The sequence below is a fragment of the Xenopus laevis genome, chromosome 5S (genome assembly GCF_017654675.1).
Source record: "Xenopus laevis strain J_2021 chromosome 5S, Xenopus_laevis_v10.1, whole genome shotgun sequence".
Lineage (NCBI taxonomy): Eukaryota > Metazoa > Chordata > Amphibia > Anura > Pipidae > Xenopus > Xenopus laevis.
Genome location: NC_054380.1, coordinates 44,905,314 through 45,049,492, shown reverse-complemented (window position 1 = coordinate 45,049,492; position 144,179 = coordinate 44,905,314). Strand labels below are relative to the sequence as shown.

Here is a 144,179-nt window from a genome sequence, read left to right as displayed (position 1 = left end):
AGAAAAGTAAAAACGTAGGGAATACAGAAAGATTTGAGAAAACCAGAAAAGAAAACACCGAAGAGACGGTGAAAAAAACTGAAGCGAAAAGAAAAGGGGTGCAATTTGCAGAGAATCTGTGCACCTATTATTATTACCCCATACCAATACAGAATTCTGAGTATGAAGAAAACCAGAACCGGGCCAGACTGGCCAGGCACCCTAGGCTACGTGGCTGGCTACGGTACGTGCAATGTACGCGCAAGCGCAAAGTGCAAAAACCCTGCGAGAGAATGGACCGGACATGGGATGGGCTATGGAGCAGTTATGTGCCTGGCGCCCCTCGAGCTCTGCCTACCCCTAGTTCCGGCCCTGCAGAAGACACTAAGAAAAGTGAAAAGGAAAAGTTGAGAACTGAAAAAGAAAATACTGAATTGACTGTGGTAGAAACACACACTGAGGAGGAAAAAAAGCAGATGGAAAACATAGAAAGCAGTGAGGAAACTAAGGATAAAGTCAACTCAGAAAGCAGTGAGAATGATGAGTATGAGGATTGCTTAGAAAACATTGAGAAAAGTGAAGAGGAAAAGTGGAGAACGGAAAAAAAGCAGAAGGAAAACACAGAAAGCAGTGAGGAAACTAAGGATGAAATCAACTCAGAAAGCAGTGAGAATGATGAGTATGAGGATTGCTTAGAAAACATTGAGAAAAGTGAAGAGGAAAAGTGGAGAACTGAAAAAAAGCAGAAGGAAAACACAGAAAGCAGTGAGGAAACTAAGGATGAAATCAACTCAGAAAGCAGTGAGAATGATGAGTATGAGGATTGCTTAGAAAACATTGAGAAAAGTGAAGAGGAAAAGTGGAGAACTGAAAAGGAAAATGCTGACGAGACTATGATAGAAACACACACTGAAGAGAAACCAAACCAGACACTATTTGGATGGATTGTGTGTGCCTTTCATGAGATGTCCAAGCAAATAGGCATGATGCTGAATATCTGCCAAATAAAAAGTAAAAACAATGAAGAAATCAGAGAAACAACAAGTAAAAGTATACAACGTGTGGTAAATAAATATTGGCCTATATTACGGAGAGACCGAACATTACATGAAATTTGTAAGGACCAACCCATTTTTTCATATAAAAGAGGTACGAACATTGCAGACAAATTAGTGAAATCCGATATATTAAAATTAAAATCAGACACGAGGTTCCTTGGTCCACCAAAGTATGGGACATTCCCTTGCCTTAACTGCAGTAATTGCAACGCAATTATAAAGGGTCCTTTTGTAAGACATCCCTTAAAAGGAAATAAAATTGCTATTAAACATTACAGCACATGCAATACAGAGTCTGTAGTATATGGGCTTAAATGCCCCTGTGGCAAAATATACGTTGGCCAGACTAAGAGGAAAGTGCGGGTTAGAATTGGAGAACATAAACGCTCCATTACGAATTACAACCCCACTGATGTTAAAACTCACACCCCAGTGGGTAAGCACTTCCATGACTATAGACATAACAGTGCCAGTCTAAGGTGGCAAGTACTTGAGGAGGTGAAAATACCGAAACGGGGTGGTGATAGAAAAATGTTACTATTACAAACTGAAGCCAAGTGGATAGATACACTTAATGCAATGGAACCATGGGGATTGAACGATGCCTTTAGTATTAAATGATTTTTGTAATACGACTATGTTACTACTATAAGCTTGTCTCTTTTCTGCAGAGTTGAACTGCAACATTGTATTTACGTCAGTTAAAGATATTCTATATCTACAAAGGGTAGGAAACCACTACTTCCTCTTGAAACAATGTATACACTGTATTGTGACAATTATGTAATTACTATGTATACTTTTACACTAATGTGGTAAAAAGGTGTGTTTTTGGAGTAGGCCACAAGATGGCAGTACTCTTTAAGATGTATTGGATAATATTATGGTCTGGCCAGAGGGTGGAGCTGACATCACATGATGGGGTTTGGGGATGTATTTATTCTTTTGGTTTTTTGCACTGTGTAATAAGCACCTGCTGAAGAGTCCTTGGACTCGAAACATGTTGTGTATATTGAAATAAACAATACAATCAGAGAAATCAGTGAGGAAATGGAGAATGAAGTATACTCAGAAAAAACTAAGAAAAGCGGAGAAGAAATGCATATAACTGAAATAGAAAGTGATGAAGAGATTGTGATAGAATTACACTTCTGAAGAGAAAACAAACAAGACGCCATTTGCACAGATTACTCAGATTACAGAAACACGTAAAGCGAAGGACACAATAAATCTTCATTTTGTTTTGTCTATTTGGTGAAAGACTGCCTTCATCTGAGTGAGGAAATATTTTACTGTGTGGATCCTCTCTATGTTTTACTAGTTTTTTTTGTAACTGCTTCAGAAGAAACTAGAGAAAGATGAGCAAGAAAGTGAGGAAGAAAACCCACATCGTGGTGGGAAACTAAAGAAAGGAGAACACAAAGCAATAAGCACTCTAGAAAGAAAATGAAACGTGTTGCCTATAATCTGTGCATCTATTATGTGACTGGAATTGGAGGAGAAGGGACTGGAGGGCACCGGGCAATTACAAGCTTCTTCATGAATATTTGCTGATACTCAAATGAAAAAGGGATCTTTTTGAGCTGCTTTGGGAGAAATTCATGAAAGAATGAGTAAAAACTCACAAAGTGTGAGAAAATATAACAAGAGAAGTGTGTTGGTTACACACATAAGGGGTAACTAAAAAGGGCAGAAGCTGAGCAGATATTTGAGATACTTTGGGCGAATCTCAAGAAAGATGAGGAAAACTCTTTAAAGTACTGAGATAAATGGGTATGAGGGACTGGAGGGACTGGAGGGCCTGGGACAATTATGAGCTTCTTGCAATTTTATATTCTTATTTGTGTGAATTGTTTTCCTCTTTGCAACTTTTATCTGTCTGTCTGAGAATTAAATAAAGCAATTAAAGCTCAATGCATTGTGTCTCTCTCCATTACTTAGGGACAGATTTATCAAGGGTTGAATAGTCAATTTGAATTCGAATTTTAATCCCCCTATTCAAATGTAAATTCTAATGTGAGATTTATCAATCCTCAACCATGGAAACAGTCCTAATTCCAATATTCGCCGCCTAAAACCTGCCGAGTTCATGTACAAGTCAATGGCAGATGTCCATTGAGTCATTTGGAGATGTTAATAGCCTTCCTGACATTCAAGTTTTTTCAGAAGAAAAACTTGATTTGTACAAATTGAATACGAAACCATTAGATTGAATACTACCCATTCAATTTTTTTCCTAACCTCCCAGTCGAATTGTGAATATATTAGAATTAAAAAAAAAACTCCCATGAATTCAAAATCCAACCTTTGATATATGGGCCTCCCAATGTTTGATTTAATGAAAATAATTATGTTATGTCCTGCGCAGTAGGCAACACAGGTATTTACATGGGTTTTTTGGTAGTTGCTGGGGGTAATTGTTTTCAGTTGGCTTAATACATAACATTAAAATCATATGATATTTGGTACATGTACGGAGGGTGGAACTACAATGCCCACAAATATCAATGTATTCTGGATATTGGTCGGTTTGTTGATCAGGCAGATTTGAAAATGGAATTTGCCAATTTAGCATGTCGACCAGCATACGATCTACTGAAAGCTGAGGAACTGAAGAGGCATCGGAGTTGCTACTGTTCAATCACTTGGACTGACAGCCTAAATAGACTGATCAGTAGACAAGGCACCAATCAGCATGTGTTGGTTAGCTGTCTGAAATCTGATTGGTTGCTATGGATTGCTAGATGTGGGCATACATAAGACTTTAAATCTTCCAATAAAGCACAATACATTAGTTAGAGTCCTGCATCGGGTCAGGTACGCACTGAGGAATACCCAACCTCTGGCAGGATTGTGGGTGGAAAATCATGAGCTACAGATGAAGCCAGAACGGATTGTACATCTAACGCGCTGTAGCTCATCAAGATAAACGCGCTGGTCGCGTTAAGTGCAGGGAAACACGCTGTGCCGACGTTTAGAAATCATAAGAGTGAAAATGAAAAGAGGCGCAATTCCAGTAATGAACACCAGGTGGCGCCTGAACAACTTTTCCATTCTAAGCGCAAGGTATTTCTTTAGCTGCCGACCGGCTTCAGTGAGTCCCAGTGCAGAACGATCGTGACATGCTCTCAATGTGAGCTACAGAAAGGGGGCTCTTCAGGTGCTCACAAACAGAATAAAAATCATTTGAATAGAAGTGTGATTATGTGCACATTACTAGGAAAGAAGATCTGCAGAGTATAAGTGCTGAGGAAGTAAAAAAAAAAAAAGTAATAAATTAAAAAAGAATTAAAAATATAAATAATAATCAAAAGTAAGTCCCAATGCCTCTTCCATCCACCCTGAGCTTAATTTTCCCCATTACTATGCCCTGATTATTATTTTTTTTTTTAATGTGTGAATTACATCACAGATAAAGTAAAGTCTTAAACATGCACTTATCAGTAGTATTGTGGTGGTGCATTTGGTTAGGTGTTTGCTTTTGCTGCCAAAGGTACTGGGTTCAATACCCATCTATACCCGAAGTCCAACAATTTTCTGTAATTGATATTTAAAATTATACTGTACATTTTACAACATATTAGGCTCAATCATGTATATTAAAGAAAATAAGGAATGAAAATTCTAATTAGAGAAATGAATAAAATTAAAGGCAGAAAAGGGAATTGAACTCATATGACTTCATGACCTCTTACTTTAAATGCAAACACCTAAACCATTTGGCCACCAGTAATTTGGCTAATGTTCAGTAGTCAAAACTATCCCTTATCTGTGATGTACTGAAAAGCAGAAGCTGCAGCATCAACTAAATATCAATATACATATGAAGGGCAAAATTGCCACAATACCTGGAAAAACTTAATCCACACGTAAATGAAGAGAAGCTTAATGTGCTGCTAATACCTGGCCAACTACAGTGTGTATGTGGAAATGCTGCTGCTGACATTTTAAAAATTACTGCTGCTACTCTTGGTGTTTTATTCCTCTATAGGGACAGGTGACTCTGCCTTTTTTTACCGAAAATTCGCAAAACAGTGGGTAAAGCATTGCATTCTTGCAAGTGACTTTTTCCAAACTGCATGACTTTATTTACTGTATATTACAGTTTATGAACATTGTATCATGGCAAAATATTTCACCCATCGTTTTTCTCAACTACTGTTTCATAAAATGTTTAATACACTCCACTGCGTCTGTCAGTAAACAGCAGAGCGTAGGTAGACCAAGTAACATAACTAGAGGGGGGTGAGTCCTAGTGCAGCCGGGCCGGGGTTGCCACCTTGCCGGTATTTTACTGGCCTGGCCGGTAAAAATGATGGTTGATCCCAATGGTATTAATAGGGAAAAAAGATAAATATATAGGAAGGCCGGTATTTTTTTCTGGAAAAGATGGCAACCCTATCCCCACCCCCCCTCCGTACGATATTTTCTGCCAGGAAATTAGCGGTGCACGAGCCGCTGGGGGGCCCTGAGGGGGTGATGGTCCTGGCCAGGCCCGGACTGGCAAACTGTGGGTTCTGGCAAATGCCAGAGGGGCTGCTATAAGATCCCATAGAAAGTCAGTATTTAGTGGGCTGGTGGGGCTGTTTGGGCCTCTATGTGGGCTGATTGGGCCTCTGTGTACCTGAAATGCCAGGGCCTATTTTAATTCTCAGTCCGCACCTGGCCCTGGCCCGATTGCACCCCCTGCTCCCCCGGTAGTTGCACCACTAGGTTGACCAAAAAACATGAAAGCAGTTATTTTCAGGCTGACGTCCACTCTGCTGTATGTTTCTCTACACAAGCACAAGCTGTGCAGATGAAAAGAGCTGGGGCAGGGAGCTCCATTGCTTCTCTTAGCTTGCAAACTGCAAAAAATATGCAGCCAGGAAGCAGCAGAGCTAACGCTCCATGTGCGATCCATAACTGATGAGTGCCTCAATGTGCTAAACTCAGTGGCAGGTAATGAAAGTGTGAGACCATTCAAATGAAAATCTAGAAGGCCTCTCCACAAATCAGGGGTCTGTGTTCCCTTGCTCTTAGTGTGTTCCCATTGGCACAAAGCAGAGCAGCAGGAATGGGGCTGTTGATACTACCTGCCCAACCCCCTCTCCACTGTGTCTCAGTGTCCTGCTAGGAAGTGTAAAGTGTAATTAACATTTGTTAAGGGGGAAACATATAGTAGCTGCTGGCTTTCTGATTGTTGGGATTACCTGTGAGAGGAGTAGGGGATGGTTTAGAGCTAAGTGATCTCGTTACAGTTTCAGACAAGTATGTGAGGAGTCTCAGCAATGGTCCTGTCATTTAAAGTACACAGAGGCCCAAGCAGCCCAGTAAATAATAACTGTCTATGGGAAATTACAGCAGCCCCTCTGGCATTTGGCAGAACTCATAGATCGCCATTCGAGGCCGCTGGGTGACATCTGTCATTAGCCTACTACTTTTTTCAGTGTAGCGGGGGCAAATATGGGAATAATATGTTTACAGGTAAGATGGAAGGCTCCAGTGGTACTTTTGCGAGTTTCGTAAAGATTGAGTGAAAATTTGTTCTAAGTCTGTCTCAGTCTCCGGGACTCCTTGGAGGTGAATTTTGACTCTTCTGGACCTATTTTATAAGTCTTTGAAAAGGCATAAAAGATTTAAGGGTTTCATGATCAGTATGCACGGCTGTCACTAATCTCTCAGTGTGGTCCTCTAGGGCACTCATCAGTTATGGATCGCACATGGAGCGTTAGCTCTGCTGCTTCCTGGCTGCATATTTTTTGCAGTTTGCAAGCTAAGAGAAGCAATGGAGCTCCCTGCCCCAGCTCTTTTCATCTGCACAGCTTGTGCTTGTGTAGAGAAACATACAGCAGAGTGGACGTCAGCCTGAAAATAACTGCTTTCATGTTTTTTGGTCAACCTAGTGGTGCAACTACCGGGGGAGCAGGGGGTGCAATCGGGCCAGGGCCAGGTGCGGACTGAGAATTAAAATAGGCCCTGGCATTTCAGGTACACAGAGGCCCAATCAGCCCACATAGAGGCCCAAACAGCCCCACCAGCCCACTAAATACTGACTTTCTATGGGATCTTATAGCACCCCTCTGGCTTTTGCCAGAACCCACAGTTTGCCAGTCCGGGCCTGGCCAGGGCCATCACCCCCTCAGGGCCCCCCGGCGGCTCATGCACCGCTAATTTCCTGGAAGAAAATATCGTACGGGGGGGGGGATAGGGTTGCCATCTTTTCCAGAAAAAAATATCGGCCTTCCTATATATTTATCTTTTTTCCCTATTAATACCATTGGGATCAACCATTATTTTTACCGGCCAGGCCAGTAAAATACTGGCAAGGTGGCAACCCCGGCCCGGCTGCACTAGGACTCACCCCCCTCTAGTTATGTTACTTGTTCTACCTACGCTCTGCTGTTTACTGACAGACGCAGTGGAGTGTATTAAACATTTTATGAAACAGTAGTTGAGAAAAACAATGGGTGAAATATTTTGCCATGATACAATGTTCATAAACTGTAATATACAGTAAATAAAGTCATGCAGTTTGGAAAAAGTCACTTGCAAGAATGCAATGCTTTACCCACTGTTTTGCGAATTTTTGGTAAAAAAAGGCAGAGTCACCTGTCCCTATAGAGGAATAAAACACCAAGAGTAGCAGCAGTAATTTTTAAAATGTCAGCAGCAGCATTTCCACATACACACTGTAGTTGGCCAGGTATTAGCAGCACATTAAGCTTCTCTTCATTTACGTGTGGATTAAGTTTTTCCAGGTATTGTGGCAATTTTGCCCTTCATATGTATATTGATATTTAGTTGATGCTGCAGCTTCTGCTTTTCAGTACATCACAGATAAGGGATAGTTTTGACTACTAAACATTAGCCAAATTACTGGTGGCCAAATGGTTTAGGTGTTTGCATTTAAAGTAAGAGGCCATGAAGTCATATGAGTTCAATTCCCTTTTCTGCCTTTAATTTTATTCATTTCTCTAATTAGAATTTTCATTCCTTATTGTCTTTAATATACATGATTGAGCCTAATATGTTGTAAAATGTACAGTATAATTTTAAATATCAATTACAGAAAATTGTTGGACTTCGGGTATAGATGGGTATTGAACCCAGTACCTTTGGCAGCAAAAGCAAACACCTAACCAAATGCGCCACCACAATACTACTGATAAGTGCATGTTTAAGACTTTACTTTATCTGTGATGTAATTCACACATTAAAAAAAAAAATAATAATCAGGGCATAGTAATGGGGAAAATTAAGCTCAGAGGCATTGGGACTTACTTTTGATTATTTATTTATATATTTTTTAATTCTTTTTTAATTTATTAAAAAATTTTTTTTACTTCCTCAGCACTTATACTCTGCAGATCTTCTTTCCTAGTAATGTGCACATAATCACACTTCTATTCAAATGATTTTTATTCTGTTTGTGAGCACCTGAAGAGCCCCCTTTCTGTAGCTCACATTGAGAGCATGTCACGATCGTTCTGCACTGGGACTCACTGAAGCCGGTCGGCAGCTAAAGAAATACCTTGCGCTTGGCGCCCTCTAGTGGCCATAGCTGGAACTGCATGCAGGTAACTGCGAAAAATGCGACGGGACATTTTAAGATATCGCACTTGCTGGCAATTAACTAACGTTACAGCGCGCCAGATGTACAATCCGTTCTGGCTTCATCTGTACGTTGGCAGGTATTGGAGAAAGTGGCACGGAAACCAGGTTTTGATATTAAAAAATGTTTATTACAACGTGAATGTTACTGGATCTGGCTATTACAGACAAGGCACCCTAAAGGGTTAAATGAGGACTTCAGTATGTCCTGTTACCTGTGAGTTTATATGTATATTTTATTATTTTTCAGATAACCAAGACAAGCTGCCCCACGAATCCCCTGCAGGGTCAGATTTTCCTTTTGCATCCCCTTCCTGTAGGGTAAGAGAATAAATGAAAAAGCAACAAAGTATAGTCAGTTATAATTGCTGACAATGTAGCTGAGTATTCCACTCTTGTAACAATCCTGTATCTGTAAGATTGCTTGATGAGTTAATGGAATGGATACTTTTGTTATTGCCCTGGATTTTTTATGAGATTGTAGAAAAGTTTATATGTATTAAATGTTTTATAATATTTTTTACTTCACTTCTTCACGTTCACTGTAAATTGTTTTTGCATTTCACGTTGTATTAATGCGTGATATTTATTCGAATTTTGGCTACTTTTTAAATTGTGCTGCTTTCGTTTTAATGTGATGTCACACGTTTAATTAATCAATTTTGTAATCGACCAATCACTGTGAATGTGTGGTGTTAAAAGTTTTTCACTGAACGATTGTAATATGCTTGACAAAGGGGACCACCCCGAAACGTTGCATCGTGTGCAAATAAACATAATAGCCAGAACATTACTTCCTGCTTTTCAGCTCTCTTGGTTTCCACTGTAACCAGGCAGCAAACAATCAGTGACTTGAGGAGGGCCACATGAGTCATAACTGTTTGCTTTTGAATCTGAGCTGAATGCTGAGGATCAATTGCAAACTCACTGAACAGTTATGTCCCATGTGGCCCCCCTTCAAGTCACTGACTAATTCAGAGTTAGAGAGCTGAAAAGCAGGAAGTAGTGTTCTGTTCTGTTATGTTAGACATCCGGTTACTCCAGTCTTTATAGATTACATTTTTGGCTAACTAACTATATTAGAAACATTTTTTATTTTGCACAGCCTATCTATTTACCCAGTTTTTATTTTTACTCTGAACTGTTCCTTTATATAAAGCAGAATGGAGAAAGGAGAATTAGGATACATAAAATAGTTTTTTTAATAGTAAGAATCATAAGAAAGTGAGAAAATACAAGATCACTGATGTTTATATATATTATAATATCCATCCATGCCCTGCTTCAATTGCTACTTTGGAGTTAGAAAAAAAAAATCTTTCTGGGGGGTGGTTCTCCTATCTCTGGACCAGTTAGTTAGGATTTATATAAACTTCATTCTCAACTTGATGGACATCAACTTTCATACAGCTTTGGAAGTTGGGTCAGAAATTGCTGCAGAAAAGCTGGGCTTATTCATAAACCCTTGGCAAATCTGCACCTGGGCAGTAACCCATGGCAACCAATCAATTTTTTGTTTTCATTTTTATAACCTACAGCTGCCTGTAAATAAACAGTCACTAATTGGTTGCTATGGTTTACTGCTCAGATGTACAGAGCTTATAAAAAAAAACCCTTGTGTGAGTCTTACTTGAATAGAACTGGGTAGGGTTTGTTAGGGATTGTTTGTTGTGCTTGTTTATAATTACTAAGGCAAGTAATTCTCTATTTAAAACATTTTCCTAGTTAACTACTATTAAATCAATATACCAATTACAAAACATTGTTTATTGATGTTTCTTAACCATGCTTTCATAATATGTCATTCAGTTCAATGACAAACAATGTATTAATTTCTGATATTTATGTATTATTATTATTTAAATTTATTGATTTACCTGTTAGATTATTATGTTACTATACTTCTTTGAGATATGATTATACTGTAATTAATGTACATTTTTATAGCTACAATTTCAATTACCCATTTGGTAACAAAATGGCTATTTAATAGTTTTCCCCTTTGCTCAAGCATGACTTTTTGTAATTGAAGTTTTCTTTTTACCATGAAAAAGAATTATCAGCAGCAAATCATTCATGAGCAAATCATTCATGAGCATTTGTCTGTGGAACTGAAAGAATACCAAAAATGCATAAGTTAAATGTAAACCTAGTACCTAGTTTCTCATGACAAAACAATGATTATTTTAATGGATACAGTATACCTTATGCAGCAGCATTTTGTAATTACATGTTACAAGGGTAACTATCGGGGAAACTTTCTAAATGCTATTAATTACATTATTTCTAAAATAATCAAGTTTATATTCACTAATCCTCTCTCAACACCTGTTTCTCTGCATTCTGTCTTCATGCAGCATTTAGGTGTCAGATGAATGATCATATATATCATATTAGGAGGGGAGGGCTCCCTTTCCTAGCAGATGTATTAGAGCTAACTCAAATAACTGATTCCAGTACGAACAAAATCTAACAAAATAACTGCCTTTTGCACAAATTCTGCATGTAGAGAGACAGGATTTCTGGTGGTTTAAATAGTGTGAGCTTTAAAGGGGTGATTCACCTTTGAGTTCACTTTCAGTATGTTATAGAATGGCCAGTTCTAAGCTACTTTTCAGTTGGTCTTCATTATTTATTTGTTATAGTTTTTGAATTATTTGCCTTCTTCTTTTAAATCTTTTTAATTTGGACCCTAGCAAACAGACTGATGATGTTGCAGACTGGAGAGCTGCTAAATAAAAAGCTAAAAATCCAATTGCAAAATGTCACAGGATATCACACTCTACATCATACTAAAAGTTTATTTAAAGGTGAACAACCCCTAGGCAAAAGGAGCCCCCCTATAAGATATATTGGACCATTCATCTGACACCCAACTTCTGAATGAAAACAGAATGAGGAGAAACAGCTGCTGATAGAAAAATAGTGAAGATAAACTTGATTATTTTAGAAATGGCACAGAATATTTAATTGATTGTATTTAGAAAGCTTCTTCTTTCAGTATGCTGAAGCTAATGTAGAATTTTAATTTTCCCCTTTAATTAACTTTTCAGTAAATAAATGCATGGGCTGCAATGTTATAGTTTAAAGGGGTTGATCACCTTCCAAAACTTTTTTCAGATCAGTTGTTTTCAGAAATAAAGACTTTTTTTTTTTTGCAAGTGATTTTCTGTCTCTCCTGTCTCAGTCTCAGCAGCATCTGTGGAATATTAGCAACTATTGTGTCCAGGGCTGGAATTGGGGAGGGATGTGCATGGATGCCATTTAAATTCTGCAAAATAGCATCCCTTCAGGGTATGCAAGAGTTTTGAATTTGGGAACGTTTTATTGTAATACCTGTTCTTAAAAAGCCTGTGCTTAAAAAGGCCACAACTGACCCGTCCTGTCTGTTGAATTACTGTCCTGGTTCACATCTACTGCTTGCCTCTAAACTACTAGAGTTAGGGGGAAACTACCAGGAGGTACAGGGGGTGCGATTGCACCAGGGCCCGCACCCCCTCAGGGCCTGTTGCAGTGATCCCCAACCAGTAGCTCGTGAGCAACATGTTGCTCCCCAAACCCTCGGATGTTGCTCTCAGTGGCCACAAAGCAGGTGCTTATTTTTCAATTCCTAGCTTGGAAACAGGTTTTGGTTGCATAAAAACCGGTTGTACTGCCAAACAGAACCTCCTGTAGGCTGCCAGTCCACATAGGGGTTGCCAATAGCCAATCACATCCCTTATTTGGCACCCCCCAGGAACATTTTTCATACTTGTGTTGCTTCCAAACTCTTTTTACATCTGAATGTTGCTCACAGATGAAAAAGGTTGGGGACCCCTGGGCACCCGGGCCCAGGAACTCTTTGTTCTGAGTGTATTGTGTTCTCCCAACATAAACATAAAAAACATTTACAAATATGTACAAGGTCATTACCAGGTCTTTTTTTTTTCATTTCACCTCAAGGATTTAGATTTGCTAAAAAGTGGTTCCCAGAGTTATCAAAAAAATTAGTGCTGGGCTTGTAAAGTAGCTAGTGCACATTTAGCAACACTACCCATATTTGCAATTAGGCACTAGCCCATATCAACTAATAAGTGATTAGCTTTTTTAGTTAGCTACATATAAAACAATGAATGCAAAAATTGTATTGGTTGCTATGGTTTACTTACCAGGCACAAATTTGCCTACTGTTGTCACCCATAGACTTTAATGTGTTTAATGTGAAAAATCTTCACTGTTTCGCAAATTTTCTAGTAGTTTAGTGAATTTTACAGCAAAACAAAACAGGACAGATTTGCTCATCACTATTTATTAAAGGGATACTGTCATGGGAAAAAAAAAAAATTTCAGTTAATAGTGCTGCTCCAGTAGAATTCTGCACTGAAATCCATTTCTCAAAAGAGCAAACAGATTTTTGTATATTCAATTTTGAAATCTGACATGGGGCTAGACATTTTGTCAATTTCCCAGGTGCCCCTGGTCATTTGACTTGTGCCTACACTTTAGGAGAAAAATGCTTACTGGCAGGCTGCTGTTTTTCCCTTCTTAATTTAACTGAATGTGTCTCAGTGGGACATGGGTTTTTACTATTGAGTGCTGTTCTTAGATCTACCAGGCAGCTGTTATCTTGTGTTAGGGAGCTGTTATCTGGTTACCTTCCCATTGTTCTTTTGTTTGGCTGCTGGGGGGGAAAAGGGAGGGGGGTGATATCACTCCAACTTGCAGTACAGCAGTAAAGAGTCATTGAAGTTTATCAGAGCACAAGTCACATAACTTGGGGCAGCTGGGAAATTGACAATATGCTAGCCCCATGTCAGATTTCAAAATTGAATATATAAAAAAAATCTGTTCGCTCTTTTGAGAAATGGATTTCAGTGCAGAATTCTGCTGGAGCAGCACTATTAACTTATTATTAATTTTTTTCTCGCATGACAGCATCCCTTTAAGTGTAAAAACCACAAAAACCTCCAATGCAAATTTGCCAAGTAAAACTGTAGAAGTCAGTGGGCCCTGTGCTGCTCTTATTAGACTGCTTTTAATCAATTCTGAGTTTTAGAGGTTTTCAGATTTTTTTTCTATAGGAATTGTCGGAAAAACTCTAATTTTTAGAGGTTTTAGAGGTATTTGTATTTGCTATGCTTCCCATAGCGCTTTTTTTGGTTCTTACTTTTCATATTTGGATCTTTTAATTGTATCCACAATATTGTTGGATGTGGTTTTAGAGAATGTGAGTTTTCAAAATATGTGGTTTCAAAAACCTCTAAAACCACTAAAATGTGAATGTTGATAAATAAGCTTCCACGATTAAATTCTTGATTTACCAGCAGCTCCAGGGCAGTCATTGTTGTTGGTGAAAAACCAAATGTACTTTTGTTAGGTCTGATCTACATAAACTAAAGTCTGCTACACAAATACTTTCTACTAAAATAGGGATATACCGTGAATACATATTGTTGCAATATTAAACGTTTTATTTAATATTCATATTGCTTTGACCATAAACCATTTTAATATCTGACACAGGGGGCTTATTTATTCCCACACAGAATTCTGTGCTGTGAATATTTTCTGTATAATGACAGAATAATCTATTTGTGTTTGCAAATATCCATATTTAAAAAAAAAAAAGGAATAATATATTTGGGTCTTTCCTCTAAAGAATAGTCCCAGAAAACCATGTACAAATAAATATATCAGTCCTCTCCAGAGAAGGATTTTAGTGTTTCCATTAAAATATACTAACTGTTTTAGAAAATTACGTTTGCATGTAAAGTAGTTTGCATGGTAGATTAAATCAGTCTGTGTGTTTCAAGCATTTTGTAGGCTCGTGGGGAACATTTTATATAAATTTCATTAGATTGTTTGGCTCTTTCATCATTTTAAAATATTGATTAAAAGCAAGAGAATTTAAATTTTTGCTGCCTATAAAGTATGATTCTTTTTTTATTGCTGTACTAACTAATTATAGTCAGTGAGTTTCTGGCCCTATCAATGCCCTATGTTTCTAACCATATGGACATATAACCATTTTGAGTCTTCAGTTTAGTTTTGTCCTTGTAGTCAGAGTAATGGCATAACTAAAGTGCTGAGAAATCTTCAGAGGGGCCTGGCACTCTAGTTACACCACTGCCAGTCCCACCTTTGCCCTGCCCATGTCCTGCCCCCAACTCCGCCCACTCCCACCAGACTTGCTCCCCCCCTTCCTCACCAGTAAAAAGAGAGAGGCAGGTGAGGAGGGTTTTTTTATTAGCTATAAGTCAGAGGCTGTTGCACATTTCTATTTGACACTTTTTTTTTTTCTCTTAAAGCTTGTTAATAAAAAATCACTGAAGAATGTAAATTAGAATGACACATTTACAAGACATGTTATAAGAAACATAAATCAAATCTGCTGCACAGGTAAGGTTCCAATTAACAAAAAGTGATTACTTACTTCTGGGACTGCTTTGTGAATTCTGATATTTTCACAGTTAGATCTTAATCTCAAACTACTGTATGCTAGAAACTGTTGTTTCAGCAGTAGCTGCTGCAAAAAAAAATCCCAACCCTGCCAGATCATATTACATACCTCCCAACATTTAGAAAATAGAAAGAGAGACAAAAAGATATCATGGCAATTTTTTTGACCACGCCCATTTGTGTGGCCACACCTCATAATTATCATGTAATTTTATAAAATTTGGCAGGTTATGAAAGTTTGAACACATTTCTGTGGTTTTTATGTGTTATTACAGTTTTGCTAATGAAGGTGAATTGCTCTTTAAACTTTGACTTCTAAAAACTTAGCCAAAGACTTAGAGAGATTATAGGAGGTCCCCCATAGGCTAAACAGCAATTCGGCAGGTTTAAGGTGGCGAAGTGTCGAAGTCTAAGTTTTTTAAAGAGACAGTACTTCGGTTTTCGAATGGTCGAATTTGTGAAGTTTTTTCAATTCAAATCGAATTTTGGCCTATTCGATGGTCGAATTACTCACTTCGACCATTAGTAAATGGGCCCCTAAATATTATGATGAATAAAAAACGCATATGTCTCAGGGTGTATGTACATGTGTCAAACTGTATTAAGCAGTAAATGTAAAAGTAAAAGTAAAAAAAGGGGATTATTACTCAACATTCATAATTTGCTTTAAGCAATTCAAATATTTTTGCACTGAAAAGCATTAATTTGAATAAAACTTAAAAATCACATTTTTTAAATATTTATTAAGTGAAAAAAATTCTTAATACCTCAAATGTAAAACGCCAGCGAAGTCATGAAAAAGTCAATGGGAGCTGTCCTAGGCAAAATGTAAACTATCAAGTTTTTTGTCAACACAAAAATGGATGAATGAAATACAAATTTGAGGAATTCTTTTTTTTCCAAGGTTTGCATTTGTTATATTAGGATTTTTTAATAAATATTTTTTTTAAATTGTGACTTAATTCGCAAAACCTGTAAAATTACACAATTTAGAATTTTGGTAAATAGGCCTGTCATTGTCTGATTATTCATGTAACACTTTTTTGGGCTATTTTAAGCCAAAAGGTCAATGTCCAGCTATAGCAATAGAGCATGGGTTACATTGGACTCTAACACGACTGACTGGGCCTTCGCTAAGTGGAAGTATGAAGTCATGGTGTAGTTGAACTACAACTCACATAGGCTACTGTGCCATAAAATAAAGAAAGGAAACCAGGAGCTACTTTCTACTACAAATCCTTGTAGGAGCACAGGCTGCTCATGCTATTTAACCTCTCAATATCACTCTCCTAGAGAGTACTATGAAAGGGTTAACCAGTCTCTGGCTAAGCCTCATTCCTGGGGTCCCTGCTCCCCGACTTATCACTAGAGATACAGGTCCCTCTAGGGCAGAACAGCTTTACTGGGCCTTGATCCACACAGAAACAGATCCAATTGGGTCAGCAACCAGAAAGCAAAGAGAAAGATCTACCCCTTACCAAGCACTATGTTACAGTGTGGCAGGATGTGGACATAAGGTCTGTAGGCCAATGATAGGAATATGTAAATTAGATAACTAGCTACATGGGCATTTGCCCAGCAACTAGGGAGATAAGGAAGTGTAGGGATTTAAAGCCATACATTCTGTACCTTCAGAAAAACACCCTTTATACCCTTTATGGAGGCTCAAACAAAACAGGAGCCCTTCCATTTTAAGTTGTGCACAAATTAAAGTACACCTAATACAGAGATAGGGTACATGCATTCTGATATTGTAGAACACACCAAAAAGAGCAAGCTGGCTTCTTTAACTTTTATAGCAACTCATTGCTGTGCAAGGAAATTACTTGGATATATGAAATTTTAATTTTTATTACCCAGAGAAAAGGCAGGAGTTGGAAGTCATGGGAGTTCTTTCTAATTTATCATTCATCACTGTCACTGTTTAGCTCAAAGGGGATTTACCACTGTTTAATTACCAGACTGTGCCTTCAGTTGCTTAGCAGCAAGCAAATCTATAGGAAGGACAGGCTGTCATTTTAACCTGTGAATAAGTCTCAAAGCAAATGTAGTTACATATTGAGCATTGTATCACAGCTTATATGAGACTGCTACAAGTGGAGGCTTAGCAAAAGCTGCATTTTAGTGGTTTTAGAGGTTTTTGAAAGCGCAACTAAACTCACTTTCTCTAAAACCATGAATGATATTGAATTTATTAAAAATATCCTAATATAAAAAGTAAAAAACAAAAATAGCTCTGACCGATCCAAAAAAATATGAATACTAAAAAATTCTAGCGAAAATAAATCTGAAAACCTTTAAAAGTCCAAATTGATTAAAACTGGTCCAATAAGATCATTGCCGTTCCCATTGACTTCTATAGGACATCGACAACTCTTACCCGGCAAATGTTTGCATTTGTAGTTTTTACACTTACTCAAAGTCAAAGGTCAAAGTGAAAATTTGAATTCGAATTATGAAATTTGAATTTTTGAGTTTTTAGTGAAATTCGACTAGGAAACAGTTACAATTTGATTTGAGTTTTTAAAAAAATTCAAATTCGATTTTTGAAATTTATCATGTACTGGCCCTTTAAGAATTCTTAATTGACTATTCGCCACTTTAAACCTGACGAATTGCTGTTTTAGCCTATGGGGGATGTCCTGGGATCAATTTGGAGTTGTTTGCTCTCTGCCAACAACGTGCAAATGGCTCCAAAGCAACACACTTTCTGGGTCCTCCTCTTCCCCCCAGATATGCACTTGTGCTCCGAGCCAATTGTATTGTTCTTCAGTCCGTAACCAGGCTGGATGATGTCACAGACAGAAAAACATCGTAAAGAGTTGTCTGACCCCCTAACACATACTTCTCCCAGAAATGCACTCTGGCTCCCAGTCATTGTAACTGGGCTGCATGATGTCACAGACAGAAAATTGAGGGAAAAACTTGTCTGAAACCCTACACCTACTTCTTTGATAAGCATTTCCTTTAACCATAATTTTAATATGCAGTTTTAAAATAGAGTAGAGTAGGTCAGTGTTTTTACTATCACCCAACACTAGCCTATATACTACATGTGTAGGCCTAATGTGTAGAATTTCTAGCCTACATCTGTGTTAGGAATTGCATCAATTGCCTCCTTTGTAGATCATACAACTGAAAACCAAGCTGAAGCCTGCAGATGACAATATTTAGAAAGCAGTGTTTTACCAATAGTATGCTTTCTAGACATAATACAAAATACTCCACCAGCCTTATCCCTTGGTTGAGCTTTTTCAGCACATTACTGAAAAATGTAACATGGAGTCTTGACCAATTTCAGTTAAAGGAAAACTATACCCCCAAAGTGAATATTTTAGCAACAAATAGTTTATAAAATATTAAAGGGGACCTGTCACATTAAGAAATAATTCAAAACATTATTTTTATGGTTTCATTCAAGCAAAAAAAAAAACTTCACTTATTCTATAATCATTATTTAAATCGCATTTTTTTTTTTTTTTTAAAAGTGTTTATTTATACATTTTAACTTACAACAGAGAGTAAGAACAGCAGTAGTGAACCATCACACATTGCATCGCTCAGTAATACAGAAGTACATATATCATAAAATCAGTAGTGGCATTTAAAAGGGGTAGCTCAGTGGGTGGGACAGGAAATAGTCAGGGGCTTAACGGCCTATTCGGGTCCCTGCAGGAGGGGGGGAAGCACCAGGTCATGATCCGGGTTTGCCTCCAGCCAGGGCGACCATATCTGAGTAAACTTCCCCGGGCACCCTCTGGCTTCGTATGTTAACTTGATCAGGGGCAGTGCTTTGTTGGTCTGCTGGATCCATGCCTGCTTCGTAGGTGGCTGAGGGGCCATCCATTTGGTCATCAGCAGTTTCTTCGCATAAAATAACAGAGCACGAAACAAGAGTCTGAACCTATTGAGAGGAATAATTTCGTCTATCAGCCCAAGGAGGCATACTTCCGGCGTACATGGTCCTGGGAAGGCCAGTTCCTCAGACAGGTATAGTATAATGGAGTTCCAAAAGGATCTGATCCTAGGGCATGACCAGGTCATATGGGCAAAGTCCGCTCCTCTCCCACCACATTTAGGGCAAATGGCTCCCAGGTTCCTGCCCATTCTCTCCAATTTGCTTGGCGTGATATATATTTGATGCAGAAATTTAAGTTGGACAAGTTTATCTTTCAGAGCAATCAGGCCAGAGTAGATCGAGTCCTTGGCCTCCTCCCATGTTTCGTCTGTTAGTGCTGGAAGCATAGTTTGCCATTTGGGCAAGGCCCTGTCAAAGGGAGTAGTGCCTGTTTTGAGCAGGGCTTTATAGAGCCTGGAGATCAGCCCCTTGCGCTGCGGGTTTCGGAGGACAAGTTCGAAGGAGGGAGTGACATATTGTATGGTCAACCCCGAAAACTGGGATCGGAATGCGTGTCGAAGTTGCATGTAGCGGTATAATTGAACATCCCGATGCCCGGTTTGGTCTTTAATTTGAGAGAGGGTGGGGAACTGCATGTCCACCAACAGCTCCCCCAGCAGCTTAACGCCCCGTAGAGGCCAGTAGCTAAAGTCTTGTAAGTCTCTGAGGTGTGCAAGGTTGCTGTTTAACCAAAGTGGCAGATAGGGGGAGAGGATTGGGGGGTCACACTGCAGTATCTTGGATGCAGCCCTCCAAGCCTTAACGGGAGTCGTGATCGTAGTTGGCAGCTTGTTGTAGTCAGTCAGGCGTCTATAAGGAAGATTGCGGAGTCCAGCCCAAGAGCCCACCAGCTGCGCCAGTAGGACTGCACCCGGGTCCTCCTCCTGCAAATGGAACCATGTGTGGATATGGTAGAGCTGGCCAGCCAGAAAGTAGAGTTGCAGATGTGGGAGAGCCAGGCCACCGTGTTCCACAGTAGCCGTCAGACTTTTCCAAGACAAACGGGGCGCCTTATTTGCCCAGATGAAGGACGAGAGCATGGACACAATCTGAACAAAGATTTTTTGGGGAACCCATACTGGCGAATTATGCAAGCGGTACAGCAATTTCGGCAGGAAGATCATTTTGTAGAGATTCACTCTCCCCCAAAGAGTGATTGGTAGAGGGGTCCATCTGGCTAGGGACAACTTGAGTTGTTGTTGAAGGGGCTCTAAATTATCAGCCAAGTAGCGTGAAGTCTGGAGGGAGATCACTATGCCCAGGTATTTGAAACTCGTGACCCAAGGAATCACATTTCCTTCGGGAGATGGAGCCGGGATCGGATCAATCGGCAGGAGGACTGACTTCGACTTGTTGATTGTGAGGCCTGAGTAGGTACCGAAGCGATCTAGGATATCAAGTGCAGTTTGTAGGGAGTCGTACGGGTCCGCCAAGAATAGTAGGAGGTCATCAGCGTAGAGAGCCAGCTTGTCCTCCAACGGCCCCCGTCTCAGGCCCATCACCCGAGCCGACTGCCGAAGAAGAATTGCTACAGGCTCTATGATTTAAATCGTATTTAAATGATTTAAATCTTGTCTTGGAATTCACAATCACAGATCACCTGACCAGAACTAATGCAAAACCTAGAACTTTGTTCGTTAATTGGTACAGTACCATGTATGGTTTGTCTGTGTGCACCGTGAATTGTAGGATCCCAGAAGGAAGCCCTTATTTCTTATTTCTATTTAGGATTACCCAATGGCATATACTACTAAAAAAGTATATTATAAGAATGGCTTATTTACATAAATCAGGATTTTACATATAAGCTGTTTTATGCAATATATTTTTCTAGAGACCTACATTGTTTGGCTGTATTTTTATGTTTTTCTTGACAAGGGGACTCTTTTCGCTTTCAGCAATCCAACTGAACACCATTGTTACATGAATGCTGTAAATTGGCCTGAGCATTTATTCACATTTTAATAATAAATAGGACATTGCCAGCCTCACCCCAATGCAATATTCAAAGCCAGAATTCCATTGCTACTATGCTCCGCCATTCCTCAGTAAAAAATTGAGCAATATGTCATTATATCCACCACTGAGATGTTACTGGTCCTTTAATCTACAACATTGCAGAATATATTACAAGGAAAAGTTAAAGCTTCAAACAAATATTGAAAATCTTTAAAATTTAATGAACATTTCCCATCTGTTACTAGGACAGCAGTTATCCATGATTAATTCTCCTAGTGTTGATGATCTCCCTCTATCTGTCTATATCCAGAAAGCATCCTATTAATAAAATATGTGCTGCAGCAAATTGGTAGTGATTAACTTAACAAAGACTAAACAAATTACTTTCTATTCATCTACTTGAAAAATAATTCATTTGGTGTGTTCTTTATTTTCTAATCAAATTAAGCTAATCTATTGCTGGCCCATGTTCTGTGATGTGTTTCACTTTTTAATTGTGAGGTTTTAAAGACTTAATATGGACATTTCTGTTTACACTTTCTCTGTTTCTCGATGATCTGAGGTGATTTCCTGATTACTTCTTATAAATATACTGTATAGTGATGAGTGCAACTGTCCTGTTTAACTTTAGAGACAAATTCATGAAATAATGGAAAAATTATTAAAAGGGTAAAAGATGCATTGCATTGGAGTCAAAGGGCTTTTTTGAAGTGTTTTTACTTGTGTGAAAGCTATTGAAGTCAACGGACGTTTTATCCTTTGCCATGCATTGGAGTTAATGGCCATTTTTTTCCTCACTTTGGGCTTTTTCTCTTATGTTTTCTTCCTGAATAGTGATGGGAGAATAAACTAGCAGCGAATATCCGCATTCGCCACCCGAAACTGTGGCACAAATGCGGTAAATTTGAAAAAAATTTCGGAGAAGCAAAACGCCACAGATTTGTCCATCACTATGCTACTTTTTTTTAGCTAAACAAACAGGAAGGAGCAATTCTAAGGCAGATTTACAAAAGCTTTTGACCCTTGTGAAAACTGTAAACTTTGCTGTGAATCTGGTTTAGGTGAAAAAAAGTGCTCTACTGATGTTTTAAATAGAACAAAACTATGTTATCCTATTTAATTACATGAAATATATTGTACTTTTATGGTATAATTTGTGACTATTTATTTTTTTTGCAAAACAGAGCACATGCTAAAATTCAAACACTGATTCTTGCATATTGTATGGTTCTCTCATCTTTACATGCCTTCCGTTTGGTCAACTCTTTGATCCTGTGATGTCCTATTAGAGAATCATATACATATCTTAAACTGCTGGTTTAAACTATATACAAACACCGGTATTGGACCTGTTATCCAGAATGCTCAGGACCTGGGGCTTTCTGAATAATGGATCTTTCTGTAATTTGGATCTTCATGTAATTTGGATCTTCATGTAAACATTAAATAAAACCCATTAGGCTGGTTTTGCCTCCAATAAGGATTAATTAAATCTTAGTTTGGGTTGTGTACAAGGAAATAATTTTAAAAAGTAACGGATCCCATACCTGTATTACAAAAATAAACGTAAAATACGATTGTAGCATTCTTTGATTGCAAAATGTCCCTATTTATTCAGTGTTTCCAAGATTTTTAATTACATTTAATACTGAAAACACAATCAGGAATACAGCTGCACACATGAAATGTCTTACTTGAAAGTACAGTGATGTTTCAGATGTTACCATTTTATAGTGTAGTATAGATAAGATGTAATTTCCATGGATTTGGAAAATGATACAATATATATATATATATATATATATATATATATATATATATATATATATATATATATATATATATATATATATATATATATATTGTAAAGTTCAGGGGGAGAGGGATCGCCCATGCACTACGGCCACAACACAATAATAGTATAAATGTCCTTTTATTTCGTAGTCAAACTTAAACAAGCTGTATCTTCATCATGTACAAATGACAACTGTGGGGCTGTGTTTTAAGCCCTCTTCTATACTCACTGTATACTTACGACTGTGTATCGACATCAGACACTTCCTCCATTGTCAAGTTTGCTGATGACACTGTGGTGATGGGCCTGATCTCCGACAACTCAGAGAAGACCTACCTGGAGGAGATAAGGAACCTGGAGAACTGGTGTCAGAAGAACAACCTTCTCCTAAACGTCAGCAAGACTAAGGAGATGATTGTGGACTTTAGCACAAAACAGGTGAGGAATTACGAGCCCTTATACATCTGTGGAGTGCCAGTGGAGAGAGTTAGCAGTTTCCGGTATCTGGGTGTTCACATCACACAAGACCTGTCATGGTCCTGTCACATCGACACCCTGGCGAAGAAAGGCCGTCAACGACTCTTCTTCCTCAGAAGACTAAAAGATTTCCATCTGCCTCTGGGGGTGCTTAAGAATTTTTATACATGCACCATCGAGAGTATCCTTGCGGGTAATATCTGTACCTGGTATGGGAACAGCACTAAGCAAGACAGACGAGCTCTTCAAAGAGTGGTGCGCTCGGCTGAACGCATCATTCGCTCTGAGCTTCCTGACCTGCGGTCTATCTACACTAGGCAGTGCAAGACAAAAGCCAAGAAGATCGTGAAAGACCTCTCCCATCCTAATAATGGACTCTTCTCACTGATGAGGACAGGAAAGCACTTCCGCTCCCTTAAGGCTAAAACAGAGAGAATGAGGAGGAGCTTCTTCCCTCAAGCTATTCGGTCCCTGAACCAAGTGTAAAACTATAGGACTGGACTCTCTCTTATATATATATATCTCATATATCACATCAATGCACATGCACTTTAATAACTCATTAATATCTATCTACTATGTAACTCTTTCTTTTCTTTCTACTGTAATTCTTAATTCTTTATGGTCGGACGTTATTTGACTTTGCACAGCAACAAGCATTTCACTACATGTCGTACTTTGTATGTTGTGTATGTGACAAATAAATTTGAATTTTGAATTTGAATTTGACAACGTAAACAGGCTGTATCTTCAGCAGGTAAAAATGGCAGTTTGAACACAGTTTTCAGCATAAATTAACATTGGCTTTCATGCTCAGCAAAACTGACAAATTAAACAGTTCATCTTCCCATTCAGGGATCAGGCTCACCTAGCCTTGCAAAATGTTGAACTCCCAGTCAGGAGAGCAGTTCCCAAACACACTTCCCTCGTGCAGACCTCAGGTGTGTCTACCAACCCCCCTCCTGAACTCTCAGGGCTCTCTTAACTCCTGCACTGCTGCAGTAATTAGCCCTGCTGTGCACCCTCCAGGTACCTGAATAAAGGGGAAATATACCTGCTGTCCAGGACCCACCCCTGGAGTCCTGTACATATCCCCCCCTCTGCGTCAATCCGGAGGTGGAGGCAAACCAGGTCCCTAAACAATGTACCCAGGATAGTGCATCTGCATTTTGGTGTAGCTTTCCAGGTCTGTGTTCTACATTAAAACTGAAATCCTGGAGGGCTAAGAACCAACGTGTCACCCTTGCATTGGCCTCTCTATTCTTTCTCATCCAAGTCAAGGGTCTGAGACCAAACTAAATTTTCTTCCCAGAAGGTAATAGCGCAAGGAGTCCAGGGCCCACTTTATGGCTAGGCACTCCCTTTCGACTGCTGCATAATTTTTCTCTGCAGGAGTCAACTTCCTACTGAGGAAAGCTATCGGGTTTTCTTCCCCATTGATATCCTGTGAAAGTACAGCCCCGAGGCCAACATCGGAGGCATCTGTCTGTACTATAAACTCTCGACTAAAGTCAGGGGCTACCAAAATGGGGTGTTGGCACAATGCGGACTTAAGTTCTTTAAAAGCCTGTTCTGCATTGTCGTTCCACTTAATCATCACAGACTTCCTGCCCTGAGTCATGTCTGTCAAAGGGGCAGCCAAGGTAGCAAAATTGGGCACAAACCATCTGTTGTAGCCCACTATGCCCAAGAAGGCTCTTACTTGTCTCTTAGTCAGTGGCCGTGGCCAATTCAGAATTGCCTCTACATTATTGAATTGGGGTTTTACCATTCCCCTGCCTACAATGTACCCTTAGTATCGGGCTTCCTCCATCCCTAGGGTACATTTCTCTGGATTTACTGTGAATCCACCTTTTTTTAAAGAGTCTAGCACTGCCTGGACTTTTGGCAGATGGGATTCCCAATCAGTGCTGAAAATTTGAAAATTACAATGTCATCTAAGTAGACTGAGGTGTACTTAAAATGAGGGCGCAATAATTTGTCCATTGCCCTTTGAAAAGTAGCGGGGGCAGTCTGTAGCCCAAATGGCATCCTCTTGTACTGAAAATGCCCCTCTGGGGTAGAAAAGGCAGTTTTCTCCCTTGCCTCTTGGGTTAGAGGTATTTGCCAATACCCTTTAGTAAGATCAAGGGTGGTGATATACCTGGCTGGTCCTAACCTCTCAATGAGTTCGTCAACCCGAGGCATAGGGTAGGCATCGAATTTGGATACCTCATTCAACTTCCTGTAATCATTACAAAACCGTATAGTCCCATTGGGCTTGGGGACTAGGACAATTGGACTTGACCACTCACTCTGTGACTCCTCTATGACACCAAGTTGTAACATTTTCATTACTTCCTCTGAAACTGCCTGTCTGCGAGCTTCAGGAATGCGATAAGGTTTTACACACACCTTCACATTGGGTTCAGTGATTATGTCATGCTCTATGACATTGGTAAGCCCAGGTAACTCAGAAAAAACATCTTTGTTCCTCTGCAAAAACTCCTTAACTTGACAGGGAAGAAGCTACTTTTATAGTATTTACCTTATTTTGTCTTTCAAAGCTCGCTGTAGCCCCAGCAGACACTGCTTCCCTTTCTCTCCAGGGCTTTAGCAAATTAACATGGTAGATCTGGTAGGGTTTTCTTTTCCCTGGTTGGTGCACCCTGTAATCTACCTCCCCTACCTTTGCAACAACTTCAAAAGGTCCTTGCCACTTAGCTAGGAACTTACTCTCTGCTGTAGGGATGAGTACAGCCACTCTGTCCCCTACCTGGAAATGTCTTATTTTGGCTGACCGATTATACACCCTACTGTGGGTTTCTTGGGCCTTCTGGAGATGCTCTTTCACCATTGGCATTACATTAGCAATTCTCTCCCGCATTTGGGCAATGTGCTCTACAACACTTCTATATGGGGTGGTCTTACTCTCCCATGTTTCTTTTACCAAATCAAGTAACCCCCGGGGTCGACGCCCATACACCAATTCAAAGGGCGAGAATCCCGTAGAAGATTGGGGTACTTCTCGAATGGCAAAAAGCAAAGCTGGAAGCAGGCAATCCCAGTCCTTCCCATCCTTATGTACTACCCTCTTTAGCATTGTTTTCAGGGTTTTGTTAAACATCTCAACCAGGCCATCTGTTTGTGGGTGATAGACAGAGTACCTTAGCTGTTTAATTTGAAATAGCTTACAAAAGTCAACCATGACCTTCGACATAAAGGGTGTGCCTTGGTCAGTAAGGACCTCTTTGGGAAAACCTGTCCTTGTAAACATATGAAATAGTTTGCGAGCAATGGTTTTGGATGAGGAATTCCGTAAAGGAATAGCCTCAGGGTACCGGGTAGCATAATCAAGTATAACCAAAATGTATTGGTGTCCTCGAGCGGACTTCACCAAAGGACCTACCAGGTCCATAGCAATTCGCTCAAATGGCACTTCAATAATGGGGAGTGGTACTAAAGGACTTCGAAAGTGGGGGCCAGGGGCAGTCAACTGGCATGTGGGGCAGGAGGCGCAATATCTTTTTACCTCTGCCTTCAACCCAGGCCAGAAGGACCAATCAGCTATACGTGCCTCTGTTTTCTCAGCCCCCAAATGCCCCCCTAGTACATCATTATGGGCTAAGTCCAGTACCATCCTTCTGAATGGCTGGGGAACTAGTAACTGCTCAACCACCTCATTTCGGACCTGAGTGACACAGTACAGGAGGTCACCATTAACTGCAAAATGTGGAAATTGCTTATCAAGCTCAGGCTCTCGTGGGACCCCATTTATCACCACTACTTGTTCTCTGGCATGTACCAAAGTAGGATCTCGCATCTGGGCAGTACTAAATGCTCCCATAGAAACATCTAGGTAAGTACAGGATGGGAGGATGTTTCCTCATCATCCTCACCAAGCATGACCTGTAACGGGAAAAATTGCCCCCCCTCAGAGGATACCTTAGTCTCCAGACTTGAGTCCTCAGACCCAACCTTTCCCTCAGGAACACTTTTTTCAATTTCATGATTTACCACATTTTGTTCTGGCAGTTCCACACAATCCCCTTCTTTTAAGGGTTCTGTGGAAGTGTCGTTTTCACTCATAACCTGTATTGGTTCAGACACTTTAGTTTGTACATTACCCCACAGTTCCCAGAACAATGGAAAGTCTCGCCCAAGAATTACTTGGTGCAACAATTTTTTTACCACACCAACCTCATGAGTAATGGAGCCAGAAGCAGTGGCAATTGTCACTGGCAGTAGTGGATATGTCCGAGTGTCCCCTTGTATGCAAACAACACTGAGAGTTTTTGCTTCCTGACGCATCTTCTTGGACACGTTCCCTTGTACAAGTGTAACCATACTCCCTGAATCAAGCAGGGCTTTACCAGAAACACCATTCACATACACTTTACATTCAGAACATCCTTCTGGCAAATCAGGACCTGCAATGCAAACTGGCTGAGCATAAAAGGATACTCTCTGTATGACATCACACTGCATGGGTTCCACCTGTAGGGGACACTGAGCCTGCATGTGGCCCCATGCCTGGCACCGCCAACACTGCACACCCCCAGACTTCTGGGGTGTTGGGGGGCCTGGCTGTACTGCAGGAGGGACAGTGGATAATATCTTGTCGCTGTCCATTATGCTGGTTCCAGGGTTCCGTGAAGAACTCTTTCCCGTGGAGGTGAACTTTGCAGCCCGGGTTGGAGCTAGATGACTTGTCGGGGGTAGTAGCTCCTCCACTGTGGTGTATCTCTCCACCATCTCCACCAGCCGGTCCGCTGTTTTAGGGTCTCCATGACTGACCCAGCGCTGTAGTTCAACTGGCAGCGACCTCAGAAACCGGTCTAGCACGAAGCGTTCCACCATCTGTGGACCGGTGAGTATCTCAGGCTGCAGCCACTTTGTTGCCAGCTGTATTAAATCATACATTTGTGACCTCAGTGGAATATTTTTCCGATACTTCCAGCTGTACACCCTCTGTGCCCTGACTGCTGTGGTCACTCCCAGACCGGCAAGGATCTCTGCCTTGAGCCCGTCATAGTGGAGGGCATCTGCAGGGGTAAGGTCATAGTATGCTTTCTGCGGATCCCCAGTCAGGAATGGGGCAAGGAGACCAGCCAATTTGTCTCGGGGCCATCCTTCCCGCACTGCAGTCCTTTCAAAGGTCATCAGAAAGGCTTCCACATCATCTGTGGGCATCATCTTTTGCAGGAAATGGCTTGCCCTTATTATTGTCTGGCTGTTAGGGTTAACCACTGCTGATTCTCGCCCATGAGCTAGCTGTTGTACTGCCTCAGCCAGCATTTTGGACTGTGCCTCTGTAGAATCCCACAGGGCAGTGGCTTGAGCTGTAGTAGCTTCCCTGAGTGCAGCCAGTTGCACTTCTGTGGCTTTCTGCTGAGCTGCCATGTTTTGCTTCAACTGCACTGTTGCCATGGCCACTTGCCGTAGCAACTCCTCCATGATAAACAGGAGCCTGGCCCTTTAAATGTCACTTTTTAAACGGCAAATTTTCCTTTTTGACTTTTTCTGTAGTGCAAATGCCGCATCCTCCACCAGTTGTAAAGTTCAGGGGGAGAGGGATCGCCCATGCACTACGGCCACAACACAATAATAGTATAAATGTCCTTTTATTTCGTAGTCAAACTTAAACAAGCTGTATCTTCATCATGTACAAATGACAACGTAAACAGGCTGTATCTTCAGCAGGTAAAAATGGCAGTTTGAACACAGTTTTCAGCATAAATTAACATTGGCTTTCATGCTCAGCAAAACTGACAAATTAAACAGTTAATTTTCCCATTCAGGGATCAGGCTCACCTAGCCTTGCGAAATGTTGAACTCCCAGTCAGGAGAGCAGTTCCCAAACACACTTCCCTCGTGCAGACCTCAGGTGTGTCTACCAACCCCCCTCCTGAACTCTCAGGGCTCTCTTAACTTCTGCACTGCTGCAGTAATTAGCCCTGCTGTGCACCCTCCAGGTACCTGAATAAAGGGAAATATACCTGCTGTCCAGGACCCACCCCTGGAGTCCTGTACAATATATAGTGAATAAAGTACCCCCTTTTGTAAAATATAAGGATATTATAAGTTACAGAGGAGATTCATGACCATATAAAAACACGAGGCCGAAGGCCGAGTGTTTTTATACAGGTCATGGAACTCTGAGGTAACTTCTAATATCCTCATATTTTACAACTGGGGGTACTTTATTTATTATAATACACAAATTTCAGTGAGTCATGTGACAGAAATTACATCAGAACTCACCGTTTATAACTGATGACATCAGAACTCACCGTTTATAAGGATATAATTTACAAGATTTTCATAGCTTTTGTGTATTATATATATATGTGTGTGTGTATGTATATATAGTGCTATTATCAGATACAGCTGTTAATTTGCAAGATTGAGTGATTGCCAATGAAATATGTTCAATTATGATGAGACTGCAAATGTAGAATTTGGAAGCTTGATTAGACTGCAGATTGGAAAATTGCAGGTGCACAAAGGAGATAGTACACAAAGGAAAACATCTGAAATGATTCCTAAGGCTTAACACACTAGAATCTTAAATTAATTAAGTTATTGTTGCATCAAGTTTCAAATTGCACCAATGGATTTGAAGAAATAATTAACAGTTTTCAAGTGCACTTCCAACATTTACATATGTCATATCTTTAAGTATGTGGTTAGAAGGAAGACACATAAGGGGGTATTTATTAAAACAAATCTTTTCTCATTTTTATTTTAAAAATGTTTTGACCAAACTCCCAACCACGAATGCCCTTAATTGACTAAAAAATTAGAACCAAAAAAGTTGTGACGAAATCATGCAACAAACCACAACTTTTTTGGATTGTCACACAAAATCCAGCATCAAAATGTACGAAGATCATGAAGGCAAGAAACATGTTCCAGTTGTAAACGGAACAGCTGCCACTGACTTCTACATGACTTCAACAGGTTTTAGCTGTTGTTTCGCTGAGTGAAGAAGTCAATGGGAGCTGCGCTGATCCTATTGAAGCACTTTAATCAATTCGGACTTTTAGAGGTTTTCTGATTTTTTTTTCACTAGGAACTTTACCAAAAATCTTGAATTTTTTTCGGTATTCATCTTTTTTAACGCATCGTTCAGAGTACTTTTCTGTTCCAACTTTTTTTAGTCTGATCTTTTAATAAATCGCACGTTATTCATAGATCATAGTTTTTTGAGTTTAATCGTGGTTTCAAAAACCTCTAAAACCCCTAAAATCCAACCAATAAACTGGCCACTATGTTTGTGATTTAATTGCCAATTCTAAGCAACTTTGCCATTGGTCTGTATATTTTTTATAGTTTTTAAATAATTTGTCTTTTTCTTCTGACTCTTTTCAGTTTGCAAATGGGGGTCACTTACCACATCTAAAAACAAATGCTCTGTAAAGCTATACATTTATTGTTATTACTCATCTTTCTATTCAGGCCCTCTCCTATTTATATGCCAGTTTCTTATTCATAGCAATGCATGATTGCTAGGGTAAATCAGACCCCAGCAACCAGAGAACTGGAGAGATGCTGATTAAAAAGTGAAATAAATAAAAAACCACAAATAACAAAAAATGAAAACTAATGGCAAATTGTATTAGAATATTACTCTCTACATCATACTAAGGGGCAAATTCACTAAGATGCGAAGTTGCGCCAGGTGCAACTTCGCCGCACTTCGCCAGGCGTAGTTTCGCCAGGGCTCCACAAATTCACTAAAATCCGAAGTTGCGCACAGGGGTAGCGTAAGGTTGCGGAGTTCCGCTAGCATTGATTCGCTATATAAAGCGAAGTTACGCTAGCGAAGGCTAATTTGCATACGGCGCGAAATTCAAATTTCAATGGAGGAACACGTATCTGCACTACAAATGCCTAGAAAACCTTCAAATCAGCAAATAAAAATTTTATTTTGCCCTACACATGTGCCCACTGTCTAGGTAAGTTGCCATGAGTCAGGAAATGTAGGGGGGAGGAAGGGGAGCCCCAAAAAATTTTCGATCTTTTTCAGCCTATCAGCCATTATGTAGAAAACACGCCAGCGTTTTTTGGGACTTAGAAAAAAATTGACTTTTTTTTAAACAATCCCTATCTACTCTATTGCGCTTCGCCAGGTCTGAGGTGGCGAAGGAAGTCTAGCGTAAAAGGTAGCGTTCAGTACACTGCGCAAGTTAGTGAATTTGCGTAGTTTCGTCGCTAGCAAAATTTCGCCTGGCGTAAGGTTGCGAAGTAACACTAGCGAAACTACGCCAGCGTTCGTTAGTGAATTTGCGCAGTAGCGAAAATGCCAAACGCTACCGAATTAACGCTAGCGATCGGCGCTTCGCGGCTTAGTGAATTTGCCCCTAAAAGTGAATTTAAATGTAAACAATCCCTTGAACCCAAAATAACTATGCATTTCGGTGCCTCTGTAACAGATATTCTGCAATATGGGCAGGCTAAAGCATATATAGTGCCTGGTGGTATCTGAACAGTTTCAAGCCAAGACAGCTGTATGATTACTCTTCAACTAACTTAGCTTTTAGTATAAAAATACACACAGCCTGTTATAACAGTGTTACCCATCATAACCATTCTTAACTCTTTGTGGGTAGTAAACATTGCCACGAAGCTTAGAGAAACTGTAGAATATACAATATCAGTGCAATGGCTCATTGATGTCAATGTCTTATATTCTATGGCAGGTGCCAAGTAAAAGTCTTTTAAAGCAATTTTTAAACAGTTTAAAAACTATATTTTTCTTAAATTTTTTAAAATACATGAGGTTTTCATTCTAAATGAAAGTTTATGTGCTTAGAAATCAGTATTAATGCACAAATGTCTGAAGCTGTCGATTATAAGCTTGTCAGGTTTATATTCAGTAAGATGACTGATAAATGATTTTCGCTCAGGCTTATCCTTCTAGTGGCATAATCCTTTATATTAATTAACCTTGAAACCCACAAAGGGGTTTGCATTTTTGGATAATGCTTGCAGAACAAATATTATTTAGGTGCTTAACATGCTATGAAATGGACCATTAGCCATTTTTTTTAAATATAACACATATTTATTCTGTCCTACGTTTGTTAGTTTTTAAAATGCATATAATCTCAAAGAAATGTAAAAAGCCATTTGTACAAAGTAATAGGACACTAATATTATGTCTTTTACAGCTATGTGGCAAGCGGTAAATGTTTTGAGATAACAAACAATGTTACCAGCAGAAACATTTAAACAATGTAGTAAAAAGCAGCGCTGAGGAACCTGAAACTGTATATATGAGGCATCAAAACTGTGGAACATATCTAGCAATTTAATTAGGTGGATCACCTTGATGCCCATCATATTTTCTCATCTTGACTTTAGCATCCGAGAAATAAAAAGGACCTGGGGGCACATTTACTTAGCTCGAGTGAAGGAATAAAATAAAAAATACTTCGAATTTCGAAGTATTTTTTTGGCTACTTCGACCATCGAATTGGCTACTTCGACCTTCGACTATGACTTTGAATCGAACGATTCGAACTAAAATCATTCGACTATTCGACCATTCGATAGTCGAAGTACTGTCTCTTTAAAAAAAACTTTGACCACCTACTTCGTCACCTAAAACCTACCGAGCATCAATGTTAGCCTATGGGAAGGTCCCCATAGGCCTTCCTAGCTTTTTTTGATTGAAGGAAAATCGTTCAATCGATGGATTAAAATCCTTCGAATCGTTCGATCAAAAATTTTTCCTTCGATCATACAAACGAAGGAAATGCGATAAATCCTTCGACTTCGATATTCAAAGGATTTTACTTCGACGGTCGAATATCGAGGGATAATTAACCTTCGATATTCGACCCATAGTAAATGTGCCCCCAAATGTTCCAAAGAGAACATAACCACTATTTGTAAATAAGAAGTAATTTTTCTTAGCTTCAATGGAGATACGGCATTAGCAGAGCTTAACAATATTGGCAAAGAAAATGTTGTTTAGGCCCACCACCCCACCATTATTTAACTCCATTGCCATGACTGGTATCTGCCTGGCATTGCAATCATGTTGTAGATTTTGCCAGAAAATACTTGTACTTGTGTGAGCATTTTTTGGCTGAAATCTGATCTGCATGCACGGTGACAGACAGATTCCAGTCTTCTCAATGTGCATAAATAAAGGGAGGAGGGGGGCAAATAGCATAATTTTTACACAACATTTGACGTAATACCAAAGAATGATGACACAGCTTATTGTGTGCATTAGACACATCTTAACTGCATGTTTAGTGTGACATCTCTAAAAGCACCACAAGCTGTATATGAAATGTGCAAGATATATATAACCTTTGTCATGGGATAATATTTAAATAAGGGATATTTGCAGAGTACAAGGGGGTTATTTATCAAGGTCCGAATTCATCTCAATATCGGCTACTACAAACTCCGATTGAACCCGCTCAGGTTTTTAACGCTTATTTATTATTACATTTTCCAGAAAATTTGCTTTGCAGGAAAAGCTCAGATTTTCACGATTTTTTCGTGAATTTTTCGGAGTTTTCACCCGAAAGCTCCTCAAACATAGTGAAATTGCCCGAAACTCCCAACACATCCAAAAATCAATGGGACTGTTCCCATTGACTTTTACGCAACCTCGATAGGTTTGAGACACCGTATTTTTATATTCTTGCTTTTTAGCGCTTGGGGTTTAAAAAATTCCGAAAAATTCGTCATTTTTTCAAAAGTCTGATTTTATAAAAAAAATCACGAATTTATGAGGGTCGTAAAGGTTATTCTGTCTGTTCTTTCATTTGCCTCACATAAATAGCACTAAATTTATGTGTTATACAAATGCCCTATAATATATTCCTTTTCACCTTATTGTGCTGGGACCTATTATACAATAAATTAAAAGCCTCATGTGAGTGTTTAAATTGTATTCCTATTTTCTCTTAAGCATAGCAAAAGTTTTAAAGAGTTTTACTTCCAATAAGCAGTCATTTTGTAGTTTTATATTTTGTACATTTTCCGTACTGGTATATGATCTATAATTTGAAAACCCATTATCCAAAAATCTCTTAAATACAGCAAAGTCATCTCCTCACGGAAAAATAAACTATTCCTCATTTTTTACAGAATTTTTTTGTGAGTAATTAAAGGGATACTGTCATGGGAAAAAAATAAATTTCAAAATGAATCCGTTAATAGCGCTGCTCCAGCAGAATTCTGCACTGAAATCCATTTCTCAAAAGAGCAAACAGATGTTTTTATATTCAATTTTGAAATCTGACATGGGGCTAGACATTTTGTCAATTTCCCAGCTGCCCCTGGTCATGTGACTTGTGCCTGCACTTTAGGAGAGAAATGCTTTCTGGCAGGCTGCTGTTTTTCCTTTTCAATGTAACTGAATGTGTCTCAGTGGGACATGGGTTTTTACTATTGAGTGCTGTTATATCTAGTATAGGTCAATCTAAAAACAACTGGACTTGCTGAGTAATCAATGAAGACGTTTCACTACTCATCCGAGCAGCTTCTTCAGTTCAACTGACTGGTGTGGGAAGTTCTCGGCATATAAACTCTTCCACTAATCCATTTACAATGGCACATTGTAACTCTTCAAAGAGGTGACATCTGAAGAAATTCACAGAGGTGTTGATTCTGTGTAGTTGTGATAGGATTATCCAATGTGTCATGCAACTCCTAGATACAGGTGTTACTTGTGAGAGTTGCATGAATGGATGTGTGAAGTGTTCTGAATCCGCCGGGGTACAGATGTTAGAACAACATTGTATGTAGCAGACAGGTGGTGTCGAAGGCCCCCACCTCTGTTCAGAGATGGTCTCTCCACCTTGACATGAATCGCCTCTTTCACGCCTCGTTCAAACCAGCGGTCTTCTTTATCCAAGATTTGGACCTTGCTGTCTTCAAAGGAGTGTCCCTTGTCTTTTAAGTGTAGAAAGACAGCTGAGTTTTGCCCTGTAGAGTTCTCTCCCTCCTGTGCTGAGCCATTCGCTTGGAGAGCAGTTGTTTTGTCTCCCCAATGTATAGATCTGTGCATTCCTCGCTACACTGGACTCCGTATACCACATTGCTTTGTTTTTCTTTTGGTGTTGGATCCTTTGGGTGTACCAGTTTTTGTCTCAGTGTGTTGCTAGGTTTGAAAAACACAGGGACATGGTGTTTGTTGAAAATCCTCCTGAGTTTCTCTGACACTCCAGCTACATATGGGATGACTATGTTTCGCCTACTATGTGTCTCCGGGCGGTTATTTCTATTGGTGTTCCTGTTGGGCTTGGTTGCTGCTGTTTTGACAAAGGCCCAGTCTGGGTAGCCACACGCTTTCAAAGCTCCTCTGAGATGTTTTTGCTCTTTGTCTTTGGACTCTGTATCAGTTGCCACACATTCCGCCCGGTGGTGCAGGGTTCGAATGACACCCAGTTTGTGTTCCAGTGGATGGTGGGAATCAAACAACAGATATTGATCCGTATGAGTGTGTTTCCTGTATACTTCCGTCTTCAAGTTACCCCCCTCTTGGATACATATCAAACAGTCCAAAAAAGCAAGTTTGTTCTCGTGGACATCTTCCCTTGTGAACTTGATGTTATTGTCCACTGAGTTAATGTGTTCTGTAAAGGCCGCCACTTCATTGGATCTGATTTTAACCCAAGTATCATCCACATACCTGAACCAGTGAGTCGGTGTAGTTCCCTGGAATGTAAGTAAGGCCCTCCTTTCCACTTCCTCCATGTACAAGTTTTCTACAATGGGAGAGACTGGAGAACCCATTGCACAGCCATGTTTCTGTCTATAAAAAAGGTTCTTGTACTTGAAGTATGTGGTGTTAAGGCACAAATCTAGCAACACACAAACTTGGTTGGGACTGAGCTTCGTTCTGCTGCTGAGGGTGTTATCATGTTGCAGTCGATTTCTTACAGTCTCAATTGCCTCTGTAGTAGGTATACATGTGAACAAAGAAGTGACATCATATGACACCATTGTTTCTTCTGCCTCTAGTGCAGGGATCCCCGACCTTTTGAACCTATGAGCAACATTCAAACGTAAAAGGAGTTGGGGAGCAACACATGCATGAATAATGTTTTTGGGGTGCCAAATAAGTGCTGTGATTGGTCTTTTAGTAGCCCCTATGTGGACTGACAGCCTACAGGAGACTCTGTTTGGCAGTACACCTGGTTTTTATATAACCAAAATGTGCCTTCAAGCCTGGAATTCAAAAATAAGCACCTGCCTTGAGACCAGTGGGAGCAACATCCAAGGGGTTGAAGAGCAACATGTTGCTCAAGAGCTACTGGTTGGGGATCACTGCTCTAGTGTAACACCGTGAATCTTGGTTACAAACTCTTTGGCATTCTGGATATGATGCACTGTATTGCCTACCAACGGGGCTAAGATGTTAGCCAAGAATTTTGCAATGCTGTATGTCACTGAATTTATGCTGCTGACAATGGGTCTTAGTGGGGCTCCTTCTTTGTGTATCTTGGGGAGTCCGTATAAGCATGGTGTGGCTTCCCTGGGATACAGACGGTGGTATAAAATTCAATCAATGGCTTTCTCCTTTTCAAGTTGTTGTAGGCAACGTATCACCTTTTTCTTGTAACCACTGGTTGGGTCTTTCCCTAAGGGTTCATATGTATTGCTATCACTGAGCAGAGTGGTTATCTTGCAGTCATAGTCAGTTGTGTTGAGCACAACTGTGCATCGCCCTTTATCTGCTGGCAGGATAGTGATGTTCGGGTCCTTACTCAGAGAGCTGAGTGCTCTCCTCTCTTCTGTAGTAAGGTTAGAGGGAGGTGTTCTGGCACTTGACAAAGCAGCTGACACTTTTAACCGGAGTTGTTCTGCTTCTTCATTTTTCAAGTTATTATTTTTGATAGCAGACTCTGTGGCCGTGATGAGTTCAACTACTGGTATGTGTTGTGGTGTCACTGCATAGTTTAACCCCTTGGCTAACACATCCTTTTCAGGCTGGGTTAGTACCCTATCTGATAGGTTCCTAACCCAAGTTTCTACAAAGCAATGTGGTATACGGAGTCCAGTGTAGCGAGGAATGCACAGATCTATACATTGGGGAGACAAAACAACTGCTCTCCAAGCGAATGGCTCAGCACTAGGGATGTAGCGAACCGCCGAGTATGTGTTTGCGAACGCCGTTCGCGAACACCGGCAAAAAATGCGAACAGTTAGCGAACTGTTCGCGAACTTCGAACATCCGAAAATCGTTCGATTCGAACGATCGAAGGATTTTAATCGTTCGATCGAACGATTTTCGTTCGAATCGAACGATTTTCGTTCGATTTTAGCGATCGAATGGTCGAATGGTCGAACGATTTTGACGCGAACGCCTATTGGCGAACGTCGCGCGACGTTTGCGAACTTGCGGCAGACGCGAACAGTCGAAGTTCGCGCGATCTAGTTCGCCGGCGAACAGTTCGCTACATCCCTACTCAGCACAGGAGGGAGAACTCTACAGGGCAAAACTCAGCTGTCTTTCTACACTTAAAAGACAAGGGACACTCCTTTGAAGACAGCAAGGTCCAAATCTTGGATAAAGAAGACCGCTGGTCAAGGTGGAGAGACCATCTCTGAACAGAGGTGGGGGCCTTCGACACCACCTGTCTGCTACATACAATGCTGTTCTAACATCTGTACCCCGGCGGATTCAGAACACTTCACACATCTATTCATGCAACTCTCACAAGTAACACCTGTATCTAGGAGTTGCATGACACATTGGATAATCCTATCACAACTACACAGAATCAACACCTCTGTGAATTTCTTCAGATGTCACCTCTTTGAAGAGTTACAATGTGCCATTGTAAATGGATTAGTGGAAGAGTTTATATGCCGAGAACTTCCCACACCAGTCAGTTGAACTGAAGAAGCTGCTCGGATGAGTAGTGAAACGTCTTCATTGATTACTCAGCAAGTCCAGTTGTTTTTAGATTGACCTATACTAGATATACTATGACCTGGATGAATGAAAATCTTCATAGTCATTGAGTGCTGTTCTTAGATCTACCAGGCAGCTGTTATCTTGTGTTAGGGAGCTGTTATCTGGTTACCTTCCCATTGTTCTTTTGTTTGGCTGCTGGTGGGGAAAAGGGAGGGGAGTGATATCACTCCAACTTGCAGTACAGCAGTAAAGAGTGATTGAAGTTTATCAGAGCACAAGTCACATGACTTGGGGTAGCTGGGAAATTGACAATATGTCTAGCCCCATGTCAGATTTCAAAATTGAATATAAAAAAATCTGTTTGCTCTTTTGAGAAATGGATTTCAGTGCAGAATTCTGCTGGAGCAGCACTATTAACTGATACATTTTGATTAAAAAAAAATTTCCCATGACAGTATCCCTTTAAGATAACGTAAATCCCTGTTGATGGCAAAGTCATCCGCTTAGATTAGAATTTATGAAAGTTAACAAAACTGAAGGCATTGTTGTCTATATTATGTAAAGAAGTCTTTATCCAGAAAACCTAAGGTCTCAAGCATTACAGATACATCATTGGGTGTGGCCAGTTGCTTACCCACTCCGTGTCTTGATCCATACATGGCTTAGAACAGTAGAAAAGTAAGGAATATATATGCAAACAAGGTACACTGACAGCCCAAACTCCAAGAAACTAAAAATCATCAGTGGTGCAAGACAATACCAACACAGTTGTCAGGTTGACAGGTACGGTCTGGAATCAACCTCCAGACTATGTCTTGGACCATACCTGCATTAAGCCACTGAACCACTGGGGGCTTTCTGAGTTGATGTGGGTTAGTCTTCTTGATGGTTTTGTTACCTCTCCCAGCTGCACACTCAACTTCACCCACCTCATTGACCAGTGTTCCCAATTAATTAATTAAGGGGCTTTATAAGTCTGCTTCCTTTAACCACGGTTGTTTGATCATTGAAGCTCCCAAGCCTGATCCAGCCTGTTACCTTGTCTTTCCTGCTTGCCCCTGCCTGGTTTCCAGTTTGTTCCTACCCTGACTTCTGTTCCTGGTTCCTGAGCTCCAATTTCCTGCCTAGTTCATGCGCCCCATTCCTGATTACTGTTGACCTCCCAGTACTGACCTTGGCCTGTTTTCTGGACTACTCTCTGCCTTCAGCCTGTCCTTGACCTCGGACTGCCTTTTGGACTCTCTTTGTCGGCCACCTGCCTCTGACCACTGGACTGGTAAAGGACTTGTGTATTTCTTTGAGCTTACAGTACATCAAACCTTATGTATTGTTTCCTTAAATAAATCCCTAGTAATTAGACAGCTATACTCGTTTTATAGTTCGATGCTTACATGCATGCATGTGAGTACAGCCCGGTATAAAATAACTAACTGTCCTGTCCTCCCCTACAGTGGAGCACAGTAAAACTGAAGCAGGGGAGTGCAGGCAAAACTGCTGGTCTCTATGAGCCCTTAGTGCCTCAAATTATTCTGCAATGAATTTGCTTGTGTCAAAAAAGTTTCATTTTTTAAAACCCATTAAGCAGCAAGTCAAAGTGAATGCAATCAATTGCAGATAGTGAAATTATGAACCCACACAAAGTTTCTTCAATTGTTTTGTCCAAGACAATTAGAATCATTAATACAATAGTACACCTCTTTGTGCTCATTTTCTAAGCACATATGCAGTAATGACAGGCTGAGGAGCACCTACTGATGCTGCCCTTTGAAATGTTTTATTTTTACATAGTTACATTTACATAGTTGAATCAGGTTTAAAAAAGACCAAAGTCCATCAAGTTCATTTCCACCTAAGGAACATATCCAAAATACGATCATTTATCACCCAAGACGCTGCCAAAATTCTTATTCACTCTCTCATCATATCGCATCTAGACTACTGTAACTCTCTTTTAATTGGCCTCCCCCTCCAGAGACTGTCACCTCTCCAGTCCATAATGAACACTGCTGCAAGGCTCATACACCTCAGCAACCGCTCCTCCTCTGCCTCGCCATTCTGTCAATCCCTGCACTGGCTTCGGTTACCTTTCTGAATCAAATTCAAATTAATGACACTGATTTTCAAACCACTTCATAACTCTGCCCCACCCTACATCTCTGAACTCATCTCTTTATACTCACCCAATCGCTTACTACGCTCCTCTACTGACCTGCTACTCAACTCTTCTCTCATTACCTCCTCACATGCTCGCATTCAAGACTTTGCAAGGGCTGCACCCCTCCTCTGGAACGCTCTCCCACGGTCTGTCCGACTTTCTCCCAACCTTTCTGCTTTCAAGAAATCTCTGAAGAAGCACTTCTTTCGAGAAGCCTACCCTCACTCTGCTTAACTACAAAACGCAACACCGCATACAATACCACATTTCTCACCCACTTAATTCGATCTTGCCCACTCCCACACCTTGTGTATTACTCCCTTCCCTTTAGACTGTATGCCTATGCATAGGGCCTTCCTCACCTTTTTGTACCTGTATTGATTGTGATGTTTGTTACTCTATATGTTCTATGTATGTAATTCATGTGATGTAGTTGTATAATCTCATTTACTTTACAGTGCTACGCAATATGTTGGCGCTATATCAATACATGTTATTAATAATAATAATAATAATAATAATAATAATAATAATAATAATAAAGTTCAACCCCTCCAAATGAAACCCAGCATCCATACATATTCACACTGACACTGACCCTTCCATACACTAAGGGTATGATATATACCCATATCTATACTAACTATAGATTTTAGTATCACAGTAGCCTGGGATATTATGCCTATCCAAGAAATCATCCAACTCTTAAAAGTTTTAACAGAACCAGCCATCACAACAACATCCAGCAGGGCATTCCAGAACCTCACTGCCCTTTGTGAAGAACCACCTACGCTGCTTCAAATGGAAGTTCTTTTCCTCTAGTCAGAAGGGGTGGTCTCTTTTGCGGTGATCCTCTTTATGGGTAAAAAGGTCCCCTGCTATTTGTCTATAATGTCATCTAATATACTTGTGTAGGGATGTGAAAATCTTAGACACCCTTACACTTTACAGACAGGCACATCCCTAGTAATATGGACACCTCAGTGGGTCCTTATGGGGACCTTGTGCTTATGTAACCCCTGTAGTTCACACAGTGTACACCAGATGGCACTGTGCCAGAGTATAAAAGGTTTAGGAACCATGTGCTCTGGGTCCATTGCTTTAGCCCAACCAAGCAGGCTGGAAGGGAATGGGTAGTGCTGACCCTAGGCGCCTTGGCTCTAGTAATTAGGCAGCTATACTCATTTTATAGATCGCTCTAGGAGTGATAAAGAGGTTATTTAGTTGAGCAGCTCAAGGCTCCTCCGAAGAGATTAGAGGGATTAAGATCCCAGGGTATTACTGACCCAGAGTAAGGAACTAAGTGTTGAGATAGGGATGTCAGGAGTTCCCCTAGTCTGCCACTGGAAGATATCCTGAAAACTGGGCAGTACCCATCACATGCTGTCAACTTACTGCTGTATATTCCCTAGCCTGTGGGGATTCAGCCTATACGTGCTGTGAGTATATGCTTCCTTTATGCTGCTGTGTATGTTTTATACTCCATTGTGGATCAATGTGCTAAATGATCTATGTGCTCTTGTTCAATAAATACTGTTCTTTGTTCAACTGTTAAAGAACTACTGGCGCCCATCATTGTGCTATCACACCAGGTTACAGTTACGCTACACCCTTGCCTCCACACCGTTGCGAGGGCTTACCCCTGAGAAAGAGAGTTCATCGGTGGTCTCAGCCCACCAAGGAAAGTAGCTTAAACTGCCCTAGCACAAGTCAGTTTACTATAGCGCTACACTTGTAAAGTGTAATCATGTCCCCTTGCGAGTGTCTTTTTTCCAGAGAAAACAACCCCCAACCTTTACAGTCTACCATTACAATTTAAAGGGGACCCGTCACCCAAAAAAATTATTCATAATCATATTTTATCACATCAGTCAGGCAAAATTAACTTTAATTACACTAAATAAATTATTTGAATCTTGTTTCCTCCAGTCTGGAAATTCATAATTATAGCAAGCAGGCAGGAGCGATTTTGTGGACACTATTATTATGGCAAGCTTGCATAATCTTGTTTGTGCACTAGAATGGGGGACCTGATGTCCATCCCCGTGCCCTGGCTACACAATTAAACTGTGAAGAGAACTGGGGGAATGTGGGGAGAGCAGCGATTTCTGGGAAGTGCTGAATGGAAGGTGAAAGGAATTGTCTGCCCCGCCTCTATGCCCAGGGCCCACTTCCATTACTATATACTATTCTTCCTCTCCTCACTCAACCTCTATTTTTCTAATCTCTATATTTTACATAATATAAACTATCATTCATCTATTTGGCTTCATAGAACTAGGGAATGGCCATTAAATAGGCCAAATATTTAACAGCATGAGGGCCCACTGACACCTAGGCCCACCGGGAGTTTTCCTGGTATCCCGGTGGGCCAGTCCCGTTGGCTACAGAATGATGCTGCCCCAAATTAGACAACTTGTTATCTACAAAAAACCCCAGATCCTTCTCAGTTAAAGAAACTTCAAACACACTGCCATTTGGTGGATAACTTGCATTTATATTATTTTAGCCAAAGTGCATAACCTTGCATTTATCAACAATGAATCTCATTTTTCAGTTTGCTGCCCAGTTTTCCAATTTAGTCAAATCACTCTGCAAAGTGGCAGCATCCTGAATAGAACCTATAGTTCTGCACAATTTTGTATCATCAGCAAAAATAGAAACAATACTTTCAATGCCCACCTCCAGGTCATTAATAAACAATTTGTAAAACAAAAAACCAAGTACAGAGCCCTGCAGTATTCCACTAACAATAGTGGACCAATTAGAAAATGTTCCATTTACCACCACTCTTTGTAGTCTATCTTTTAACCAGTTCTCAATCCAGGTACAGGCCCTGATTTGTGGCGGCATGCCTTACATTTAGGCAATGTATCCAAAATGTGCTGAAAAAGTCTACCTCGGCTTATACTCGAGTCAACGGGCAGTAGCTGAGATTGCAGTCACTTTTAATCATTCCTATACCAACAGTTCGCTTGGGGAGAGACTGCAATATCACACAGCGCCCTCTGTTGGTAATATGAAAGAATAACAGTGCGCCCTCTGTTGGTTATATGAAAGAATAACAGTGACTGCAATATCACACAGCACCATCTGTTGGTTATATGAAAGAATAACAGTGACTGCAATATCACACTGCAATATCACACAGCACCCTCTGTTGGTTATATGAAAGAATAACAGTGCGCCCTCTGTTGGTTATATGAAAGAATAACAGTGACTGCAATATCACACAGCGCCATCTGTTGGTTATAGGAAAGAATAACAGTGCGCCCTCTGTTGGTTATGTGAAAGATTAACATTGACTGCAATATCACACAGCGCCCTCTGTTGGTTATATGAAAGATTAACAGTGATGGCAATATTACACAGCACCCTCTGCACATGGTAGTGGGACAGTGGGACAATGCACACAGTAATCCGTTTGGCAATTCTCTGTCACCGTCAACTTTGCAAAGAAGTCCGGTTGATCGCTGGGGGGGGTCGCTTTGGCAGAATGTGCAATGCTGGGAGACAGGGCTATAGTTGTGTCTAGGCTTATACTCGAGTCAATACGTTTTCCCAGTTTTCGTAGGTAAAATTAGGTACCTCGGCTTATACTCTCGTCGGCTTTTACTCGAGTATATACGGTATATTTGCTGTGCCACAAAGTATACAAATGTAGGCAGAGATGTATCCTATCAAAGTCCAAATCAGATATACAGTATGTTTAATGCAGTCTGCTCAGAAAGTCTGAAGAATTTACATGAACATTTCCATGAGGCTGATCTAGGAAAATAAGTCAGCCAAGGGCAGAGATACTGAAATGACAGCAAAATATTACAGCTCATAGCTGAATATTTATTAATGATTTATCCTTTTTTAATTGATTTTTAAAAGTGGAATAGGCAAACAATGTCAACACACTCAAGGGGGGACATACAGTAATTATAAATAAAATAATGCCACCTTAATAAGTAGAGAGTAATAGTACTCTTTCAAAGTGCTTAAAAGCACATGAAAACATTGCCACATGTGCCTCTTTCTCCCCATATTTAATCAAAAGCATTACAGGGTTATTTACTAAAACTGTTAGTCAATAAGTTAAAAGTTAAAAAAAAAAACAACATTTGTGCACATATCCTTAACCCTGCAGTATATAAATCAGTGCTCCCAATCTACTCACAAACAAATATTTTTAAAGTCTATTAAATTCCACCATGTGAACATGAAACATAATAGGGCAAATTTACTTAGGTCCGAATTTTCGCTTTGGAAATCTTTTACATCTTCACGCAACTAAGGGGGTTATTTATCAAAGTCCGAATTTATCTCAATATTTTCTGAAAAAAACGCCGACCAAATCCACACGGGTTTTTTGGGCTAATTTATTAGTACACTTTACCGAAAATGTTGTTTGCGGAAAAAAATCAGAAACAATTTTTTCGGATATTTCATCCGATTTTCACGATTTTTTCGGATTTTTCACCCGAAAACTCCGAATTTAGCCCAAAAACTTTGGGGTATTGGCAAAAACCCAGCGCACATCAAAAAATCATTGGGACTTCTCCCATTGACTTATATGCAACCTCGACAGGTCTGAGATGAGTATACGTTATTTCAGTACGACTACATGTATTCATAAAAATGCACAAATTAAACTCCACAAATGAACACTGGGTATTTTTGTCAGTGCGAAAGTTTCTTAGCGAATTTTCCTTGGGGGCACATATACTAATATCGAGGGTTAATTAATCAAAGGAAAAATCGTTCGATCGAGCGATAAAAATCTTTCGAATTGAATGATTCTAAGGATTTTAATCGAACGATTTTCCTTCGATCCAAAAAACCTTAGAAAACTGATGGGGAAGGTCCCCATAGGCTAACATTGTAGCTCGGTTTAAAGTGGCGAAGTATGTAGTCAAAGTTTTTTTTAAAGAGACAGTACTACGACTATCGAATTGCCGAATAGTCGAACGATTTTTAGTTCAAATAGTACGAGCCGAAGTCGTAGTCGAAGGTTGTAGTAGCCTATTCGATGGTCGAAGTACCCAAAAAAAACCTTCGGAATTCGAGGTTTTTTTACTTCAAATCCTTCACTCGAGCTTAGTAAATGTGCCCCCTAGTGTTACTTTCTTCCTAGCACACCTTTTTTGACATACAGTACTTACGGTTACATCAGTTTAATATGGTGGGTGCATACAGGTCATATGTTTGCCTTTATTAGTGATGGTGAAATAGCTGGAATTGGCAACTTATTATTAAAAATGTCCATTTCTCAAAAGAGCAAACAGATTTTTGTATATTCAATTTTGAAATCTGACATGGGGCTAGACATTTTGTCAATTTCCCAGCTGCCCCTGATCATGTGACTTGTGCCTGCACTTTAGGAGAGAAATGCTTTCTGGCAGGCTGCTGTTTTTCCTTCTCAATGTAACTGAATGTGTCTCAGTGGGACATGGGTTTTTACTATTGAGTGCTGTTCTTAGATCTACCAAGCAGCTGTTATCTTGTGTTAGGGAGCTGTTATCTGGTTACCTTCCCATTGTTCTTTTGTTTGGCTGCTGGGGGGGAAAAGGGAGGGGGGTGATATCACTCCAACTTGCAGTACAGCAGTAAAGAGTGATTGAAGTTTATCAGAGCACAAGTCACATGACTTGGGGCAGCTGGGAAATTCACAATATGTGTAGCCCCATATTAGATTTCAAAATTGAATATAAAAAAATCTGTTTGCTTTTTTGAGAAATGGATTTCAGCGCAAAATTCTGCTGGAGCAGCACTATTAACCGATTCATTTTGAAAAAAATGTTTTTTCCCATGACAGTATCCCTTTAATCTCTGTGTATTTATACTTTTTGTATTTATTATATTTGTTATAATACTTGTCCTCTCTATATGTACTTTGTAAATTGTAAAATTGTACAGCAATGCATATCCTTGTAGTGCTTTATAAATAAGGTTACATACATATACATACTATATAAGCTATACTCAAAAAGCCTCAGAAAGAAAAAATAAAAATTGCAAACTCCAAAACAGCCGCCTGGCCACTACCAGGATTTATATTGCTACCTTGTAATTTTCATTTTCTAAAAATGCATACATTCTTTCATGAAATTATGTTCTGCTGTTAAAAAAGGATGAAGAGATTTTTATACTTTCACAGCTGTTTTTTTTATTGATCAGTAAGCATCTTAAGACCAGAAGCACACTGGGTCTTTTGTCTACAGCTACAGTACCTTCTGCAGAAAACAGAGAAGGATAAAATGCCCCTGTGAAACTGTTAAATGATGCTTGCTATTTATCTACATACGTAACAGGCTCAGTGGAAAAAACACCCCATATGCCATAAGCCTTATCAGTTTAGTCATGTTTCGTAAATATTGTAAATTATCTATTCTACATTAGCATTCACTTGAATAAAAATGTAATGTTAGGCCAGCTTTACTAAAATTGAAAAAAAATAATTAAAATTTTTTTTTTCAATAACAGTGATAGCGAATTATGAAATTTAATAAATGTAGCTCAGAAACCACAATTTTTTCTTAAAACAATTAACTTTGGTAAGCGCACCTGAAACTGCATTATATATTGTTGTACTGCTATCAATTTGACCTTTAATAGCTTCATGGAAAATGAAACAGAGTACATCCACATTTCTGTTAATCTAACAAAGGACACTTAATCGTACCAATTCTGAATGACCTTTCAGTATTCGTAGACCCAATGTAAGCTCTGTATCTTTCAAATAGAATTGAAATTGTAAATTATTTTAACATGCCAGTCTTAGAATATTGCAGTCTTCTTTTTAATGACCTTTCACTCTAAAGGTTATCTCCATTTCATTGTTTCCTCAAGGCATTTGCCTTGGCTTATTCAAGTTGACTTTTGTTAACCGCTGCTGCTTTGGCCATCATATGCCTGAAAATGAATTGTATATACAGCTCACTAATCTGGAAAATCCTTTCCCCACCATGTTCTCCATAATCCAGATTTTTCTTTGCTTACAGAAACTGTATACACATATACAAATACATTGTCTTACATAACAGTGTATTAGAGTTGATGATCACAGTCACGGTAGTGCAAGAGACAAAAAAATGCATCAATCTTAGGTACAATATATAGTAACACAATAGTAGGTCCAATGAACTGACAGAACAGCATCCAAGTGCATCTGTCTTAACCACAAGAATTAAACTCATACCTTTGCTGAATTTGGTTTTGCAGTATAAAGTAATCAACTGTCTTGTCTGTAACTGCATCTTTGCTTGAAAAGCAATGTAATCCACTTAAAAGAATGTCAAAGGGTGTATATTAGTTTATGGAATGCAAACATTTTAATCAACCAAATCCAGCCAATCAGGTCCAAGAAGAATAGTGATGGGCGAATTTATTCGGCAGGCGAGAATTCGCAACGAATTTGCGCGATTCACCAGCGGCAAATAAATTGGCAAAACGCCCACGAAAATTCGCTGGCAAAAGTTCGCCGGCGTCAAAAAAAATTGTTGCCGGTGTCCAAAAAAACGTCAAAAAACAGCCGTCGGCATCAAAAATGAGACGCCGGTGCCATTTCGCGAATTTTTCACCGTTTTGCGAATTTCGAGGGGAAATTCGCGCATTTTTGGGCGAAGCGAAACGGCGCAAATTCTGGCATGCTGTAGTTCAACAGCTGATTATCAGTTTCTGGTGTTTTCACCAGTAAAAGTAAAACTGACTCAGACTGGGTCACTAGACAGGGAACCAAATGCCTTTGTAAGTTGCAGTAATTAGACCAAAGGGGACTGCTGTTCCCTCAAATAAACTAAGATAGCATCTGCAAAGAACAGAATTTATTTTTACCATTTGGTTATAAATAATCCTAAAATATAAGGAATTTGCTTGTTGAAATAGCAGCATGCAACAAAAGCACAGGGATCACCCTTGTCTAGTGCCCCCTAGCCAGATAAAATTGAGAGGTGACTCCGAGTTATTTTACAAGAGAGCTGCATAAGTGTTGGAGAAGGTAAATAAATACCAATCCAAATCTTTTGAATGAACGTATTACGCTATGCTGGTTTTTAATTTCTGTTGCCACAGGCGCTGATCTCCTTATATATATTTCTTCGGAAATATATATACTCGTTTGGATTTCTTTTGACTACAGTTGAGAGACTGTGAAGTGATCGGCAAGAAATAGCTTAAGGGACTGATATTTTTAACTAATTGCAAACTGTAAGCAATTTTTTTACTGCTCCACCATATAGATGACTTAGACTTAGATGTCAATATGCGAGTTAGCAACTACGCTATTCTTAGAATTATTGAGGTGGATTCTTTGCCAGATTGACAGATTTGCCCATCACCACTAAGGGTGAGTGTACATGTGTATTATATGTATATATAATAAAATACATTGAATATGTATGTGTAATATAGGCAATACTTATTTTTAAAGTTAAGCAATAATACTGTAACTAAAAAACACTTTTCTTAAATGAACTTTTCCTTGACAATTTAATCAGTAAAAAATGGTTTCAACATTTACCTTTTGTAATGGAAGTGATTTATATCATGTAACTTTTCCAAACTCCTTAAAGTAATGCACATTATAATTAAACAGATTGCTGATGATAGCAAGTTTGCATTAAGAAATATAATTTTGAATACAGTTTATAACAAAACTAAACTCTATAGAAAAAAACACAAATTTATAAAGCCCCCACAAAAATGGCAAGTGTCCCTTTTAGCATAGATCTCAATAGAAAAAAAAACACTGAACGTTCTGAAAAAAACCCTGAAATTTGAGTTTTTCAGACAATTCGTAGTGAAAAAAAAACAGAAAACCTCTAGCATTCTGATTGCAAATTCAATTGTTAGTAAATGGCTCCCTTAGAGTTACCGATAAGCATTTTCAGCATTCTGAAGATTTTCTGGCTCCTGGTGGCTCTAAACTATTCAGTGGCCTCATAACACTGTTTAGTGTTTAGGTCTGGGACAAGCACATACCTTTGGTGAGGGTTTTACAAACAAGTTGTTCATTTATATTTTTAACTCCCTGGTAGAAAATCTATAGTACTAAAATCTTATTTGATAAATTAGTTTATCCTTACTAATCCTTTAGTAGTTAAAGCCAGATAGAACGTGCACATCTTGCAAAATAATTCTGAGATGAATACTCTGTTTATCTAATCAATTATGTTTTAAGCCACAAGCTCACATGGGATTTGAATGTGTGTGCAAAAACACAGTCCTTTTATTCGCCATGCTCTGAGCAGATATTTTCCAAGTCTATTAAAAGTAATTTATGTTGATTTACTTCATGGTATCTAACTGAACCTTTGCAGATCAATTTTGCTGAATTAATTTTACATCATTTTTTAATGAATGTGTTTAACAGTCAATATTTATAAAGTTTTAATATATGGCAATCACAGCACATTTGTTTTAATAAATTAGCTTTTCTTAGAGGTGCAATAAAACAACACAAAATCCAACAAATCGAAGATAGTTTGTACATGGATTTTTAACCAATATTTGCATTTAAGTAAATATTTCACTGGTATACTGGGTCTTACCATTAGTTAATGTTCATCACAAGATATAAGGCTTTTAGCATCCATTTGGATCTACCCAGGTATTCAGCCTTAGGTCTGTGCAACTCCATTACTGCCTGACACTGCTTTAAATTTATTTGGGAAACCATACTGAGCTCCAGCTGTCATTAAATTGTATACCATATTCTGTCCTTGGTGGTATAGTGCCATATATATTTTGGAACTGTGTGCTTTATATAAAAATTTAAAACCTTTGAAGCCTGTGTGTTAAAAGAGAAGGAAAATCTTTTCACACTTGGGAGTGCCAAATGTTAGGCACCCCCAAGTGAATGTATTTACTTTCCTGACAACCTGGGCCGGTGCTCCTATCAGCAGAAAACTGAACCGGACCGGGGTTATTCCAGCTAGCACCATGGATAGCTCCTCTCCCAGCTCTTGTTTCTTCTTGAGGCTGCTCATGTGCAGTAGAGCGAAAAGCCGAACTTTAACCAAAAAGGGGCATTAAAGGATGAAAACATAATTATGCCTCTTTATAGGTCCCTAGTGAGGCCTCATCTGGAGTATGCAGTGCAGTTTTGGACTCCAGTCCTTAAGAGAGATATAAATGAGCTGGAGAGAGTGCAGAGATGTGCAACTAAACTGCTTAGAGGGATGGAAGACTTAAATTATGATGGTAGACTGTCAAGGTTGGGGTTGTTTTCTCTGGAAAAAAAGGCGCTTGCGAGGGGACATGATTACAATTTACAAGTACATTAGAGGACATTATAGACAAATAGCACGGGACCTTTTTACCCATAAAGTGGATCACCATACCAGAGGCCACCCCTTTAGGCCACACTTTGTGTATTACTCCCTTCCCTTTAGAGTGTATGCCTATGCATAGGGCCTTCCTCACCTTTTTGTACCTGTATTGATTGTGATGTATGTAACGCCATATGTTCTATGTATATAATTCATGTGATTTAGTTGTATAATCACATTTACTGTACAGTGCTACGCAATATGTTGGCGCTATATAAATACATGTTAATAATAATAATAATAATAGAAGAAAAAACTTTCATTTGAAGCAACGTAGGGGGTTCTTCACAGTCAGGACAGTGAGGTTATGGAATGCACTGCCGGGTGATGTTGTGATGGCTGATTCAGTTAATGCCTTTAAGAATGGCTTGGATGATTTTTTGGACAGACATTATATCAAAGGCTATTGTGATACTAAGCTCTATAGTTAGTATAGGTATGGGTATATAGAACTTATGTAAGGGAGGGGTGTGTGTATGCATGGATGCTGGGTTTTCATTTGGAGGGGTTGAACTTGATGGACTTTGTCTTTTTTCAACCCAATTTAACTATGTAACTATGACTTTCCTTCTACTTTAAATGAACAATATTGTGTAATTCATAATAGTCTCTAGGAAATGTAAGGCTAAACCTATTCACAGAGAAACATTAATCAAGGTAGATATCTTTTTTACAATATCGGCACCATTGCACTTTTTTCAATAATGCTGAGTGTTGAAACTAGTATCTAGCCGATCTATGTCGAATGACACACAAACTCCCAAACCCAAATCCCCTAAGTAATCACTAAATCTCCTTGAACAAATTGGTGTGGGAAAAAGTCGCAACAAAATTGTGTCAATTTGAATTGGGCAACTTTTTCGAATTGTAACCCTGAAAACTCGAATTTACCAAATTATCTCCTTAACAACAATATTTATTGGATTATTGAACAAAACCATCTGCCATTGACCTCTAAATGATTTTTACAGGTTTTAGTTGAAGTATTTGGGGTATTTCCAGATTATTAGCAGTTTAAGATCATATTAAATCTTGAAAAATGTGAGTTTTTTTTCTTTAAAAAATTCAAATTTTTCCCCTTTAAAAAAACAACCAGAAAAAGTCAAGGTTTATTAGTCCCCCAAGTATATTAAGTATACTGTAGAATGGCCTATTTTTTCATAGTCTTTTCATAGACTTTTTATAATTGGTCTTCATTTTTTCTTTTTAAAGTTTATGGATTATTTGTCTTTCTGTTCTACCTCTTTCCAACTTTCAAAAGGGGGACACTGACCCCAGAAGAAGTAAAAAGATTTCTCTGTGAGTTTACAATTTTTATACAATTTTATAGGCTACCTTTATATTCAGGCCTCTCCTATATATTATTAAGGGGATTATTTATCAAAATCCAAAATATTCTCACTATTTTATGAAACTGTCTCCAACCAAATCTGCATGGACTCCCCTCCCCCCCATTTATCAATACTTTTTCATAAAAATTCCTTGTACGGGAAAAAAACTTGATAAAAACATGAAAAAAATCTAAGTTGTATGATTTTTCCAGATTTGTTGCCGAAACCTGTGACTTTTTTGGATTTGACGTCCAATATCGCAAAATCTTTGGATAACTAAACAAAACCCAGCGCAGATCATAATATGAATAGGACATCTGCCATTGACTTCTACATAAACTCAGCAGATCTGAGATGGAGTATTTTTTTATTCTGATTTTTAACACCATCAGGGATTAATAAATCTCAAACAAATTGCGTTTTTTTTTCTAGGAAAAAACATGGTGGTTTTCCCCTTTAAAAATACAATCAGCACAAATCAGACTTTAATAAATAATCCCCTCAGTCTTTTATTCATACATCTGCCTGGTAGCTGGAGTGAACTGCATACCTCAACTGTCCAGTTTTTTGCGGGACAGTCCAGAATTTTACAGCTCAACCCGCAGTCCCAGATTGTTACTGACATGTCCTGACTTTCTCTTTGATCTCCTGCACTGAACAGCCAGAAAAAGATTTAAAGATTTTAAAATTTAACTAGCTTTTGGCAGAAAGCCCATAATACATGGCAGGTGCACTTAGATACATTTGTTACAATTTAAGATAAGCAAAGAAACCAATGTAACAATTTAAGATAAGATGGTTTCTTGGGGAAACTGTGACTTGCAGCTTAAAGGGCAATTCACCTTCATTAGCAAAATTCTTATAACACATACAAACCACAGAAACGTGTTCAACTTGCATAACCTGCCAAATTTTGTAAAATGAAACTGGTACACTACACACAGCAAGTCTTTTTGTCCCTCTTTATTTTTTCAAAATGTTGGGAGGTATGGAACTGGAGAGTTGATGAACAAAAAGCTAAATAAACCAAAAATCACAAAAAAAAGTAAAAAATGAAAGCAAATTGTCAGAGTAGAATGGTCTTTATCATATGTAGGGGGTTGTTTATCAAAGTCCAAATTTATCTCAATATTTCCTGCTACAAACTCCATTTAAATCCGCATGGGTTTTTTACGCTTATTTATTATTACGTTTTCCCAAAAATTTGCTTTGTGGGAGAAAAACAGATTTTCACGATTTTTCAGATTTTTTATCTGATTTTCAATTTTTTTCTGATTTTTCATACGATTTTCATGATTTTTTCTGAATTTTTCTCCCGAAACTTCAGGGTATTGCACAAAACCCAGCACAAATCAAGAAATAATTGGGACCTCTCCCATTGACTTATATGCAACCTTGACAGGTCTGAGATGCCGGATTTTCAGATTCAGACTTTTCCATCCTCAGGGCTTAATAAATTCCAAAAATTTGTGATTTTTTAAAAGTCTGATTTTATAAAAAAAATCATGTGATTTTTGCATTCAGAGTTTAGTAAATAACCCCCTAAAAGTTAATTTAAATGTGTACTACCCCATAAGTGAACTCACTTGAGATGAGTTGCAGGTGCCTATATAAGATGCACACATTGTGCCAGTTTGAATTGTCTGTCTGTACTCTGAATCTCAGAAGAGAGATATAGAAAGCTCATTCATGGCTATAGGACACAAATTTATAAAAACATTGTAAGATATTGTTTCCAAAGTGTGTCTTACCAAATATTAAATCTAAGTTGCCAATATTTTGTCAACTTTATTTTTTTCTCTATGGGTGCAACTGCAGAGATGTCCCTGGTACAAATCTGTTCCGTTTTGCTTTGCCAGAAAAATTTGCAAAATAGCAAAAAATGTGCAAAAAGCATTGAGGTCAATAGTCAACATTTTTTTTGTGCTTGACTTATTTTCTCACTCCAAATGCATTTAAAGGGTTGTTCACCTTTAAATTAACTTTTAGTATGATACAGAGGTTGATATTCTGATACAATTTGCAATCGGTTTTAATTTTTTTATTATTTGTGTTTTTAAGTTATTTAACTTTTTACTGAACATCTCTCCAGATTGCAATTACAGCAATCTGGTTGCTAGGATTCAAATTACCCTCACAACCATGCCTTGATTTTAAGTAGAATATTAATAGGAAAAGGCCTGAATAGAAAGATGAGTTATAAAAAGTAGCAATAACAATTTAGCCTTACAGAGCATTTGTTTTTTTGATGGGGTCACTGACTCCCATTTGTAATGGAAACAGTCTGGAAACAGTAAATGAAAAGGGCAAATAACTCAAAAACTATAAAATATAAATAATGATCAATTGCAAAGTTGTTAGGCATTGGGCATTCTATAAAATACTATGGGGCAAATTCACTAAGATGCGAAGTTGCGCCAGGCGCAACTTCGCCGCACTTCGCCAGGCGTAGTTTCGCCAGGGCTCCGCAAATTCACTAAAATCCGAAGTTGCGCACAGGGGTAGCGTAAGGTTGCGGAGTTGCGCTAGCGTTGATTCGCTATATAAAGCGAAGTTACGCTAGCGAAGGCTAATTTGCATACGGCGCGAAATTCAAATTTCAATGGAGGAACACGTATCTGCACTACAAATGCCTAGAAAACCTTCAAATCTGCAAATAAAAATTTTATTTTGCCCTACACATGTGCCCACTGTCTAGGTAAGTTGCCATGAGTCAGGAAATGTAGGGGGGAGGAAGGGGAGCCCCAAAAATTTTTCGATCTTTTTCAGCCTATCAGCCATCATGTAGAAAACACGCCAGCGTTTTTTGGGACTTAGAAAAAAAAAAGACTTTTTTTTAAACAATCCCTATCTACTCTATTGCGCTTCGCCAGGTCTGAGGTGGCGAAGGAAGTCTAGCGTAAAAGGTAGCGTTCAGTACACTGCGCAAGTTAGTGAATTTGCGTAGTTTCGTCGCTAGCGAACATTCGCCTGGCGTAAGGTTGCGAAGTAACACTAGCGAAACTACGCCAGCGTTCGTTAGTGAATTTGCGCAGTAGCGAAAATGCCAAACGCTAGCGAATTAACGCTAGCGATCGGCGCTTCGCGGCTTAGTGAATTTGCTCCTAAAAGTTACCTCAAGGGTGACCCACCCCTTTAAAGTTAATGGACATTTTTTCTTGTGGGGACTTTTTGTCTCTGTGGCTTTTTTGTCTTGGAGACTTTTTGTCCAAATGCATTAATGTCTTTTTAATGTTTTATGTTTTTTCTCAAGTTTTTTCTCACTCCAAATGCATTAAAGTAAATGGTTATTTTTTCTTATGATTTCTGTTTTGTCTTGGCAACAATTTTGTCTTGGTGAATTTTTTGTCACAGGAGTTTTCCAGAAAAGTTTTATCAGATGGTGAAATGCGTAATTTCACCGCGAATCCATGCCTGGTGAAAACATTCAATCATCACTAGTCCCTGGTCCCCAAACAGGAGTTGTGCTAATAGTGGTCTCCTGCTAGCTTCTTACTAGTTTTCTACTTCCAACAGAACTTTTACACTGTGACCCTTTTATAGTGTGTGCATAACTGCCCTACATTTGCTACCTGAAGCAATTTGTGCATCAACTTTGAGGCAAAACAATTGACTCTAATTTGCAGAAGATGTAATTATGCAGGAGAATGCTGGAAAATGCAAATCAATGGCAAACCTATGACTAATAATTAATACTGATGGTTGGCTTAGCTGTCAATTTCATATAAAAAAATCAACTTGACCAGATTATCTAACCCTCATATTATGATCTGTCTTTACATTTGTAGTATTCTTCACTTTTTCTATTTTCTTTGCTTAACTCTCACTTCACCCCCTCCCCCTTTTAAAGTATTTAAAACTTTTTTCTGCACTGATATCTAGCAGTTTGGTGTGCAAGCGTTACATAAACAAAAGTCATTAAGGTTCATATTGTGGTAATCAAAAAAATTGTATATCTGTCTTTAATATCTGATCAATGGTCCAGAATTGTCATCAGTTGAAAGCAAATAGAAAATCAAGTACAAAAATAATTCTATTTAAAAATTAATGGTAAAATACCACATCAAAACTGAAACAATGTCAGGGTACATTGTACACAGTCAACAGAACTGCCTGTTTAGCCAAAGAGATGTAATTATGATATTTTTAAGTATAAACTTTTTTGTATGTTGTCCTAAACATTTTTACATTTGTACAGAAACTAGCCACCTAAAAGTAGTTGTAAATATATGGTGTTTGTGAATCTGACATCAAATGAATATATTTTGCCTGTGTCTGAAAATGTTTAACTTTTGTTTACTCACATTTGTTTTATATCTGCAGACTACCCAAGCACATACATATACATGAGCCTAGATTTCTTGACATTATGCCTCTGCATCAATTCCCAACAGCAATAAAGTGCCACTGCTATTTTTCCTCCATTAGCAAATCCTCTAGTTTAGCATACCCCCGGCCAAGAAGTTGTAGTGCTAAGTGGCACATAAATTTGTGTGTGAAGACCGACTTTGCTAATGGGCTACGTTCTATTGGCTGCACTCAAATAAATACATTTTGAAACCTGAGCTATACTGAATCGTTATGTGAATAATGTTGAAATATACATATAGTATATCATTGATGGCTTGCATGCACATAAAAAGTTTCTCTTTACAACTCATAAACTATATTTCCCTTCAGCATGTAATTTTTAGTGTCCAACAGCCGCACACAACTTTTTTAGATTGTTACAAAGCTAATTCAGTGAATTACAATGAACAAAACAAAACGTTTCCATATCTTTCCTTTGAGAGTACAAAAGCTGCTGGCTATTGCAGTATTTACTGATGAGCAGAATGTGCATTAACACACAAAGTCGCTACCCCATAATATAAGTAAATTTACATGTTTATTTATAAGCTGCACAAAAGTTAACAAAGATATAAAAGTTACGGATAAAAGAAGAATAAGTTCCCCTGCCCCAAAGAGTTAACATGCTAGATAAGAATAAACATATACATAACATGCTTGAAAAAAAAGAAAACATATACTGTAAATACAATGGAATAGGTAGAGAGTACTGAAATATGAAACTTTGATAAACTTTGAAAATATGAAAACATTTCTCAAGTAGAGAAACATTCTTGTGAATGTGCACTAGTGTTTTGCCATGCATTTTGTTTTGCCAAGAAAAAAATTACAATTTCCACACAGGAAAACACCAAAAAAACTTGAGAATATTTATTTGGAGCATTTGGAGCAAGAAATAAGTAATGATGGAAACTATATCAGGGGGACCCATCCACAAAGATGACCTCTACAAAAAGTGGCATGAATAAAGAACAGTTCAGAAGAAGAGGCGTAGAGGAGTTTCAACTATAAATATCCAAGTACCTTGGATTTCTAAAGCATAAGAAGCATAATAAGTTTACTAGCATGGAATTCTGCACAAACTCATCACTACGGTTTATGGTATAGCAGGTGCTTAGAGAGGGCGGAATGATCCAGTTGGCCATTGAAGTTTAGTCACCACAAGGCTTTGATATCACAAATCTGGGCCTGGATCCCGCTGGTATCAGATTTGGGGGCCATCCTCTTTAGAGGCAGCCTAATATTCAGTGGTGGATATAATGCCATAATGCTGATCTCAAGCAAGGAACGGCAGAGCATAGTAGCAATCTCTTATGGAATTCTGGCTTTGAATATTGCCTTGGGGTGAGGCTGGCAAGGCATACTCACATTTTATTTGATAAAATGTAAACAAAATGCTGTGGCATTTTACACCATTTCTGACTCCTGGTGTTTCATTAAGGTATGTAACAATGGTGTGGGATGGCTGAAGTGAAGTCAATGGAGGCGTCGACTTGTCATGACCCAAGTCCTATCTGCAGTCCCAGAGACATTAAATTCACAAGACAAGTGAAGAAATGTAGAGAGGGGCAAAGAAATGAAGGACTTTAGAAGAGTTAGTCCAAATTTTCCTGGTCAGAATTTTTTCAGAGATAGGAAAAAACTAAAATGTTTCATAATTTAATAAACCCCAATGGTGTTAAATGTCCAAATAAAAAAGTACTCCAACTCAGACCTGCCAAGGTCATGTAGAAGTCAATGACAAATGTCCCGTTTACAATTGGAAGATATTATTTGCACTGGGTTTCGTACAATATTCAGAAGATTTTGTGGTTTTCAGGGCAATAATTCAAAAAAAGTCGGAGCTTTCGGGCATCAAATCCAAAAGAATCATACAATTCAGATTATTTTATGATCTTATAGAGTCTTTTCCTGCACCAGCTTTTTTTCATTAAAATGTATTGGTAAATACAGTAGAAAAAAAAAGTCAGAGGGAATTTGGTCGGAGTGGTTTTAACAAAATAGTGAGAAGTTTTCAGTTTGATAATAACCCCCTAAATGTTATGCTATCCTTTGCTCAACAGGCAGCCATGCTAAAGTCTGTCCAGGGGATGAGAACAGGAAAGAGCAGGAGGATTCTAGCAGCAGAGATTAAAGGGGTATATTTATCAAAGAGTGAAGTTAGAGATCTCCATAGTCCACAGAGTGAAATACCACCTCTCTCCATTCATTTCTATGGGATTTTTAAAGACGTATTTATCAAAGAGTAATAGTTAAAGTTCACTATTTGACAAATATGCCTTTAAAAATCCTATGTAAATGAATAGAGATAGGCAGTATTTCACTCAGACTGTGGAGATCTCTAACTTCACTCTTTGATAAATATACCCCTAAGACTGATTGCAGGGGAGAGAGAGGTGGAGTCTGGTAGACCAGTTAGTAGGAGGTTGTAGTAGTCTAACAGGATAGGATAAGGATATTGATTAGTGTTTTAGCACTTACTTGTAGTGATAGACAAATTTCTCCCATTTCGCTTCGCCAAAAAATTAGCGAATTTCCTGTGTTTTGTAAAGGAAAAAACACTATGTATATATAAAAATAAAATACAAGTTTATGACAAAAGCGACACTCATCTGTTTCAAAAAGGTTTCTTTCTATAACAGTAATCATACTTAAATGATTGTCCAACAGGAAATCATCATCATCATCATCATTTATTTATATAGCGCTGTCAAGATACGCAGTGCTTTCTAAACAGAAACACAAATTATAAAATGGAGAATTCTGAGAATGCCTTATGTATATGCAAATTGACTCTCACCACATAATAAGCCACTTTGGTTTGCTTTAGAATTTGACAATCTTCTAAAATAATTAACCAAACAAAAGATAACCTTCCACCTACCATTCTTTGTTGTGACGTGAACAGCTAACAGTCCCGTTCTGTTAAAAGAAGAAAGTGCAAATGAGCAAGAGATCATTATTTCATATGAACAAAAACATTTTTAGAGCACTTCAACCTAAAATGTTTTATTTAAATATATGCAGTTTTTGCATTGATCAGTGACATTAGAAAACACAGCTCATTTTATTGAGATGATATTATAAAGAAATGAAAGCAAAAAATAGATTTCATTGTTCTTAAAAGACTGGCTCACTAAAAAGATTCAGAAAGACCTTTTTTTATGTAATTTATTTAAATTACATATAATTATTCATTCTAATTTTTGATCCTTAATGAAATGTGTGGGATGGAGTTGTATCTTTTAGTGCTGTACATTTCAGTGAAATATATATATAAAAAAATCATGTTTTCAGCAGTTATATAATATCCAATTTTCAAACAAGTTTTTAAATTAACAAACGTGTTTATTTAGAGGCATGTCTTTGAACCTTCGAGGATCACAGTCTGGCAAAACAAGGCCTTATTTGTGCTTTCTGTAACCAGTTGCTTTGGTTTTTTATCAGTTCTGTTCTAAGAAACCTAGTTTTTTGCAAAAACCAGTTAGGTATTTAAAACAGGATCATCAAGAATCATAAATATACACAGTAGGTGGTTCTTCACAGTGAGGGCACTGAGGTTGTGGAATGCACTGCTGGATGATGTTGTGATGGCTAATTCTGTTAATGCTTTTAATAGTGGCTTGTATAATATCCAAGGATACAGTGATATTAAAATCTATAGTTAGTATAGATATGGGTATATATAGTTTATGTGAGTGTATGGAGGGGTCAGTGTGTGTATGCTGGGTTTCATTAGTTTTTGTAATTGAAGTTTTTCTTCTTTTTAGAAATATATTGTATTTAGAGTTTACCCTTCTTTTATATTAGTAATACATTCTCTTTTTATTATTTACAGATAGACTTAAAACATAAGCAAGGTAATATGGGAAGCCAGTTTAGACATTAAGGACACCTTTTGTATGGTCTCTACTGTATGTTACTTTGCATTACATATGTCTGTTTGCAGGCTTTATTTCAGGTCCACCAACATTGATTTTAATTCCTCCACAGAGGTCAGCCTCTACTCCACAGCCTGCATCAGATCTTTGTCAATGGCATCCTTCTGCAGGTCCAAGATGGTGCCTACTCTCTTTTGCTGATCAGTATGCATGTGGAGTACGCAACCATTTTAGTCCCCTTTTAGCCTTGTTGCTTCTGTCTCATAATGTGGGGATCCAGTGCTATGACACTTAGCAGGATTTGCTGTGTTCTTCTTTGCACAAATTTGGCACGAATTTGACAAAATAATTTTGACACCCATTGACTTCAATGAGTTTCGCAAATTTTTTGCCATTTCACTGGAAATTCACATATTTTTCAGCGAAATGTAAGGGGAAAAAATCACCCATCGATAGTACAGAGCTCTTGTCTCACGTGTCCATAATCTGTGTGGGCTAGCTCGGCCTCCCTGGCCTCTATGTTGCATATGGAAGGTTTTATAAACATTGATTAAGTGTGGCTAAACATTTTGTGTAGAAAATGTGGAATTCAAATTAATACAAAATTCAGATTTTACCAATAAAGATCATTACCAGCCATAGCAATCCAATCAATTAAAGTTTGCCATATACTGTAAATATACAGTTGTGTTCAGAATAATATCACTAGGTTTTAAAAAGTGAATAAAGCTTATAATCCTAATAATAGTTTTTCTTTCTATACAGGAAAATCCATTGGGAACACTGCACATTCTATTCCAAATCAAAACATGCAGAAATATCAAATTAGTGATATTTTTTTAAAGAAAGTGAAGAAAAGGGAATATAAGGCTGTTTCAAAAAATAGCAATTTCAGCATTCTTCTTTACAAACTCAAACATTCACTGTATAAACTGAAATATGTTTCAAGATTTTGCTTTAATTCCACAATTCTTCTGCATTTCTTTGTTTCACCTCAGAAAATTTAACTTGAAGTCACCCCACAAGTTTTCTATTGGATTAATGTCCGGGGATTGGGCTGGCCACTCCAGAAAGGCATTCGTGTTGGTCTGGAACCAAGATGTTGCTCATTTACTAGTGTGTTTGGGGTCGTTGTCTTGTAGAAACACCCATTTCAAGGCCATTTCCTCTTCAGCATAAGACAACATGACCTCTTCAAGTAATCTGATGTATTGAAGCTGATCCATGATCCCTGGTATGTGATAAATAGTCCCAATGCCATACTGTGAGAATCATCCCCATATTATGATGCTTGTGCCACCATGCTTCACTGTCTTCACAGTGTACTGCTTGAATTCAGTGTTTGGGGGTCTTCTGACAAACTGTCTGTGGCCCATAGACCCAAAAAAAAACAATCTTACTTTCATCGGTCCACAAAATGTTGCACCATTTTTCTTAAGGCCAATCAAAGTGTTCTTAGGCAAATTGTAACCTCTTCAGCACGTCTTTTTTTCAACAATGAGGCATTGGGGGTCTTCTTGTTTATTCACATAGGCGTCTTCTAATTGTAACAGTACTCACAGGTAACGATCTTCTTTTATCTTCCTGGAGCTGATCATTGGCTGAGTCTTTGCCATTTTGGCTATTCTTCTCTCCATTTCCATTTTCTTCCCCATCCGGTTTTGGTTGCCATTTTAAAGCATTTAAGATCATTTTAGCTGAGCAGTCTATCATTTTCTGCACTTCTTTATATATTTTCTCCTCTCCAATCAATATGTTAATCAAAATACTCTGTTTTTTCATAGAATGAATGATCCCACTAACTGAACTCCTCACTGCTATTATTCAGAACAAGCCTCAATTAATGATTCAATTACATAGAATCAGCAGCATGCATGCCATGACAGTTGGGTCTATAGGTTTTCTATTACTCTACTACACATTTGCCATGTAGAGGTATAATTTCTACTATAAACAGTGATTGTGCAAGTTAGTGATGTCAGACTGCTATTATTCTGAACACCCACATTCTTAAATACCCAGACACAGTGATCACAAGTTACAATTACAATATATAAATAATAATATATCATTAAAGTGCAATGTGCATCTAAATAGTCAAATCCATTCGCAAACACATTAACCGTATTCAAATACTAATATTCTCCATACAGATAAAAGATAAAGTGCATCCAAATTCATATCAATATAATCCAAATTAAATCACATTATGTATCTAATGTGTCAAATGAAAAAATGTAGTGCATTTTATATGTCGACTCCACTTGGCGGTCAATACTTTGACAACTTTCAAATTAACCCATGTGATAACAAGTAGCAATATATATCTATAGTATAGAAGCATTGTGCAATTTATATGTCCACGCCACCTAGAGGTCAAAAATGTGACAATTTAAAAAAAAAAAAAAAAGAACCATGTGTACAGTATCCACACAATGTCCTAAATTTTCTAGCAGAACATTATTTAAAACTAGACATGAAGCCCGTTAAATTAACGGGCGCTAGAACATATGTAGAAAATTCGCCAGAGACGGTCCGTGGGGCACATGCGCAGTAGCGCCAGAGACGGTCCGTGGGGCACATGCGCAGTAGCGCAATCCCACGGACACAGGGACTGGACGCAGAGACACTTCAACTTTATTATATAGGATAGGATAGGATATAGGATAGGATAGGACAGTGATCCCCAACCAGTAGCTGGTGAGCAACATGTTGCTTACCAACCCCTTGGATGTTGCTCTCCGTGTCCTCAAAGCAGGTGCTAGTTTTTGAATTCCTAGCTTGAAAGCAAGTTTTAATTGCATAAAAACTAAGTATAGTGCCAAGTAGAGCCTCTTGTAGGCTGCCAGTCCACATAGGGGCTACCAAATAGCCAATCACAGCCATTATTTGGCACCCAAGGGACTTTTTTATTCTTGTGTTGCTCCCCAACTTTTTTTACATTTGAATGTCGCTTACGGATAAAAAAGGTTGGGGACCCCTGGGATAGGATATATACAATATGGATATATCCGGCATGTGTCATCTACCCCCTCTCCTGTTCCCAGCATGTGGCCCATACAGTATGCTGGGAGATCCCGTGGAACCATGTTGGATTTCCGTGTAACTGTTCCGTCCTTTATTCAATCATCCCTATCCTAGTCACAACTCCGTACCTGCGAGTCTTCCTCATGCTGTCTGCTCAGCAACCCTCCGCACGCCTGGGACTACATCCTGTCCTTCCCCAAATAGCGCCCTCTGAAACCAAACGAACCACTAAGTTCCGGACCACTCTTTCAGTTTCCACTCCCACACTGCCACACATATACCATGTACTTACTCCTTAGAGCTCCAGGCGCACTCTATAAGCAGTATCATTCAGAAATAGGAATAACCGGGCCACGGTTTACTTGGTATACGATGAAAACAGAACATTTTTGCGAATATTAGTTGCAGCCGGAACGTATCTGGCCCTTACACCAGTCTGGCTAGCAGCTGGCGCTTACGCTGTTTCTATGACGACCGCCGAAAGTAGGAGGAGCCACGAAATAGGGAGGCAGTGCCCTGCGCTTCAGTAAAAGTGTTGTTCTGAAGCGCAGTGCAAGTGCATAGCTTGGGAGAATAACAGGGACGGGGGAACTTTGCATGCACAGGGAAACCATCCTCCCTTGTGGGGTGAGCGGTGACAGTCAGGGGGACCCTATGGTGGGATTAGGCTGCAGTGACTGAGAAGTGACTGACTGCTGCAGGGTGTTTAGCCGCGGGGAGCTCTGATAGACAGTAAGCCCGTTAAATTAACGGGCGCTAGAGGTCCGTGGGGCACATGCGCAGTAGCGCAATCCCACGAACACAGGGACTGGACGCAGAGACACTTCAACTTTATTATATAGGATAACTATAAATCACTTTATTTTATTTTTATTAAAATAGAGAGTAAGGCGTTAGAATAGCTTAAAAGCATTGGCTGAGAAATTTTTTTGCCCCACCTCCTCCCCCGTGTTTGTCTCTTGACATGATTTCAGTCCTGTAAATATGCATAAATTAGGAGAGCCGGTACAAATAGTAATTCTCTCTGCCATTGTTTTTACATGACATGTGACAGAATACATACAGTAGTTTATTGTGTGCCCTAAACACCTCTTGCATATTTATTGTGACATCTCTAAAAGCACCACACACTGTATATGGTATATGCAGATTCCCACTGTGTCCTTATATGGGCTCTGTGTATTGTATATATTTATGGTATTTATTGCATACTTCTATATATATTGTAATTTTATTTATATTGTACTTTTATGCATTGCACAATGCTGCGGCTCCTTAATAGCACTTTATAAATAAAGTTATACATACAGTACATACTGTACATATATATACAGTATATATATAACCTTTGCTCCAGCAAGAGATTTTATCTTTGTTTCAGCCATTTAGCAGTAGTAGTTAGTGATGAGTGAAAATTTTCGCTGCAAAAATGACACCCCAAAATTGTTGCTCGACTAAAAAATTGTTGACGCCCATAGACTTCAATGCATTTTGTAAAATTTTCACAGTTTCGCAAATTTTTGGCAAAGTGAAACGGGTTCAGATTTGCCCATCACTAGTAGTAGTAGTTTATTTAAGAAAGGGCTCATTTGCAAAGTACAGAATGCAGAGTGCAAAAAAGAATGCAAACTAAAGCAGACTGTTAATAAGTATTGGATGGTCATATAGGTTTTCATGCAACAAAGAAAATTATAGCACACAGTCTATACAATGGTGATGGTGTAAATAATGTCCATATGTCCCTTCTATTCCATAGAACCTCAAAGAGAAAAAACTGATAGCACACAATAGTGTAGTATATCTTGACAAATTGGTTGGCTCTTTTATAACTTTTATAATACCAGTAATAATTACAGACTGTGCACAATAATTTTCTTTGTTGCATGATATTATTTATGGTAAGGAAGTGGTCTTACCAATTATTTGCTTCATTGTCTTACTAACATAGGGGTTGTGTACCTCAGTAGCACAGGTGCTTTTTATATATTCATAAAGTTTTCTGTCTGTTCTCTTTACATTTGCCTAACATAAATATCACTAGAGTTGTGTGTTATATAAATATCCTTCAATATATTGTGCTGGAAATTATTATATGATCAATAAAAAGCTTTATTTGAGTGTTTAAACTGTATTCCTATCTTCTATTGAGCATAGCAAAAGTTATGAAGAACTATACCTCTATTAAACAGTCATTTTGAAGTTTTTAATTGTGAATTAACAATAAAACCTATTTTGTAAATTTTCAGTACTGCTATAGGATCATTTATTTGGAAACCCATTATAAATCCAGAAATAATTTTCTTTATGGACCATTTTAAATCTAAATTAACAATTCTTTAACTTTATACAGATTTATTTTTTGTGTTTACTTGCTAACATAAATCCATTTTGATGGCAAAATTATTCCAGTAGATTGTTGCATTTTAGCAGACTTAGGGGTCATAAAATAAAAGGCACTAAGTTTGCCCAGGAGTAGTAACCCATAGAAGCCAATAAGAAGGCAGTATTTACTGGTCACCTGTTTAAAAGCAAGCATCTTATTGGTTGCCATGGGTTACTGATTCTGGGCAAACATAGTGCCTTTTATTACATATGGGGGGTTAAGGAATTGTTGTCTATATTATGTTAAGAACCCTTTATCCAGAAAACCCAAGGTATCAAGCATTACAGATAAATGATTCCTTAACATCAGGGTGTTGTTATGCAGATGGGCACACTCTATGTGCTTATTCATCTCTACATCAGAACAACAAGGAATAAGTAAGAAATGTACAGACAAACAAGGTAAATGGACAGGTCATTTCTAACACAGTTAGCTCTTATGTGATGAACTTTAAAAGCAGATGAAAAACATCACGGGGCAAATTTACCTAGGGTCGAATATCGAGGGTTAATTAACCCTCAATATTCGACTGCCGAATTAAAATCCTTCGACTTCGAATATCGAAGTCGAAGGATTTAGCGCAATTTGTTTGATCGAACGATCGAAGGAATAAACGTTCAATCAAAAGATTACATCCTTCGATCAGAAAAACCTTGTAAAGCCTATGGGGACCTTCCCCATAGGCTAACATTGGCCTCGGTAGGTTTTAGGTGGCGAACTAGGGGGTCGAAGTTTTTTTTTAAGAGACAGTACTTCGATTATCGAATGGTCGAATATTCGAACGATTTTTAGTTCGAATCATTCGATTAGAAGTCGAAGGTCGTAGTCGAAGGTCGAAATAGCCAATTCGATGGTCGAAGTAGCCAAAAAAAACGTTCGAAATTTGAACTATTTTTCCTCTATTTTCCTCTATTCCTTCACTCGAGCTTAGTGAATGGGCCCCCAAGAGTCCTGAACAGAGCTAAGACAATAAGCTTCAACAGTGCCTGCAGAAGCTGTGGCAATTTGTTGGTGTGGCGACAACTAGTGCAAGATTGTGGCATAGAGGGCTGAGACATGGGCTGTAACTTGAACAGAAGATTGCCCAAGTATGGTGTGATAGGGACTGCTATGGAAGGTGGCCGTCATAGTGGTAATGATCTTGGTAAATATTCCTGATGAGAGCCTGAAGGGTAGGGGGGGTGATCTGAAAAGTGAAAAATGATAAATGATCCACCTGTTGAGACATTTGAGATAAAACACAGTATGATCCATTCTTCTTTAGAATAAAACCATTGAGAAGGAGAATTGTGGACCAAAATCTCAAATAAACAAAGTCATCTGTGATGAAAAGAAAAGCTGCACCCTTCTAAAGTTCCTTTGGAACCCTGGACATGAAAAATGAGGGGGACAGTAACAAAAATTAAGTTGGTTCGGATGCTATTGCTTCAATAACCCAAGGGTTGTCTATGGCCCTTGACCACTTCTATGCAAAATGTCTCAACTTTTTGCCCCCTGGAGGACTGCTTCTAGTTGGAGGACATATTCTGAACTGCCAAGTGAACTTGCCCTTGGGATTGTACCATCCTCTTGAGAAGAATTGTTTGGATATGGAGGAGCACTTGGAGTTATGAAATGTCTTGCCACAAAAAATTCTGAATCTGTTCAGAGATTACCTCTCACTAGACATGGTGAGGATTTGCCACCGGGGTGGAGTAACATGCTACAACCTTATAAACATTCAGAGAAGCATCACACAGACAAGCGCTAGCCTCCTGCATATGCAAGGAGATCGTTAATTGATAAAATATTGCCTAAAGGAAACCTTCCAACTTCTTATCAGTGGCATCTTTGAAGGAAGGAGCATCTGGTAAAGTTTTAGCCTTTGAGAGGCAAGTGTCCAGCAGTGGCAAGTTGCTTTACTTCACCAGGGTGTCCTTAGAAGAGTCCAGTGCCCTACCGTGTCTACATATATTGCTGGGAAACAGTCAGTAGTAAAACAGGCATTCTTTTGTTACATGGTAAATAAACATCCATTGTTACCCAACAAATAGTCTTAAGAATAAACAGACAAAAAAGGTTGAAGTTTACATTTTGATCAGTAAGAATTACTGACTCTTTGCTGAAGATAAAAGTTTGTGTGTTTAAACAATATTGCCTAAGTCAGCACTTGGTCCCTGATTGTGTTGAATTAATGCTGAACTGACTATTGAATGTAAACACTTCATTTTAGAGGGATACTGTCATGGGAAAAAACATTTTTTTCAAAATGAATCAGTTAATAGTGCTGCTCCAGCAGAATTCTGCACTGAAATCCATTTCTCAAAAGAACAAACAGATTTTTTTATATTCAATTTTGAAATCTGACATGGGGCTAGACGTTTTGTCAATTTCCCAGCTGCCCCTGATCATGTGACTTGTGCCTGCACTTTAGGAGAGAAATGCTTTCTGGCAGGCTGCTGTTTTTCCTTCTCAATGTAACTGAATGTGTCTCAGTGGGACATGGGTTTTTACTATTGAGTGTTGTTCTTAGATCTACCAGGCAGCTGTTATCTTGTGTTAGGGAGCTGCTATCTGGTTACCTTCCCATTGTTCTTTTTGGAGGGGGGTGATATCATTCCAACTTGCAGTACAGCAGTAAAGAGTGATTGAAGTTTACCAGAGCACAAGTCACATGACTTGGGGCAGCTGGGAAATTGACAATATGTCTAGCCCCATGTCAGATTTCAAAATTGAATATAAAAAAAAATGTTTGCTCTCTTGAGAAATGGATTTCAGTGCAGAATTCTGCTGGAGCAGCACTATTTACTGATTCATTTTTTCCCATGACAGTATCCCTTTAAACTAAATTAATCTCTGTATTTCCACTGCTCTGTGTGTAAGTTATTGCTCACTAGCTGTTAATCAGAAGGCTTAATCATTGATCCTACATATTTTTATAAATATGTTTGTGCTTTTTGATTACAGAAATAGCGAGCCAAACTAACCATTTACCTGCTACTCGACAGCAGATGGAGAATTTAAAGAGGACATTCTGACCCAATATGTCCTTGAATCAGGGACGAAAGACCTGTAGATTAAAAATCAAAAAGAAACATGCATTTCATTAGCTGCTATCATACACCACAGAAAAAGGAAAACCGCACATAGTAAGCCTGATCAGTTATTCTCATTTTTTTGCACAAAGCACAAGGGGGGTTTACATATAAAACAATACAAATTCCAATTCCTACTTATTTTAGTAAATTAAAAAAAACAGGAATGCATTGCCTTTGTTTAGACTGTGCCACAAACAAAGTAGTTTCTCAGCTTCAGCAATTAGGTATTCATTATATCAGTCTCTGCAGAGGCATCTCATTTTAGGGAGATTGAGCCATATCTCAGAATGGGTTTTACATGTACATGTAATATATATAACAGTTTTTAACCTGAGCTAGTGTGTATAAATGTCATGCTTTTCCAGTTTATGTATTATACACCATGCCAGAATAAGAGATCCAAGTAGTCCAGAAAGCCTGAATTTTATAATCTACTCAATTAGCCTATAAAACATAGTGCATGTTCTACATTTTACCTGTTGTTATCAATATCTAACATTGGGAGCAGAACCAACTAGTAGAAATGTAAAAATCTCCCCTGCAAATAACCGCCCGTCAGAGGCAAATCTCTACTGGCAACTGGTTGAAATTCTTCAGTTATTCCACAAAATATAGGGTGATAATCTGTACAAAGTGTCATTTTTAGATGCAGTTTGAAATGTTTTTTTACCCACAATACAACTTATGACACACCATTCCAATGTCATTCAGCATAATCTCAGAGATTGCAAATTGCAATTTCTAGCATTTCCAGAGAACAAGTTGTGTCATTTCTGGAGTTCAAAACTTTGTATCTGATTCACTCGACAGAAGTAAGTGACCACCAGATCCAGGGTGCCAACATAGTAACATAGTTACATAGTTACATAGTTAAATTGGGTTGAAAAAAGACAAAGTCCATCAAGTTCAACCCCTCCAAATGAAAACCCAGCATCCATACACACACCCCTCCCTACTTTTAATTAAAATTCTATATACCCATACCTATATTAACTATAGAGTTTAGTATCACAATAGCCTTTAATATTATGTCTGTCCAAAAAATCATCCAAGCCATTCTTAAAGGCATTAACTGAATCAGCCATCACAACATCACCCGGCAGTGCATTCCACAACCTCACTGTCCTGACTGTGAAGAACCCTCTACGTTGCTTCAAATGAAAGTTCTTTTCTTCTAGTCTAAAGGGGTGGCCTCTGGTACGGTGATCCACTTTATGGGTAAAAAGGTCCCCTGCCATTTGTCTATAATGTCCTCTAATGTACTTGTAAAGTGTAATCATGTCCCCTCGCAAGCGCCTTTTTTCCAGAGAAAACAACCCCAACCTTGACAGTCTACCCTCATAATTTAAGTCTTCCGTCCCTCTAACCAATTTAGTTGCACGTCTCTGCACTCTCTCCAGCTCATTTATATCCCTCTTAAGGACTGGAGTCCAAAACTGAACTGCATACTCCAGATGAGGCCTTACCAGGGACCTATAAAGAGGCATAATTATGTTTTCATCCCTTGAGTTAATGCCCTTTTTTATGCAAGACAGAACTTTATTTGCTTTAGTAGCCACAGAATGACACTGCCCAGAATTAGACAACGTGTTATCTACAAAGACCCCTAGATCCTTTTCATTTAAGGAAACTCCCAACACATTGCCATTTAGTGTATAACTTGCATTTATATTATTTTTGCCAAAGTGCATAACCTTGCATTTATCAACATTGAACCTCATTTTCCAGTTTGCTGCCCAGTTTTCCAGTTTAGACAGATCACTTTGCAAAGTGGCAGCATCCTGCATGGAACCTATAGTTCTGCACAATTTAGTATCATCTGCAAAAATAGAAACAGTACTTTCATTGCCCACCTCCAGGTCATTAATAAACAAGTTGAAAAGCAAGGGACCTAGTACAGAGCCCTGCGGTACTCCACTAACAACACTGGTCCAATTAGAAAATGTTCCATTTACCACCACTCTTTGTAGTCTATCTTTTAGCCAGTTCGCTATCCAGGTACAAATACTATGTTCCAGGCCAACATTCCTTAATTTAACCAGTAACCTTTTGTGTGGCACTGTATCAAATGCTTTAGCAAAGTCTAAGTAAATCACATCCACTGCCATCCCAGAATCGAGGTCTCTACTTACATTCTCGTAAAAAGAAATTAAGTTAGTCTGGCAAGATCTATTACGCATAAAACCATGCTGGCACAAACTCATAGTATTATGATTTGCTATGAAGTCCAGTATCTTATCCTTTATTAACCCTTCGAAAAGCTTTCCTAATACTGACGTCAGACTAACTGGCCTATAGTTTTGAGGCTGAGAACGGGATCCTTTTTTGAATAGAGGCACCACATTAGCAATTCGCCAGTCTCTTGGCACAATACCAGATCTCAATGAATCCTGAAAAATTAAGTAAAGAGGTTTGGCAATCACAGAGCTAAGCTCGCTAATTACCCTGGGATGAATACCATCTGGCCCTGGACCTTTGTTAATCTTAACCTGTTCAAGTCTCTTTTGAATTTCTTCTTGTGTGAACCATGCATCATTAGTTGTATTACTAGAATTGGGAGTGTTAAGAAGGAAACCTTCACTTACTGGTTCTTCATTTGTGTAAACAGATGAAAAATACGAGTTCAGAATCTGCGCTTTTATTTTGTTTTCATCAACCAGCTGATCCCCCTCTGATAGTAAGGGTCCCACCCCTTCCTGCTTCATTTTTTTACTATTGACATATTTAAAAAATAATTTGGGATTTTTTTTACTGCTTGCTGCAATATCCTTTTCTATAGCAATTTTAGCTTGCCTTATAGCTTCTTTGCATGATTTATTGGCCTCCTTGTACCTTATAAATGTTTCGGCTGTACCAGCTAACTTGAAAGCCTTAAAAGCACGTCTTTTCTTACCCACCTCAACACCAACGCTTCTATTGAACCAAAAAGGTTTTGCTTTGCAACGACGTTCCTTGCTTACAAGTGGAATATACTGACAAGTATATTTATTAAGCAGCATTTTAAAGACTTCCCATTTTTGTTCTGTGTTTAACCCTGTGAAAAGCATTTCCCACTTAATATGTTGCAGAGATGCCCTTATACTGTCAAAGTTTGCACGTCTGAAATTTAGTGTTTTAGTTACTCCCTTATAGAATTGCTTCTGCAACAGAATCTCAAAGGAGACCAACATTGTACATTAGGTTGAAAAAAGACACATATCCATCAGGTTCAACCTTTAGACCCTATTTTAACCTGCCTAACTGCTAGTTGATCCAGAGGAAGGCAAAACCCCATTGAAGCCTCTCCAATTTGCCTCAGAGGGGGTAAAAAATCCTTCCTGAATCCAAAATGGCAATCTGACTAGTCTTCCATGACCTGTTTTCTCTCACTTGCTCAAAAGCCATCCAACCCCTTCTTAAAGCTATCTAATGTATCAGGCTGTACAACTGATTCAGGCAGTGAATTCCACATCTTCACTGCTCTCACTATAAAAAATTCCTAATATTTAGGCTAATCGGAATGGGTAACCTTGCGTCAGCTGGAAAGCTCGGAAGACCTACTGGTAAATAAAGCATTAGAGTGATTTTTATATGACCCTCTTATAAATGTATACACATCTCCACTGTTTCCCAGTTTCAATAGGTGTACCTTTCAACAAACAAGCAGGATGAATGGAATTTGCACCAATAAAGAAGTGTGTTTTGATGCAAGTACCATAATGAAGTTTTCAGCATGTGTTCTACATTGATCCCTGGTAGGTTTGGAATAGTAGGACCAACAAGATCATAAGTTATGGGCTAAACAATTAATTTGCGAAACACATTGAAGTCAATGGTTGATAAAAAAAAAAAAAATTCCGCATGACAATTATTTTGTGCCAAATGCAGTCAATGGCCATTTTTTCTTAAGGCAGCTTTTTTGTCCAAATGCATTAAAGTCAATGGCCTTTTTTTTTTTTGTTGCGGCGACTTTTTTTTAACACTATTTAGATGACAGTCAAATATAACCATTTATTATATTTTGTGTAAGAGTTTAGATAGAGTATATACAGGCATAATGATATATCTTAATATCTTAAAACTTTTTTGCATGGAGTTGTGTTTTTTCTCACAAAGGCACCACACACCCCATGAATAAATTATGGTGCCTCATACAACTGCCACACCACTGCCAACTGCTAAAACTTCTTCTTGGGAAGCCACTCTATTTTTGCTACAGTCCGGGCCCCTGACAGTCATTTTGTCTGTCCACTAGGGATGTCGCGGACTGTTCGCCTGCGAACTAATTCGCGCGAACATCGGCTGTTCGCGTCCGCCGAATGTTCGCGAACGTCGCGCGACGTTCGCCAATTTGGGTTCGCCTTAGCTGGCGCTTATTTTTGACCTCTCACCCCAGACCAGCAGATACATGGCAGCCAATCAGGAAGCTCTCCCTCCTGGACCACCCCCACACCCCCTGGACCACTCCCCTTCCATATATAAACTGAAGACCTGCAGCGTTTTTTCATTCTGCCTGTGTGTGCTTGGAAGAGCTAGTGTAGGGAGAGAGCTGTTTAGTGATTTGAGGGACAGTTGATAGTAACTTTGCTGGCTAGTAATCTACTTGATACTGCTCTGTATTGTAGGGACAGAACTCTGCAGGGATTTGAGGGACAGTGAGTTTAGGTTAGTTAGCTTTGCTGACTAGTAATCTACCTTCTACTGCAGTGCTCTGTATGTAGCTGCTGTGGGCAGCTGTCCTGCTGCTGATCTCTCATCTGCTGACTGCTGCCTGTAACCCAATAGTCCTTGTAAGGACTGCTTTTATTTTCTTTTTTGTTTTTTTTACTTTGCTACTGTAAGAGCCCAGAGCTATTAGTCTAGCTGTGTTGGGGAGTGGGACTGGTGTGCTGCTCCTCCTAGTAGTTCACCACTACCAGCACCAACCAGAGTCAAAATTGTTACAAAGTATCTTATTTGCACCTGTTAGCTGTTCTGAGCTCTCTGCCAAAAGCTAATTAAGTTAGAAACTTGTTTTTTTCTGGCTGTTCAGTGCAGAGAAAAGAGGGACTGGTGTGCTGCTCCTCCTAGTAGTTCACCACTACCAGCACCAACCAGAGTCAAAATTGTTACAAAGTATCTTATTTGCACCTGTTAGCTGTTCTGAGCTCTCTGCCAAAAGCCAATTAAGTTAGAAACTGGTTTTTTTCTGGCTGTTCAGTGCAGAGAAAAGAGGGACTTTCCAGTACAAAAGAGGGACAGGGGGTTGAGTGGTCAAAAGAGGGACAGTTGGGAGGTATGCAAGTGCCACCTAGCTGTGTGAGCTTTTTCACATTCTGTCTAAATCACAATAATAATTCCGTGTCCGTAAACATCACCTGAGTGATGTTTTTACAGCAGCAATAATATATTCCGTATCCACTACTGTATACGTTGCCCTTGCAGGCATTGTTTGCCCAGTCTTTAACCAAGTGCCACCTAGCTGTGTGAGCTTTTTCACATTCCGTGTCCAGAAACATCACCTGAGTGACGTAGTGTGATTTCTGCCCTTTACAGCACAAAACGCAGCGCTGTGTCAACAATGTATTTTTTAGATACATTTTTGCCCTTGATCCCCCTCTGGCATGCCACTGTCCAGGTCGTTGCACCCTTTAAACAACTTTAAAATCATTTTTCTGGCCAGAAATGTCTTTTCTAGCTTTTAAAATTCGCCTTCCCATTGAGGTCTATGGGGTTCACGACGTTCGCGAACCGTTCGCATTTTTTGACGCAAGTTCGCGAATATGTTCGCAAACATTTTTTCCGTCGTTCGCTACATCCCTACTGTCCACACACAAGGAGCAGAATTAGACACAAGTGTCTTAAATAAAGGTAATTTTTTGCACAAACGTGGTAAGTAAATTACCTCTATAGTAAGGACTGAGTGCATCTATATGGATACAATGTCTATATTTAGACAGCCCAGTATAGTTACTGAAGGTGGTCTTAGCCATGGTGGACAACATTAAATGATACTGAGGACTTCAAGTTAACTTGGATACATACAATTTATTTCCCATAGACCAGCCAGTCTTCATGAAGCAGCTTGACCCTACTTCTCTTAGATGGGTTGAGTCCTTCCTATACCTAGGTATCAATGTACACCAGAATCTATAGTCAATAATCATCATCAATAAAGTTATAAACCATAAGTTAATGTAGGGATACAGAGGGTTAATTCCCATCTGTTCCTTAATATGAGTACCACATGGTGGGAAATCCCCTGCTTCTCCAGCTACAGGTTCAACTTGTGAAGGAAGGGGCAGGAGGCTTGTCCCTGTGCAGTGTGTCTGGCAGATAACGGAGGGTTTCACAAGGTGTCGCTGCGCAACTGATTTTATATAGGAGAGCCATGTGCTCACACTGCCATTGCTGACTTCTGCTTCACTGAGGAGAGTGATCAAGAAGTGCTGCAGGATGTAAGGCTTAAAGGGAGTTTGATAGCCCTGCAGGCTTGAAGCAGGATACTTCAAAGCCTGGTAAGCTCAACCATGCAGGTTAAGAGCTTGGATGCCTTTGTATGTGCTCACACTATGGAGAGTGCTGAGAGCTGTAGTTCAGCAGAGGAGGACTTTGTGTGCTCACATTCTGGAGCATGCTTGGAGCTGTGAATAAATGGGGTTTGTCGTGCTCACACTGTTGATAGTGTTGGAAGCAATACCCTGACGATTTTAAGCAAGCTGCATTTACTTGTCTGAAAGGATTTCATCACTGTGGATGCCTGTTCCTGCTATGGAGGAGCAGCCTACCCATCTGTGTGAATCCCCTGGTGAGTTGTGCCCAAGGGAGGGTAGAGAATCCAGCTGTAAGGAAATTCTTGAGTTAATACTTGAAACGCATGATATGTGAAATGTAGCTTCTTTTACCAATAACATGTCCTTGTGATAATTGTAGCTTCTTTAACAATAACAAGTCTTTGTGATAATTTGAAACAGTGCATTTGTACGCAGCTAACTGTCCCCTGAATAAATGACATGAACGTGGGGCCAGATCAGCTGCAGAAAGATTGTAACATTTTACAGTATCTATAAAAGCCAGCTACTTTCTGTATTAGCTGGTCAACCTGCAGCTTACTTCTGTATTGCTTGTCCCCTCGCAGCGAGTATAAAACTTATCACATTCCTCTGAACCCTGAATGGTCATTGGCAGATTTTTCTAACAACTTGGTCCTTCGAGCCGGAAACCAACATCTGTCTTCTCAAACGGGAAACGTGACTGTGGTCACTGCAGAGGGTTAATCATATTCTCTCTGTGGACTGAACCGAAAGACCTCCGACAGCTGTCGTAAAGAGAGGCCAGTTGCACTCGTTTGGGGGAACAGTGACGGTTTCCAAAGAACACAGCGACCAGGGTCACTGGAATCTGGTAACGTATATGTTTTCTTTTTGTTGTTGTTGTTATTAGTTGTCTACGTAGAGGTCCCATCACTAGACTGTTGATATTAAGGTGTTAAGTGGCATAATCGCCCGCCTTTGATAAAGAGACAGGGAGTGATAGTGGGTCCAGTCACCTAGACTGTTGCTACGTAAAGGTCCCGTCACTAGACTGTTGATATTAAGGTGTTAAGTGGCGTAATCGCCCGCCTTTGATAAAGAGACAGGGAGTGATAGTGGGTCCGGTCACCTAGACTGTTGATATTAAGGTGTTAAGTGGCATAATCGCCCGCCTTTGATAAAGAAACAGAGTGACAAGCGGACGAGTCCATAGTCTGTGTGAGAAGACTACAGGAATAACTAACTCCGTGTGCACGTTAAAGATAAAGAGTACTCCGGGGACCGCGGAATTTGTGTTTGAAAGTGTGTGAAAGAGAGTGTTTGGGAGTCAAAGAGGGAATGGTCAACCCCTCAGACAGGCCATAAAGGGCGATACACTGACCGGTGAACGTTTTCGGCAAACGGACTACCTTGCTCCTCAGGTTTTACTTGGCCGAGCTCCAAGCTGTGAGGCCATATCCGTGAGTACTGCTTCACCAGGCGTTTGACTCCACAAAATTGTTTGTCAATTGTTTGTCATCTATACCTACTAACCATGGGAAATAAATGCTGTAAAAGTATCAATGATCTAACTGAGGACGCTCAGTTCATGCGTGATCAGAATCCAAATAATATCAGGTTCTTAAAAGGTAGAGAGAGGATTATAATTTTAATCCTATATTAGACAAGGAACAGTATAGATTGCTTGTTGGAGAGGTACTGACGATAAAAAATGTACATTAAAAGTTACCTATAGGTCATGTTTTTTTTTTTTTTTTTCTCTTTGCTGGGAGGTTTGTTTTTGTAAGTAATTATTAGATGAAGTTTCTAAACCTGACTGTTTTGCCAACCTGACTGTTTTGTCAGCCTGTCAGTTAGAGACTCTAATGCTAACGGCCTCCTGCTGCACAAATATGGCAGCCTCCTCATACAGGAGCATTGGGCATCAGACACGTAATGTAAAAGCATTATGCAAATACGTTATTGTGAAGTTATAAGTTTCTTTCCAATGCAATATTATGAGGAATGTAATAGGAGGGAAAATAAAGAAAGGAATGCCAAGAAAGGCAAGGTACAAGATCAACTATATGTCAGGTAATAAGATAATTAAGGGATTGTGGATTGATATTATTGTAAACTGAAGGAAGTCTTTGACACATATAGTGGTGTGCCTATACCAGATCAGGGCATGGTAAATGATAGTCCTTATGAGCTACAACTAAAAAATGCATTCCTATGAGGATGTCTTTGCAGTTTTGTGAGTCAACATATGGTAGACCACTGGGTAGCCAGTTTGCAAGCAGTCCATGAATATGCCAGACATGCTGAAAGACATCTCCAAAAAACAAAAAAAAAACGAGGGTTAAACTATGTGTTTTAGTAGAGGAAGATGTGTATGTGGTAAAGCAGGATAGAGGACGAGATAGGCAGAGAGAAGGGGGGGTTCAGACCCCATTGAGATGACAAGCGAGAAAGGGAAATACTGTAAGTAAAAGACGTAGGAGAAATTAGGTTTTTTCATTGTGAGAAACCGGGGCATTTTCCTAGAGAATGCCGAGCAGAATTGAGCAATGGGGATGACAGGAGCCCCCTTGGGGAGGCATGACTATCTGAGAGTATACATTCCCCTATAAATAACTGAGGATAATTCTTAATATAGAAGACATAGAATGTAGTCTCTTATGTAAGTCGAAACCCCAACTCACACTTGAAGTTGGGGGAAAATCCATTACCTTCCTATGTGACACTGGGGCATGTAGATTCCTTATACACCCCCCTGATGTGCCAACTATCCAAAGAACTGAGGAATTTACTTTTCTAAGAATAGCAGGGGGACAATTAGATAAAGTATACTTGTCCCCACTATTAGCCGTAACTGACCCTGACATTCAACAGACTATTCTTAATCAGTTCATTCTCTCTTCCCATTGTCCATTCAACTTACTGGGAAGGGACATGTTGGTGAGATCAGGAAAGTGCCTTATAACCACCCGGATGGTTAATTGCCTTTGGCGACCATCCGCTTAATAGAATAGCAGCCAACCCGAATCAAATACCAATCAAACCTCTTACACAATCACAAAAGATGAGGAAGCTAGAAAGCTAGAGGGAGAGATAAAGCTGCTAGCAAAGGAGTTAAGTCAGAAAATAGTAAACAGTGAGAAACAACACCAAAAGGAAAAACACCTTAGAGACAATTTATCTTTCAGTGCTGAAAATAGCAGCTCTGATACTGAGGAACAAGCAGTTCCCAGCCCCCCAGCCAAGTTCTACCCCGCCTGTAAATACAAACTAGAGAAGAGGGGTAGAAGCGGGGGCTGCTGCTTCAACACGTCACATTACACACACAGAGTACATTCCATGGGCAGCATCATATCTTAGAAGGATTTTTCAAGACGTTCCACATCCCCGCACCAATCCACACAAATTTGTACAGGAACTCATGTTTGTCCAACCCTAATTGGACTGATGTTAGTTGTACTCAAACATGTGTGTGGTCCAGGGGCTTACCAACATTTGTTGGTCAAAATGAATTGGGACACTAATCATGCTGACCCAGCCCAAGTAGGGTTCCGCTTACGTGCTCTGGAAGGTACCAAAGGCACCATTTTTCCAGAAGTTTATTGGGAAACAGTTTTCAAATTTAACCATGATGCTCAAGAGTCTGTTGTCCAGTATGCAACCAGATTTAAAGAGAGGGTCAATGCCTGTGGTGGACCTGCTGTCCTAACAGATGAGGAAAACCTGATGGGAGTTGTTGCATGGTTTAGGACCTACAGGCAGTAAATCAGGCCGTTTTCCAAGACTGACCCAGTCTCATTAGAAAATGCCAAAGCTGATGCGGCTGCTAAAGCACATTCCCATTCAAGCTTTAACTGCATCACCAGACACAAACTTTTTAGATCAAGGGTTACTCAAAGACATGCAAAATAATTTCAGTGAAGCAGAATGCCACAAATGGGTTTCTAAAGGGGCCCAACTTAAACAGGGCAAATATTATTGCCCCAAAAGGAAAACCAATCCTTCCTACTACACTATTTCACTATGTTGCAATTTTGAGTCATGGGCAAAGCCATGTCTCAACAGGAGGGATGGTAAATAACATACTCATTTTAGATTTTAGATCTGCATGGATTTTATCAAACTCAATAGATGGGAGAACAAGAAATGTTGCCTTGTAATTATAGATGCCTTTTTCAGATCATCGAGGAAGAGGCAGACCAAAGTTTGACGGAACACGTGCAGAATATTAAATAAACAAGAGCTTACTCCAAATTCTCTTCCAGATACCGGAGAGCCCATCCCAATAGAACTTGTGAAGCCTGGAGGCTACATGTGGGTAAAGGTAATAAAAATGAAGAATTAGGCGACTCCATTGTGGGAAGGGCCTTATCAGGGAAAATCGCAGAAAGAGTGTCCTGGGTACACTCCAGTCATTGTAAACTAGTAAAAGAACTAGGGCAAGTAGCTAGGGAACCCAAATAGTCCTTTGGATACAGTCTGACTACAAAGGGGGTTCTCTCCACTAGGGAGGGGGTCGTCTCAACGTCAGTGAAGAACCATGGGACTATTTGGGAGCAGCAGCAGAAGTAGGGAAAGAGTAGAACAATATGATACCTGGACACCATTCTCAAGGTGGGGTTGTGCAGGCATGTTAGAACTAATAATGTTTTTCATCTTATTCCCTTGGCTTTTCTTCCCCTTATATCATAATGCCACCAACCACAATAATACACCTGTTGGGGAGCATCCCTCATTCCCAAGAAATAGGACTCCCCAGAGTGTAGGAACAACAGGCAGACAGGATTGGGGACTACCTCCCAAGGGTTATTCATATCCACCGTGGAGCAAACCTCTAGACATTACCATTATCGAAAGAACCACTACCACAGTTGAATTTGATGCCAGTGAATTCAGAGTGATTCCTTAGAGACTGCTAGGTCCTTTGCCTGGGAAAATAAGTATATGTGCATCATTGTACCCCCCAACCCCGGACTAAAGCCCTGCCCAGATTGGTCCACAGTCTGGTGGAGTACAGAAGGGTGGGAGATAGCACCATGGGTAGGAGACTTAAAGAAATTCATGCAGCAGCAGATTTCCATAATAAAGAAAGCCCCATCTGCTTACTGCACGATCAAGTCATGTAACCCACTGCTCCAAACCATTAAAAATCCACATCCCAGAGACCAAAAACTTTTTGGTCTCGGGATTACCATCACAGGAACAGACCCCATGGGATTAATTAATGTAACCATAGATAGGGCAAAGGCCATAAAGAGAGATTCCACAACCCCATTCCTCAAAGAAAAGATCTCTATCTCTGGTTTTCTGAGCCCAGGCTCTGAAGGGAGGGTGACTTACTTACTTACCCAATCTCACCCTTGAAAAAGCTTTTGGAATAGAGACAGGTGTCCCCGAGGGGAACAAATGGTTAAAATATGTCCCAAACATGTCCCCCCGCTCAGGGAAAGATAACTGATTCGCTTGCGCAAACAACAACAGGCAGACAGGATTGGGGACTACCTCCCAAGGGTTATTCATATCCACCGTGGAGCAAACCTCTAGACATTACCATTATCGAAAGAACCACTACCACAGTTGAATTTGATGCCAGTGAATTCAGAGTGATTCCTTAGAGACTGCTAGGTCCTTTGCCTGGGAAAATAAGTATATGTGCATCATTGTACCCCCCAACCCCGGACTAAAGCCCTGCCCAGATTGGTCCACAGTCTGGTGGAGTACAGAAGGGTGGGAGATAGCACCATGGGTAGGAGACTTAAAGAAATTCATGCAGCAGCAGATTTCCATAATAAAGAAAGCCCCATCTGCTTACTGCACGATCAAGTCATGTAACCCACTGCTCCAAACCATTAAAAATCCACATCCCAGAGACCAAAAACTTTTTGGTCTCGGGATTACCATCACAGGAACAGACCCCATGGGATTAATTAATGTAACCATAGATAGGGCAAAGGCCATAAAGAGAGATTCCACAACCCCATTCCTCAAAGAAAAGATCTCTATCTCTGGTTTTCTGAGCCCAGGCTCTGAAGGGAGGGTGACTTACTTACTTACCCAATCTCACCCTTGAAAAAGCTTTTGGAATAGAGACAGGTGTCCCCGAGGGGAACAAATGGTTAAAATATGTCCCAAACATGTCCCCCCGCTCAGGGAAAGATAACTGATTCGCTTGCGCAAAAGCACGGCCAGCCATTGGTACGGTGCCATTCCCGCTAAACCCTGATAATGACTTAGAAGGGTTGTAGTGTGTGCTTAAGTTATATACTCAAAAGCAACCCGCAAACGGTACCACCCTGTCCTTTCTCTGCCCTGCTAGATTTGCCACCTTCCATTACAGTATATGCAGGTAACCATACCTGTTTCCATAGTCAAGGGCGTGGTCAGAAATTACTGGCAATGCCAGCCTCCTTTTGTGCCCGAAATAAAGTTCTGACACAGAATGACACCACATTTAAAAACAATGGTTCCAGGACCACCGTAGTGTGTGGGCAGATATATGGTGGTTATGTGGAGACACAAAATTGAGCTGCTGTTTAGTACAACTGATATTGCCTTTCTATGCTTTTCCCATAAACTCTATTCCGCAGGTACCAAGATAGGAAATGATTCACCGCTCCAAACGAGAAGTCCGACTTAAAGGGTCTTTCGACAATCATGTATACATTGATGATATAGAAGTACCCTGAGGAGTCCCAGATGAATATAAGGCCAGAAATCAAATCACCGCTGGTTTTGAATCCTTCCTCGCCTGGTGGGCAACTATAAACAAGAACGTCGATTGGATCAACTGCAACCAACAGAGATTTGTCAACTTTACCCGTGATGGATTTAAAGGTATAGCAAGTCAACTAGAAGCCACCTCCTTGGTTGCCTGGCAAAATCATATAGCCTTGGACATGCTTCTTGCCGAGAGAGGTGGCATGTGCAAAATCTTCGGTGACATGTGTTGCACCTTCATCCCAAATAACAAGGCTCCTGATGGGAGTATCACTAAGGCCTTGGAAGGACTGACTATGTTATCTAATGAACTGGCGGAAAACTCTGGGATAGCCAACCCTTTCACCGACTTTCTTCAGACTTGGTTCAGGAAATGGAGCGGACTTGTATCCAGCGTGTTAATTTCAACTGCCATACTTGCAGCTATTTTAGTAACCTGTGGGTGCTGTTGCATCCCTTTCATTCGTGGCTTATTGCAACGTCTTATTGATACTACCTTTACTAAAACCATGTAAACTTCAGCTTCACTCTGCTCTTATGACTATGTGGATAATTATAACACAGATATATGACGCAAAGGATGAAAAGCTATGCTAGTCCCTGATCACTGATGTTTTTCTGTCACACATAATGCATTCACAAGTATAAAAAGGGTGGAAATGTAAGGAAATTCTTGAGTTAATACTTGAAACGCATGATATGTGAAATGTAGCTTCTTTTACCAATAACATGTCCTTGTGATAATTGTAGCTTCTTTAACAATAACAAGTCTTTGTGATAATTTGAAACAGTGCATTTGTACGCAGCTAACTGTCCCCTGAATAAATGACATGAACGTGGGGCCAGATCAGCTGCAGAAAGATTGTAACATTTTACAGTATCTATAAAAGCCAGCTACTTTCTGTATTAGCTGGTCAACCTGCAGCTTACTTCTGTATTGCTTGTCCCCTCGCAGCGAGTATAAAACTTATCACATTCCTCTGAACCCTGAATGGTCATTGGCAGATTTTTCTAACACCAGCGTGTCTCCTTTTTGTGAAACAGGCTTTTCTGGTGTGCCTGCCATGTGGGATCAAATTAGCTCTGTCCAGCCGGAGATATATTTGAGCAAGTAGCACTACCTGGAGAAAGTAAATGCTCTTTGGAAAAAAGGGACTGAGACTCTTTATCTTTATCTTTATTTTTGCAACAATCATCTGTATGTGATACATAAGGCATAATAAAATAGCAATTTTATACTAATTTAAGCCCTTGTGATCATAAATGATGCCTCCTGTGTTCCATAGTATTTATAATAAAAGAGCAACACCAACAATACATGCAAACAAATTACCCTTCAAAGTGCAACAAGAGACTCTGTTTACATACATAGAAAAGTACCTTTAAGGTTAACCCCAACATTGTGTTTGGCCTCCCATGTAAAGGTAGAGGATTTCCATTTCCAGGTTTAGGCATACTCTTCCTTATTATTAGCCAGGGTTTTAATGTGTTCTGTAATCTTTATAAGGGAAATGTAGCACAAGGTTATATTTCTTTGGAGCCCTCTTGCTTGAGGAGGTGAATGGTGCTGAAGAGCCTTAGGTAGGAGGCCTCAGTAGAAGAAGGTATGGCTAGTTAATGTGAGCTTAAATCCTAAAACAGCAGTAAGATTCAGACTAAGGGTAGTTAAAGGGGTTGTTCACCTTCAAGTTAACTGTTAGTATGATATAGAGAGTAATATTCTGAGACAATCTGCAATTCGTTTTAATTTTTTTATTTGTGTTTTTTGTGTGTCATTTTGCTTTTCATTCAGCAGTTCTCCAGTTGGCAGTTTCAGCAATCTGGTTGCTAAAGTCCAAATTACCCTAGCAACCATGCATTGACTTAAATAAGAGACTGGAATATGAATCTGATGGGTTCCTATTAAAAAGATGTGTAATAAAAAGTAGTAATAACAATAAATTTGCAGCTTTACAGAGCATTTGTTGTAGATGGGGTCAGTGACCCCCATTTGAAAGCTGAAAAGAATCAGATAATAATTTAATAACTATAAAAATAAATAAATAATGGAGACCAACTGGAAAGTTGCTTAGAATTGGCCCTTCTATAGCATACTAAAAGCTAACTTATAGGAATAGTAACACCAAAAAAATTAAAGTGTTTTAAAGTAAAGTAAAGTCAATGTATCTGACTGTTGTGTGAAGTCTAAATACTTAGAGGGTTATTTACTAAGCTCCGAAAACCCGAAATTCACCAAAATCTGAAAAATTTGTGATTTCTCTTTATAAAATCTGACTTTTAAAAAAATCACAAATTTTTCGGGAATTTATTAAACCCCGAGGGCTACAAAGCCCGAATATAAAAACACAGCATCTCAAACCTATCGAGGTTGCATAAAAGTCAGTGGGAACAGTCCTATTGATTTTTGGTTGTGTCGGGGGATTCTGGGAATTTCAAAATGTTTTCGGAGCTTTCGGGTGAAAACTGCGAAAAAACCATGAGATTTTGGGGAAAATTCATAAAAAAAAGGGGAAAATCTGAGCTTTTCACGCAAAGCAAATTTTCGGGAAAATGTAATAATAAATAAGCGTTAAAACCCCGTGCGGGTTTGTAGCAGCCGATATTGAGATAAATTTGGACCTTGATAAATAACCTCCTATGGGTTAGTCCACACGAGGAGATTCAGGGAGATTTATTTGCGTGGCGACTAATCGCCTCTTCTGGGCGACAATCTCCCGGAACTGCCTTTGCGTGTCTTCCCATCCACTATAATGAAAAGTCGCCTGCGCTAAAGCACACACGGCACTTCGTTTTTCGAAGTCACCCAAAGTTTCCTCGTGATCCAATACTTACTTGAAGCAAAAGCAGTATATTGGGTTTATATAATGTTTTCATTATTTTTTAGTAGACTTAAAGGAGAAGGAAACTATCAAAGCAGTTTATTGCCAATAGATTAGCCACAATAGTGCAAGCTATAACACTATATTTATTCTGCAGAATACTTTACCATACATGAGTAAACAGTTCTAGAAGCTCTCTCTGTTTGTTTAGGATAGTAGCTGCCATATTAGCTTGGTGTGACATCACTTCCTGCCTGAGTCTCTTTCTGCTCACTCATAGCTCTGGGCTCAGATTACAGCAGGGAGGGGGAAATGGGAGGGGAGAGAGGAACAAACTGAGCATGCTCAAGCCCTAACCCTGGAGGTTTATGCTGAAAACAGGAAGTCTGACACAGAAGCCCATGTGATCACAATAGAAGTAAAGAAATGCAATGTTTCTTTTGACATAGGACTCAGAGCAGCATTACTTGGAGGGTTTACTGGTGTATTTATATATACCTTTCTGATAGAGCTTACTTAATTTTTTTGTCTTTCCTTCTCCTTTAAAGTATGAAGATCCAAATTACAAAAAGATCTGTTATCTTGGTTTGATATTTTTAAAACCCCAGGTCCCAAGCATTTTGTTTAACAGGTCTTATACCTGTATATTATTAGTATATTCAAGGATCTAAGACCTCGCTCCCAGAGAAAGTACATAAAACAGGTGCAAACCACCATGTTTTTTGCAGCAGGCTGAGTGTTATAATTAATATTTTTTGTTATAATAAAATAAAACTTAAAGCACACTTTTAAAGCAAAATGTCATAGATACTAAATACCCTGTTTTGTAATATAAGCACCTAAATCATTGGATTAAACCTAATTCATATATCTTGTTTACTGGAAAAAAAATTACGTTTCTATAAACAATATAGATTAGAACATTACTGATTGTTTTCAAACTATGAAAGCAATCACTGCACTGGAGATAATAAGTTTAATCCTGACATGAACACATTTCAATAAATCAACAATATTGATAGCTTGAGACTTCCAAAGAAAAAGTACCTGTGTAAATATGGAAATAAAAAGCTCAGACGCCATCAGTAACTCAATAAATAAGTGTTATTGAGTCAATTATGGTTGAAAGAGACTTTCAATTAGATTGTTGGATTATGTCAGAGGCAAAGTAGTTAGTATAATTAAAATAATATTGCAGTCTATCATGCCTTGAAATAATACATTTGCATGGACACTTTTACTAAACTTGAAATTAATGGTAATTTTATATATATATATATATATATATATATATATATATATATATATATATATATATATATATATATATATATATATATATATATACCAAGCAACCAAGCAATATATATATATATATATATATATATATATATATACTGTAGATATATATATCATCTCTGGAGTTATCCTTCAAGATGGGTACCATGCATACAGAAAGACTGTCTTTTCTCATTAATTGCCCTTTGACTCCCTTCTGTCAACAGAACTGTCTTCCAGCCAACTCCCTTGTTAAGTTGTCTTCTGTTGTCCGGTCATATGACTGCCCCGTCTAACTTTTTCCTGGCACTATGCCTGCTCAAGGACGTACTTATCCGCTTTCCCCTTCTGAAACTACAGCGATGAAAGAATACATCCAGGAGAATCTCCAAAGAGGCTTCATCCGCCCGTTTTCTTCCCCTGCTGGAGCGTGGTTCTTCTTTGTCGAGAAAAAAGATGGCATCCTTGGATCGACTACCAATGCCTAAACAAGATAACCGTGAAAAATCGATACCCTCTTCCCCTCATCTCCGAGTTATTCGATCAGCTCATGGGTGCCAGCCTCTTCACCAAGCTGGACGTTCGAGGGGGCCTATAATCTCATCCGGATCAGAGAGGTCGACGAATGGAAAACCACATTTAACACCAGTGATGGGCACTACGAGTATCTTGTTATGCCCTTTGGACTATGTTATGCGCCTGCGGTTTTCGAAGAATTTGTTAACGACATCTTCTGGGACTTGTTAGGACATAGTGTAGTCGTCTACTTGAATGATATTCTAATAATCATCAGCTCCTAGTACGGGAGGTCCTCTCCCAATTGAGGAAGAATAATTTCTTTGCCAAACTTGAAAAATGCACTTTTGAAGTTTCTTCAATCTTCAAGATAGATCCAGCAAAAGTTTTGGCGATACAAGACTGGCCTCTCTCTACCAGCACCAAAGCTATACAGAGGTTTATTGGCTTTGCCAATTATTACAAACAGTTTTTTTAACGTTTTTCGTCTAAAATCTCTCCGATCCTGTCCCTTATCCGGAAAGGGGAAAATCTCAATGCTGGCCTCCACAAGCTTTGGAAGCTTTCAAAACACTTAAAAAATCCTTCTCATCTGCTCCGATCCTTAGACACCCTGATCCTCTTCTGTCTTTCTTCATTGAAGTTGACACTTCAGATGTTGGGGCTGAAGCTGTCTTGTCAAAAAGATTACCATGTGATGGGAAATTGCATCCAAGCGCTTTCTTTTCTAAAAAATTTTTGTCTCCTTAGCATAACTTTGATATGGGAAATCGGGAGTTGTTAGCAGTCAAATTGGCTCTAGAAGAGTGGAGACATCTGTTGGAAGGTTCCTCTGTGCCAGTATCAACCTTGAATACATCCAAACACTCAAACTTCTTAATCCCAGACAAGCTCGATGGGCACTCTTCTTCTCCTGCTTCAACTTTGTCATCACTTTCCGTCCTGGTTCCAGAAATAAGAAAGCGGATGCACTTTCCAGAAGCTTCATTCCTGAAGACCCTTGTTAAGGGGATCCTGAACCCATTGTGCCTCCAGCTAAGATTGTGGCTGCTTTCTTTCCCTCCATGGCCTCTCAATCTTCTGCTCCTTTGGATACTCCCTTGGGAGTAGCCTTTGTCCCTTCTGAACTTCGTCACACCATCCTTTCTCATTCCCATAATTCCAAGCAAGCTGGCCATCCTGGAATAAGACAACTGAACTTTTCTCTCGTCTTGTTTGGTAGCCCTCTCTTTGAAAGGACGTTAAGAACTTTGTTTCTTCTTGTTCCACTTGTGCAACCTCCAAGTCTGGACATTCCCCTCCCAAGGGGCTACTCTTACCTTTACCCATTCCTTCTCAAACATGGATTTATTTGAACATGGATTTCATTGTGGACTTACCTGTCTCCCTTGGGCACACTGTCATCTGGGATGTGATCGACAGGTTAAGCAAGATGGCCCATTTCATTCCTCTTAGCAAGTTGCCTTCTGCCCTGGAACTTTCAAGACTGTTTATTCAACACATCTTCCACCTTCATAGATTTCCGGCTGAAATTGTGTCTGATAGAGGGTACCAGTTTGTTTCTAAACCAAGTATAGGTTTCACTTTGTGTATTCCTGGGTGTGATTATAGCTTTGTCTTATTGATTCCTGTGTACCGACTTCTGCCTGTTCATCGAATTGAACCCCTTGCCTGGACTTTGAACATTCTTTTGCCAAACCCTCTTGTTACCATGAACTTTGGTCTGATGAACTGCCTCCTCCTTGGTCCGCACTCCTAACTGTGCCTACGAGCCCTTGCAGCAAGATCCTTTTGTTTCTTAAGAACAAATCCATTTCTATTCTATTTTTATATTAGTAGTTTTTTATATCTTTTTTTTCCCACTCTTTCTACTTTAAAACCTTTGCTGCAAGAGAATATTAAAAAAAAAAAAAAAAAAAATTTCACATTGGTTTATTGGTTACATTAAATAAAGCCCTGCCATTTAAAAACAATAACAATGTAAGCATGGATTAACCCTTTAACTGCCAAGAACGTAGCTCCTACGTTCTTTGAAAAAAGGCTTTAAGTGCCAAGAACGTAGGAGCTACGTTCTTTACTAAAACAGCTCTCTCTCTGCACACACTGCAAAATCAGCGTGCAGAGAGGAGCAGCTAGCAGCAGAACCCCCTAGGCAACGAGCTTACCTGAAAAAGATCGGCGATCCTCCACTCCAGAGTCGCAGAGAGACGCAGCAACAGCAGCAACCGATTCAGCAGCTTCCATGTCCCAAGCATCAGCACAGCACATGTTCCTGCTCCGCCCACGCACTTCCTGGTGCTGTGACTCGGCGTGTTTCAACTGAAAAGCACTGAAAAGGACTCCTCTTCATCTAGATTTGGTAAGTGCCCCTTTTTTTTACTTATTTACAGGTATTTACAGGTATTTACAGGCATTTACAGGCATTTACAGGCATTTACATATACACAGTACACATACTAGTAAAAGTAGTTTTTTTTTTTTTTGATTTTCTGATTTTTTTGATTTTTCAAACTTTTGCACATATATTACATACTCAAATACATATATGCAAATATTTATACACTTTTTAGAGCTGTACATCCATGCATACACAAACACACACTTATAGGGTTTTTTTTTTGTTTTTTTAGTTCATTTTCTAAGTTTCCCTTATGTTATTTCCCTAAAAACTTTAGATTTCACAGCATGACTACTGGATCAAGCATTCTGACCTCTAACCACGCTGTCGGATCAGTTATTTTGTTATTTCGTTGATTTTCCTAATTGTATTTGCTTTTTTGTGATTTTTATTGCAGTTTTATGCTTGCATTGTTTTTCCTTATGTAATGTTTTAGCCTCATTTACACTTTGATAATTTGGGATAGAAACATATTTTTAGCAACTCTGTGTTCGTCAGAATGTGTACTTTCCAAAAATATATGGTTTTGGGGGGTCTTTGTACTGTTAGGGGGTCTTACGGCATATTATATGCAGTCAGAGTGCTATGTTCACAGGAGGCGAATTGACGGCTGAGAAAATTCTTATGCACTGTTTTTATTTGGGGTCCGCACGTGCCCACCTGCTTTGGTTTATCTATGCATATTGGGCATCAAACTGTTCAGTAGACCCTTGGCGTCAATATTTAGGGTGTTTTCTAATTGTATGTAAGAAATTGGGTGAGATGAATGCGACCAACTGCAATATTTTTAGGCGATTTTCAGAAATATCATAAAAACCACTGCCTTTAGCGTTGCTTTGCAGTATGTACATTTGGAGCAGAAAGATAATTTTAGCAAATTTTTATTCAGTACAAGGTGTACTTTCCAAAAATATATGGTTTTGGGGGGTCTTTGTACGGTTAGGGGGGGTCTTACGGCACATTATATGCAGTCAGAGTGCTATGTTCACATGAGTCGAATTGACAGCCGAGAAAATTCTTATGCACTGTTTTTATTTGGGTTCCGCACGTGCCCACCTGCTTTGGTTTATCTATGCATATTGGGCATCAAACTGTTCAGTAGACCCTTAGTGTCAATATTTATGGTGTTTTCTAATTGTATGTAAGAAATTGGGTGAGATAAATGCGACCAACTGCAATATTTTTAGGCGATTTTCAGAAATGTCATAAAAACCGCTGCCTTTAGCATAGTATTGCAGTATGTAAGTTTGGAGTAGAAAGACAATTATAGCAAATTTTTATTTAGCAGAATGTGTACTTTCCAAAAATATATGGTTTTGGGGGGTCTTCGTACTGTTAGGGGGTCTTACGGCACATTACATGGAGTCAGAGTGCTATCTTCACAGAAGGTGAATTGACAGCCGAGAAAATTCTTAAGCACTATTTTCATTTGGGGTCCGCACGTGCCCACCTGCTTTGGTATATCTATGCATATTGGGCATCAAACTGTTCAGTAGACCCTTGGTGTCAATATTTATGGTGTTTTCTAATTGTATGTAAGAAATTGGGTGAGATAAATGCGACCAACTGCAATATTTTTAGGCGATTTTCAGAAATGTCATAAAAACCGCTGCCTTTAGCATAGTATTGCAGTATGTAAGTTTGGAGTAGAAAGACAATTATAGCAAATTTTTATTTAGCAGAATGTGTACTTTCCAAAAATATATGGTTTTGGGGGGTCTTCGTACTGTTAGGGGGTCTTACGGCACATTACATGGAGTCAGAGTGCTATCTTCACAGAAGGCGAATTGACAGCCGAGAAAATTCTTAAGCACTATTTCATTTGGGGTCCGCGCGTGCCCACCTGCTTTGGTATATCTATGCATATTGGGCATCAAACTTTTCAGTAGACCCTTGGTGTCAATATTGAGGGTGTTTTCTAATTGTATCTAAGAAATTGGGTGAGGTAAATGCGACCAACTGCAATATTTTTTGGTGATTTTCAGAAATATCATATAAACCACTGCCTTTAGCGTTGCTTTGCAGTATGTACATTTGGAGCAGAAAGATAGTTTTAGCAAATTTTTATTCGGCACAAGGTGTACTTTCCAAAAATATATGGTTTTGGGGGGTCTTTGTACTGTTAGGGGGTCTTACGGCACATTATATGCAGTCAGAGTGCTATGTTCACAGGAGTTGAATTGACAGTCGAGAAAATGCTTAGGCACTGTTTTTATTCGGGGTCCGCACGTGCCCACTTGCTTTGGTTTATCTATGCATATTGGGCATCAAACTGTTCAGTAGACCCTTAGTGTCAATATTTATGGTGTTTTCTAATTGTATGTAAGAAATTGGGTGAGATAAATGCGACCAACTGCAATATTTTTAGGCGATTTTCAGAAATGTCATAAAAACCGCTGCCTTTAGCATAGTATTGCAGTATGTAAGTTTGGAGTAGAAAGACAGTTATAGCAAATTTTTATTCAGCAGAATGTGTACTTTCCAAAAATATATGGTTTTGGGGGGTCTTCGTACTGTTAGGGGGTCTTACGGCACATTATATGGAGTCAGAGTGCTATCTTCACAGAAGGCGAATTGACAGCGAGGAAATTCTTAAGCACGATTTTCATTTGGGGTCCGCACGTGCCCACCTGCTTTGGTATATTTATGCATATTGGGCATCAAACTGTTCAGTAGACCCTTAGCGTCAATATTTATGGTGTTTTCTAATTGTATATAAGAAATTGGGTGAGATAAATGCGACCAACTGCAATATTTTTAGGAGATTTTCAGAAATATCATAAAAACCACTGCCTTTAGCGTTGCTTTGCAGTATGTACGTTTGGAGTAGAAAGACAGTTTTAGCAAATTTTTATTCGGCAGAAGGTGTACTTTCCAAAAATATATGGTTTTCTGGGGTGAACCTAGTTTTTTGTACCTTTGCCTGTTGCAAAATGCTGTATATGTGCTGGTTATGCAGTATCTGGAATTACAGAACTCGTATGGGGTGTCTTCTTTCTGGGGCCCCTATACGCCACATACTTAGGGGTACCTATGCATATTGGGTATCAAACTGTTCAGCGTACCCCAGACTTGTCATGTTTAGGGAGTTTTATATTGCTATATATTGATATGTAGGAGATACAATGCTTTAGAGTTGGAGTATTGAGGAGATTTTTGTATATGTCATAAAAATTGCGAAATGTAGGAAAGCTTTGCGGCTTGGTACTTTGGAGTAGAAAATCGTGCCTACCCATTTTAGATTTGTCAGAATGTGTACTTTCCAAAAACATATGGTTTTCTGGGGTGAACATAAATTTTTGTACTTTTGCCCCTTGAAAAATGCTGTAAATGTGCTGATTTTGCAGTATTTGGAATTACAGAACTGTCTTCGTTCTATGGCCCCTATACGCCATATACTTATGTGTACCTATGCATATTGGGCATCAAACTGTTCAGCGGACCCTGGGCTTTCATATTTAGGGTGTTTTATCTTGGTATGTAATGATATGTGGGAGATACGATGCTTCAGAGTTGAGAGTTGAGGTAATTTTCTGTAATGTCATAAAAATTGCCAAATGTAGGAAGCTTTACGGCTTGGTACTTTGGAGTAGAAAGACGTGCATACCCATATTAGATTCGTCAGAATGTGTACTTTCCAAAAACATATGGTTTTCTGGGGTGAACATACATTTTTGTACTTTTGCCCCTTGAAAAATGCTGTAAATGTGGTGATTTTGCAGTATTTGGAATTCCAGAACTGAGAACTCGTATGGGGTGTCTTCGTTCTGGGGCCCCTATACTCCACATACTTAGGTGCACCTATGCATATTGGGCATCAAACTGTTCAGCGGACCCTGGGCTTTCATATTTAGGGTGTTTTATCTTGGTATGTAATGATATGTGGGAGATACGATGCTTCAGAGTTGCAATATTGAGGTGATTTTCTGTAATGTCATAAAAATTGCCAAATGTAGGAAAGCTTTGCGGCTTGGTACTTTGGAGTAGAAAGACGTGCATACCCATATTAGATTCGTCAGAATGTGTACTTTCCAAAAACATATGGTTTTCTGGGGTGAACATACATTTTTGTACTTTTGCCCCTTGAAAAATGCTGTAAATGTGCTTATTTTGCAGTATCTGGAATTCCAGAACTGATAACTCGTATGGGGTGTCTTCGTTCTGGGGCCCCTATACTCCACATACTTAGGTGCACCTATGCATATTGGGCATCAAACTGTTCAGCGGACCCTGGGCTTTCATGTTTAGGGAGTTTTATCTTGGTATATAATGATATGTGGGAGATACGATGCTTCAGAGTTGCAATATTGATGTGATTTTCGGCAATGTCATAAAAATTTCGAAATGTAGGAAAGCTTTGTGGATTGGTACTTTGGAGTAGAAAGACGTGCATACCCATATTAGATTCGTCAGAATGTGTACTTTCCAAAAACATATGGTTTTCTGGGGTGAACATACATTTTTGTACTTTTGCCCCTTGAAAAATGCTGTAAATGTGGTGATTTTGCAGTATTTGGAATTCCAGAACTGATAACTCATATGGGGTGTCTTCGTTCTGGGGCCCCTATACTCCACATATTTAGGTGCACCTATGCATATTGGGCATCAAACTGTTCAGCGGACCCTGGGCTTTCATATATGGGGTGTTGTATCTTGGTATATAATGATATGTGGGAGATACAATGCTGTAGACTGGACACTTTGAGGTAATTTTTCAAAAATGTAACACATTTTTATAAAAACTGCTAACTTTAGGAAAGAATTGCAACTTGGTAGTTTGGAGTACAAATATATATTTACCCATTTTGAACTCGTTGGAATCTGTTCTTTCCAATGAGGGGTAGTTTTTTAGGGTAAACCTACTGTTAGTGGAATGTTTGGCCTTGAAATCAGATGTATGCTGTTTTGTGGAGCGGTGCTTTGGAAATTTGGTAGTTTACTGCTTCAGAGTTTTCAACTATCGAAGTGAGAAATCTCCATAAAATTATATATATTTGGTATTGGTTTGTTCGGGAGACACAGAACTTTCCAAATCTGCCATGTTCTCATGCATAAAATAAATTATGCTTCTGATATATGCATTTGTATCATGTGAAACTGTTTTTTTTTGTTTTTTTTATACACTTAGAAGCCCATATCTTTTTACAGGACTGGAATGACAACTAAATTCTAGCATATTTTGAAAGCTTAGGTTGTCCTGAAAAAAACAATATCTTGTTTTCATGGGTAAACTAAAAGACCCCCCCAGGAAAGTCCCCTAAAGTGAAAGAGCAAAAAATGTTCAAAACGGTCTGGCAATAGAAGTTCCAACTTGGCCAAATTGGCTGGCAGCGAAAGGGTTAATGTGGATTCCATTGTTTGGTTTAATATTCTAAATCAACAGTTTCTTTATATCTATCCACATCCGCAGTATAATAATTCTTAACTGAATAAAATTAGCAAATGTCATGCTCATGGTAGATATGATTGAAAACAATGATATAAATCACTGTATTTTTCCCATTTACTAAACAAATACATATTAATTATGCTTAACCCTTTAAGTGCCAGCAGAATTTCCCATTTTGGTTACGCGAAATGCCAGCCGTTTTTAAGCATTTTGTACTTGTTCGGTTTAACAAGGTTTTATTGTAGAAAAACCTCCATGAAACTATGAAAATTATATATTGTTTTTTTCGTTTTAAAATGGGCTTTGATGTGCAAGTGGAATTTTGCTACTTTTCTGGGGATTTAATGTGAATTTTGGGTGAAATATGTAAAAAAAAAATAAAATTGTTAAAAAATTATGTATATCTTGAGTTTTTTTTCCACAGAAAAGTTAATTTTACATGAATTTTTTTTGTGTTTGTAAAAGCCCTAATCCTGCCAAGTCCAACGATACCCAATATGTATCAGTAACCCACTTTTTTTGTCCAGGAGTAACCCCCAAACTAAAACAGCATTTTGTAGAATTTTACACCAGAACAAATTGGATAAGCACACGTGACAGTTGATGCAGCATAACTTATATGTAAATCTAAATTATCCCTTCAAGTTTGGTATTTTTAGAAACTACAGACCTTCAGGTTTCTAGGGGTGCTGTAGTTTTCACTCAAAATTCAAATACATTTTACCAGTGCGTTGTGATATTTAGAGCTTTTTTGTTGCATTTTTAGTTTTTTTCTAAAATGCTAACTTAGACGCAGGAATAAATGTAAATCTGACAAAATAACACCGTTATAAATGCTATAATTACAGACAATTTGAAAGACAAACTTCTCCTGAACAAAATGATACCCCATATGTATGGATACACATAGAGACGCAGCCACCAAACACCCCAAAACAGGAGCAACGCATAAGGGCAATTGCAGTTGAAAATCTGGGGGCTGCGCTCTATGTGTACTACTTGCAGTTTTTCAGTCTAAACACCCCCCAAACTGTGAAATAACCCCCACAAACCTTATATGCCCGAAAAGTACACTTCTTCAGCTATTCAAAGATGCCATTCTTGCTTTTCTACATGGAGAATTGTGGCCGCAGTCATTCTTAGAAGTCAGCGATTTGGTCTAAAATAAAGGAAAAAAGAGTTCCAAAGTTAGATTTCTCCCACAGTTTCCATGGCAACTAACAAAAACCTGCTCAACAACAATCTGCAAGTTCCCCTGAATAGAACAATACCCCATATGTATGGATACACATAGAGACGCAGCCACCAAACACCCCAAAACAGGAGCAACGCATAAGGCCAATTGCAGTTGAAAATCTGGGGGCTGCGCTCTATGTGTACTACTTGCAGTTTTTCAGTCTAAACACCCCCCAAACTGTGAAATAACCCCCACAAACCTTATATGTCCGAAAAGTACACTTCTTCAGGTATTCAAAGATGCCATTCTTGCTTTTCTACACGGAGAATTGTGGCCGCAGTCATTCTTAGAAGTCAGCGATTTGGTCTGAAATAAAGGAAAAAAGAGTTCCAAAGTTAGATTTCTCCCAAAGTTTCCATGGCAACTAACAAAAACCTGCTCAACAACAATCTGCAAGTTCCCCTGAATAGGACAATACCCCATATGTATGGATACACATAGAGACGCAGCCACCAAACACCCCAAAACAGGAGCAACGCATAAGGCCAATTGCAGTTGAAAATCTGGGGGCTGTGCTCTATGTGTCCTACTTGCAGTTTTTCAGTCTAAACACCCCCAAACTGTGAAATAACCCCCACAAACCTTATATGCCCGAAAAGTACACTTCTTCAGCTATTCAAAGATGCCATTCTTGCTTTTCTACACAGAGAATTGTGGCCGCAGTCATTCTTAGAAGTCAGCAATTTGGTCTGAAATAAAGGAAAAAAGAGTTCCAAAGTTAGATTTCTCCCAAAGTTTCCATGGCAACTAACAAAAACCTGCTCAACAACAATCTGCAAGTTCCCCTGAATAGAACAATACCTCATATGTATGGATACACATAGAGACGCAGCCACCAAACACCCCAAAACAGGAGCAACGCATAAGGGCAATTGCAGTTGAAAATCTGGGGGCTGCGCTCTATGTGTACTACTTGCAGTTTTTCAGTCTAAACACCCCCCAAACTGTGAAATAACCCCCACAAACCTTATATGTCCGAAAAGTACACTTCTTCAGCTATTCAAAGATGCCATTCTTGCTTTTCTACACGGAGAATTGTGGCCGCAGTCATTCTTAGAAGTCAGCAATTTGGTCTAAAAAAAAGGAAAAGAGAGTTCCAAAGTTAGATTTCTCCCAAAGTTTCCATGGCAACTAACAAAAACCTGCTCAACAACAATCTGCAAGTTCCCCTGAATAGAACAATACCCCATATGTATGGATACACATAGAGACGCAGCCGCAAACACCCCAAAACAGGAGCAACGCATAAGGGCAATTGCAGTTGAAAATCTGGGGGCTGCGCTCTATGTGTACTACTTGCAGTTTTTCAGTCTAAACACCCCCCAAACTGTGAAATAACCCCCACAAACCTTATATGTCCGAAAAGTACACTTCTTCAGCTATTCAAAGATGCCATTCTTGCTTTTCTACACGGAGAATTGTGGCCGCAGTCATTCTTAGAAGTCAGCAATTTGGTCTAAAAAAAAGGAAAAGAGAGTTCCAAAGTTAGATTTCTCCCAAAGTTTCCATGGCAACTAACAAAAACCTGCTCAACAACAATCTGCAAGTTCCCCTGAATAGAACAATACCCCATATGTATGGATACACATAGAGACGCAGCCACCAAACACCCCAAAACAGGAGCATCGCATAAGGGCAATTGCAGTTGAAAATCTGGGGGCTGCGCTCTATGTGTACTACTTGCAGTTTTTCAGTCTAAACACCCCCCAAACTGTGAAATAACCCCCACAAACCTTATATATCCGAAAAGTACACTTCTTCAGCTATTCAAAGATGCCATTCTTGCTTTTCTACACGGAGAATTGTGGCCGCAGTCATTCTTAGAAGTCAGCAATTTGGTCTAAAAAAAAGGAAAAAAGAGTTCCAAAGTTAGATTTCTCCCAAAGTTTCCATGGCAACTAACAAAAACCTGCTCAACAACAATCTGCAAGTTCCCCTGAATAGAACAATACCCCATATGTATGGATACACATAGAGACGCAGCCACCAAACACCCCAAAACAGGAGCAACGCATAAGGGCAATTGCAGTTGAAAATCTGGGGGCTGCGCTCTATGTGTACTACTTGCAGTTTTTCAGTCTAAACACCCCCAAACTGTGAAATAACCCCCACAAACCTTATATGCCCGAAAAGTACACTTCTTCAGCTATTCAAAGATGCCATTCTTGCTTTTCTACACGGAGAATTGTGGCCGCAGTCATTCTTAGAAGTCAGCAATTTGGTCTAAAAAAAAGGAAAAAAGAGTTCCAAAGTTAGATTTCTCCCAAAGTTTCCATGGCAACTAACAAAAACCTGCTCACCAACAATCTGCAAGTTCCCCTGAATAGAACAATACCCCATATGTATGGATACACATAGAGACGCAGCCACCAAACACCCCAAAACAGGAGCAACGCATAAGGCCAATTGCAGTTGAAAATCTGGGGGCTGCGCTCTATGTGTACTACTTGCAGTTTTTCAGTCTAAACACCCCCCAAACTGTGAAATAACCCCCACAAACCTTATATGTCCGAAAAGTACACTTCTTCAGCTATTCAAAGATGCCATTCTTGCTTTTCTACACGGAGAATTGTGGCCGCAGTCATTCTTAGAAGTCAGCAATTTGGTCTGAAATAAAGGAAAAAAGAGTTCCAAAGTTAGATTTCTCCCAAAGTTTCCATGGCAACTAACAAAAACCTGCTCAACAACAATCTGCAAGTTCCCCTGAATAGAACAATACCTCATATGTATGGATACACATAGAGACGCAGCCACCAAACACCCCAAAACAGGAGCAACGCATAAGGGCAATTGCAGTTGAAAATCTGGGGGCTGCGCTCTATGTGTACTACTTGCAGTTTTTCAGTCTAAACACCCCCCAAACTGTGAAATAACCCCCACAAACCTTATATGTCCGAAAAGTACACTTCTTCAGCTATTCAAAGATGCCATTCTTGCTTTTCTACACGGAGAATTGTGGCCGCAGTCATTCTTAGAAGTCAGCAATTTGGTCTAAAAAAAAGGAAAAGAGAGTTCCAAAGTTAGATTTCTCCCAAAGTTTCCATGGCAACTAACAAAAACCTGCTCAACAACAATCTGCAAGTTCCCCTGAATAGAACAATACCCCATATGTATGGATACACATAGAGACGCAGCCGCAAACACCCCAAAACAGGAGCAACGCATAAGGGCAATTGCAGTTGAAAATCTGGGGGCTGCCGCTCTATGTGTACTACTTGCAGTTTTTCAGTCTAAACACCCCCCAAACTGTGAAATAACCCCCACAAACCTTATATGTCCGAAAAGTACACTTCTTCAGCTATTCAAAGATGCCATTCTTGCTTTTCTACACGGAGAATTGTGGCCGCAGTCATTCTTAGAAGTCAGCAATTTGGTCTAAAAAAAAGGAAAAGAGAGTTCCAAAGTTAGATTTCTCCCAAAGTTTCCATGGCAACTAACAAAAACCTGCTCAACAACAATCTGCAAGTTCCCCTGAATAGAACAATACCCCATATGTATGGATACACATAGAGACGCAGCCACCAAACACCCCAAAACAGGAGCATCGCATAAGGGCAATTGCAGTTGAAAATCTGGGGGCTGCGCTCTATGTGTACTACTTGCAGTTTTTCAGTCTAAACACCCCCCAAACTGTGAAATAACCCCCACAAACCTTATATATCCGAAAAGTACACTTCTTCAGCTATTCAAAGATGCCATTCTTGCTTTTCTACACGGAGAATTGTGGCCGCAGTCATTCTTAGAAGTCAGCAATTTGGTCTAAAAAAAGGAAAAAAGAGTTCCAAAGTTAGATTTCTCCCAAAGTTTCCATGGCAACTAACAAAAACCTGCTCAACAACAATCTGCAAGTTCCCCTGAATAGAACAATACCCCATATGTATGGATACACATAGAGACGCAGCCACCAAACACCCCAAAACAGGAGCAACGCATAAGGGCAATTGCAGTTGAAAATCTGGGGGCTGCGCTCTATGTGTACTACTTGCAGTTTTTCAGTCTAAACACCCCCCAAACTGTGAAATAACCCCCACAAACCTTATATGCCCGAAAAGTACACTTCTTCAGCTATTCAAAGATGCCATTCTTGCTTTTCTACACGGAGAATTGTGGCCGCAGTCATTCTTAGAAGTCAGCAATTTGGTCTAAAAAAAAGGAAAAAAGAGTTCCAAAGTTAGATTTCTCCCAAAGTTTCCATGGCAACTAACAAAAACCTGCTCACCAACAATCTGCAAGTTCCCCTGAATAGAACAATACCCCATATGTATGGATACACATAGAGACGCAGCCACCAAACACCCCAAAACAGGAGCAACGCATAAGGCCAATTGCAGTTGAAAATCTGGGGGCTGCGCTCTATGTGTACTACTTGCAGTTTTTCAGTCTAAACACCCCCCAAACTGTGAAATAACCCCCACAAACCTTATATGCCCAAAAAGTACACTTCTTCAGCTATTCAAAGATGCCATTCTTGCTTTTCTACACGGAGAATTGTGGCCGCAGTCATTCTTAGAAGTCAGCAATTTGGTCTAAAAAAAAGGAAAAAAGAGTTCCAAAGTTAGATTTCTCCCAAAGTTTCCATGGCAACTAACAAAAACCTGCTCAACAACAATCTGCAAGTTCCCCTGAATAGAACAATACCCCATATGTATGGATACACATAGAGACGCAGCCACCAAACACCCCAAAACAGGAGCAACGCATAAGGGCAATTGCAGTTGAAAATCTGGGGGCTGCGCTCTATGTGTACTACTTGCAGTTTTTCAGTCTAAACACCCCCCAAACTGTGAAATAACCCCCACAAACCTTATATGCCCGAAAAGTACACTTCTTCAGCTATTCAAAGATGCCATTCTAGCTTTTCTACACGGAGAATTGTGGCCGCAGTCATTCTTAGAAGTCAGCAATTTGGTCTAAAACAAAGGAAAAAAGAGTTCCAAAGTTAGATTTCTCCCAAAGTTTCCATGGCAACTAACAAAAACCTGCTCAACAACAATCTGCAAGTTCCCCTGAATAGAACAATACCCCATATGTATGGATACACATAGAGACGCAGCCACCAAACACCCCAAAACAGGAGCAACGCATAAGGGCAATTGCAGTTGAAAATCTGGGGGCTGCGCTCTATGTGTACTACTTGCAGTTTTTCAGTCTAAACACCCCCCAAACTGTGAAATAACCCCCACAAACCTTATATGCCCGAAAAGTACACTTCTTCAGCTATTCAAAGATGCCATTCTAGCTTTTCTACACGGAGAATTGTGGCCGCAGTCATTCTTAGAAGTCAGCAATTTGGTCTAAAACAAAGGAAAAAAGAGTTCCAAAGTTAGATTTCTCCCAAAGTTTCCATGGCAACTAACAAAAACCTGCTCAACGACAATCTGCAAGTTCCCCTGAATAGAACAATACCCCATATGTATGGATACACATAGAGACGCAGCCACCAAACACCCCAAAACAGGAGCAACGCATAAGGGCAATTGCAGTTGAAAATCTGGGGGCTGCGCTCTATGTGTACTACTTGCAGTTTTTCAGTCTAAACACCCCCCAAACTGTGAAATAACCCCCACAAACCTTATATGCCCGAAACGTACACTTCTTCAGCTATTCAAAGATGCCATTCTTGCTTTTCTACATGGAGAATTGTGGCCGCAGTCATTCTTAGAAGTCAGCAATTTGGTCTAAAACAAAGGAAAAAAGAGTTCCAAAGTTAGATTTCTCCCAAAGTTTCCATGGCAACTAACAAAAACCTGCTCAACAACAATCTGCAAGTTCCCCTGAATAGAACAATACCCCATATGTATGGATACACATAGAGACGCAGCCACCAAACACCCCAAAACAGGAGCAACGCATAAGGGCAATTGCAGTTGAAAATCTGGGGGCTGCGCTCTATGTGTACTACTTGCAGTTTTTCAGTCTAAACACCCCCCAAACTGTGAAATAACCCCCACAAACCTTATATGCCCGAAAAGTACACTTCTTCAGCTATTCAAAGATGCCATTCTTGCTTTTCTACACGGAGAATTGTGGCCGCAGTCATTCATAGAAGTCAGCGATTTGGTCTAAAACAAAGGAAAAAAGAGTTCCAAAGTTAGATTTCTCCCAAAGTTTCCATGGCAACTAACAAAAACCTGCTCAACAACAATCTGCAAGTTCCCCTGAATAGAACAATACCCCATATGTATGGATACACATAGAGACACAGCCCCCAAACACCCCAAACACCCCAAAACAGGCACAATGCGTAATATTGGGGCTGCAAATTTATGTACAGTTCTCAAGTTTTTTCATCATAAACTGCCCCTTACCTGTAAAATAACCCCCATAAACCATATATATCCGAAAAGTACACTTCTTCAGCTATTCAAAGATGCCATTCTCGCTTTTCTACACAGAGAATTGTGGCTGCAGTCATTCATAGAAGTCAGCAATTTGGTCTGAAATAAAGGAAAAAAGATATAAAAAGTTATATTTTTCTCTAAGTTTCCATGGCAACTGAGAAAAACCTGCTCAATAACAATCTGCACGTTCCCCTGAATAAAATGATACCCCATATGTATAAATAGACATAGATACGCAGCCACCAAACACCCCAAAACAGGCACAATGTCTAATATTGGTTCTGTGAATTTATGTGCAAGTATCCATATTTCATCCTAAACTGTCCCTTACCAATGAAATAACCCCCAAAAACTATAGATTTCTTGAAAATAAACACCTTCAACTATTCAGAGATGCCATTCTTGCTTTACTATGTGGAGAATTGTGGTTGCATTCCATTGTAAAACTCTGTGCTTTGGTCTGAAATAAAGGAAAATACAATGTACAAAGTTAGATTTATCCCCAAGAATTCTCCTAGAGAATTTTGGGGCTACTCTGTGGATCTGTATATGGTTGCTACTACCCCATATTAACCCCAAAACATATTTCACTCACCATTTTGGATTCAGTGGAGCGTCTTTGAGTTTCATCTGTCCTGTGGTGTTACAATACCAATTTGTTTGCTTCTTCCTACACTATTTCAGCAATGACAAAATCTGTACCACATTTGCAGATATATTTACCAACAAAATCCATAGTAAATTTGGCCCATAAATTATGCAAGTGTCCTAAGAAGTTTAGGAATTTAGGTGGCAACAATAAGGATTGGGGCATTAGCAGCGGAGATAAAATTATGCCCAGCAGCAGAAGTTTGTAGAAAGCTGGTGCCCCACTGGTAACAGGTATGGCAAAGTGCTATTAGGGCTGGGACACACTGGGCGATTTGGGGAGATTTAGTCGCCTGGCGACTAATCGCCGCGACTTTTCTCCCCGAATGCCTCCCTTCGCTATGCGCCTGTCTAAAATGAAAAATCGCCTGCGCTAATCACACGCGGCGATTCATTTTCCGAAGTCGCCCGAAGTTGCCTCAGGAAACTTCGGGCGACTTCGGAAAACGAATCGCCACGTGTGATTAGCGCAGGCGATTTTTCATTTAGCCAGGCGCAGAGCGAGGGGAGGCATTCGGGGAGAAAAGTTGCGGAGATTAGTCGCCAGGCGACTAAATCTCCCCAAATCGCCCAGTGTGTCCCAGCCCTTAGTATTCAGAGAGCACTGCAACTTAGTCTAACCTAAACACTGCTTATATATTCACTTTGTGCTATAAGTACAAAAAAAATGGATTATTCCAACCACAACTTATCAGGAAAAATATGCTGAATGCATACACTAAGAACAAATCTAAACGATAGACCATAGTGTTTCGGTCACCCTGTGCTCAAAAACCTTTGCTATTCAAGAAAACTGAAGACATACTACCCACAAATCCAGAGATGCCTAAATCTACAAAAACAAATGCAAATGTTGCCCAGAAATACAGACAAAACTATAGATAACTGCGCTGATAGATGAGCTTTTGAGGTGCCAGTAAAAAAAAAGACTTGTGGCATCAGCATTAGAGATGCACATCATCCCACGTATTCATCACGCACCACAAGTTCTATCGTGCGCCCTCTCGACCAACCAGCACCTCAGTTCGCTATGGCACCAGCGCAATACAAATGCTATCCATAACACTACAACTGGCCTAAAGCACCGTAGCTCAACACAAAAGCTGAATGCATAGACTAATAACAAACCTATATACACACACAACTGTTTTTACTGCTACACAGCACAAAAAAATTGCACACCCTGTGCCAAATCCTACACCATAAATCAAAGATCATTACTATACAGAAAAAAAACTGCCAACTTTTATTTTGTCAAACTTTTTTTTTCATTACCAATATCTATAACCTATTTATAAATGAAGAAGGGACCTGCCAAAATGATCTCAATTGGGGGCTTGAATCTAAAAAACCACTGCACAAAAAACGCTTCACTTTGACAGCACAAAAAAAGCTTCACTTTGACAGCACACCTAACCAATTACTGCTAGTGTGTGCACAAAAACCTAGAGCGTGAAATGTTAGATCTCAATGGGGGGCTTGAATCTGAAAAAAACACTGCACAAAACACAAAAAAAAACAGTGCACCTAACCACCTAAACAGAGAATGCCAAGCTTACTATACAGATTTACTAAATCCTTTTACCACCAACAAACCCAGAGAGCCCTAACCTACCAACACAACACAGAATTCAAGCCCTCTCGTAGTGTACCACAGTGTGGTACACCTCAAAACAGGGTTGGAAACACAAAGCAGGCTTGCTAGGACACTTGGGACAAAAATACCGCACATCTTTTCTAACACCCCTGGAACGGCAAACCTTACAAGCTCTCTGGGCATATCTTTTATTAGGTGTTGGTGGAATTTGGGCAATGAAATGCTTACCCACCATTCGGGCAACATTGTCATTGCCAGGCACATCTGGAACCTCCTGTACATCTCCAAACAAAAGGGCAGGGAGCAGTTGCAGCAGAAAATTGTAATAAGACAATTTGGGGCCTGGTACTGCCGCCTTGTAAACGACATAAGAATTATAGAGGGCCATTTGAATCATGTAAATTGCTGCTTTTTTGTACCAGGCCCTGGTTTTTCTGGTGGCGTCATAGTAAGTTTGAATTTGGTCTGTTTTATCGACGCCACCCATATGCTTACTATAATCTTTACAACAGAGTGGCTTTGATTTTGCGGGCCTGCCACGTCTGTGTTGGACAACTACACTCTCATTGTGGATAGTAGTAAGCATAAAAACATTTTTTGTGTCTGCAAATTTTAGGGCCAGGAGCTCATCGGTTCTTAGAGCATTTACTTCTCCACGTTTCAATTTCTTGTCCACCAGTTCCTTAGGCAGTCCTTTGCGGTTTTGCCTAACGGTGCCACAGGCAAGGGTGTCCAAGCAATAAAGGGTCCTAAATAAGAGGATGCTCGTGTAAAAGTTATCCACGTATAAGTGGTAACCTCGGCCCAACAGTGGAGTTATGAGCTCCCAGACAATTTTACCACTGGCAGTCAAATCAAGGGGACAACCGGGGGGGTCCAAATTAGAGTCCTTTCCTTCATAGAACATGAAAAAACTAGTATAGCCCGTGCTGCTTTCGCAGAGTTTGTAAAATTTCATCCCATAGCGAGCCCGCTTACTAGGGATGTATTGGCGAAATCTAAGGCGCCCTTTGAAGAGCAAAAGGGACTCGTCCACACAAATATTTTGGGAGGGGGTGTAGACCTCTGCGAAGCGCTGAGACAGGCTATCTATAAGGGGCCTCAATTTGTAAAGCCTGTCGTGACCGGGCTCATTAGGGGGAACAGCCGCTGCGTTGTCGTTAAAGTGAAGAAACCGCAGTAAAATTTGGTAACGGTTTCTTGGCATAACGGCTGAAAAAAGAGGGATGGAAAGGACTGTAGTGGTATCCCAGTATGAGGCTAAGGTGTTACGTTCTACGAGTCCCATTGCCAATGTGAGTGCCAGGAATCTTTTGATTTCACCGACATTAGTGGGATACCACGCATGGGCTCTTGAATACCCTGGTAAAGGGTGGCTGGCAAGATACTGCTCAGCGTATAAATTTGTAAAATGGACCATGTCCTGTAGGATGGCCTCTGTAATAAATTGATTGAAGAAATCTATGATTTGAAAGTTAGTGGTGTCCACCTTGACGCCCGCGACTGCAGTGAATGGGGGAATTTCTGGGGCATAATTACAGGGAGGCCCCCACACAGGCGCTCCAACTGCTGCATCACCACTACCCTCACCCTCTTCAACCTCCATGGGTGCATCTGGCACACTGCCACCAGCCTCTGACTCGTCAGCAGTAAGTGTGCCGCCACTACTAGCCTCTGCGCTAATAGTGCTGCTATCACCTACCTCTGATTCCTCAGTAGAGGCATCAGATGGGACATACTCAGAATCTGAATCGCTGAATTCCTCTGAGCTGGAGTCCATGCAAAACCTAGCCGCTTCCTCAGCGGTATAAAACCGTTTGGCCATTGTGCCAGAAATATACAGACAATTGCAAAACTATGAATCAATAGGCAGTCAAACAAATGAGAAAGCAAGACAGCTCCTACTTGAAATATGAGAATAATAAAAAGCCAGCAAAATATGACCAAGCACTGCTAATACAAACAAACAGAACAAAAAAAAAAAAAAACACAAGCTAGCAAGATGACCAAAAGTTAACCCCTCCCAATATAAACAACCAGAACAAAAAAAAAAAAACCAAGCCAGCAAGATGACCAAGAATTAACCCCTGCTAATATAAACAACCAGAATAAAAAAAAACCAAGCCAGCAAGATGACCAAGAATTAACCCCTGCTAATATAAACAACCAGAATAAAAAAAAAAAACCAAGCCAGCAAGATGACCAAGAATTAACCCCTGCTAATATAAACCACCAGAACAAAACAAAAAAACACAAGCCAGCAAATTTCTGGGACAATCAGCTGAATCAAGCAGAATAAGACCACTAAAACTAAGTCACAGCAAAGGGAACGTTTTTTAGGGGCACTAAACAAGCAATAAAGAACAGTGCAAAGAAAACTCTTGAATACAATCACTAAAATGCAATAACACTACCCAAAGCAATAAAACAACAACGATTGCACTGAAATCAGTGGTCAAGGGCCCTAGATGCACTAGTGTCCCTGCAAAGAAAACCTTTTTTGGGGAGCTAAGCAAGTAGTAAAAAATGCAAGGGAAAAACTGAATATAATCAACAAGATGCAGCAAAATTACTGTTATTGGAGTGAAACTGGTGGTCAGAACTATAGATCCACCAGCGTCACTGCAAAGGGAAACTTTTCTAGGGAACTAAATCAGCAGTAAAGGACAATGCAAAGAATAAACTAAAAAAATCACCAAAAGCAATGAAAATTACTGTTATTGGAGTGAAATCAGTGGTCTGGACTATAGATCCACCAGCGTCACTGCAAAGGGAAACTTTTCTAGGGAACTAAATCAGCAGTAAAGGACAATGCAAAGGGGAAACCAGCAGTAAAGACCAATGCAAAGAATAAACTAAAAAAATCACCAAAAGCAATGAAAATGAACAGTTATTGGAGTGAAATCAGTGGTCTGGACTATAGATCCACCAGCGTCACTGCAAAGGGAAACTTTTCTAGGGAACTAAATCAGCAGTAAAGGACAATGCAAAGGGGAAACCAGCAGTAAAGACCAATGCAAAGAATAAACTTAAAAAATCACCAAAAGCAATGAAAATGAACAGTTATTGGAGTGAAATCAGTGGTCTGGACTATAGATCCACCAGCGTCACTGCAAAGGGAAACTTTTCTAGGGAACTAAATCAGCAGTAAAGGACAATGCAAAGGGGAAACCAGCAGTAAAGAACAATGCAAAGAATAAACTAATAAAATCACCAAAAGCAATAAAAATTAAGTTTTTGGGGTGAAATCGGTAGTCTGAACTATAGATCCACCAGTATTACGGCAAAGGGAAACCAGTAGTAAAGAACAATGCAAAGGGGAACTAAACCAGCAGTAAAGAACAATGCAAAGGGGAAATAAACCAATAAGAGCAATAAAAAACACAAACCAATGATAAAATGGCAAAAAACAGTAAAAAGCAATCAAATAATTGTAATACAAGATCAGAAATAAAGTTTGAACAACAAATAAAGAAAAACTACTAAAGAAAGCAAAGAAAAAAAAGTAAAGAAAAAAAGTATAGAGAAAAAGTAAGAGTAAGTGTGAGTGTGAGTGTGAGTGTGTGCTTGGCAAAGTTGCCTGTAAGTGTGTTTTAGTGCAAAAGTGTACTAAGGCCAAAGAGAGAAGAAAAAAAAAAAAAAAAAAAAAATTTTTTTTTAGACAGTTATAAACAGAAATAAACAGAAATAAAGGGTGTAGAGAGGTGTAGTTGAGCTCACTCAGTCGAATCCAGGCAATCAAAGCGACCAACTCGGCAGGAAACCAGCAGAATGGCAGCAGGGGGGCTCCAACTGTAGCAGATGCGCAGCAGGAGTGGAAGGGGCGGCGCTTTCCGGGTGTAATTTATGGGGGGAGCAGTGGAGACGTCATCACTGTGCTCCTTGCGTCTCCACTGCTCCTATTGGCTGCCCAAAACCGATCGCTTACCGGATCGGTAAGTATAACCTTATTTGCTCGTTGCCTAGGGGGTTCTGAACGGAACAGAAGCGGTGCGCAGCTTTTAAATGCGCACCGCTTTCTGCAGGGAGGGAAATGCTGCAGAACGTAGAATCTACGTTCTGTGGCATTTCAAGTACCTTTGCCACAGAACGTAGATTCTACGATCTGTGGCATTTAAAAGGTTAAACACATAAAAGAAATATCTGACACGTTGCTGGACAGTTTTTAGAACACGTTTCTACTGAAAATGAAAGGGATCAGAGTTTTTTTAGAGGTGGAATGTCACATTTTTCTATTTATTATAACAAACCTGAGACCAGTTTAGATCATTGGTTAGAGATATATGGTAAAACACTTCCTTTGTGTATTATTATTTTCATTTCTTTTTTTTAGAAAATGGCTGTATTACGCGATTAAATATGAAAAATGAACATTAATTACAATAAAAATAATTATAGCAAATCACACACTGTTTTATAATAGTAATGGCTTAGCAAAAGATAAAATATTAACATAAAATAAGAAGGACATAATACAATAATACAATACTGCTGTTATTTGAAAGAAAGGACTGTACTCTATTAATAGCCCTGAAGTCTTTTTCCTTCTGTATACAGTACTGAACTGGAGAGTCATAACAATTTTTATTTCAATATTCGCATTAAAGCTTCTTAATACACATGGTATATACAGGTAAGGAACCAGTTATCCAGAAACCCATTATCCAGAAAGCTCCAAATGCATCTCCCATAAAAAAAATTATTTCCTTTTCCTCTGTAAGAATAAAACAGTATCATGTCTTGATCCAAACTAAGATATAATTAATCCTTGTTGTAAGCAAGACCGGCCTATTATAGTTTACCTGATTTTCTAGTAGACTTAAGGTATGAAGAACCAAAATACACAAAAATATCCATTATCCTGAAAACATCAGGTACAGAGCATTCTAGATAACAGGTCCCATACCTATACCGGTTGCCATTGTTATACTGATTTACTCTTCTTCTGGCAAATGTACAGTATCCAAATAATAAAACATTATGTTAGGAAACATTATGTTCAAATATTGGATTACAGTTTATCAAAGTTCTATATGACCATTTCATATTAACCAGTTACTGCCAGGTCCATATACAATCTATTTCCTGTGTATTTGAGGTGTTTACAATATTATGTCATAGGTGCCGAATGTCTGCCCATATCCTTGCATAGCAAAGGTGTTACATGAGTTTGCTGGTACTTCCATGTTAGCCCTTTAAATATTAGGGATGTACCGAATCCAGGATTCAGTTCCGGATTCGGCCAGGATGCGGCCTTTTTCAGCAGGATTCGGCCGAATCCTTCTGCCCAGCCGAACCGAATCCAAATCCTAATTTGCATATGCAAATTAGGGGTGGGGAGGGAAATCGCGTGACTTTTTGTCACAAAGCAAGGAAGTAAAAAATTTTTTCCCCTTCCCACCCCAAATTTGCATGTGCAAATTAGGATTTGGTTCGGTATTCGGCCGAATCTTTCGCGAAGGATTCAGGGGTTTGGCCAAATCCAAAATAGTTGATTCGGTACATCCCTATTAAATATACAACCATAAACATCACCAGTAAGCATGTCATAAATGTTAGGTGTTGGAAGTTTAGGCTACTTTCATTGAAACCCTAATATAGTATAGTGCCATGGTCCAGGGCATTGGAGGTATCCCTAAAAATTATTTTCACATGTTGCCATTTCTATTATATCTATTTATGAGCAATAATAAATGAAATAGAACGTTTGCTTATGTAAAAAATGTTCTGAAGCCATTGATGCATTTACAAATGCAAAATACAAATGCAAGAGCCATTGTGTAAGTACTATAGATTCTATATTTCTATATATCTGTGCACAATAGACCTGCTCATGGTCTCCTCAGGATAAAGATTGCAAATGTTTGTGTGGTGTATGCACTTGGGTAAGTTTTATAACACTTAGTTCCCTGTATCTCTTAGTACACAGGATTAGTCTATAGAACTCATGGCATAATAGTATTGATATGTGGGTTCTCCCACCCAAAGCCTAGTGGATAGGAAAGTGAATCAATAGCTCTACATACATCTAATTCACTTAACCAAAGGGTTGATGGAGCTTATAGTACTCATGTATGAGCAAAAGTGAGTGCAAGTGCAGTGTGCAAAGTTCAATTTATAATCCTCAAAATTCCAGCATCATTGTTGTCCTGTGGGAGCGATTTATCATTGTGGGAAATAAGTTAAAACAGGCACAGCTGGGTGTGTATTTTGACACAAATTGGACACCTTTGCACAAAAAGTGAGAGAGTCCAGTTGTCAATTCTTGCTGTATAAATTGAACCAGACCTCTGTGTTAACCCTGCGGCTGACACTACCTTCATGGGTAATGTTAGCTCCACAGTTCTCTTGCACCAATAAGCACAATGACCATGATTCACAAAAGGGTGGCCAATAGTCGTGCTGAGTGCAACTATTAATGCTACATATAATGTACCCCTATATAATAATCATGCTTTATTTCAAATATATCATCATTATTCAGCATTATTAAAGCAAACAAGTAGGTGACCAGGCCATTAATGGATGTGTTTCAGGGATGAGCACTAAGGAGGCACACTTTTGCTCCACTTAGTGCTCCTACGGGTCTGTCCAGGGTATGTGTAAATTACACCTTTTATGCAACTCCTTTAGGACATTCCATACTGTTATTGGTGCATGTTAAATAAATCATGCAGTTCATATATGTGCAGTTTTCATTTTAGTAAGTGGGCATATTAAATTTCATTTTTCATTAGTATCATCATTTGCACAACACCATTAAAAACTTTGATGAATGAGCTGCAAACTATGATTGCATTAATTTAACACTGATATTTAGAATATTTCTAAAACACTGTTGTTATTATTATTCATTATATTAGGGAAACTTTTAATTAAGTGGGAGAGCATCTTATTTGCTTTATTCTCCTCTCTCTATTCTGAACCTACACACCCTGTACACTAATGATCACAGATGTGTTCATTAACAATAATATATAATTGTTTTGCAGCTGTACCAATCCATTGCCCTTTCTCTTTATGGAAGTGTGCAAACTCTGTTTCATGGCATGGTAAACATGTTCATGGTTTATATGTTATTGTGCCATATTTTTCTGATTTGAAGGATGGTGCTTTTCAGGGCATTTATTTTTTCTATAATCATACTGCCTGCAGGGTTACCACCTGTCCTAATTTTGTCTGAATAAGATGAAAGTATTCATATTTCACATTGAGTGGAACAGTGCCAGTTCCCATCATTGAGAGGTAAATTAGATGCACACTGTTCCGATGTTGTATCTCCAAAACAAAACATTTTACATTTTGATACAGATTTAATAGATCCACAGGCAGGTTTACAGTAAAGCCACAAGTTGAAGGCAGGTCTTATTTAAATAAATCACTGCATTTTATTGAAATTAGCAGCCTCAATGAAGATTAATTATGACAGATTCTTTATGCAAAGGTTGTGATGTAAAATATTTATAATATCAACAAAATGGACCATTTACAAGCTGACCAGTGTGAACAATGACATCACCCAGGAGCAAGGCTGAGTGATATCAGCTCAGGGGAACAGTTGATGTTATTGTAAATTACCTGATAGATTAACCACAGAACTCATTCATCCCCATGTGTTCCCATCTGTTGCTGGATTATATCATACAATTGACTTGATTATGTGCTGAAGGAAGAAAAAAAAAAGTTATTCAGCACAGCAGCATTTTGAGTAACACATTGTGGGAATCACCTTAATGATCAGTACTAATAATGAAAATACATCAGAGATATTTTACTTAGGGATTCGCTGCACTGATTTTGGATTCTGGTTTAATAAATAAACTAGAGTTTACCAGCGGCTTTGATCATTTAGGGGGTTATTTATTAGTATGAATGCCAAAAACTTGAAAAATTAGATTTTTTTTATGATAAAATCTGAATTTTTAGTGGAAAAAAAACCCTCAAATTTTTAGAGATTTATTATATCCTGAGGATGGAAAAAGTTAGAATCCAAACATCCAGCAACTCAGACCAACTCAGGTCAATGTGGAGAGGTCCCTAACCTATTTGTAAGCTTTTGTGGTCTGCGCAGGAATGAGCCCAAAAATCCAACTATTTCGGACTTTTGGGCAAATATCCGAAAAATTCAGGCTTTTCGGAAGAAAAGCCTGAAAAAATCGAGTGATTTGGGGAATAAACTCCTAAAAAATAGATTCTGAATTTCACTTGATTTTTTTTGTGTTTGTCTGATTGAATCGTTATTTTTTATTAATAAATAAGGTCCAATCGTGGATTCTAGTTTGGTCTGGCTTTTTTAATTCAAATAATCAGAAAAATTCAGATTTTGATAAATCCCCCCATGCACAAATACTTTTATCACTACTTATGTAAAGCAGAATTACACATGCAAGTTTTCAACCCCCGTCTGAATTGATATTATACAGGTATGGGACCTGTTATCCAGAGTGCTCAGGACCTGGGTTTTCTGAATAATGGATCTTTATGTAATTTGGATCTTCATAACTTAAGTCTACTAGAAAATCATGTAAACATTAAATAAACCCAATAGGCTGGTTCTGTTTCCAATAAGGATTAATTATTTCCCTCCTAAGAAAATGTAATTCAGTACCGCAGAAAGATCTTGCATAGTGATGAGCGAATTTGCGCCGTTTCGCTTCGCCGAAAAATTCGCGAATTTCGCGCGAAATTCGCGAAATGGCGAAAAATTTGCGAAACGGCGCCCGTTTTTGACGCCGGCGCCCGTTTTTTTACGTCCGTTTTTCGAAAAAAAAATTTTTGACGCCGGCGAATTTTTTTGGCGAATTTTCGCGGGCGTTTCGCGAATTTATTCGCTGGACGCGAATCGTGCAAATTCGCCGCGAATTCGCGCCTGGCGAATAAATTCGCCCATCACTAATCTTGCATGATGGGTTGGTGCCCATGTTGATGAGATGACTACAGGACATATGTCTGGGACCCTTATACAAATGTTTCCTCAGTGAGGAATCACTGCATTGTATGTACAGAAATACTTGGAAACTACAGCTCTGAAACTACAGCTCTAAAACTAAAAATCTAAAAATCTAAAAATATAGCATTAATACAAGACATTTGTGGGCCTGTTTATAACGCTGTGTAAAACACTGGAGAAAAACTTCACTGGTGATGTTGCCCATAGTAACCAATTTCAACAGTCACTTAGAAAACAAAAGCAAAGATCTGATTGGTTGCTATGGGTAATATTGCATTGTAAATCATCACTGCAATGTTTTACACAGCATGATAAATAGTACCCGAAAACACAATTAATGTAATTTTTTTAGTACATCACATAAATATTTCCCATTAAAACAACTTCTTATAGCAGCAGTTGGGGGGGGATAATTTGGTAGAGAGCTTGGGCAACAGACAGCATATAACTACCCCATCTATGTTAAATAGATAAATGTGGAATAGTAAACACAAAAAACTTTCATATTTGATTTCATTTTTCACAATACTACTGTACGCACAGTATGAATGTACAAAAAGCTACACCTATTTACATTATTTGGATTGTTTAGAGAATAATTTAAGCCTACAGCAACATATTGGGGCACATTTACTAAGCTCGAGTGAAGGATTCGAATGAAAAAAACTTTGAATTTCAAAGTATTTTTTTGGTACTTCGACCATCGAATAGGCTACTACGACTTTGACTTCGATTCGAACGATTCAAACTAAAAATCGTTCGACTATTTGACCATTCGACCATTCGATATAGTCTCTTTAAAAAAATTGGACTACATACTTCAGCAGTTTAAACCTACCGAGGTACAATGTTAGCCTATGGGGACCTTCCCCATCACTTTTCTAAGCTTTTTTGATCGAAGAAAAATCCTTGGATCGATCACTTAAAATTGTTTGAATCGTTTGATTCGAAGGATTTTATTACTTTTGATCGATCGTTCGTAGGATTTGCGCTAAATCCTTCGAATTCGATATTCAAATTCGAAGGATTTAAATTCGAGGGTCGAATTCGAGGGTTTATTAACCCTCGATATTCGACCCTTGATAAATGTGCCCCATTATCTCGATACTTATAGCAATTTATATTTCAAAGTTGAACGTTTCACCACAACCATGCTTGTAAGATAAAGGAATAAAGTCATAAGTGAGAGAAGTCAGGCAAATGATCGAGTAGAAAAACATTAAGCGATTTTTAAAAAAGGTACACATCCAAGTAAAAAGATCAATGTAATCAAAATCTGATTATTGCTGAGTAGAAAAGCTGTCTGGCTACAACATATGGAAAAAGAGGATATGTTCTTTGTCTAAATTACATTACTTGTAACAAATGTATGGAGTATTTTTAACTTGATGCACTTTTGCCTTTTATCAAACATTCTAGCTAGTATTACATTTATTTGCATAACTTGACATAGTATACATTGCTTTACACATCAGTCATAGCCCCAAATTACCTGACAATCTAAGGTCCCTGTTGTATTCACCAATGTATCATTCCTGTGTGTTGGTGGAATATGGGAGGAAACTGGAGAACCAAGAGGAAAGCCAAAAAAGAGCAGGAGAACATAAAAGTTCCATGCATTTAGGACCCTTGCTAGAACTGAACATAGGACCCCAGCATTGCAAGGCGACAATGTTAACAACTGTACTGCCATGCTTATTATGCATGCAATGTTGCAGTCAATGTTGAAAGCTGGGACTGCAGTATATTATCTTTTATTTATATGTATCAAAACTAAAGATTCATTACATACTTATAAATCTAAATTACCAAAAAACCTGTTCTACTACCTGATCTCAATGAGCAATGTCAAATAAATCAGCAAACCTTTATACAGGAGATATTTCCTGATTTGAAACAAATCCTTACTGAACTGAACTAATGTTGAAAAGGAGGTATATGTCCTTTTAAAGCCTTGTAATGAGATTTGTATTTATGTAAATACAGTACAGGAATTTGAGTTTAAAGGTGAGCGAAGCTAATGGTTTCAGTCACTGATGCCCTGCCAGTGAACAGATGTGCCCAATTTTGACTTGGCTTCTGATTAATGTTTTTTTTCTGCTGGAAAGGCTTTGATCACAGTAGGTCATTTTAACAACTAGTTCTTCTCTGTCCATAGACTGTTTTGTAAATTACTCCTAAGTGGTGAAAGAAAGCTGTTAAAAGCATAAAGAATGCATTAAAGAGACATTGCTTCTCTTCAAATCTTTAAATATAACCCTCCAACCATGCAGTACAAAAGCTAAAATCTATAAAGAACAAATTCAATATCCCATATTGCTTTTTTGTAACATCTAACATGGCTAAAAGCAAGTGTTCATTTTCTTCAAAATACTTCCATAGGTTCCATTCAGGGAACTTCAGGTGCATGATTAATGGAAACAATGAAAGTAGTCAGAATGCAATCTTTGAATTTCTTGCTTTGTTCTCTTTTTGCCGAAAATGACAGGTGACCAATTATGCAGGTACTGCTAGCTAATGTGCTTTAAAGTGTTCTTTCTTCATTTAAATTAAAGCAAATGGAAAAAGAGATGAAAACATTACTAATTGCAACTGAACATCATCCTAAAATGTAGTTTACAGTATAATATTTATCCTACTGTGGATACAAACACGTTACATATTATTATGCTATATATTATAATTGTATTTCTGATTTTGTTTTAATGTGGATATTTGCATATATTTCATTTATTTCAAAATACTAAATGGTAAGATCTTATTACCAGGATTTTTACTATTGTCATGCTTTGCGATTACAGTGAAACCTCTATTTTAAGTACCCTGTTCTTACGTTTTCCTGCATTTTACATTTTTTATTTGTGGTCCCACCAATTTACAATGCATTTCAATGGGTGCATTTCCCTGATTTTAAGTAATGTTTTCCTGGCTTTTACATTATAATTTATGAAATAAAGAGGTTTAAAATACTAAACCTCTAGTGGCGCTACTGGCTTAACCCTTGTTATTAACACAGTTATCTTAAAGTTAAACAGACTCCTGTGCTTATATCCTTTCAGTACTTGAAGAAAATGTTACTTTAACACATTTCCCTGATTTTATATATTCCCGGATTTTACATAATTTTTTCATGGTCCCCTGAAACACGTAAAATGTGGGTTCTACTGTACTGTATGTGAAAGTTTGTACTGGTTTGATATCACATAATCGTTTCTTATTGTTTGGATGCTTTGGGATGGTCCTCTCAGAAACTGATATCTCACTGGGACATAGTAAAATGTGCCCTCCCTGCATTACAGGTATCTGTCATTTATTATTAATACTAATATTGACCAAAGATAAAGGGGTTGTTCACTTTCAAACACTTTTTTCAGTTCATTTGGTTTCAGATAGATCACCAGAAATCCCAATTACTTTCTATTTTCTATTTGTGACCATTTTTCTAATATTGAAGTGTAAAGTTTCATTTCAAGAACTTGTCCCATATTAATGGTGGCGGCTTTATATTCTTTGCTTTTACCTTTTCTGTCTAGATCTAGAATGCCAATAGTTTTTGCACTACTTTGGTCAAAGAATCATTGCATATAAAAGATGTTGGCTTTCTGCTTCTGATGACTCATACACCTGTAATTGAAACCATGTTTCAGGCAATAGTCCTCTCAAATGAATAACACAGGTAATGAGCAACCATTTAATAGCTTAGTAGGACAAAGCCCATCCTCCCCCTCAACCTTACTGTTTCTAAACAAACACTCGGAAGTGGTTACTGCTCCAGGACTCAAATGCAGTAGCCTAACCCCATAGGTCCATAGATCTTATAGTCCAAATATTTCTATTCCATTTACATTAGCACAGGAACTAGAATTAATTTTCGTCTTCCAAAAGTGTAGCTTGAAAAAAAATTAGCACAGTTGGCAATGCATTTACTGCCCATTTTAGCCATTAACTATTACCATATTACTAGTCAATTTAAACTATAATTTGTTTTACCACAGGTTGAACAAAAATCACTAGGGCAGTTCTTAAATCTGTAAAAAAAAAAAAAATAATAATAATTTAATATCCATACTCGCCAATGGCCACCTCTAACACCATCCATCACAGTTGTGAATGGTTATGGTGCAGCTGAAATTGGTGTTAAATTGTGATTGTTAAATAATTTTAAATAAAAAGGCTGTGCACACTATGTTATGCCCATGCCCATACACTGACTACACAATTAGATGGTGAAGATGGAGCACATTAAAATCTGAATACAGGAGGAGCAGTCAACATATTATTGACAGCTGAGATGTTTTAAAAAAATAATAATTTTTATCATACAGATTTTGTAGGTCTGGGTGACAGATCCCCTTTAAGGTAAAATATTTTTACACATGTGACATGTGAGTGTGGTCTATATGATTAAGTGTCCCTGTGGTAAGGTGTATATGGGCCAACCCAATAGAGTGTTTAAACATAGAATGGGGATATTAGGAATTTTAAAGAAGGATCCACTAGAGATATAGCAGTCTCCAGACAATTCCACCAGCTACACCATAACAAGTCACAACTGTGTGTAATGGTATCTTGTACTTGTATGTACTTCTTGTTAGTACTTCTTCTCAACCTACATCTTTGGAAGGCCAATATTAATGGTAGTTCCTGGGCCAATGGAAATAGACTTCAAATATTGGACTATAAGATCTATGGACCTATGAGGTTAGGCTCCTACATATGAGCCCTGGGGTTGGAGGTGGAGGGTGGGTTTATGCTACTGAGCTATTTAAATGGTTGCTCATTACCTGTGTTCTATCCCTGACAAAGGGCCCAAGACATGTTGTAACAAAGCAAGTAAATACTAATTGCAGCAAAGACCTGTAGTGCCCAGTGTCTGCCATTTTAAAAGATTTTGAATATGCATAGTAGTGCTGCAACAGGACCACAGAAGCGACAACCTGGATAATTCAAGGTTAAAGAGGTTGTTCATTTTCAAACACTTTTTTCAGTTCATTTCTCCACAAATGCTGCTGAGAAATGTATTAACTAATGTAGCAAATTGTAACAGTTCGGAATCTGCAACTGGATCACCGAACAGCCAGACTGAAACACCAGAGAAAGGAGGAATTCTATCATACTTACCGTGATTCCCCTTTCCTGGCCATCCCCCTAGTCAGCATTAACTGACGGGTATCCCCTCCCACTGACAGATGTGTCCCCTAGCAGAGTTTAAAGCCCCACCTACCTACTTCCTCCCTGTCTCTGTAAAAAGCTCTAAGATTCGGGAGGGAATGCTGACTAGGGGGATGGCCAGGAAAGGGGAATCACGGTAAGTATGATAGAATTCCTCCTTTCCCTGGCCATCCCCCGTCAGCATTAACTGACGGGTAATACCCAAGCAATGAAACAAGGGGTGGGAGAATCAAACAGTTTACTTAGAATTCAGTACTGCTTGAATAACTTTACGACCAAAATCAGCTCTTTTGGTTAGCCTGACATCTAAACGATAATGTTTAACAAAAGTATTAGGACTAGCCCAGGTAGCTGCCCTGCAAATGGCATCTGTAGGTGCTCCTGCTTCTGCCGCCCAAGACGTCGCCATACCTCTGGTTGAATGGGGCCTGACCCCCTCAGGTACTTCTTGCCCTTTTAGCGAGTAAGCCTTCTTGATCATAGTAATGATCCATCTACGAATCGTGGAAATCGAAGCCGCTTGACCCTTGTTAGCTCCACAAGGGATAATGAACATTCTTTCAGACTTCCTAAAGGGTCTTGTAGAGGTCAGATACCTCTCCAAACATCTCTTTATATCCAGAACTTCAGGAATATCCTTCTCCTGATCTGAATTTCTGTCAATGGCTGGAAGACATATCGGTTCATTTAGGTGAAATTCAGACACCACCTTCGGCAGAAATGATAAACTTGGTCTGAGTGTCACTCCCTGATCACTGAAAACTGTGTAAGGAGGGTTAGCCATCAGAGCTTGCAGTTCGGAGACTCTTCGACCTGAAGCTATAGCCACCAAAAATACCGACTTCAGAGTTAAATCCCACATGGATATATTCTCTTCAGGAATGAAAGGAGATATTGAAAAAGCTTCCAGCACAAGCGGCAAATCCCAAGAGGGAGCGAGCTCCTTAACTGGTGGTCTAATTCTTACTGCAGCCTTGAAAAAGCGAACTATCAAAGGATTGCTGGCAAACTGAACTCCCAAAATTGCTGAAAGTGCAGATACCTGAACTCTAAGGGTACTAGTGCTGAGGCCCTTATCCAAACCCAACTGAAGGAACTCCAACACTTGAATCACCTCTGGGTTTTCAGGATTGAATCCTTCCTTCGTAGCCCAAGAAGAAAAAACACTCCAAATCCTATCGTATTTTAAAGAAGTGCTATTCTTCCGAGATTTAGACAAAGTATTTATAAGGGATTCCGAACAGCCCTCTTCCCTCAGCCTGTTGAGCTGAGTCTCCATGCCGCTAGCTTTAGTTGTTGAGGAGCAGGATGAAGAAATTGACCCTGGAACAGAAGGTCTGGTTTGTAAGGGAGTCTCATTGGTTTGTCCACAGCCAACCTCCTTAACAACGGATACCAAGGCCTTCTCGGCCAATCCGGTAGGACTGCGACAACTTCGATCCGGGACCTCAAAATCTTCTTCAAAACCTTGAAGATCATTGCGAATGGGGGAAATACGTAAGCCCAAAGGTTGTTCCAACTGTGGGCAAATGCATCCGTCGCCCACGCTTCCCTGCATGGAACTCTGGAGAAGAAGATTGGAAGTTTGTGATTGTTCACAGAGGCCATGAGATCCAGATCGGGTCTCCCCCATCTTCCCAATATCTTCCGAAAAACCTGGCTGTTGAGGCTCCATTCTCCAGGATCTACTTGCTTGCGACTCAACCAGTCCGCCTTCCAATTCAGATTCCCGGGAATATGAACTGCCGTTATCCCCAAGAGACATGACTGGGCAAATTCCATAATGGGATTCAATTCTTTCATCATTGCCCTGCTCCTGGTGCCTCCCTGACACCTGATATAAGCTACTGCTGAGACGTTGTCCGATCTTATGCAGACTTCCTCTGCCCAAAGTAGAGGTTCGAAAGCCTGTAGAGCTTTCCAGACTGCCCTTAATTCCAGGATGTTGGACTGCAGATGAGATAGATCTTCCTCCCAACGACCTTGGACTGACCACTGCTGGCAATGTGCTCCCCAACCGGAGCCCGAAGCGTCTGTGTAGATGTTTAATGGCCTTTGATCTAGCAGAGGGAATCCTTTCCGAAGATTTGAGGCATTCAGCCACCATAACATCTGATTTCTTGCCTCCACTGAAAAGTAAATCATTTGGTTCCAATCTTTCCTGTGTCGATCCCACTGCATCAGAAATAGCCTTTGAATCTTCCTCATATTCCATCTGGCCCAAAGAACTACTCCAATTGTTGAAGTCAAACTGCTTAAAACCTGCATAAATTGTCTTGCTGGAAGACAGTGTAAAAACACCACCGTTGTCATCATTTGCTTTATCTTGAAGATCCTCTCCTGAGACAAGGAAATCATCCCTAGACATGTATCTATCTGAGCTCCCAGATAGACTAATCTCTGAGTTGGTACAAGTTGGCTCTTTTCCAGATTTAACAACCATCCGAACCTCTGTAGCTCCGACATCACTGTGTCTCGATGTCTTTCTAGGATCTCTGGATTTCTGGCTACAACTAATAGGTCGTCCAAATAGTGATAAACCTCTATGTTTTGTTTCCTTAACCTCGCAATGACAACTATTAAGACCTTTGAGAATGTTCTGGGTGACGTGGAAAGGCCAAACGGAAGGCAGGTGAATTGTAGATGCTGCCCTAGGAAAAAGAATCTGAGGAAACACTGATGTTCTACCGCGACGGGCACATGCAGATATGCGTCTCTTAGATCGATTGAGATGAGCCAGTCTCCAGGACTTACCGCCCTCTTGATGGTTAAGATGGACTCCATCTTGAAGGAGCGAACCCTCACGCACTTGTTTAGTTTCCTGAGATCCAGGATTGGCCTCATATCGCCTGACTTTTTCTGGACCAGGAACAGGGGAGAATAAAAGCCTTTTCGCTGTTGAGAATTGGGCACTGGAATCACTGCTTGTTTCAGAATTAGTTTCTGGATATACTCCTTTAAAAAAACCTTCTTGTCTTCCTCCCGAGGGACCGGAGTCTGGATGAAATGATTGTATCTGGGTTTCCAAAGAAACTCTATCATATAACCTCGGGTCGCAATAGCTTTTACCCAAACATCCTTCGTCTCCTTTGCCCAGACCCCTGCAAATTTTAATAATCTTGCTCCCACAGGAATCTGGACAGGCCTCATATCATTGTTGCTTGGCTTGCCTTTTGGGGGATCTAGCTTCCTTGGGTCTGAACCCCTTGAACACATTGGACTGCCCTGTCCTCCAAGTGTTGGCACGAAAAACTCCTTGCCTGGTCTGTAAAATCTTGAGTCATCCCTACGTCTAGGCATGAAACGATCCTGACGTCTAGGAGGGTTCCTAAAACGTCTGGGAGTTTGAGGGAGAAAAGTGCTCTTCCCTCCTGAAGACTTATTAATGATCTCCTCTAACGCCTTTCCAAAGAGCATCTGCCCCTCAAAAGGAAGTTTACATAGAACATTCTTAGAGGCAGTATCCGCAAACCAAGCTTTAAGCCACAAGGCTCTACGGGCTGCGACCGAAAAAGTCATACTTCTAGCCGCCAATCTGGTTAAATCCACAGCAGCCTCGAGACAAAAATTGCATGCCATCTTGATGTCTTCCAGAACCTGCAAAGACTGCTCGCTTAAGGTCTCCTCATTGGTATCAACAGCCACTGACTCTGTCCAAAGAGACATGGCCTTGATTACTGAAATTAGCGAGACAGAAGGCCTCAACATTGCCCCAGCAACCAAATAGGTTTTCCTCAACTCTGTCTCCATCCTCTTCTCCATAGGATGCTTAAGTGCTGAGAGATCATCAATTGGTAATGCCGTCTTCTTAGAAAGACGTGCTACAGGAGCATCTACTGTAGGGGGAGAGTCCCAAACCTTGGAGACTCCAGCAGGAAAGGGGTAGAACTTCTCCAATCTAGGTTCGACCGGAACTCTTCTTGGTCCCTTCTGCCACTCGGCTGATACTAACTCCTCAACTTCCTTATGCATAGGAAAAGTTTGTCTCACCTTTTTGGAGACAAAAATGGGCGTGGATGTCTGCTCCTCATCCTGCAGAGTAAGGGAATGCCTCACAGCCCTGATCAAGGCTGGAATTAATTTGACATCAAAAGAGGGATCGGATTCATCCTCCGTATCTTCCTCTTCCTCAGACTCTTCATACGGTACTTGTTGTCTAGGATTTGAAGGGCCTGGATTCACCGTTGCTTCCTTAATGCCCTGTGACACAGCTTGAGAAATCCATGACAAGATATCCGCTGGAGACGGATCAGATAAGGCAGACTCAGCCCCCGAAGGGGAAGCTTGACCCTCCAGTTCTACGGATTTTGCTTTTTTGCTAGCTGGAGCAGATTGACCAAAGTCCTTGTCAAGCAACTCGAGGATGCATTGTTTGCAGAGCCTCTTCCCCTTAACAGCGGGATTCTTGCAAGCTCTGCAGACTATCACAACATCAGATTCAGATCCAGAAGCCAACCTCTTTCTCCCAGATGAATCTTCCATCTGTAAGAAACAATTTACTTTCAGTACAGATAATGCCTCTTTTCGAAGTAAACACTTACCTGAAAGTGACTCACCATAACCTGAGGGGCGGCACAATTCTCGGCAGCCGGCAATCCTAAGGAGCCTAAGCACAGTAAAAACTACCAGGCCAAAGGCAAGGATGCCGAAAACCGGTTAAGAACTGGCGCCAAAAGGCGCAGCGTGATGACGCCGGCGCGGGCGTCAGAAGTAACGCGAACGCGCGAAAAACGCGCGCCCGCGACAAACGCGCGCGCGCGAAAAACGCGCGCGCGCGAAAAACGTGCGCGCGACAAAAACGTGCGCGCGCACGCGCATACGCGCCGGCAAACAAACGCCAAGTGAGTTAGAGTCCACAGACCTGTAATCCCCGGCCGCTAAGAGGGATCCCCAGAGCGAATGCGCTAAGGCGAACGCTAACCTGGAGCTTCAGGCGGAGAGAGGCCAACTGCGCCTGGATTCCAGCCCTAAAAAGGACCGGGTGAGCCACAAAAGAAAAAATATACCTCCTGCAGAGGACACCGCAGAGAGAAAAAGAAGACAGGGAGGAAGTAGGTAGGTGGGGCTTTAAACTCTGCTAGGGGACACATCTGTCAGTGGGAGGGGATACCCGTCAGTTAATGCTGACGGGGGATGGCCAGGGAAAGGAACATTATAGATTAAACTTCAATTATAGAACAGTGAGTGGAGGTTTTTGTCCCTTAAAAAACAAAGGGAAATTAGTGCTCACCACAACTGTAACAACTTACCCTGGTGGTCTAGTGAGCCAGCAGGGACAGCCCCTGCATGCTTCCTCCTCCAGTGCCAGTTCCTATGGCACGTCAGGGTTTTACACACCATGCACGTGACATCATCACATTCATTTGGCACTAATTTGAATATTTAAAGGGTCTTTGCGCCCAAACTCATTGCCTATTGTTTGGTCAAACTTTTAGTATCCTGGGTGCGATTTCTGTGTTGTTTGATTCCAGTTTTGATCCTTGCCTGCCTGACTATTCTGAACTCTGCTAATTCTGACCCTTGCCTGCCTGACTATTCTTTGAACGCTGCCTGTACCAACCTCGGCCTGATTGCCATTGCTTGAACTCCGCCTTTACCTACCACTGCCTGTCTAACCTTCTTGAACTCTACCTGTACCAACCCCAGCCTGCCTGACTATGCTTTCCGTCTACTCCCGAAACTGTTGCCTTCCGTCCAAAACCTTGGAAATGCAGGTGCCCCTTTGCTCATTCAGAACATCTGCTTTGCTCCTCTCAAGTTAAGACCTGGCAGTATCTGAGTAGCTGAGGGCTTCTCCCAAGGCCAAAGGCGGCTGCTACAGGCAGAAGATTGAGCTGTCACCAGGGAGCTTAGCACTTGTTCTGAATATAGAGAGCCGTGACAACAACATTTTAAACCATTACATGGGTGTGCAATGAGGCTATAACCACAAAATGAATAGCAGCCGGCTTAAATATATTGTGATATAAAGACAAACAATCCCTGTTTTGTTGAAAGAGGAGGGAATGTTTAGTAGCTTAATGCACAGAGGGGGAAAATTTGCAAATAAAAATTCTCTTGTCACAATGTAATATACTTCTTTGGCTTTTTTTGTATTGCTCTTCAGTTTTGTTAAATCCATTGCAAATCTTTAACACCTGCTCTGCAGTTTTGTTAAATAATTTGTCACAAAAAATGATTTATAATCGCTAAATTTTATTACACCCACTGCAAACTTTCGCAAAAAAGCAATTTGGTCACAAACTTTGTCATTGAGGTCTTTAATCACTAAAAAATGGCTCAATCCTGACTCAAATATATTCATAATGGGTACAGAGTACCTCTTGTCTTTGTGTTTTTTGTCCCTGAGCATTCCTTTAACATTTATTGCATGATAATGCAGTTTTGTCTACACTTCTCCCTAGGTTTTTACAGTTGTTTGGACATGTGATTTATTTGAGGATGTTGAGTTAAAGATAGCTGCCTTTTTTTAGAAGAGCCCTGTATTGACTATATTCTTCTACAACATAAAGATATTATATTGAAGGCAAAGGCACCCTGCCATGTCCTTATATCTTCACTCAATCAACTCTACGCTGACATTAGTCAGATACTTCTCATTTAAAGAAACACTCCTATGAAAGGAACATGTCAGTATTGCAAAAGAGGTAAGTCACAGAAATCAGGCAAAATTGCCCCAAAGCCATTTCTTGTCCAGAGGTACCTGCTCCGCACAAAGGGGACAAAGAGCAGACAAAGCTGCACTGTTTTCATATAAAGTGTATTAATTGGAGAAAAAGCTACCTCACATACCAGTAAAAAAAAAGTAGAAGTAGATGTAAAATATCAACACAAAAAAAGACTTTACTGTCATGACTGCCAAAGGAAAGTAAGGTCAACTTTCAGTGGAAGTCAAGATTTGGGGGCTACTTGTCAACCAGTGTTGGACTAGGACACCAGGGGCCAACCCAAGAACCTTAGACCAGGGGCCCACTTCCAGTACTATTATTCTTCCTATCCTCACTCAACCTCTATTCTTCTAATCTCTATTCTTTACATAATATAAACTATCATTCCATATATTTGGCTTCATAGAACTAGGGAATGGCCATGAAATAGGCCAAATGTTAAACAGCATGAGGGCCCACTGACACCTGGGCCCACAGGGAGTTTTCCTGGTATCCCGGTGGGCCAGTCCGACACTGTTGTCAGCAATGCTTCCAGCAATAGAGAAAGAAAAGAGACCCACCCTGCTTTGATTTCCACAAAGAGTTGAGCACATCAGAAGCCTTTATGACTTTCTCTTGAAGAACTAAAATTGGTATCATTAAAGGTATCATTCGTTTGATTGCCAGTTTTGTGGTCTTCAAATTTAAAGTGCCACTTTAAACTGCTGTAATAACATCCATCGTGGAGGCCTTATTCGGTTTTGGAAACCACAAATGCTAAAACCACATTGAATTTATTAAAAATTCCAATTATAAAAAGTACAAATAAAAAAAGCAATCTGAAAAAAATAGAAATACTTATAAAACCTCTAAAAATGTCAGTTTTTCAGACAATTCATAGCAGAAAAAATACTGAAAACATCTAACATTCTGATGTGTAAAAATAGTCCAATAAGATCAATGCATCTCCCATTGACTTCTCTAGCACCTTGACAATTTTACTTGGTGAAATTTGTCATTAAAGGCTTTCATGGTTTTTTACACTAAATAAATTTATAAATCTGTAGTTCTTCTTTAAATAGACTAAAATATTTCATCACCAGTAATAACATGAAAGTACATATTGCATACTTTGCCCAACAAGACTGAATACATATATAGTAACATAGTAACATAGTAAGTTAGGTAGGCAAAAAAAACCATCTGAAGCCTCTCCAATTTGCCTCAGAGGGGAAAAAAATTCCTTCCTGACTCCAAAATGGCAATCGGACTAATCCCTGGATCAACTTGTACTATGAACTATATTCCATAACCCTGTATTCCCTCACTTGCTAAAAAGCCATCCAACCCCTTCTGAAAGCTATCTAATGTATCAGCCATTACAACTGATTCAGGGAGCGAATTCCACATCTTCACAACTCTCACTGTAAAAAACCACTTCCGAATATTTAGGTGGAACCTCTTTTCTTCTAAACCGAATAGGTGACCTTGTGTCAGCTAGAAAAAACTACTGGTAAATAAAGCATTAGAGAGATTATTATATGATCCCCTTATATATTTATACATAGTTATTATATCACCCCTTAAACACCTCTTCTCCAGCGTGAACATCGCCAATTTGGCCAGTCTTTCTTCATAGCTAAGATTTTCCATACCTTTTACCAGCTTAGTTGCCCTTCTCTGTACCATCTCTAATACAATAATGTCCTGTTTGAGTAATGGAGACCAAAACTGTATGGCATATTCTAGATGGGGCCTTACCAGTGCTCTATACAGTTGAAAAATGACCCCCTCCTCCCGTGAATCAATGCTCCTTTTAATACAGCTCAAGACCTTATTTGCCCTTGATGCTGCTGACTGGCATTGCTTGCTACAGCCAAGTTTATCATCTACAAGGACTCCAAGGTCCTTTTCCATAATGGATTAGCCTAGTGCAGTCCCATTAAGGGTATAAGTGGCTTGGATATTTTTACATCCCAGGTGCATGACTTTACATTTATCAACATTGAATCTCATTTGCCACTTAGCTGCCCAGATTGTCAGTTTGTCAAGGATGCTACATCCTGGATGGAATTGATTGGGCTGGATAGTTTTGTGAAATTTGCAAACACTTTACTTACAATACCCTCCCCTAAGTCATTAATAAAAAAGTAAAATAAAATGGACCCAATATCGAGCCCTGAGGAACCCAACTAAGAACCTAACTCCAAGTAGAGAATGTACCATTAAAAACCACTCTCTGTACTCGATGCTGTAGTCAGTTTCCTATCCATGTGCAAACGACTTCATTAAGTGCAACAGACCTTAGTTTAAAAAGCAGTCATTTGTGGGGCACGTTATCAAATGATTTGGCAAAAACCAAATAGATTACATCTACTGCCCCCCATTGTCCAGAATCTTACTTACCTCATCATAAAAAGCAAATTTTGTCTGACATGACCTATCCTTCATAAAGCCATGCTGATGGCTGCTGATAATGCCAATCACTAGGACAACATTTTTGATGAGAGTGGGACATTGAAAAAAAAAAAAGACATGTTAAGGTCAGACCAGAGGAAATTAAAAGAACCAAGAGTCTTTTGTAGTAATTACTACCAGTAAATACCTACAGTAAAAATGCTCCAAAATAGATGAAAAATGTAATGAAAATGAAATTGTGGGTGCAGTGAAGTAAGATGATAATAAAACAGTCCCATGAGTGACTTCCATTGATGCAAATAATGAATGAAGTCGAGAGATAAAATAAGGAATGCATGATATAACTGAATGAGGTATGGATGAACAGACCATGCTGCAAGTTTAATAAAAAGATGCTGCTGTAGATGAAGAAGTAAACTTCCACTAAAATTCACAAAATGATAAGGGAACACTTTTAAGTAAAACGGAAGCACGTTTGCTCAGCATTTTTTAGATGCCAGAAAATATTACATTACCAGAAAAGTAAAGGTGGCCATACACTATAAGATCCGCTCGTTTGGCAAGGTCGACAAACGAGCGGATCTTGACCCGATATGCCGAACGATCGGATTACGATACTACGAATGGGCTCTGACGGGTCGCAGGACCGCATCAACTAGCCGATGCGTTCCTGGATCGTACAAAAAAATCAAACTTGACCGATCGTTATCTGGCCAATGTTTGGCCTGTTATCAATCGGTTGGACCCGTCGGGAGCCCCCACAGATGGGCAGATAAGCTGCCGAATCAGTCTAAAGGACCGATATCGGCAGCTTTAATCTGCCCGTGTATGGCCAACGAAGGGTACAGTTGAGGTTTTATAGGCTCTTCACTTTAGTACTTGGTCAAATACAAACATAATTTAAGCAACCGCTCAAAGATGCCAGGGATTTATATTTTGAATTACAATTACAATACAGATGTTGGCGACTCAACGAACAATATTCATACATATATCTATTGTAGTACACTGTTTATAACTTCAAAACACACCTCCATTTGTCTTCTAGGTTTTAAGTGTTTTTTGAATTATCAAACTTTTGATTGATAATTCTTGAAAATTAGAACTCGGAAAAAGTAATATTTGAAAAAATTCGAAATTTAGTTTTTTTGCTTTGATAAAAAGCGGTATTGCATTTTCATAAATTTCTCCCTTTACTTTACTCCCTTTACAAAACTGTGAGATTGTGCAATCTATTCAATCAAATAAAGCATTTTATATAAGATATAATTAATCCTAACTGGAGGCAAACCGAACCTATTGGTTGTATTTAATGTTTACATGATTTTCTAGTAGATTTAAGGTATGAAGTTCCAAATTACAGAAAGATCTGTAAAAACCCCAGGTCCCAAGCATTCTGGATAACAGGTCTCATGCCTGTATACTAAAATCCCTTTAATCTTCAGCCTCACTATTTGATATACAGCAATTGTTCTTTCTATATATAGAAACATTATTATTAATGAAGGTCATCTTTACAAAATGTAGAAAATTCATTAAGATTGGAATATTCTATATTGCCTAGATTCATTTATGCTTCTACAAAAGTATTACATAGATAAGATCAGCCTAATGGATAGTATTCTGGAACAAGGAAGAGGGAAAAGAAATGATTAAGTGGATTGGGGCATGCTGTGAAAGGCTTTAGCACACACTTCAAAAGTTACATACCTGGGTGCAATTCAGAAATCAAATATCCAAAGGCAGAAAAAGCTGAAGCACACCAGGATTTTCTTCAAAAAGGCGAGGGCCGAAACGTTGATGAAATAAACACTTTATCTTTATCTTTTTTGAAGAAAATCCTAGTGTGCTTCAGCTTTTTCTGCATATATATATATATATATATATATATATATATATATATATATATATATAAAATAATTGTATTATCATAATTCATGGATACCATCTTTTAGACTTTATCTTTTAGACCTGGAGGTGGGGTAGGTTTGCTTCTCTCTCCCCGCTGTACTTTTAAGGTTCTTCCACCTGTTCCCTCTCTATCATTCTCCTCATTTGAGGCTCACTGCATTAGGCTCTTTTCTCCAGTTTCACTCTGCATTGATGTTATATATCGACCACCAGGACCAACTGCACAATTTCTGGACAACTTTGCTGCCTGGTTTCCTTTCTTTCTTTCATCCCATCCATCATATTAGGTGACTTTAATATACCCGTTAACAACATTAACAACTCTTCTGTCTCTAAACTTCTTTCACTAACTTCCTCCCTAGGCTTATCTTTATGCTCAGACTCCCCCTCTCACTCCAATGGTAATGCTCTGGATCTCATATTTACCAGACTCTGTTCAACCACCAATTTTACTAACTCACCATTTCCCCTCTCTGATCACAATATGCTCACATTTCAACTCTCACTAACTCCCTCCTCACCCCCTGCTATTCCCCAAACACGTACTTATCGTGACTTGCAAGCGGTAGACGTGTCACATCTCTCTTCTTCCTTTGACTCTCTTCACTCTAATATCTCAGCCATCTCATGTCCTAATGTGGCTGCCTCTGTCTACTATAGTACTCTCACCACTGCCCTAAATGAACTTGCTCCTATAAAAACTAAACGTTCTAGACCCAAACCACTTCAACCTTGGCATACTGCTCATACAAAAGCGCTCCAAAGACACTCACGTGCACTTGAGCGTCGCTGGCGCAAATCCCGTTCAGAATCAGACTTTTGGAGCTACAAATCTGCCCTGCGCTCCTTTAACACCAGCCTCTTCCAAGCCAAACAAACATACTTTACTTCACTCATTAACTCCCTTTCTAAAAAACCAGCACAACTTTTCTCCACCTTTAACACTCTCCTTTCCCCTTCTCCATCCCCTCCATGCACATCTGTCTCTGCTCAAGATATTGCTGAGCACTTCAAAAACAAAATTGACACTATCAGAAGGGACATTACGCTACTCAACCCCCCTAGACTTCCACCACCCTCCCTCCACACTCCCCAGTCTCTCCTGTGCTCCTTCACCCCTGTCACTGACGAGGAAGTCTCAAAGCTTCTGGCCTCTTCTCACCTTACCACCTGCCCGTTTGATCCAATTCCCTCAAAACTACTCCGCAATACCAATCCATGTCTAATCAAAGCCTTAACTCACCTATTTAATCTTTCGCTCTCAACTGGACTGTTTCCTTCTCAACTAAAACATGCTCTTGTCACCCCCATTCTGAAAAAACCCTCTCTTGATCCCTCCAATCTTGACAACCTCCGACCTATCTCTCTGCTACCTTTCATCTCTAAACTACTTGAGCGCCTAGTCTACAACCGACTAACCTCATTCCTCTCTGACAATAACCTGCTGGACCCCCTACAATCTGGTTTTAAGCCACAACACTCCACAGAAACTGCCCTGACTCGACTAACTAATGACCTTTTAACCTCTAAAGCCAACAATCATTTCTCACTACTAATACTGCTTGATCTCTCAGCCGCATTTGACACTGTAGATCACCCTCTCCTCCTCCAGTCCCTCCAGTCGCTTGGCCTTCGTGACAAAGCCCTGTCCTGGTCTCTTCTTACATCACCAATCGTTCCTTCAGTGTCTCCTACAATGGAGTATCATCTTCTCCCCTACCTCTTTCTGTTGGAGTTCCTCAAGGCTCTGTCCTGGGACCATTACTATTCTCCCTCTATACTTCGTCCCTCTGCAAATTAACCAACTCGTATGGTTTCCACTACCACCTCTATGCTGACGATACTCAGATCTATCTCTCATCTCCTGATCTCAACCCAGAACTCCTAACTCGCGTCTCCTCCTGCCTGTCCGCTATCTCTACCTGGATGTCGCAACGCTACCTTAAATTAAACCTCTCTAAAACTGAAATGGTTCTCTTTCCTCCAACTAACACCAGTAACATCCCGGAAGTATCCATCATAGTTAACAATTCCACTATCACCCCCTCTCCCCAGGCACGGTGCCTTGGGGTTATTCTAGATTCTGCCCTGTCATTCACTCCTCATATCCAGTCACTTATTAAATCATGTCACTTCCACCTAAGGAACATATCCAAAATACGATAATTTATCACCCAATACGCTGCCAAAATTCTTATTCACTCTCTCATCATATCGCGTCTAGACTACTGTAACTCTCTTTTAATTGGCCTCCCCCTCCAGAGACTGTCACCTCTCCAGTCCATAATGAACACTGCTGCAAGGCTCATACACCTCAGCAACCGCTCCTCCTCTGCCTTGCCATCCTGTCAATCCCTGCACTGGCTTCCGTTACCTTTCAGAATCAAATTCAAATTAATGACACTGACTTTCAAAGCACTTCATAACTCTGCCACACCCTACATCTCTGAACTCATTCTCTCATTACCTCCTCACATGCTCGCATTCAAGACTTTGCAAGGGCTGCACCCCTCCTCTGGAACGCTCTCCCACGGTCTGTCCGACTTTCTCCCAACCTTTCTGCTTTCAAGAAATCTCTGAAAACGCACTTCTTTCGAGAAGCCTACCCTCACTCTGCTTAACTACCAAACGCAACACCGCATACAATACCACATTTCTCACCCACTTAATTCGATCTTGCCCACTCCCACACCTTGTGTATTACACCCTTCCCTTTAGACTGTATGCCTATGCATAGGGCCTTCCTACCTGTTTTGATTGTGATGTTTGTTACTCCATATGTTCTATGTATGTAATTCATGTGATGTAGTTGTATAATCACATTTACTTTACAGTGTTACGCAATATGTTGGCGCTATATAAATACATGTTAATAATAATAATAATAATATATGTATTTTCAGGACTGTGGTTTTCTCACTGATATGCTGATATGCTGATGCTATGGCACAAAGAGTTTCTGTACAGATTATTTAGAAATAAGACTAAAATACAAGAAAATGCTCATACACTAAAATGTGAAATGGTATGGCTACCAGAAATCTTAATAAGTGGCACAGCTGTCAGTTCTATATTCAATATGTTATGTTTGTTGTATAGAATTGCCTCCACAAAAACAATAAATTGAAAAGTGCAAATAAAAACAGTGGCATAGAGACTTTTTATCATTTATAGCAGCTGGTCAACTCCAGATTGTTGCTAGGGGATTTGATTTTAAATTCACTACATATTTTGTATGTATGCTAATGGATAGTGGAGGACTCACGTACAATGAGGTGTCATGTGAGCTTACATATTTTGGCCAAAGTGTGGTACTAACACCTCATTTTTTGTAATAATTATTTTTAAAGGCAAACTGTGTAATGGCAATTATAGAGACAGAGGAGTAATGGTGGCATGGAAGCAAAATATATACTAGTTATTCTCTGTCAATAAATGCTTTCAGGGTTACACCAGTTTATACTTACTGAATAAAACCAATCGTCCAAACACATCAGAAGTATTCAAGAAAGGCACATCTTGAGTAAGAAGGTTGATTGCATTTGGCTATGGTACAGTAGACGTTGACTAAATTGCTACAACTCCAGGCAGAATAGTTTGCTTATGTAGAATTCATATAAAATAGAAACCAAGGTAAGACTGAGGACAGCCTAAGTAGGCCTGAGACTACTCAAAACACAAAAGTACTGAAGCATTGGCAAGACAATACTATATACACAAAGTTGTAGTATGTACATATACTCCCAGTAACACCAAGAAATGTATATTAGAGAGATCATTATATTTTTAAATGTAACAATAATATGTAGCACTTTATGACTCAAGCCATAAATGCAAAGTTTTACAGACATATTTTATGCATGCAGATTCAATGATTTGTTTAAATACTTTAAATACCGATTCACTAAATCATGAAACATGGAGTTTAATCTTTTTTCTTTGACTATAGATGGAATAAATATATATATATATATATATAGAGAGAGAGAGAGAGAGAGAGAGAGAGAGAGAGAGAGAGAGAGAGAGAGAGAGAGACCTACTGTATATGGCTGTTCACTAATGTTAAAATTCATATAAAAGTTACAAAAAAGGTCTTAATAAAAAGTGCAAAGATGAGTATTTTATATACTTATATCATTGAGTGAGTTTTTTTTAGATTGTAAGCATACCATCAGTGTTTCTAACCTGCTGGCAGTGGGGTTTTTTTGTGTTTCCAGTGTTTGTCATTTAAATGTTATTGCAAGAACCCCCATGGTATTGATGATATGGCCTTTCTGACGCTCCCTATATGAGGCATCCTGGGAAGCTAAGCAATGCTAATAATGATACAAAATACAAAATAACCTAAGGATAGACCATAAGGACACCCTTGTTTTGCCTTAACCACTGGTATGGCTGTAGGTTGCAGAGTTTATTTCCACTTCATCTCTAGATGACTTTGGAGCAGTCCTTATATTAGCTCCAGCCTTCACAAAGGAGGTTTCAAATGTAATTATAGCTCACTTACATTAGAGAAAGACCAGCCACTATACAGCAGAGATGTAGAATATAATATGATATTTTTAGTTCTAGTCTAAATTTACAAATTCAACACAGCTCATTGCTATTGTGTTTAATTCTTGTGTCACAAAGTTATGCGGCTGCTTTTTGTCAGCAGGGAACTGGAAGCTTGTCAAGACAAACAAAAAAACTGTTAGGATTAAGCACAAAACCAACTAAAGTAATGTGAGCCACAGCTTAGTGTAGACAAGTATGCAACCATCGAAATACTAACATCCAACTTTCAGAAGCAAAGTGACATAAAGAACCAAAACAGCATTTTTTGCATATGGATTTCCATTTTAGAAACTGAAAGAAATGTGTAAATCAACTTTAATGTTGATGTTTATCTAAACACCCAGAAGGAGCTTAATTTTATTCTTAATACAAACTTTTTTTTTAATACTGGCATTTGTCTGAGCCTTGTATGATCAGAACCACATCTTCCCATTTGACTAGGGACTGAGTGGAGAACCCTTTAGGGAAGGAAGACCTGGGTATAGGTTCTGTTAACACCAACACTTATACATAGATCAGTTGCAGCCTCCTCCACATGGCCTTTCCTAAGTAAGAGCAGCTGGGCATTAAAAGGTTTACAGCTGAGCAATAATTCTAAGAGAACGAAAGCTCAACAAACAATAAGGCTACAGATGCATCACATTATGTTTTGAGACTTCAATACCAGCCCATTGTCACCACATACAGTACCTTTAGCAGTGAATATCTGGTTCTCTGAAAATGCCCCCAGTAGCAGCTCTTGTTCTTTTTTGCTGGTTCACAGAACATGTTATATGCCCCTTTTAGTTGCCCGAGGTTAGGGACCCACTCAAAATATACTGTATATAAACAATATAAAGCTAATTAATAATTAATTCAGATTTTCATTACTTGGCAGTACTGAAAACAGCCCTGCAGTATCCATGTCTATGATAGATGTAGCCTAATTCTGTGCTAATGTTTTGATGATTGATTATGGCATGCAAAAGATGGCTTACCAAGATCAGAGGATCAGAGCTGCTATGAATAATTCTGATGGTGTGGATCTTTACTGTTACAAAGGCGTCTAACTCTCTGGGCTGATACAGTATAGTGATACAAGATCCTCTTCTTGTATGTGTTCTACTTTTCTGCTATATGCCTTCATATTTTAATATCAACTACCGAATAGGTGTGCAAAAGGGAACATAGGTCAGGAACTTGTGTAAAGCATCCTTGTTGTTATGCCTCCAGCATTCTTTTAGTGTATGTGTTGCGTAACCTAGTGGTTTAGCTGATGGTTTATGTTCATTATGAAAATTGTCTTTCTTTGCTTTCTGTACCTTTACCACGTGACCATGTCTAACGCAGGAAAAGTTCAATGCACATTGAAACGCCGCAGCCTTCAATTCTTTGAAAAGTGATCATTGCCTACCAGCCTGACTCTGAGAATTCTCTAAATGAACTTCTGATCCTGTTATTGCTTCAGCTTGATCCTTGGACATCCCTGCTTGCTTGTTGCCTATTGACTTTTGGCCTTTTCTTCTGGTTTATGTTCCTCTGCTGCCTGTCCTGATCCATGGCCCATTCTGTGCCTACAATTCCTACCTGATGTTTGTGTACTGCTTGGAAATGTTTTCCCTATAGCACTTCTGCCACTCCTCCACGTGTCCAGTCCTGTCTCACCTCCAGGTGCTGTTCCATTGTGGGAGGTGCAGGAGAGGCTTCTCCTCATCACTGCTCCAGTTAACTGTGAGTCCCTGACAACCTGCTATATATCTCATTGCTCATCTAGGCCTTACTTGCACACAGATGCCTCTCATGCTTCATGCTTATGCTTTTGTGTTGTGTTTTATTGTACTTTTCAATGCTATGTTTACTGTATAGTGAGCACAGTTTTTTTTCTCAGTTTTCCTAGTTTCACACCTTCCCCTTTATTAATAAAACTGAAGCTCACTAATCTGTCTGAAGTTTCTCTGTATGTCAAGCAACACACTGCCCAGGTTAACATTGTAGTGAGGACAGAACACTTATACTAAAACTAGAAGGATGCTAGCAATACTAAATGGTCTTAAATGAAAAAAATATGAAGTACGTTATTTCAGTTTGTTTTCTTCTCTCATCTTATCTTTTGCTTGCTCACTTCAATACCCTCTTTACCTGTGTAAAAAATATTTTACACATGGCAAGGAAAGGATAGATAAAATGACCCCAATGAAATACACCTAACTGGCTCAAAACATAATCCAACTTTGCTCCCAAACTTGAAATCCTCCTCCAAATTAACAACTACATATGAAAGGCTTGCTATATCACAGCTAAGCTTACTGTAATTAGTATGTCTTAAAGAAAAAAAGGAGGTTTGCTACCCTGAGACTTAATTGATTAAATAAACAGGAGTTAATCAAAGGCAGATAATCATGAAGAATATCTAATACTAACTTTGAAGGTGCTTTTTGAGAAATGTATTTGTGTCATTGGTTTAGTCCAAAGGTTTCTCCACCTCTGCCCAAACCGACCAGAATGTTTAAAAAACTTGTCTCCTCTGATGATGTCAGAGAACCCTCAAGAGGTTGACCTTCACATCATTATTGTAATACAATGACATAATACTAAAACAAATACTCAAGCATAACTTCTCATTAATACAAATTATTCCTTTATTTTCATTTCCTTTTCAGATAAATCATGCCGTAGATTGTGGGTCATTTTTGAACCATTACTTTAATGGGAGAGATTTCATAATGTAGCATTGTTAAATTTGTTCCATATCAGATATTATTTTAATAAAGGAATTGTATCATTCTCAATGCATAAAGCTACAATAATCAATGGAAAAGTTTAAACTAGAATGCAGACACATTGATTAAACACTCAAAAAAGCAGCTGAGTATTTTGTCATTTTTCTTTATCCCAATTGCACCAATGTCATCGGTCATAAAGTGTCATTTTATCCCAGTGTAATAGATAAGGTCTTTTCATCCATCTAACCTTTTCACTTCCTTGAAACATAACAGATGTGTAGGCCTGAAAGAAAAGATTTATTAGCTGCAAAACAGTTACAATTATAATCATGATAGAGTTGTAATCTCCTGCGGAAACGATATGTCCCTTTTGGCTAAATATCTGAGCCAAACAATTAATGAAGTTTCAAAACAATTTATCATCATGCCAAAATATGATTTTGTCCTCAGTAACAGTCAGCAGTGCAGTGAAAGCAATACACAGAACTAAACGCATGTAATTATTTGCTGAAGCTACAATAAGAAGAACATTTTGGATATTTAAGATTATGTAAAGCTTTTGTTTGCATTATCAGTTTTTGCAGAGCATGGTAATTAGCTCTCTAGACTTATTCTAAAATAATTTAATCAATGCATATTTGCATTTTAAAGGTGTAGTTCTTTAAATTGCAAGCAATAGACTATTTTGGCTTAATCTTCTATACTAGTTTTCTAAAAAGATACTAAGCTTACTATACTTTTGAGTTATCTCTTACTTACAAATAATACAGCACATATCTGTCCACAATGTATGCCAGAATTTGGTACTAGTACATTATCAAAATGCTCTTCCATTTTCATAAATATCCAGTCTGAAAAGCCCAACATGATCAGTAGTTTCAAGAGTTTATTTCAGTATTTTTTTTTAAATAATATTTATTCAAAACATTGGTTGTTCAAAGTGCTAGTATAGTATGTGACTTGGTCATTCAGTTGAGTATTTTATTTTCTCAAATGTTTCTCTTCTACCTGTTAATGAAAGAGAAAAGCTTTATTAGACTGTTTAGACTATACAATCTATGTGACAACGAGTGAGATATTTTAGTTTTTAAAAACATTAACAATTTTCTTTTTAAAAAAAAAGGTAATTGTACTCTTCAAAGAATTACACTTGGGAAATATCATCAGAAGAAGCAGATAAAAGGTGAAAGCCAATAAAAGGCCTGCAATCACTTGTCTCCCATTTATCCTACCAGTGGTCAATGAAGCAGGCAAATCAGAGTGCATGACAAAGAGAGAAAACACAGTTAGTAAAGTTTCCTATAAGGGCAGTAACCAGGAAGGACTTGAAGAACACTTAGGGCAGAATTATCATAGTGTGCAATCAGAGTTCACCACAGTAAAATTTCACTGCTTCCACTACTCTGTCAATGTTCCCTCTAAACTGTTCACACATATATTTCAAGGCCAGAACGTAAATTGTGGTGCACACAAAGAATTTAGTGTGAAAATTACTCACATAGCCATGAAGGGAACATTGCTCTCTGTTCATTCCTATGGTATTTTTATATAATATTAATAATGATAAAAATATCATAGGAATGATAATATTAATGATAAAAATACAATAGGAATGAATAGAAAGTGGTGTAATTTTACTGTGTTAAACACATTTCATATTTCACACTTTGATAAACCTGCCCCATAGAGACCCATTTATTAAAAGTCAAATTTAGTGGTATTACAGCTTTTTGAAACCACTATTAAACTCGATTGGGGGAATGCAATATTGGTCACTAATGCAGTAGGTTAGCTATTGCTTTGCTATTTTTTAGTTACATTTTTTTCGTTTTCATTTTTGGTGCACAGTGTATGTAATAAAACTTAATGAAAAAGTTGTTAAGTTTGCTCCAAAAGTAAACTGTCATTGACTTCTACATGACCTTGGCAGGTTTGAGATGGAGTATATTTTTTTATTATTTGGACTTTTAGCAGCCTCTGGGTTTAATAAGTCACAATAAAATGGTGCTTTCCCCTTTAAAACTCCAACCAGTAAAAATCAGACTTTAGTATATAACCCCCCTAATCCCACACTTTTTACTATTAACGTTGTTGGGGAATGTATATTCCCTTTTAAGTAACAAAACTTCTCCAAAATTATTTTGGGTGCTTAAAAATGGGCAGTTTAAGAAAGTTGTTATAGGATTCTACCATTCATTTTAATATAACGTTCCCTGCATGTTAACCTTATAAAAAGCACAGTTCCGTTAACTTCACCTTCAAGTACTGTAGAATGCATGCAGTTAGCATCTGCAATAGCTAACAGAATATAAATGCATATGATATACCCCCTGCCTTGTTTCTCTTGCTACAGCTCATTTTTCATCATATTAGTGATTACTTATTACATGTAAATGAATTCTACATGTTCATTTATTTGAAGATAAAAATGGATCTGAAAAATGAAAAAAACATACAGCCAACTGAGAGTGGAATGAACCAAAACTGCATGCAAGGCTGGAGATGAGATGTCCAGGGAACTCTAAGAGAAAATATTTTATATTAAATGCAGAATTCAGCTGTGAATAATTAGTCTACATCTGCGAGTTTTAAATATCACAGCTCCAAGCTAATGATTAGATTTTTATAACCTCTTTGTTATATTAAAAATAAATCCACAGTTTGACACGTTTGCCATTTATATTTTCTTGAATGAGCTTATACTGTGTATAACAGTAAATTGTGTGAGGGAGGCATCCAGTGTTGATCCCAATAGGGAACAGATTAGCTTATCAATATTGTTGTGGGGATCCAGGTGCTTATGTCCCAGACCTTCAGTTTAAGGAGGTGACAGAGACACTTTTTCCTCACTCCAATAGTTAATGCATTTTAAAAATTGATTTATTTAAGAGAAAAACCTCTCACTATGTAGCCGTACGTGTTTCATGCCTTGTGGGTACTTAATCTTAAACTTGTAAACTCTATGTAAACTTTCTCAGATAACCCACATAGTGAGTTTTGTGGTCTTTATATTAGTTGCAGCTTGGCTAGCCACATAGGTTGCTTCTGGTTAAATGTTTTTAAAATTAGAATAGTATCTCAGTATCTGATATGGGTATTGAACCTGGGCTCCCATGAATAATAGGACTATGGAGCCTTTCTTTCCAAATAATATCACCCATTATTGTATTGTGTACAGAGCAACACATTCTCATGATTTGCACTCTTCACTTAAAGGAACAGTAACATGAATTTTTTTTTATAAAAAATTAGTTTGCCCTTAACAAAAAAAAAACATCAGCACACATTTAACTTTACATTCGCAAAGACTTTATGAAGAAATATCTTACCTATACTGCGCTTGCGCTTCTCCTCTGAAAAGGTGACATGGCTACGATCCATCTGGCGGTGCTCGATTTCTCCTCCCTGGCTATCTCCTATAGAATGCAGGGAGGAGAAATCGACCGCTGCCAGATGGATCGTCGCCATGTTGCCTTTTCAGAAGAGGAGCGCAAGCAGAGTATCAGCAAGTTATTTCTTAATAAAGTCTATGCAAATGTAAAGTTAAATGTATGCTGGTGTTTTTTTTCGTTAAGGGTAAACAAATTTTTTATTAAAAAAATTTCATGTTAGTGTTCCTTTAAAATCCATTTCCTATGTGAGTTACCCAGTTTAGGACCTCATGCCCCATATTCCCATTATTTTATGTCATTCCCCCATGTTGCATTTATTTCCTGTAAAATGTTAAAAGTTAATATGCATTATCTGCTGACCACTGAGTGCAGTAATGAGAAAAGTTGTGGACACGGGAGCAGGGAGTGTGGAAAGAATAACCAGGACTAAAGCTAAGTAATAACATAAAGTCTGGCCTCCCTATGCAGATTTTTCTAGTTCTGCAACACTCTACAATAGGTTATTACACCCTGGGTTTTACAATTTCCCCCTACAGGTATTGTGCACATACGCACTGAGAATTCCATGACACAAAGTCTGTGAAGGGCTGGGGGAAAGAGTGGTACCACTTACATGTGCAATTGAGTGCATGACGTAAATCTGCACATGCCCATTACACGGCAATTCTTGGAAGTGACATGAAAACTTAGTTAAGGTAAGGGAGGCAACATAGACCAGGAAAATTATAATTAAAATGGTGGTTGTGGAGAGTACTGTTTGGCTGCTGGTTGAGGTTGGACTAACATACCATATAAAATTATGGTAAGTGTCTAGAATTAGTTTTCCTTTAAAGGAAAACTATACCCCCAAACAATGTAGGTCTCTATAAAAATATATTGCATAAAACAGCTCATATGTAAAACCCTGCTTCATTTAAATAAACCATTTTCATAATAATATACTTTTCTAGTAGTATGAGCCATTGGGTAATTTTAAATCGAAAATTGCCATTTTAAAAAATAAGGGTATGATTTACTGTGCACACAAACATACCAAACAAACCATACTTGTTGGGTCACATGAGCCAATTAACAGACAGAGTTCTGTCTTTTGCTTCAACACTTCTTCCTGTTACAGTTGGGGGCCCATTTAATTTGCTCGAGTGAAGGAATAGAATAAAAAAACTTCAAATTTCTAATGTTTTTTTTGGCTACTTTGACCATTGAATTGGCTACTTCGACCTTCGACTACAGTTCGAACTAAAAATCGTTTGAATATTCAACCATTCAATAGTCGAAGTACTGTCTCTTTAAAAAAAACTTTGACCCCCTACTTCGCCACCTAAAACCTACCGAAGCTCAATGTTAGCCTATGGGGAAGGTCCCCATAGGCTTTCTACGTTTTTTTTGGTCGTAGAAAAATCGTTCGATCGATTGATTAAAATCCTTTGAATTGTTCGATCGAACTATTTGGGGTAAATCCTTTGGCTTCGATATTCGAAGTCGAAGGATTTACATTCGGCAGTCGAATATCGAGGGTTAATTAACCCTCGATATTTGACCATATGTAAATCTGCCCCCTAGAGTTGTAGTATTTCTGGTCAGGTGATCTCTGGGGTAGCACACAGACCATCACAAAATGGTGGCTCAAGGTAAGAGATGTAAAAGGGCAAGATTTACTTAAATATTTATACCAGTTTGGTAAGATTGTTTCATATGCCATTTAATATGATATAGTGTTGCTTAAGTATTCATTTTGGGGGTATGCTTTTCCTTTAAGCAATTAGCAAACACAGACTGCACTGATAAAGTGAACTGCACGTGTCTAGAATCTGCTTTGTAGAAAGACCAAGAGGCTAATTTATTAATTATTATTGATGATTTATTAAGGATCTGTAAATGTGGTGTTTATGAATTTATGAACATAGGTGCTAAATTGCACTGCATTGCAGTTAAGTCACTACCAGCAGCCAATAAGCCAATAATACATGTAACAAGCCCCATGTATTTTGCACATGACGTTGTATATAATTGTTACAGGAATAGTCACCTATAATCTTCAACTGATGGGTAGTACACAGATTCTCTGGAAAGAAAAAGATTTCAAGTCCCAGAACCCATCACTTCAACATGGAACAATGTAAGGAAGAGGTTGTGTGGCAGCCTAAGTTTGAGTAGACAATTAGTCCCTGTTAGACAGGCTATTGTGGTTTATGTCACCAAGGGAGTATTTTTAACATTAAGTCAACAGTGACAATGACATTGTTGACCATTTCATGCTTTCTTGTTTGTCACAATTATTTGGAAGAAAGTTCTTTCCTGTTTTAGCAGACTAATGCCCAAATGTCCAATGCAAAGATTCCTGACCTCAACATGAACATCTGGGATGAATTGGACAGTGAGTCTGAGTGATCCCCAACATCAGTGTCCAACCTCGTCTAAATTAATTGAGAATTTTCAGCATTACTGAGTGCAAAAGAAAGAAAAGGGATAAAGAAATATTCATTTCAATCACAAAGACATTTACAAATAATTTTAAAACCACAGTTTTTTTTTAAGTAATTGTATACAGGAAAACTGTGAAGAAATACATTATTTTAATTGTGCAAAAAAGTTTTTGGGTAGAAATCCCCTTTAATTTAGTACAGATATGGGACCTGTTATCCAGAATGCCTGGGAACTGGGGTTTCCTGAATAAGGGATCTTTCTATGATTTGGATCTCTATATCTTAAGTCTACCAAAAAAGAATTTAAACATTAAAGAAACCCAATAGAATTGTTTTGCCTCCAATAAGGATTAATTACTGTAGATGTTCGTTTGAATCAGGTACAAGGTAGTGTCTTCTTATAATATGGAAAAAAAGAAATTGTTTTAAAAATGTTGAATTATGTATATGGAGTCTATGCGAGATGGCCTTCGGGATAACGGGTTTCCAGATAATGGATTCCATGCCTGTATTGGTAAAGTAGCAAAATAGTGGTACAACGTTTGAGAAACTTCTATATTTACATTAGTAAACTTTACTGAATTTAGCCCAGTTGTATTTAGGTTTCATTGTCCTCTAAGTGTCATGTTTTCAGTATGGACCTTAATTCTATACATCAAATAGTGGTACAATGGCGTCCTTCATATGACAGCTGCATGTTTTATCCCGAGACCTTTATCTGTTTTTGATGTTTACAGATGCAGAATTCTAACGCATAGTCCCTTAGGCTTGACCCTGCATGTCATACTAAGTTAACCTAAGCTTTACTCATTTGGAAGCAATATTAAATTCTTAAATCTAAAAGAGATACTAAATTATGTATAAGGTTTTTTAGCACCATTTAAGAATAAATGTATTTTTACCAAAGTGTGACAAATCTGATTTTATACATTTCTTTTATCAGTCTAGTTTTACTATTTTTTCTCTTTTCAGTAAAAATATATTGCTATTAATTCATCTGCAGGCTCCTCAGTGACAAGTGTGCTAAATAATTAATAAACCAAAAATATAAATAAATAAATAAAATAAATAATAGCCATTTATCATGTGTCAAGAAGAAACAAAATAATATAACCGCCTAAAGTGACAAAGGTGAAAATAAAACAAGATTAAAATCTTCATTATTTGTTCATGGCTATGTTTGAAGCAATGGTGACACTCTGTGGTGTTTGGGCATTAAATAATTTTTCATGTATCTGTGTAATTTGCAGTTGAGTTGCATAAATATTTCAACAAGGTCAAATCCCATTAAATCAATGAAAATATTTTTAAAAGAATGAAGAAACAAGGCACATAATTTGTATACAGTATACATTGGACATCTGTTGGCTAATTTAGACCCAGTGTTCAATGTCTCTTCTATTTGTTGCCTGTTTATCAAGGCAATTGACTTATTATTTTGTTCTGTTTGCTAAGAAAGACTTTAAAGAGTGAATACTGTAAGAACATTGTATAACATATTTGGATACATTTATCCTATTTCAGAAACAAATTATTTATATATTTCATTTTATTTTTGAATGTTTTCTCTTTTCATACATAAATTATCTATCACAATGTCAGAAAGCGAGAATGCAAGTGTCCTTCTACCATGTAACTTTCCCTTTTCTCCCTCCCTTTCCTCATTGAATTTTTAAACATGGTGTTTTCATTGATATTCTAATACCACCCCTTCCTCCTTCCATTTCCATTTAAATTGTACTCATTAGGGCAGTGATCCCCAACCAGTAGCTCACGAGCAACATGTTGCTCACCAAAACCTTGGATGTTGCTCCCAGTTGCATCAAAGCAGTTGCCAAACACAGCCTCCTGTAGGCTGCCAGTCCATATAGGGGCTACTAAACAGCCAATCACAGTCCTTATTTGACATCCCCATGGATTTTTTCATGCTTGTGTCGCTCTCCAACACATATAGCTTTTGGGAACTCAGAAACTATTTAGC

At 39.1% G+C, this 144,179-nt stretch overlaps 1 pseudogene; it reads right to left on the bottom strand.

The window, feature by feature from the left end:
• Nucleotides 1–28,668: 28,668 nt before the first annotated feature.
• LOC121394093 lies at nt 28,669–87,591 on the bottom strand (annotated as a pseudogene).
• Nucleotides 87,592–144,179: the final 56,588 nt, after the last annotated feature.